Raw genomic sequence first — 103451 nt, forward strand, 5'->3', positions numbered from 1 at the left:
ACGCCCCTCTGACCATTTTGTTGCCAGGCAGGACTTGGCCCCGAAACTCAGTCAAGTGTGATTCAGCATTTAGTTGGCACGCTGGAGCATAAAACCTGCCTTTGCTCACTTTCAGATGCAGAGTAGAGGTAGTTTCTCTTGTTACAAGGTAGATCTGGGATTTATTTATTTTACAGGTCAGCATGATGTGCCAGTTTTGTGGCTGATATAGGCATGCAGGGAGCAAAGAGCTCAATAGGTGCTCAGGACCCAACCAGATGAGAAACATTCGAGGTGTAACACCAGCCACGGAGAAGGACATGGGGTATCACATATAACTTTTCAGATACATTAAAAATGCATTTACATATACTTTGAGCTTTAGTGGTTATATAAATGAGGTGTCGCAATATCAGAGTGGTGATAATCCACTTGAATTTCTTGTTAATCTGTTTATGTAGTAGTTGTATCATAGTTGTGTTAATGGGTGGTGTTTTCTGAAGAAAGTTAAAGCTGGTTTTTAGCGATTTAGGTCCGTAACAGCCAGGGAAGTGCATGTCTGCTCCTCAAGATCATCAAGAAAGTCTTTCTGAAAGGGAATGGGATTGACTTGGCAGCATGTTGAGTTGTCACAGTGCCCAAGGCCTCAGCAGAGCTCCTGACATTCCCAAGGCAGCAAGGTCATCTTGAAAGCACAATTGCGTTTCTCTGGCATTGTTTATGTTAATATCCTGAGAATGTCTTGCATGTTTCAACCTTATGATGGGTTAATCATTAATTAAGATCTTACAAAACTGAAGTCAGAAACCAGCAGTCTAGGAAAATAAAGAAACTATCTTGTAAAGTGTCTAGAAAAAGCTGCACAGGTTCATTTTAATCTTGGGTAGTTTGGATAAAGGGAAAGAGCCAGAAACACTTTCAGTGTGGCACAGTTCTTCACCTCAATTGGAAAATGCTGGTTTTGTGAAGGGCATGTCTCACGTCTGAACACCTGTAAAGGGCCATGGTTTGATGGTGGTTTCTTTCTCATTCAAGTGGATGCAGGTGCACCTCAAGTGAGTGGAAAGGTCAGCAACGAATTGCAGGGAAGTTAGTCTTCCTGTGCAACTTGATGATTTATCTGACAGGTGAAGCCCTAATGGGGCTACATCTCCTTCAAGGCTGTTTTTGGTGTCATGTCGATTACCCATTCCCTGAGTAAGACAGATTGACCTGGTAGTGGAGATGATTTCTGGGACACAGACTCCTAAACCAAACCTGCAATGTTTATACAGGGAAAAGAGGCAAAATCAGGTGACTATATCGTGACTCTATCCCCACCCCTCAATTCCTACAAAAAAATTTGAAAATGTATTTTCTTTCCATTTCCTTGCAGTAAAAAAAGACTAGAGGCGCCTCTCATGATTAGTGTCCTTCAGGAAACCCAAGGCATGTTGGCATAAAGTCTGCTGTCCTAATCGCAATATGAGAAATGATGCTAGAGATAGGAAGTTGCAGACACTTACTTACTGCATGAGCTTCTATGTCCCTCATAAGAATTTACTCTGATCTCCTTCTCTTTTAGATATTCACTAGTGCTAGCTCCTGCATTGGTGGCCAACACCACTCCCATCTCTCTGCTCTGCCTCAGTTTACCTCTGCTTCCTCACACTGCTCTTCTCTCCAGACTTGGTATTCGCAGCAGATTTTTTCTGGGTGGACTTACACCTAGGAAACAAACAGCCAGGGATTCTGGAGGACTGCAGAATCTACTGTCAAGAGGTGCAGCTTAGCTTTCTGTGCATTTAAAGGGTGGAACAAGCTGAGATGAAAACAACATGCCAGTCCACAGTGCTTCTGCCCTGCAGCAAGGACATGCAACAGAGCTACAGGGGTTTTGTACACTGGGTGGGTGGAAAGCACAGAGGGATGCCAGCTTCAGCACCATCCACATCCAGGCACTGACTCTAAACTGGGTGTGAAAAGAGATTTGGGCTGATCAGAGGCTGCTGGAAGAACGGTGAGATGCCCAGTGTGCCTGCTGGGAAGGTCACTGTCCTCTGCCGGTGGTGGGGCGAGGGAGCCAGTGGGACAGTGCATCTCGTTCATCTCCCCTCCCTGCAGGAGTCAGCGGGGATGCTGGCTGTGGTGGCCCGTTCCCCTCCTGCCCCAAACACCCTTTTCCCAGCTTGACGGGGAGCACAGTCTTGGTGGTGTGGCTTAACCTGGCAACGGGATATTGCAATGAAATAAAAGGCTCCATTTTTAAAGAATGCTTTATTCACTACATCCTAGAAATGTACCGTAAATGGAGCAAGAACTAAATAAACTCAGAGGCTTCTGACAGTACAGAGAACAGAGATACAATAAAACACCTAAAATATCAGCTCTTTTGAGAATAAGGCACACTAGTTTTGTTTTATTTTTTTATATATTTTTTTCATTGGATAGTTTGTTCTTAACCTAAAGATGTTCACATTTCAAGTTACCAGACTTACCTCAGTAGTAGTGTACATGAAATGGTTTAGAAGCAAGTGTAAAAGACAGGCACATGCAGGAGGTTCTGTGTGACCCGGCTGCCTGCGTTCCTGGGTCCTGCCTGCTCCTGCCCAGGTACAGGCAGCACGCTGTGGCACCTCAGGGTTTGCCCTCGTTGGCTCCTTTCTCTCCCTGACACCTCTGCAAGCGGCAGGACCCTCATCCTGCCGGTGAGGAACTGGATGAGTGGGAAAGAGGCCATCACCCTTCATACCTCTGCTCTGGGTCAGCAGTAGCATGGGGCTGGCAAGGGGCTGCCAGAGACCCAAACCACTAGATTGCCTTTTCCTGATCCCTTGGGTGTTTGTGCAGAGCCCAAGGACCCAGGCTTTAGCCAGAGGGCCAGAGGAGGCAGAACCAGCCTCCCCACTGGGGGCTTCCCCCTTGGGGCTTTGCCCAAATCACCTCCTCTTGCCCTACAATGAGGCAGGGCCTCAGGGCTAAGGTCTGTGCTTTCAGAAACACAGGGGCAGACAATAAATTCTCCTGGGAAGGGGTGCGGAGGGGCAGAGTCCGACCTAATGGTTAACCTCACAGTGCTTTCGCTAATGGGTCAACAGGATTAAGAACTCAGCTCGGCTGAGCAAGAGCACCTAAAAAACAACCGCTCCATTTTGAGGCAAGGAAGTAAAGTGTATTAAAAGGTCACTTAACTGAGCTGGACGTGGTCTGGAAGTGGTTCAGTTGTCAAAATACACCCAAATACAAAACCCCTTGGGTTGGTACTTACACCACAAAAGGTAAAGGAACATTGTTTACTCACTCCCTGCTTTGCACCTCGTGTCACCAGAGCTGTGTTTGCAGGGCTGATGCACTTCATACAATGGGCAAGATATTTCTTTACCATTTTACTACATTTTACATTCACTGCACTACTAAATAAAAGCCTTTAAACAGGCCACAAAACACTGCAATAATATAGTTACTTCTTAATAAAACAAACTTTTTTATAACATCGCAATAAAAGGTTTTTGTTTTGTGGCAAACCACATACCGTGTAAATTTGCAACATAATATGACTTTAAAAATGTATATTAAAAGATATTTACAAGCTCTATCTTTTAAACTCATCGGGTCTAATCGCTCCCACCCCTGATGTGCATGTACAACTCCAGTTGTGGAGAAGGGGAATTAAGCATGGAAGGGGAGGCCGGGAGGGAGGCTAGCCCTGTTTCACTAATTCCAGTATCACTACCACCCCCAGTACCTCAGGAATTTCTCAAAACCATGATGGAGCGATGGGTAGGTAACGCTGCGCATCCTCTTGGTGACAGCAGCATACATTCTCAGTCACTACAACATATACTTCAAAGAATAAAATAAAGCATTGAAAAAGAGCCTAGGCTTTATACTGGATGAAGACCTAAGTCAAGACACCTCGCACGAAATATCGGCTACTTGTTTCTGCATGTGCGCCAATCACGAGTAGCTTCAATAAATAGAAAATCCAGTTGTTAAGGAAAGCTCAGAGCCTTTCCTTTGCTTAACACAAGCCTTCAAATCACACTGTGAAGAGGTTTGTGTGAGGAGGCTGTTTTTTTCCTCTTTCTCCCAAATGGGCAATATTAGTTACTTCTGATTTGAAATAAGAACGAGCAGGTTGTATTAATGCCAGCACAAAAATGCAGAGGTCTTGCACATTTTTCAAATTGCACTTTCCAGTATAACTTTTTAAATAAGATACTTGTTGTTTTTCTTCTTAAAAAAAAAAAATAATCTAAGGTATGTATTCTTTAAATATTGAATATATTCTTCAAAATATAGCGTTAAAACTTTCCCTAGCTGCTCGGGTGTGCTTTTTAATATATAGCTGATATATTATTAAAGGCACTACAAAATAGACATCTCTGGAGTGCAGAAGTTACTAAAAAATAACCTTCATACCACAAATATATTGAAAATATAACTGCTAAAAAAAAAAAGACCCTATGCAACCCCACTATGATGCATATAAATGCACGTCAGCGGTGGGCTGGATGCATTGAGGTCCTTTAGAAATGTATGAATACAGGCATGTTAAACTTTAAAAATAGCCTAAAAAAGTTAGTGAAAACTTCAAGCGTAGAAAATATTCCAAACACATTTTTCTATGACATTCTTCACTTTCTGCATCAGTTTTACCAAGCCCAAGTGTTTTCTCTTTCGCAGAGAGTTCTTTCTTCATAAATAGTAAAGTGTTCCTTCAGTGTGTATTTCTCCACCACCCTCCTCTGCCGACAGTCTCAGTACGTCTGGTAGACGTCATGGATAGGGACCTGAATGGTTGCAGCTGGGAATGCCGGGGGGAGGTATCCAGCGTACCCACCATAGGCAGCGGCAGCAGCAGCGGCGGCGGCGTTCTTCTGTAGCGTGGCTATTGTCGCTGTCGCTGCAGCGGGCGCTGCGAATGGCACATAACTTGTCCCATAAATCCCAGCGGTGGGGATCCGCTGCACATTGGGAGCCATGGTGTACACCGGTGTGATGGGGCGGCCCTGGGAGGAAAGCATCGGGGTCAGACCTCAAAAAAAGAGCTTAAATTGCTGCAATATTCCGTATCCACCTCCGGAATTGCAAACCTCCTAGAAGGGGAGGTGATAACCTCATGCAGGGTAGGCAGCATGTGCCCTGTTGTACAAGAGTTATTCCATCATGGGAGCTGTCTCCTACCTTCCAGATTTGGGTTCCCCATAGGAGGGAGAGCTGTCCAAAGAGAGATGTCTAAGACAAGCCAGATGAACTACAAGGCTGTTGGGCACTGTTACATCCTTGATAGTATCTCCTGAGCAGGAGCAGGCCAGGTTTTCCTGCCACCCTGGGTATGCAGAGCAGGATGTATGGGAAGTAGGGTGTGAGGAACTCACCTGGAAGGGAGGAGGTGTTGAGACAGCTGGTATTACGGCTGCTGCTGCGGCTGCTGCTGCAGCTGCTGCGCTAGCTGGGTCCTGCTGGACAGCTATAGGGTTGATGATGTGCTCAACAGTGTGGATTTTGCCATCTTCCATCATCTTGGCTGGTGGCGCGGCCTGAAACATGGAGTACTGGGCACCAATGGCAGGGATGGCCACTAGGAGAGACCAGACACATCAGGTGAGTTGGCAGAGGGTTACCAGGACCTCACCTCAAAGAGCCCTGTTTCTGACTGCACCAGCTCTCCAGCAGTGGTCCTGTGCTGCTCTCACCAGGCAGGTAACCTCATGTGCTGGCAGGAGACATGGAGCACCTCTGCCCTCCCCACAGGTGGGAGCACCATGGCTGATGCACGGTGATGGGCCCAATGTTGCCTGCTCTGCCCCACATTTCTGCCCATGCTGCTGGCATGGTGTCCCAGGGCCAGAGCCCTGCTGCAGACTGGGAGCTGTGACCTGGATTTACACAGCCCCTTCTGACAACCACTGCTATCCTCCCCCCTGGCCAAGAGTGTAGCCTGAGCACAGGGGCAGGTGGAAGCACATACTGTCCTGGGGGGGTCCCTGCTCCAGCTGTTGAGTTCGAGGAACTTGTAGCTGACATATGAAGAGCTGCTACAGAAAGAAAAGTGTGGTTTGTACTGCAGATATTGCAGCCAGCAACTGGTCCAGTCTATATGTTGTCCTTTGGCCAACCCTGTGAAATATCAGCTGATTTACTATTACGCATTTCCTATGACTAACTTGGCTAAATACGTTTTATCCCATCTCTCTGCTACAGGATCAGCCTGTTTAATGACACACACAAAAAAAGAAATTGCTCTTTAGAGAATTCTCCCTCATGCCAAAATTGGACAAGGCAAAATAATTGGAGCTATGGTCTTTCAAAGGGAAAAACACTCAGGTCAGAATAACGGTGTTCAGAGATGGTGAGTTTGTACATGGTCCAAAATGGAGCTTCATGGCAGTGCTTAGGGAAGAAATATGCTTTACTGAGCATTCCCAATAATCACAATAGCTGGACATAAGCCAGCAATGTATGCTCACTCGCAGCCGAGAAAGCCAACTGTAATTCTGGGCTGCACCAAAAGCAGCATGACCAGCAGGTCAAGGGAGATGATTCTGTCCCTCTACTCTATTCTCATGAGACCCCAGCTGGAGAACTGCATTCTGCTCTGGATTCCTCAGTGCAGGAAAGACATGGACCTGTTAGAGTGGGTTGAGAGGAAGGCCACAAAAATGAAGAGGGCTGGAACCCCTCTCCTATGAGGAAAAGCTGAGAGAGTTGGGCTTGTTCAGCCTGGAGAAGAGAAGGCTCTGGGGAGGCCTTATCATGGCCTTTCAGTGCTTAAAGGGGCTTATGAGAAAGATGGGGAGAGACTTTTTAGCAGGGCTTATTGCAACAGGACAAGGGCTAATGGCTTTAAGCTGAAAGAAGGCAGATTTAGATTGGGCATAATGAAGGAATACTCTACGATGAGGGTGATGAGACACTGGAACAGGTTGCCTAGAGAAGTTGTGGGTGCCCCATCATTGGAAGTGTTCAGGTTGGATGGGGCTTTGGGGAACCTGGTCTAGTGAAACATGTCCTTGCCTATGACGAGCGGGTTGGACTAGATGATCTTTAAAGCTCCCTTCCAACCCAAACTGTCTGTGATGAATTCAACTCTTCCATCACTGCCTCATAGTGCACTCTTCACCATTCAGCTTGTGAGCCTTTCAGCAGTAAAGTTATTCACAAGGAAAACAGATTCAATGACGGACTAAGAGGTGATGCTGGCATCTATGGGAGGCGCAGCCCGTAAGTCAGAAATGAAGCCAAATATGCACACAGGTTTCTTTCACTGGGATGAAACTTTGCAATGCAGAAGTGTGCAGTTCTGCCTGCGGGAAGGACAGGTGCCAGCAAGCAGTACTCTCATTTCAATCCTGGAGACTGCAACAAGGGATCTGATCAGATACTTTTCAGGCAGAGATGTTCGTAATGCAAGTGGACTACTGTTTCCTCAAGCAGAGACGTCCACGCATGACCTTTTCCAGTTCTCCTTCTACACCAAGTCCACCTGGTCAGCTCAAACCAATTTTATCACCACCTTTAAATAACCTGGATAATTTCTCACCAAAGCAAAGGCAGAGAGTTTACGTGCTCCATTCTGTAGTAACTTCTGGTAGAAAAGCAGTAACAGGCAGCTGGAGTATTGGTGTGAATTCTCAGGAGTTTTTTAACCATTTGCAAGGAAATAGTTGTTCTAGATGGCAGAAAGCTTTGCAGAGTCGGTACATCTCTACTCCTTGGTTCTGGCAATGTGCTGTCAGAGTCATACCCTTTTATTAACAGAGGTATGTCTTCCATGTGGTACCTCTTACTAGATTGTCTGACCTGACTGGGGAAAACTGACCAGGTGCTCCCGTGCTCAGAGGCTGTGCTGGAACCATATGAGAGAGGAAGACCCAATAAAGAAATCTGAATTTTAACATGCTTGAAGTGTAGAAACATGTAGACTTGAGCTTGAACTTCAGGCTTTTGTTTGGCAGTTGAATTAATGACAGACACCACTAACAGCTGTGTATTTCAAAGCCCACTTTTCAAGCATCCTTTAGTAATACCTGGAATTCCTGAAGTATCTTTACAAACACGCCTAGAGGTAATATTTTCTGATTGTGACTGGGTAGTGCTCTCAGGAAGTCTGATCTCTCTTTGGAAATGACTCTAATCTCATTAGCCTTCCTTTGTCTCTAGACCTCTTCTCACACTGTCTCATCTAGCTGTTAGGAAGAACTCTTCACAGCCTTCATTAGATTCAAGCTGTATTTTCCACTGGCGGTATGGAGCATGTTTTGGGAAACTACTGCAGCTCTATTGTTAAATATACAGTTAAAATTTACTTGGAGAGAGAAATGGGGAGAAGACTTGAGGACTTGTGCAAAGAGCTTGCCCCCCTCACCTGCAAGGACTTTCTTCCTCAGGCTGCTTTTGCAAATAAAAACTTCCCCCATCAGAATCTTGAGGAATTGCAGGGCTCCATCCTTCATCCTGCTCACCTGGGAAGGGCAAGGACTGTTTTCTCAGCTGAGGATATGGCAGAAGTGTGTGGTCCCTGCCCCAGCCCTTGGGCCAGCTCCCTGCAATCCAGCAGAGCTGAGAGCTCTCTTGTAGGTGCTGCATTGCTGGAAACTGAACCCTGAGGGCTTTCTGAACTGTTCCTTTCCCATGTCACCGAGGGTATTGGAGAAGTTTGCCTCAGCCAGGGACTTTCCTGCAACAGGGAAGCCCCAGGTCCTGTTCCCAATCTCCTAGCACCAGAGAAATAGCAATTAAGCAGGAGAGAGCTCTGGCCTGGCTGGAAATTCAGGGTGGTAATCTCCCAGGGTGAAATTAGCATTGAAGAAATTAAAAGAGAGGAAGATGCTCTCGTGTATATGACTAGACAGAGAAAAAAGTCAGCTTCTTCTGAGAGGTGCAAGAGGGGACAGGAGTGGTGAGCACAGCTTCAGCCCTTTTTTCTTTGGTCTGAAGAGCTCCTAGATGTTCATGTCCTCTGTCCCACTGCATGCCTCTTGTTTCAGAAAGCTCAGCCAGGTCCAGGAGGCATTCAGCACAGGGGAGCACTGAGCCCTGGCTCCGGCGCTGTCCCCACTGCTGCAGCTGTGGACTGGCCCCGGAGGGGTCCCCGTGTGCCTGACACAAGGCTTACAGTGAGGTCTTACCCATCACCTCTGCTTTCCCCACCTCATTGCACATACTAACCTGCACCAGGCTTAATGGCCACTGGATTGACTGCAGGTAACTCCAAGCTGGGTGCCAGCTCGTATCCTTTCTCTTGCTGTTTTCCTTTGCCTTCATGGTACCTGCTGTAGATGCCACGGCCGGCGGAGTATCCCCCCAGGTAGGAGCCCCTGGGGCCGGGGGCTCTGTTCCCAGCTGCACCTCGTCCTCTGCCTCGTATGCTGCCTGCTTATGATAACAACATAGAAGAGGATGGTGAATAACAGAGAGCAACAGCCATGTGGGGAGCACTAATGGCCCTGGGCTGAGGTTGGGAGGCATGTGCTTAGAAATGATGCTGCTGAAGTTAGTTTGGCCTGAGTCTTTGTGAACTCGCTTAGGAAAACACGAGTTTGGCCTTAGAAGCACACAGTAAGCCTACACAAGTTTTGCTCTTGATGTTTCTGACCATGCAGTAACTGTTTATTTATACCAATGCAACTCTCATGGCTGTTGTTATGGGTATAACGCACTCAGCAGAGAGAGAAAGGCTCCTCGGGGATGATTTCTATGCAGTAGGAACAGCTTCTGCTCTCATCTGTCCCCCAGAGGAAACCCAGTCTCTCAGCTGGCTGTGATGGGACCCTGCAGAGATGGCCCAAAGTTGTACCTGGCCTTTAACCAACGTTGTCCCACCATTGCCTATACTTTTACTAATCTTGTTTGTTTTCTTTGGTATTTTACTAGTAATGTCAATATACCCCATCTCCAAAAATATTGTCTATATTTATCCTAGAGACTCCATGAACATGCTTTGGACACTGTGGTAGTAATGCACTCTCTATGGTGGCCTACTTGAATATTTAGACTGTCAGTTAATTCCTTTGTAGTTCATTGCAAGTGCAAATCTGGAAATTGAGGAAAAAGCTGAAATTCTTGATCAGCTACGGTTAAAAATATTTCTTGGTTTACATGGGTGCTTTAAGAATGTATTTATGCTAGGCTGCCTGTTATACGGAAATACACATTGAATTTCAGGAAACTATATTTCCTGTAAGTACAGGATAATTGTATTATAGTACCAGTTATAGCTGCTAGGGGTTTTTTTATGAATAACTGGTTTTTTGTTAATTTTTAATGACTGTGACTGATAACTAATTAAAGTATACATAATAAAATAATTATTTTGCACTCATATGATTCTTCCTGCTCATAGTTCTCAAATGACTTTATAAAGGACACAGCACTACTGTCACTTTAATGTGGAGAGCAAATGACACCTGGAGCGCTTCCAACCGATGAGGCTCTCCCTGACATCCCTCCTTTTGGACGATCAGGTCACCGTACCCACACCTCCAGGAGTAGGCAAAGGGAGGACTCTGTTATGATCTCTTCTACTTAGGATCTAGCTCTTTGGAAGGAGGCATCAGAAGCTGAAGTTCTTGGACTTGCTCAGACTTAGTACGGCACTCACAAAAACCAGATCTCTCTCTTCCCCCACCCCGTGCTTGGTCCATTAGCTCATTCTTAGCCATATTTTTGATGCCCACTTACACTAGCCTCTACATTAGCAACTATTTATAGATAAATGCACTCTGTATAGTCATAAACTAAAATGGCTCAGGCAGACACTGGGTGGGTTGCACCAGCCTGAGATCAAACCTGCCCATCACATACCCTAATCATGCTTACTAACCTTTCACAAAGTAATCTCTGTTGGGCCCAATCAAAGCATTGTATGGATATCCGTAATACGCTAGCGTGTATGGATCACAAGAGTAAACATAATTAGGTTGCTGAGTTACTTCGGGCGTTGCTGCGGCCCCTCCTTTTGCTGCTTTCTGGTATCGAGTGTATTGTTCCTTGTCTACTGGCTTGGCCAAGGTAACCTCCAGGCACGAGCCTTCCAGTTCAACACCATTAAGGTTGTTCATGGCATGAATGGCGTCTTCCCTGGTTGTAAAGTGCACAAAGGCATAATCACGTATTTTTTTCACCCGCTCTACACAGCCAGGGTTAAACTGCCCAAAGACCTTTTTAATGGTGTCCTCTGTGGTCTCAATCATTAAATTCCTCACATAGAGGATTTTGACAGTCTCCATGACATCTTCATCCACATCTATCTCTGGTTCTGCCCAGTCAACAGCAATTTGGTGTCCCCACAGCTGTATCCTTCCTGGCATGAGTTTCCTCCTGGCCATTGCTGCTGCACGATGGCTCTCATACTCCACAAAGGCGAAGCCTCTGTTCTTCATCTTGTCTGCAGCACTGGCATACACGATGACATCCAGCACACCTTCTGTCACCTTGGCGATCTCTTCCAGGATCTCCTCTCTCTTCTTCATCTTGGGAATGCCTCCGATGAACAGCCGGCAGTTATCCACGCTGCAGCACACCCCCAGCAGCCTGCCAGGGCGGATCTCATAGTTGTTCAGCTCCCTGACAGCACGCTTTGCCTCATGCTTCTGTGTGTACATCACGAAGGCATAGCCGCGGTTCTTCCCATCAAAGTCCATCATCAGGCGCATTTCATAGATGCGGCCAACAGACTCGAACACGGGGACGAGCTCATCTTCATAGACGTCGCGAGGGATTTTGCCCACAAAGACCTCACAGCCACGAGGGGGGTGCAGACCCTCCCAGCCGGGAGGAGGGCCGCCATACTTGCGTTGCCCATTCTCCTGGATCATGCTATATCCGGTGCGCGCCATGAGGGCCAGCAGAGCGGCCTCATTGGGAGCACCAGCAACACCTTCAGGGACTTTCGTGGTAGCCACGTTGGAAGAATCATTGCTCATCCTTGCAGTGGAGTCCTCAGCGGTCATGGTGTCAAACTCATTCACAGCCTGATAAAGCCTGGGCAAAGGAAGGAGGAGGACACTTGTTAGAAGCTGTTAGCTACCACCTAACCCCATCCCTCTCTTTTGTCTTCTTGTAGTTCTGCAAGTTTGTTTTTCAAACTGGGAGTAAGGCTGCAGAAAAGCAGATGAACGACCCACTCCAGCCTGAACATTGATACTGCAGGAGGAGCGTTTCTCAGATGAAGGCACAGCCACTCTTTGAGAGAGGTGGTTGAGGATCACCTGCCCATACTAACCCTGCACCAAGAGCTGCTGCCACAGAAGACTGAAGTTGCATGAATGGATACCAACACCTCAAAACCTCAAGACCCTAGGGAGGCTCGTCTCCTCTTTGAAAGAGTATACGAAGGAGCTGACACAGGATTGCGAAAGGCATGATACTGCCATGAAGCCAGTGGTTGCCACCTCCAGAGCCCTCTACTCCCTGTCAGCCATTCCTTATCTAATCCTTCTACTCAACAGCACAAGTGCCAGGTGCCATACTCCACAGTGAAAGATGGCAAATGCATGAAAAGCACCAGGCACAGTTTCCATCTGACAACAACCCCTCACTCCTCTAGACCTTCACAGTAACTGTCAAGCAGGAAATAATAAATGTGCTTTATCATCAGGGGGAACCAATTCTTGTTCTCTTGTGTAAAGGATGATCTCGCAAGACTCTGAGTTGCCTGCTGCTTGTGGTACAATGACTGATGTGTTTGTCTGTTCTGTTGTTACAACAGGACTTCACATAAATGAAGAGAATCGCTCCCTTATGACAGGCAACTTGCTTTAGAGCAAGTGGCCAGCACAGCCCTGGAAGCCAGCAAGAGGAAGGCAAATCTCAGAAACCTCATTCTGTGTTTGAACACAGGCAGAGAACAGGAAATGCAGACATACAGGAGGAGATGACCATGGTAATGACCACAACTTCAAGACAGTGGGCTTCCTCTCTAAGTACAATTAAATAAGACACTTTGGGACTCTGAGAGTAGTTAATTCATTGACTTTTAAAGATGGAAAGATCGTACCATCTAATAGGAGTGATAGTATATGACATGGACCATTAAATTTTATTGTTTATTTGCACACTGAGTCCCATAACATCTGAGTACATCGCTGAAGGACGCTGTTTTTAAGGAGTCAAAGAGCTGTAGACCCCACCACTTCCTTTATGGCTTGTTTGCTAATTGTTCCCTCAGACAAGCAAGCATGATGTATTTCTCATGAGAATATGTCTGGCTTTTGTTTCCAGCTAGGATTACTTGTTAAACCTTTCTCTGATAGACTAAAAAGTCTTTCAAGACCCCTGCTTTTGCCTTGTAATCAAGCCACAACTCTGTCTTTTTAATAGAACTTGCAGGCTGAACTCCCGAATTCCTTCACAAGTCATTTTTTCACCTAAAATTGTTTTTGTGGCTCTTTCAATAGTTTCAGCCTTTTTCACACTTGCTATGTACAGGGATGAAGATCATCCCTCTTTCTTCTCCCCACATCTCTGTATTGCCAAGGCCTGTTTCTCCGCATCTTCTCACTAGCAAACCATGTGAAGTTTTTAGTCAATTCTAATCCCAAATCCTTTGCAGAAGCACCACTTGCTAGGGTTATGTCCCACGTGGCAGGCATGTCTTGTGTTTGCTACTCCTAAATGCCACAGCCTCGCGTTCAGCTCTAATCCAACTGTCTTTTCAGTAGATCTCACCTACTGAGTACCACAGCACTGGCTCCTTCTCATTGTTTTTCACAATTCCATCAGCCTTTGCATCATCCACCGATTTATTTGCCATGATTTGCATTCATGACCAGTTTACTGATGGAACTGTCAAAAAACACTGGCCCCCATAGGAAACTTTGCAAACCACCATAAGAAATGGTTTGACAGGCTTATTTTTCAAAAAAAGGACAACGCTTCAGTGAGATTTGTTTATTCTATGTAGTCGTGTTATTCAGTAGGACACAAGTTTCTTTCTGTGCCACAAGTACTCTGGTATATACCCTTCGTTAGAACAATTTCACCATTTTCAGTGCACTGGTCACTATGCAGGCAGTAGTTCTACTTCTGGCATATAGTAGTAAACTACTAATATACACTAGTAGTGTACAATAGGTCCAAGTCCTCAGAAATATAGGTGAAAAATTTAGGCACCTAAATCTGATTTCTATGGTTTACAAAACCCCATTTAAATCCTAGAAATCCTGGCACCTCGAATTCTTTCCAGTAAAGCTCCTGAGCTGCCCAGAGTTGTGCTGGTCTGTATCCAGAGATGCCTCTGCACCCGCCAGGGCAAACACCCAGGGCCTGGTTCAGCTCCTAAATGCATTTGAGACTGGGAAACCAGACATCTGTGCCTCAGTCTGTGGCAGGGCCTAATCCTGCAGGTGTGTTTGGGCCATGGGTGTTACACATTGATGCTTTTGAGCCATTTTAATTTAAAAGCATGGAGAGCAGAGGGAGAGACAGAAAAGATGAAGGGCAGTAATAGTGGTGCTGATGCTCAGGCAATACTTCAGTAAATATAATTTCTTTGAAGTCAGGTCTTCTGTTGAAGTGCATCAGTTTTGATAGCTTCTTGCTTTAGAATGTTATTGATAAACATGTATATCTTGGATTCAAATGTTCTCCCTTTTTTAATGTGTCACAGTCAGACACTTTCATTTTTAATTATTTGACATACTTCTTAAAAAAATAATAAGGCAGAGAAAAACATTTTCATTTTTCACTTGACAATTTATTCCTAAAAATGGAACTTCTCCTTTCCCTGAATGAAAACAAAGCTCGTTACTTGAAGACTTTACTGTGAAATAATCATTACCTTTACAGGGGCTGCCTGTTGGCAAGTGAATTACTTATCACCCCAGGTTTGGGTAAGTTTAGAAATGAGCCATCACCATCAGTTTTAGGTCAGCTTCCGCAATAAAAGACTCTGTATTCTGTTATCTGCACAGCACAGTCACTGGGGCTATAGTCTAGGAACCTACAGATATGCAACAGGACTGTGGAGAAAGCAGAGATGGAGCGAAGCCTCCCCTGCCCACCAGAAAGCAGCTGGTAATTCTGTGGCCATCCAGGAACTGGCATGTTCTCCAGCACTTTGCATTGCACCAGCAGGACAATTTCTAGTATTGGAAGTTGTAATTAAAGCTGCTGCTAAGTGCTGATGGCCACCTTTGTTGGAAACACTAGCATGCACCATTTGTGATAGTGAATAATTGAAAATTATCTGTGAACCTAAAATGCATTTATCCCTATGTAATTTACTGGGAATCAAGATTCACGATCAAATGTGTTTAGGTTTTTTTCTGTGCAGCTCCACAAAGCTGGATTTCTAAAGTATGTACTACCTAAGACAATTGTAGAACTCATGTAGTCCTACTTGATGCAGCTAAATACACACTTAACAACATTTGTTGCCACATGACACAATCAACACCTTCACAAAGTTTAAATATAATCTTCCTTGATGAGAAAAAACACAGGCACATCTGGTGTGAGCGCCCTCTCCTCTTGTTGTAACTGCTTTACAAAACGGGTTGCCAACACAACCTAACCTTGTAACGTTTAAAAGTAGTCACTCTCCAGAATTTCAAAAATACTTATTTCCAAAGTGTTCAACCCTACTTTGTGCATTCTTTTAGTCCACAGTAAACTGGTCATGAAAACCTGCTACCGTGTGTTGTGGGTATACACAAGGCATGAGCTAATACTGTGGGTTTAGTGGCTTAATAAAGCCAGATTGATTTCAATACATCCACCAAGTGTGGTTAATGCTAGAAGAGTCAAAACTGTAAGCTACATTAAAACATAGCGTCTTGTGAAATATGAAGCGCTTGCTTTCTAGTCTATGAGGAGGAAGGTGCACCTGATCTTGATAACAAAGATTCATAGAAGAGAGACAGACAAAAATATTAATTGCTAATGAGAAAGGTTGTACTCTGGAGACAACCAAGTTCTGGATGGCTCATTATCAGGACTGAAACAAGAATGGCTTCTTCTCTTCGCAGAAAAAGGTAAAGTCTGCTTGACTGTCCGATGGCACTTCGGATGGATGCCAATGTCTGCCAGCTCAGCAGGAGCCAGGCTTGTGAGCCGTCGGCTCACTGTCTCTGCTCCAAGGCCTGTCCCTGTGCAGGTGACCTCTCACATGTAGACATTTCACTGAAACCATTCACATTTCACTTCCTCTTGCTTACCAAACTCCTTCCCTCTTGCCAGCCTGGCAGGTGTAAATAATCCTTGCCCTAAACATTAATCACCTTCTTTTTAACCTCTTTTTTCACATCACAGCTCGGAATATGATGGAGTCTTGGGTGACACGGTTTAGTGCGAGGTGTCCCTGCCCATGGCAGGGGGGTTGGAACTAGATGATCTTAAGGTCCTTTCCAACCCTAACTATTCTATGATTCTATGATTCTATGAATATTTTTAAATGGAAAACTTACTGTGTTGGCAAGTGGCTGACCTAAAGCATACTGTCAGCAAGCTGATTACCTGAGGCAGGTCTTTTATTAAACAGAAATACCACACCTTGATTAACAGCAACACAGCGCCAAACTCTGATGTCCCTTGTGCCAGGGCAAGGGCAGCTCAGGGCCCTGGTGAGAAAGCGATGCCCACAGTCCGTATAGATGGTCTTGGGCTTACCCCTGGCTTGTCCAGCACTGTGCAGTGCCCTGTGAAGTTACACATCACCTGCTCCTCTGTTGATCCTGGTGTGGTAATACAGGCTTTTACAAACACAGTGTCCTTGTGGCAGCAACCACGTGTTCACTCCACTCACGTGCTCCTGTAAAACAGGGCTGTTTATGTTTGTGCTTAATTCATCCCTCCAGTTTTTTGTTACTTAGATTTAGTGGCATCATGTGTCCTTCTGAGGGTGACACAGCCACCTGCAGTCACATAGCATGGGCATGGGCGCCAGCAGCACGACAGGCAGCAGGAGAGCACAGGGAGACCTGCTGACTCTATGATCACCAAGATAGGAGGGGATGGGGACACCCATGTCCCACCTGCAGACAGTGGGCCATATAAACTCCTGCTGAGCTGACACTGCAGGCCCTCACGGACACTGCACAGCTGCCTGCTTGCTTCAAGAAACCACCATGGCTTTGGATTTTAAGCAACAGCTGCTGCAGAGGGGAGGTCAATCACTGAAATTTTAACTAAATCCACCCTGTTGACAGATACTGATTTAAATGTGACCTTCCTATGCTTTTAGTTGAAATAATAAGGGCAAATGGTAATCCTGCTGCTGACGTTTAGCAGCAGTTCTGGAAGCACGGCTGCCATCGAAGCTCTTTATTTTTAAAAGCTGATTGTTTTCTCATGGCAGCTTTAGATACATAAAATGTATATAGCAACAACAACTTAATAAGAACAACTGCATAACTTTATCACAAACATCAGATAGCCCCAACAATGCTCTCGCTGAAACCCCAGTTTGCCTGTTCACAGATTTATCAGTTGAACAGGAAAATGCAGGGGCCTCCTCAATTTGAAATAAGGTAACGTCTCCAGCATTGCTTCAAGTGTAATATGTAAGTTACCCCCTTTTTTAAAGATAACTATGGTATCGTTATACATCAGTTTTCTTTTTCTTGGCAAGACTGTCTCTCCTTTCCTACTATTTATTTGCTTAAACGACCTGAGCAAAGCTGGCATTTTTGGGGCTGTTGTTACTAAAGCTGAGCCATGGTGTGCCTGACTGAAGGACGTGGAGCCAGCCTAGCACTGCTGCAGCCACAGTCATGGCACGGAGCTGGGGTGCAGGGTGCTCCTTCCCAAACTAATGACAAAACAGAAAGTCCTAACTCTTTTACCAATGTGTCTAACATAGCCACCAGCCCACAAGCCCTTGCTGCCATCCTGTGTGCTTCACCTTGTTTGCAGTCAGCTTAGGAGACATCCTGCAGGAAGCAGCATCCTTGACTCCTCTTCATGCACAGTGTGGAGGCCAGGCAGGCAGGCACGCTGCAGCTGCCATGAAAAAAGGGGCCAATCTTTGGTGAAAAATCCATGTAAAGACCTTGCCTGACTCCAAATAAGTTATATTTCACGTGTCAAAGGCTAGCTCTCAGTGTAGTTTTCAACAGGAGTTGGATCACAGCTTGGTTCCCTACCTGCTGTCACTAATGAAATGCAAACATCTGAAGTTGAATCTTGTGGTGGGACAGTGCAAGAAACTACAGCATTTTCAGCATGGCTTTTTGGCTAGGGACCTTTCCTGAAAGTCCTGCATAGAGGGAAGGGAAGGTTACTAGCAATCACAGAATTACACAGAATCGCAGAATGGTCTGGGTTGGAAGGGACCTCTGGAGATCATCCAGTCCAACCCCCTGCCAAGGCAGAGCCACCTAGAACAGGTCACACAGGAACATGTCCCAGGTGGGTTTTGAATGTCTCCAGAGAGGGAGACTCCATGACCCTCCTGGGCAGCTCTGTGTTTTAGTTTATGGACATTGCTCCTTGTTCTGTTGCTAGGCACCACTGAAAAGAGTGAAGCACCATCCTCTTTGCACTCACCTTTGAGATATTTATAGGCATTAATGAGATCCCCTCTCAGTCTTCTCTAGACTAAACAGGCTTAGCTCCCGATGGATGATGTCTTCAGACTTTTAATGGAAACAGCAATACCTGGGGCCAACAGGCTATGACAATATCTGCACTGTGTCAGGCACATTGCTTTACCTGCAGATCAACTGAGTGAAGAAGTTGCCCTAGGCTAGATTAAAAGCTTTGTAAAGGTGGATTTTCGTAATTTAGATCATTTTGGCAAAACTCCGGAGAAAGCAGTGAACTGTTACAGCAGACCTGAAGGGATAGGAACATTTGCTGGAAAGAGACTTGATGAGTAGCTTAGGAGGGTAATCACATAGATCTGATCAGCACTGTTATTGACAACAACATGTCTGTCTGCTGTGCAAATTATCCTCATGCCAGCACCACTAAAGCACTGCATATTCTCTTCATCATGTGTGTGCCCGTATTAAGGCAATCGAACTTGTCCATCCCCAGATAGGGAGTCACCTGGGAGAAACCTTTTGGCTTAAGTGCTGCATGGGACCCAAGGAGATGCACTTGCAGCAGCACTTGCTGCACCACACAATTTTCCCTGTATGTTCAGGCATGAACATGCACAGCAGTGGCTCTCTGCCCACTAGAAGTACTATATTTAGATGCAGAGAGAAGCAGTGTAAAGTACCTAAGGGGCAAAATGAGATTGGCCTACTAAATCCCCAGGCTAGCTGCTGAAATTCCCACTTCTGCTAATGGTGACACTTGGCATCCCAACCTAGGGCCTATCATCAGGGGTCTGGCCACTGATTTCAGTGCAAGAGTTCATATTTCAAGCTTAACTTCAATTTTATTCTAGTTGGTTAGCCATGTGCCCCTTGTATGGGGCAAGTTAATGGTCTGGGCTTGAAAAGCAGTTTTCTGGGTGGAGCTACTGCAGAGGGGGTCCATGTATAATTCTCAGTTGCTTAAATTCATTCTAGAGTGGCCTAAGCGCATCAAAAATGGTTGGTTCCATTTAAAACACACTGAAAACTGATGGCTTCATCTTCTGATTGTGTTGTCTTCAAAGAAGGAACATAAAGAAACAGAAAATTAAGGGTGATGTTTCCAACAATACTCAATATCTAGTATTATTCCCCCTGCATCTGTTATAAGATTCTAATGACTTCTACAGAGATATAGTTAAGACAGTGATGAGCACTACTGAAAATCCTGCCTTAAAAGCCTTTCAGGGACTGGATATGTCCTCCAGGCACCCATCAAACGTAGTGTATTTGGCTTAAAAAACTGTAACAAAATTACTATAAACATGTTCTACTTCTTGCTCCTTTTTAGGAGGAAAACTCCTGAAATTACTCTGTAAATCAACATCATGGAATTTCCCAGGTTAAAACTTGAATGCTAATCAGATAATTGAACTCCAAATTTGTACAGTCAACAGCTGGCTACAATTTCAGACTAGGATTTGAAGGTTAAACTTCTTATTTTCCTCACTATCATTAAGAACAATAACAATCACAGATCTAATTCTCTTCACCATATTATGCCAGTTCCCTTAGCCGTATTAATCTTACCTCACAGCAATTTTATATTCAATATAAAAAATGAAGCTGAAACTATAATTCCAAAATAAAGTCACCTTGTACTGTGCAGGCTTCCTGCCTATTCTGTTATCAACCCCCACTGCACCTTTCTAAGGCATATTTAATTTGGAGTGTGATCCTGTAAAGGCTGTCAGAAGCTCCACTTGTGTTACCCATAAGCACTATCAGTGCCCAGCAGTGAATGTTCCCAGGATGGAGGTCCCTCAACGACCTAACCTTGTGGTCTGGAAACTGCAAAAGTAGTATTCAATGAGACATCAATGATAATATCTCACATAATAAAGTAAGAAAACTTTCCTGAGTGTAGCACTTCTTGCCATTGCTTTTTGATGATCACAAGTGAAAATTCTGTTCGTGCATATATGGTTTTCCCATGGTGAGAATGAAGCAATGCTGATGAAAAGTTATTGATGTGCCAAAGCACCACCACCACCTACAGCACCCTACCAACATAGTTGATATTTTCGCTGCTTCTGCAATGTGAATTCTGTCAATGCAATGTCTGTTTCTTGAGTGTTTTTATGCTACTGAAGTGACAAACAAGCCATCTCAGCTTAAACCACTTCTGAAGGAAGTTTGGGTAAGCGAAACCCTGTCTCCTCCCTTATTTTATAACGCACTTTGCTGCAAGTCATTCAGAACTTTGTCCCAACAAATTGTGTAACCTGTGTGTTGTACTGTTTGCCCCAGTTCCATCTTTTACCCAGTCCAACTCAAAATAATTGTATAACTCTCAGATATTTCGAGAGGACCAGTTGCTGGCTCAGTCTGAAATTATTGTCCTGCAAGATATTGAAGCCACATGTTAAGGAAAGATGAGAAGATGAGAGATGGGTTGTGTAATTGTTCTTATCAGCTTTCCAAATCAGGAAACAACCCAACCTTTCTCTTCTCCCCATATTCCAATATTTCAATCTAGTCAACAAAGTCTATTATTACCATGGTCAGATGATAGGAAAATGCATGACACGTAAATAAACTACAATGTAGTCACTCGGTATATAACAAGTCTTTCCTATTCTGGATGAGCCGTACTTCGTAGGATAGTTTTTGCAGTGTTTGTTTACCACAAATGCAGTTAAACACTGTTCTCTGCAGAAATGCTGGTACAAATAAATGTGTCCTCCTCATTAACTGTCTGCTTTTAAAACCATTTTTACCAATAAAGGAAGAAGTGTTTCATTCAATATGGACTACGAGCTTGCATCTTTTGCCATAAGAAAGACAGGAAAAACAATCTTCTGCAACTGAAAAACAAACCCACAGCTAGACTCATCTGTTAATTATTACATGGGAAAGATAAGACATTCACTTATTTCACTTCTTGACTCTCTGAAGAAAAATCTTACATATGAACACAGTTCATATATAATTTAATCATTAAAAATGCCCTGTGAAAGGCTTTGCTGAACTCTGTGGAGTCAGGATATGCATGCACGTGCTTGTGATTTTTTCTTTGTTATTGTAATGCAAAACACTCTATCTATCTGTCTGTCTATGCAAACATTACAGTAACATGTTCCACTCTAGAGTGCAACCAAGAGTACCTAAAAAAGTCCATAAATACAGTTCCCTTTTTGCCCTTTCTGATCTAACTTTTTTAGCTAACTCTTCTGGAGATCCTAGAGAGAAGTGTAATACATCCTGCCTGTTCATACAAAGTCTACTCAGTCAATTTTATAACTATAAAAATAGCTTTAGACTTTTCAGTTCACCCTAATTTTATGCACTATTTTTATTGCAAAAGTCTCAGTTTTGTGTTCACCACGTGAACATTGCAACAGCAAGGGGCCCAACCTGCAATCCTGCTTTCAGCAGGAGGCAAAGATCTTAGGGAAACCTGAAAGTGGCCCCACGTTCCCTTCCCCTCAGGTCACAGAAATGAAAATCAGCATAAGGCAAACCACAGTTGGGATGTGAATGTTCACTGCTGAAAGTATATTAAACTCAAAGCATTTGGCTTAGTCAACGGCTGGGTGGTTGGGTTTTTTTTCCTTTGTGCACTGACATTTGACCCCTTTTATAATATGCACCTTGCACCACTGAAACCCAGTTAGTTATTTATTAAACTCAGGTACCAATGGCTGACTTGTACATGTCACACTTTTAACTGCCTGGCATTGCCCATGTGAGGAGGAGAGGGGGATGAAAGGCAGTCGTCTTTGCTGTGAAATTCTGTCATGTTGGCAGAAAGGAGCTGCAAAGTGCAGCAATTTGTACCTGACCTCTGATCTAAGAAGTTTGTACAAACCTTTGAACCTTGGTTTGTAATTGAGAAACAAGGTTTACAAGTACAAGGAAGAGATTTCCAGTACTCGTTACCTGTGTCCAGGGTTAATATTATAAATAAAAAGAAAAAAAAAATAGTTTAACCAAGGCAGGGGCTCTCTCAGGAGGCACCATTCCTGTGCTGGGTTAATTCAAGACAATTTAAATTTACTGTAATTACAGCTCGGTTGGAAATACCTAGGGTTTAGAAATGAAATTTCTGTGTGCTTCAGAAAAGGAGTAGGATTTGAGACAGATGTCATTTGCAATTCACTTTTTGTTGACCTTAACTGGGGTATTTTTTTCCTAAATTAGAAGCTGATGAAAGAAGACAAGCAACATTTGATTCAATATAATTTCTTCAGCAAGAATGGAGCTGAAATGCAGATCTGAATAGGAATGATTAAAAAGAATAGCAAAATGGCTCCTCCTTTGTTAACTTTATTTTTATCCTACACATTATCTAATCTCAGTTATACAGTGCAGAGCTATATGAGAAACCCATGGAAAAATAATCAAACCAACAACATTACAATAAGCTCGTGACAGACAGTCATATGGCCTTGTCTTGATGAGCAAAAAGGACATGTTTTGCAGCTCTGTCAGATTAACCATCTTAATTTAATTAAAAACCTCTCTCTGTTCTTTCAGGCATTGGCAAGTTCTTTGGTTCAACATCATCAGCTAACACCGCCATGTGCCACTGTGGACCGTTGGGTGTGAAGGCCTTCACAGATCAACTGCAACAATAAAATTGAAAAAGATGCCCTTTCTGCAACACAGCCTGTCAGGCTCTGGAGCATTGCAAGGAATGGTAGTCACGTCTTGCTGTGACACCCCTCACATGCTCTGAGCACTGGCTATCATTCATGGCAAGCTTGGGTGTGCAAAGAGTGAAGGAGCACTTTACACACATGTTTTGGTGCACGGCATCAATCCCACCTAGCTCAGGAAAGGACGCTATCATACACAACTGCTGCGTCTGCTCCACATGTGAATGGACAATTTCGTCATTGGTTTTAATCACAGAATCACACAGAATCACAGAGTTGTTAGAGTTGGAAGGGACTTCTGGAGATCATCTAGACCAATAATTGAACCTTATTCACAAAAACTACATTTCTTTTTTTTTTTTTTTTTAAAAAAGTTTTAGGTTCAACTGATTTTGTCCAGGTTGAAGTTCAAACTTCACTATTATTATCACACTGACCCCAATAAAGCAATAAATTAATAAATAATTAAATAAGGGTGAACAGATTAATGTCACGTGTCCTATGCCATACACAAGCCTTAAATGTTTCACATGCTGCTTAAGTAGAATATGAACAGAATAATATCAGAACTTGATTTTCTTAAAATGCTATCACATTTTCAGAATGCAAGTGAATTATATAGAATCATTTATATTAATAATATTTGCATAAAACCCCTGCTTGCTCAACCTTTATAGCCACCTTCAATAAGTCTGTACCAAAAGCTGATAACTCACTTGTAAAGCTTGATTTTTATGTTAATCTCTTGAAAAAGCAGAACAAAACACGAGGCAGCACAAACAGATGATGGCAGAGACAGACTGATTGAAAACACAATGTCAGGTGGTTGTAAATGGCTACATTTCACTTCATTAATTTAAGACAGTAGAAAAAATATCTCTGAGACACAATTTTGTTTTCCTTTGTCTAAAATATCAGTGGCTTAGTTTTCACTGTCCTGACAGCAGTTTTGCTATTTGCTACACAAATTCTTTTAGATATTTACATGTTGAGCTCATAATTCAAGCTTAAAAGTAGTTTCTTCCTTCTCAAACAACACTTTAGGACCCTCTAAAGAACGGCAAAACCCAAACTCGATATCTTGACAATGACATTCTTTTGGTCTCAAATCCCTGATAAAAGAAAATCAGATAAAAAGCCCAAAAGAGCAAACAAGATTTCCCTTACCTCTCTGGTCCCACGATCGAAGTGCGACAGGTTAAGAGGACTCACACCTTTGCCTGAGCAACCTTTCTTCCTAATGGCAAGAGCCGTGTAACCTGGTTATACAGTTTATGCATCTCTTTATTGGCCAGCGAGCGTTAGCCATTTAAATTCCTTGGGAGTCATTTGTTAAGGGCTCTTAGGCTGAGGCTAAGTGGGTGGGACGGGAGGGAGAGGGGATGTTAGCACTGCCAGATGCTGAGAGCTCTCCAGAGCGGTTTGAACATTAATAGAAAACCATCTGCAAGGTAGGGATCTTTGGAAGAGGGCTGGGTCCAACCTTCAGGGAAGCATAGGAAAGAGAAACCATGACATTTTTGCAGGAGGAGGAATTTCAAGAAGACGATTTCATTCAAAATTCAAAACTTGGAAAAAAGGGAGTGAAACATGTACAAACAACTCCTTCCTAGCACAAGGCGTTGTGCAAATAGCTTGAGTTACTCACAACAGATAAGATAAGGGCATATTTTGCTTGCCAGCATGAGGTTTCTTCAGTGATTTTTTTTTTCCTTTATATATGCCTGGCAAAATTATTTCAGGTTGTGCTGAATCAATTTACCTTTGATTGTAAGAAAAAAAATGGTCTGCAGCTCCTGGAGTGAGAGGTAGGTTTACTGATCTTGGCAGCGACAGGACGGTAGGAATAACTCAGCCTGTGCCATGTACCTGGCGTGCACCGTTCCAGCAGCAAACACGGAAATTCAAATGTGTTTGCTTGAAAGGAAAAAAAGAGCCTGGTGCAGAAGTAAAAGCACAGGGGTGGTAAAACATGATTCATGACAGCAGAAATGGTCTGTACATAACAACGGAGCATTAGGCCCCGGGAGCACTTAGGCAAAGCAAACAACACACCTTCTCGAGCAGCCAAGAGGAGGAGCTGCACTGAAACACTTTTTGGATGATGGATTTGCCTGACTGGAGAGCAGTGTGCACGACCGGCCAGCGGGAGAAGAGGGAGCAGGGCACGCTTTGGGAGACAGCTCACTTCTGGGAAAGGACACTGCCCGGAGAAGGTGAAAAGCAAACATCATATTGCAGAAGCAAAACAACTACAGCTTTCAGTCCTTTCCCAGTTGTTTTGTTGTTTTTGTTTTACTGGCATAGCCATTCCTATCTTCTTTCTCTTTTTTCCAAAAAGTAAATTTTGGTCCAAATCTCCTGCTAAGCAGCACACAGGCAGCAATCTCAGGGCATCCCTGTGTGGAAGGAGAAGTGTGTGAGTGGGTGTGGATTCTGCAGAGGAAACACTGTCAGTTTGTATGAGATAGTCCTACATAATTATTTGTTCTTCCCTGCTGAGTGGTTTAATCTGGGCATATAAAATTTAGAGACATCCCTGTACTGCGGAGTCAGAGGCTGGACAATAGAGAAGAGGGATAGGAGAGTCAATGGGTGTAGAGCTAAGAGCTCTAAAACTGGAAGACTCCAAGTGAGAGAGAGGAATGTGGAAGATGGCAAAGACTAGCAAGAGAAGCATCTTTGTGGTGGTTTCTGAGAACGAACAGGAAGGGTAGCTGTTCTACTTATGTTGCAAACCCAAAGGATGACTGCAACCACTCTGTTCTGGCTTTTTATACTTGTTTATCCACAGTACTGTGGCCACAATGTGTTAGGCACTGTACAAACACACCTGCAGCCCAGATCCTGGTCCCAAAATGCCTGCAGCCCAAGTCTACTGTGCGAGCCTTTCATCTTCAGAATTCCTCTATGCGAATGTTAACTCCTTAGCTACAAGAGCTGCAGAGAAGCAGATAACTGCTCTGCAGGGATGGAAGCTGTAGCATGGAAATCAAGTGGTTTGCCTAAGACTATGGAAGGAATCAATCTCAAATCTGGGGATAAAATCTAGGAGGTTCTGCCAAAATCAAATCTATGCCTCAATCCCAGTGATCTATATATAGAGAAGTGAATATAAAATATTTAGCTGGTATAAGTTAAATTCCCATCCACCAGCTTAACTGATTTTTTAAAGTCAGTATCCTTCTCTTTACTTTGCATTTTCCTGTTGGAAAACAAACTAAACTTCTAACCATGAGCATTGTAAAGTGAATCCTGTCAGGTACAATTGTGCATATGCTTGAACACACAGGGAAGACTATTCTGATGTAAGTGGAATGAAAAAGCACCGATGCTAGTGAGCACACAGGCTCATTTTTAGAAGGCTCTTCAATACACCATGTTAATTAGGATCACGAAGGGAGGCTGTTCAAACCCTTGACCTTCATTTTATACTTTCACTTTTAGTTCCAGCTTGTTGTTAGTTTCCAAGTTATGGTCCCATTCCAGTGTAAAGCAATGAACATCAGCAGATGAAGCTGCTGCGGGGTAGTTCGAGGTGTTAGTATCCCCAGTAGCAGAATTTGAAAAAATATTTTTTTTCCTGCAGGCTGTGCTTTCATAGGGAACTTCAGAAAATCGGGCGGAGTTCTGCAAGTGTGTTCCCCAGCTTTCCCTGGCATCGGACACACTTCCCTTAGGCTTCAAACACACCATGTTTTTGACAATTACATGGCTTTTTATACGCCTCTTTATGATGACTGGCATCCTTAGAGAAATACATCTAAGGCAGAGTGGAAGAGTGTTAAGGGCAGAGCCATCTAAGCAGCAAGGAAGGTGGATTATGTATGCACATGTGCTCCTCTCTTCATACAGCATGCACTGCTTTGGTGTCAGGATATAAACACATGTTCTCTCTCAAAGTACAGCTTGACTACAATGATGATGAAGTGTCACCCTCTGTTATAATAATACCATAAATATTTAGTTGGTTCCTATTTTTGGTGATTGACAGCTAAGGAGGGACCAAATCCTAAGAGTTGTGAAAGGGAACAGTGCAGAGAAAAGTCCATCCAGACCAGTCCATGCCTAAGTTTCCCACAGATCTTCCATTTCCTTTTATTTTTGTCTTCAGTGGGATTACATGTGAAAGGTTTTTCCTAAATAATCATTCTCCTGAATACTGTGATAGAAAAAAGTTGAAATTTGAGGGGTAAAAGTGAGATTCACTGTAATATGCTAATGCCTGTCAGATGGGGACCTTCTGCCTGACTCAGAAAGGAAATGGTGAACTTCCCTTCAGCTGTGTTTCTTCTAGAAGCAGACACACAATCTGACCTCTGCTGATCATGCACACTGGGCTCCTCAATGTGATCACATGCACTAATAAAGCATTGGATCTGCTTTCTGAGATTTTTAGAAAGATCAACCCCAAATGCTTCGGGAGATCTAAAGGCTGACCACAGGCTCAGCATTTTATTGGGGTAGTGTCATTATCTGGATAAGAGTGAGAATTTTTGATGGTCATAGTAAGAAATGGGCTTTCAGAATATATTTCGGGGTGGTAGTTCAGCATTGTATGATAGTGCAGGCACATGAGCAAGAAAAAGGAGAAGGGAAAATAAGAAGTGAGTGGCGGGTTGGCTTTTATAGTTATTTTTGGCCTGCAAAAACTACTGAGAGACTGTAGTGGAATGAGAAGGGAATGAGCAAAGTAAAATATTTCACTGAAAGGACACATGAATTTAAGAGTGAGTCTCTTAAAGTCTCTCTGCAAGTCTCCAATCTCAGTATCAGAGTCTTCACGGTTTATCAGTATATTCACACATAAGCCCCTTCTCAGCAACAATACAGTCACACAAAAATAGGATCTCATATTGTAACAGGCAGCCCTTTTTTCCTTTTATTTCTTTCCCTTCTCATTTTAAAAAAACCACTTCGTGTTTGGTGGAACAGGTTCCCACATGTTTGTAGAACCATTTTATTTTCTATTTGAATGTTTCAAGGGAAAACACCACTTTATTTAAATGAATAACATGTTATTTTACACCTGTTATTACACAATGTGAGTTAATACAGCACAATTTGTCATTTCCTGACTTTCCTATACTGCAGACCAAAAGCTTGGGACATCCTCCAGAGAACACCCTGTCTGTAACAGGTACCATAACACTTCTGGATTTATATTTTTTCTTTGAGTGGATAGCATACAACAAACACATATAATTGTATGTCTCAAAACAGCTTTAACCTGTATCATCTCAAGGGATTTTCAGAGGTATTCAGATAGACACTTGTAGACAACAGCTTTCAAGTACTCTCACACTGAAGCCCTTTCATGAACAACCTACGTCAGTGCTCTGACCTTTCTTTACCTTGCCACATCACAGAGGATTCCCAGTAAACACCCTTGCAAAGGTGGACTCCCCTTCTGCTCTCTAGCTCCAGGCACAACCCCCATCCCAGCATGGAGAGGACAAAGTCACAGCCCAGAAGGCAGAGTGCCACTAGGGGGAAATTTGGCTAAGGACACCTTGGGCTTTCCCCTTTTGTTTTTTAATCTTAGGCTTCTCTGGTTCACGGGCAGTGAGAGTTGCCCTGATAACCTGAGCAGTCACTAGGCAAAGATTTTGTTTTATTTTCAGCAAACACTTGAATTGTCATTCTGCAATGAAAATCAGCACTGAGGATCACCCTGAGAAGCAGGCTCTGTTTTCCCACGTGCAATTATGTGCTTTCATTTAAACCTGAAAGCAGGTTTTAGGTTCCAAAATGTAAGAAGACAGATACTGAATAACCTCATGGAGCGCAACAGATTTTAATTAACACATGAAAAAGAAGGAAAGCAGCAAAACCCAAACATTTTTTATATAGCCACAGCCACTATGTTTCTGCGGCATGTTTGCTTTCCATTAAAATAAATACAGCATAGGTTCTGGACAGACATATCTACAAGGGAGGTTAATACTATGCTTGTTTTTCAGTCCATAGGTAAATAAAACACTAAGGGAGAAGGTTTATCCCTCAGTAGCCTGATGTGGTTGCTCAAGACCAGTGTTTCACACCACAGTCTCACAGACATGTTAAACCGGTGCTGCTGCTGCATTAGGTCCTGCTCCATCCTTCCCACAGCCGTCACTTGTGCTGCCACGAGCATTTGTGCAGCTGCACCATGCACACATGCCACGTGAACACCTGCATGGGCAGAGGGGAAGGAGAAGGTGGGACCGGTCCTTCTGCCAGCATTGCTGCCTTAAAGTATCTGTCGAATCACCGGCATTGAGCTAATCCATGGGAAAACAGGGAAAGATTTCCTTCGAAGCCTGCAGAATCTAGTGTCACAGCACAGCTCCTGCTCTGGACAAGCTGATGAGATGTCACAATGCGTAGGTAAGAGCCTTTCTGTAACACCAAGGAGCTTACTGAACCATCCAGAGAGATCAGAGGGTGCAATACCAAAGTATTACTCTTTATAAGTTTGTATGCAGCCAGTGAATTTTAGTGCTGCACGTGCAAGAAGATGAAGGTACTGAAAGAATCAAGGAGGGAGGTGCATCACGTAGTGTTGAACTCCATGGGCCACTGAAAGGCACCCCGTGGCCACCTCCTGTGACTGGCAGGGATATCCAGCCAGCACAATCCAAGTATGTGCCAACCAATTTTGGTAATTAAGGGTTCCCAGCCAATAACATTCTCACTTGTTCCCTCTGGGGCCTTTTTGCAAAGGAGAGCATCACAGGGTTTTGTGATATATGTTCATAAGAGGGAGGATAAAGACCTTCATACTTATATTTACAGGAGGCTTCCAGAATCAGGGTATGAAAATGACCATAGTTAGAACACATAATCCTTGCTTCCTCTCTATTCCAGAAATTGTTTTGCCCTTTTACAGGTCACAGTAGAATATAAGAATATTAAGTGAACAGCTTTTCCTCCAGCCAACAGGCATCATCTCTGGCTAGGGCATAAGCTTTTCTATTTTAGTTCTTAATGTCTTACTGAAAATAAGACAGTAAGCATCACTTGGAAATTGTTTGTAAAAAGAAGTTATAGGATAAAAAAACTTCCTGACAGTTTCCTTCAGGAAGACAAATTTATTCTTCTGCCTCCCAGTAACATGAAGGAAAAATTTAGGCTAGAGGAGTCTGAATGAGCTGCAGGGGAGTTTACTGTATCCATTAACTCAGGTGTCTCTTACATTATGTTTTCTTACATGTTCACAACTTCCATGTCTCAGAACACTGATTTATTGTCAGGACTAGACAGTTTTTGATGTTGTCGGCAGAGTCTGAACTGCCATGCATCATTACCAAAGAAGTCTGTGTTAAGCAGACCAAGCTTGATACCATCCTGTGCTGCCAGAGTACCTGAGACAGGACTTCATGTGGTAAAAAGCTGCTGTGACTAAGTCACCTGTTGGTGGTGTGTGCTGCCATGGATCGGGAGCAGGGTCACACCTCTTGGCCCATTGCCCCGCCTTGCGTGGTGCTCTTTGTCCCCACGCCCAGCGTGGATTTGCCCGTGCTGTCACATGCTCTTGCCTTACCTAACCTCACCTAGGGTCCCACTCGCCCTCCGGTGTTTGCATCCTGTCTGCTCCTCTCCACTGCTGCCATCATTATGGGCAGGCAGGATTTGGGCTGCGAAACTGCCTTCAGCTGAGCTTTCTTCTCAGCGGTCAGTGCAGTACCACCAAACATTATCTACAGCACAGGGAAGCCCCAGAGCTACGTCTATGCCGAGCCACTTGCACAGTGCAGAAACACAAGCGTAACACAAGCGGTTCTTGGTATGAACTTTGCAACCCTGTGGTAGAACTACCCACTGTAACCAAACACAAATAGTAAAAGGGCGCCTTTACCTCCACAACTGCACCTGGACCAGAGCCCACTGCTGGTGTGGGGCTCTTGGGCATCATCCCCCTGACTGCCAGAGCTGCCCCAGGGGTAGGGCCAGCCTAGTGAAACTCAAAAGTGCTCAAGGGCTGTGTTAATGGGCAGCTCTCAGTAATCGCAGGAAGGTGATTTTTTTACAGGACTACACATCTGCTATAAAACACTTCTCTCTCAAAGAAAGACCTCAGAGTGCTGTTGGCATAATTTACCTCTACAGATATTTGCAAGATAAAACAGGCAAAGTGTCTGTGATATCAATAATAGCTGAAATGTTTAGGAATGAGAGGAATGGTCTGAAAGGCTGTAATAATTAAATCCATTAGTTAAATTAGCTAAATTAAATTCCCTTACTCGGTAAAGAATTGCTTATACAATGACCTAGGATGTCCTGCTCCTGAGCCACTAAAAACACCTGAGTGGGTGATACACCTCATTCAGGAAGCACCTAAGCCTCATACTTCCTATCTCTAAGAGAAGGTTTGTATTTTCAAGAGGACGTTTCCAAACTGACAACAACCAAAACCTGAAGTTCAAACTCAGAAGCTGCATGAAAAGGTCCTGACACAGGAAGACCCTTCTACTTTGGCTAAAGGAGGGGTTGGAGACACAGAATGAGCTCTTCCGAGCGGTGTCCAAACTCTCAGCTCTGCCCAAACTATCTCCATGTTTCTTCTCTTCTGCAGGGTGGATGCATGTAGACCCTGGGACTGCCCAGCTTAGGCACTGTGGGCAAGTCCACCTTGCTTTGAGGGGAAGGAGAAGACTTCAGTAAAAGATTGTCTGCTGTGCTGCCTTTGGGTGCAGGGAAGAGATCCCGACATGGTTTATTTGGTAGCAGAGATGTAACTAATTTGAACTACTGTCCTCAACTGTTGGGCATACATAATGCTCACCATGCACCTGAGATGTTAGCTGTTTGCAAGGAGGCATCTGCAATTAAGCAGGAAAATACAGCTATTCAGGGGTTAACCAAGTGACAAATGACAATAATCCTGCACAGATACTCCCTTTTTTAAAAAACAAAACCAAACAGTTAAAATCTTCACAGGAACTTTAAAAGCTCAGTGACTTTGCCCTTCTCAAAAACAGGCAAGGTAAACTCCTAAAAAACTCACATTTAATTGGTGGGAATACATATAAATTGCATTTAAAGATAAGCACGTTATCAAATATCCAGAGAAAAACCTTCTCTAGTCTCAGTGCATCTAAAATGGTTGAAATATGTCAATTTCTAGGGTTTTGTGCCATCTTCAGAGCACCACTGGAAGTAAGCAGAGACCTATGTTTAAGGATGTTTCCCTTCGTGCTACATTACTGGAGATTAATCCAAAAGAAAAAGGAAGACATTTTTGTGCAGTTTGTCCCAGTCCTGCCCCACCTGATTCACCAGTACATGATTTAGCATAGAATCTTTGAATATGAAAAAGTAGTATACTGCTGTCTGGTACACAGATTAACGTGACAACAACCAGGTTGTCACCTGTCCTTCACCTGTCCAAATACTTACGCTTACACATCACTCTTGAGGTCCGAATTTTCTATCTGTAGAAGGAATTATTTGCTCCGTTTATATTTAAGGGTGTGTGTGAAGAGGTGGTTGAAATTTTGTTGTGTATAAGTTTATCTGAATGAAGCCAATTCACTCTTGGTGCCACATTGTCATGTGTGACTTCAGCAATGTTACATCAGGGGTTTCATTTGATTTTCTATGTGTTTCATGGCACGAAACTGGTGGTATGTACAAGACAGCGCATCACAGAAAATACAAATAAAGACATCAGGTGGTGATGTTCCCTTGGTTTTGATCCTTGGTCTTTGTAAAATGAAGCAAAATCTTTCTCTGAAGATATGCCACAAGACCGATAAAGAGTAGCAAGGTTATACTGAGGCCTTGGACTGCTTTTCGTTGGTAACTCTCAATTTTCTTGGGAACAATTATTATTAAAAATGAAACCTAAGTGGATTAAAATTGCCTTGTGTGTAGTTTCCTAAGTATACCGATGATGCCAAGAAAAAAAAGTAGTTTCCTTATGCAGTCATGAAGCTACGTCATTTCAGAGAGGAAAAAATGTAATATTTTGAGTTTGTGCATTCACTTCCCAAAAGACCATTTTATACATGTAAAAGGTTGCTTTTGGTCTGTTATTGATCACCTTAAAAGATTAAACACAATGTTAAAAGAGCAATTGCAAAATACAGCATGCCAGTTGCTGGGCATGCTGTGTACACCTCTGTGGCGCAGGAGGACTTTTGCAACCTGGAAGAAGCGGAGGCTCCATAGTGACTGCCATTTCTAAGAGAGATACTCACTTGTACTCAGATCATAGTCAGCTTCACATAAGAAACAACCTTCTCATCTAAAGCATAAGACAGTCTTTTGCATCTAGTGACTAGGAAGACAGATTTCTCTGAAACAAGGATTTTCTACAACCACCTTCTCTGTGAACGCTTACACTGTGTTTTAGGGCATCTACTACTGCCCAGGAGGCTGAAACAGGTGCCCCACTGACCAGGCTCCCTCTGACACGGCCTGCATCCCTTATAAATACCATAGGAAATACAACCATGACCATAATCATACCACAGGTGACTGTTACTAACCTACAGGTTGCTCCTCAGCTGGCCAGTAGCAGTAGGCTTCTGTCCCACCAAGCCGTTGCGTGCCTGGTACCACTGTCGCTGTTGTGTCCGAGCACCCAGTCACCCGCTGCTTTGAGACCTCGGCCTGGGACTTCGTAGGTCACAGAGAAACAGCAGGACAGACCTTCTGCATTCAGACACTCTTTTACTGAAACTATCAGGGGAAGCTAAATCATTGCAACCCCTAATGCAACTGGAGCTGATTAAAGGGCACCTTACAAAAGGTTCCTCTCCAGGTACACTGTGATCGTGGTTTGCCAAGAGCAACCAGCTTCTCTGCTACTTCTGCTGGCCAAAGGTCAGCACTTCGAAGTGAACAAAGTCCAGCAGTAGCTCATAGTTAAATGGCTAAAGCCACTCCACCTTACCGCTGGTGCTCCAGAACTAAAGCTGCTGTGACACAAAAAGCTCCCACTGTAAAATTTCAAAGGGAGGGAGTGCATTTCAGCACGGAAGACAAACAGCATTTGCTGCTGTAACTGAGCAAATAGGCAGTAAATAGACTCATTGTCTTTGCCTGGGAGTTAATTTCCCTGTTTGCACATCCTAGCACTTGCACACTCTTCCTGGTTGTCCTGAATGCGTGGTGTTCCCAGCCTGGTTTCCTAAAAATGGCTTCTCGCCCCACCCCAGGCGCACAAACTGACACCGTGTCCTTGTTCGTCCCATTCACCACTTGTGGACCTGCTGCCCAGCTGCAGCATGCTGATGGAAGGAGGTCCCAGAGCTCACACAGCTTTAGGGAAGCCAGGGCTAACTCAGAGATTAAATTTGCACGTGGCTGAGGCAGGGCAGTTAGAGCCCAGATTTTCCGCACCCTGAGAAGCAGTGCCAGCAGGGCTGTACAGCCTGCGGGTGAGGGCACCCATGGCCCCCAGCAGCCACCCAACCTGCAGGAAGGGGTACAGAGAGGAGCAAGGGAGGAATGCAAAGGGCAGGAGGATGGGAGGAGCTGGGGACACTGGACAGTGCTGGAATTGCCCTGCATTCCTATGGCGATACTGTAGAAAACCAGACTTAATAAGTTCTGCTATTCACAGATCAGCTGGTTATAATGATGTTAAATCCTCCAGTCCTTGTCTGTCAAATTCACACTGAGATAAGTAGGAACTAAGCATGTTCAAGGGTCTTTGAAGACTGTGTAAGTGCCTAGATACTGGCCTGCGGAGGTCTGACTTTAAATACCTGTGTCTTAAACCAACAACATATTAAAAAGCAGTTCTGTCTTTCAGACACAAACTTTAATCATTCTATTGCCCAGCTCACAGAAACGTTATCAAAATTACGCAAAAAGTACAGTTACGTTCTAACCCTGAGTAAAAATCAAGTTTCTGGAACTACGCTACACTTCCATTCTGTCAAGGATATAACATTTTTTAATTAACCTGGACCCTAAAAAGTCCTCCTATCTTCAAAACCACTAAGTTTAGGCTTCACAGAATCACAGAATCATTAGGGCTGGAAGGGACCTTTGGAGATCATCTAGTCCAACCCCCATGCCAAGGCTTCCTTGTATGCTGCAATATATAGTATACTACAGATAATAATGTAAAGTTACTGGAATGTCACAGAAGTAATGAAAACATCTAAAAGCATAACCTACAGGAGAGTGAAAAAAAATTTATTTTTGCACTCGTGGAAAGGGAGGACATGGATGGAAAATCCTGGCTGCTGGTTCTGCTATTTTCAGTTAATTAGTAGAATCATTGTCTCCAGTGAGCTGCTTTCCTTCCTTTTCTCCTTCTCTAGAAAGAGGACAGTGCACAGCAGGAATGGTTTGAAGGAGAAATTGTTCTTCTCTTATCTTTTTCCATCTTTCAGTTGCTCTTTATAACAGTGCTTAATTTTAAGTCAATAGTAACACAGGAGACATACTCAGGAAGAGCTGACCTTCTAACAAAACAAGGAAGAAACCTAAAGATAGGTAAAAATCCAAAAAAGTTGACAGGTGTTTAAGGGAACAATTCCACTAGTTGTCTGCCTGGTGGTTTGGAAACCCCTGACAGCTAATATACTGCACACTACTGTGGATTTATTTCAGTGAAGAAAAAACCCAGTTTGTTTATTATCCCATTACAGGGCTTTGTTTCTGATGTTCTTACTCTCAGAAGCAGCAAAAGCACCAAAACAATGTATTGTTTAACATCAAACAATGCTCTTGTTTCTCATCAGAACAGGGAAGCCAACCCTTTTTCAACTGAACAGCCGGAATGAATATAATTGTACATTTAGACTGGGCTTACCAAAGAAAATAAGGAACAGGGTGAAAGCAGGCAAAATTTATAATAGGGGCAAAGGGAACCCATCACTACCTGTCAGGAGTCTCTGTAACTGCCTGTCAAGCTGTGAGAACAGTGTTTTACAAACTCCAGTTTCAGTTCTCAGCTCAGAAAGAGGAACTGGCAGCTGGAGATGTGGTTTGGGGAAGATGAATACATTGCTGTTAGTGGCAGAGTGGCATGCAAGAGCCCCACCTGATGTAGCAGGGGCATAGGTTGCTGTTGGGGGGTCTCACATCTCAGGTGTGTTCTCTGCCATTCTGGCTGCTCTGAAGCAGTTCTTTCTCTTGGTTTGGCCAAGAAATTACATCCAGAACATGCAAGTTTAATTGAAACTGTGAGTTCTTCAGAACATTTTTGGTTCTAATCACATATGCTCTCCACCAAAACTGTTACGTTTAAAAAAAGTCTCAACAAGACATAAGCACATAACCCCTTACTTAGCTCTCATCTCTTGAAGAGGAGCTGCAGATACTGCCTTGTGGAGGAGGATCACATTTATTCTCACAAGATGAAGGAGAAGGAGATTGCCAGTGGAGGAAGGGCTGGACCTCTGCACCTCAATTCAGCTTGCGAGGGAGCAGAGGAGGATACATGTGTCCTCTCCGTTGTCCAAGCTAGTGAAACCCTCTGCCTGCTTTGATCCCTGGGGCAGCTCAGGGCAGTCTGGGATTGGAGCATTTTGAGGGAGGTGTAAACATTAACATACATATCCCTACTCCTGCCTCCCTCTCACAGGCATTTGCCATGCAAGTGGTTAAAAAAACCCCTACACAAATGAAAATGGAGCATTCCCCTGGGAAGAAACAGACAGGAAGACAAGACAGAGGCACCTCATGGCACAGCCTGCCTGCCAACAGCGTCGAATCACCTAACATCATGAACGGAACACTGTGTTATTACACCCAGCTCACACAGAAAGCATCCCACTGCCAGCAGGTAAATAAGAAAGTTGTATTTCACAATCAGATTTCAACAAAAGGGGTTCATGCTTTGGGGAGGCTGTGCAAAATAAACAGGCTGTTTTTAGCAGTCAAGCTACGTGCTTGAAGAAACCCTTCTAACAAGTAGCCACTAGCACAGCTGTGTTTAAGGGTCTGTTCAACCAGCAAGTAGCTGGCTCATAGATTTTGAATACAAGTAATGATTTAACATGGTGACCCAAGCAAGAATCTGTAATACCCCGAGAAACAATCTTGGCAAGGGTATATAATGAGTCAGAATGTTCTCTTATCTGATGATGTGTTTTTACATGGTGGGAGCTATTTTAATTGCTGTATAATAGTTCGAGAAGCTGCAAAGGGTTGCATGCTTCCCTCTTCAGTACTAGCCTAGTCAATACCAGTCGTGTTTCTGCTTTGTTTTCCTCTCAGCAAGGCAAAATTAGTCTCTCTCTACTGGACCTATCTGGTGATGGACCTGGGTAGGGAGCCACCATGCAGATGCCCTCCAGGCAGCTGTGACTTGTGAGCTGGTCTGCAGCTCTCCTGCCCTTTGCTGTGCATTTTCCTTCCTTCTAGGCCTGGGGAAGGGGTCCCATCTTCCTGGTATTTGTGTGCATTCTTTTATACATGAGCAGCCAGAAAAATAAATTAGAAATAAAGCATTCTCATGAACCAGAAATAAATCCTGTTTGAAAGCTGACTTGAATGGGTGATCCAGACAGTTACATTTGTTCTGGTCATGGTTTCCTTAAAAAAACAAAAATCCTCCCAGACTCTTTACCTAACCTCACATTAATTTTCTAAAAAAAAAAAAACCCACCAAAATATTTGACCCTATCCACCTCTTACTGACAGAGATGACAGAAGACTTACACCATAAATTAGCTATAGGACTAAAACCTGCTACTCTCAAATATTTTTATAAGCTAACAGGAAAATCTATTGCACAGAAAAATACCATCAATATAATAAGCTTATCTGAGGCCTCAAAAAGCTGCCCTTACAGATAAAAATATTTAACATTTATAAAGTTGCTTAATTAAAAAGTAATGGGTTTTGGGGGGGGGGGGGGTGGTCAGATGAAAGATCTGGAATAGCCAAATGCCAGTTGCTGAGCTATGTGCAATGGCTCCTCTCTCAGGAACTGCCAGCATCTCTAATATCAAAACTCCACCTGCAATGTTGGATTATTGAGCATTAATGTATTCCAGAGCCAAGGTGGTCAGCCGGATTAAAGAGGAGAAGCAGAGGGAGGTTGCACTTGTTGACTTGCTTGCAAATCTGGTTGTCAGATCCTTGCAGATGCCCTCCCTTACACAAACTCACAGATCTTGCACTCTAACAGTCTGGAGGACACAAAGTATAGTTATCTTCAGGTTTTCACTTCCCTTAAGACAGACATGACTGTTGTCTTAACACAGAAACTAGTCTCTAAGCTAGAATAACCCTTTTTAAAATGACTTGGACTTCACTTACAAAAACATAACATTAAGTAATTTTCATAATTACAACTCTGGAAAACCTGAGTTTAAACAAAACAGCAAACTCCCTAGAACTGGATTGGACAAGCAGGAAAACAAAAGAGAAGACAAAGATCATATCAGGCCATAGCCTTGCATGTTAGCACAACTCTATTCCCAAAACCCTGTCAAAATCTGACTTCCTAAAACACTGTCAAAATTTGGCTTCTTCAAAACAATCTTTTTCTCCTTTTTTTTTTTTCCCCCCACATGCATCTCCAGTACATTCAAGAATAAACCCATCAGGACTCAAAGTGCAGCACCATGATTAACTTAAGTGCCAGTTAATAACTTGCCAAAGCAGAGCAATCATGGACTCTGGACACAGTCTAGTGAGGCTGCCGGAGAGCATTACATACCCAGGGCTAACCAGAGACCTGCACCATGAAGTGCTGTTACGGGGTGGTAACACAGGGCCCCTTCCCTTCATCAGGTTGGAGTTTAAGGCGGCTGTTCATCTCCATAAAGGAAGAAAAGAAAGAGTTTTGAGAGTTGACAGTTTTGTTAGTGTCCATCAACAATTCTAAGATTTGACTAGGAATTATTATTATGCATGGTTTTGAGATAATTCCTTCTTGACGTTTTAACCTTGTTCTTCAGTTTTCCATAAAACAAATCTTTAATTAGACTCCCAATGCAGCAAAGTACCTAAGCAAGTGAAAACAGTTTAAATCTCATCTACATCAACACAATTCCAATGTGTTTAAAATGATACATGTGCTGGCTGGGGTGAACCCCACCTGCCCCTCCCAAAATGAAGCCAGAGGTTTTGATAACCTCCCTGCCACTACAGTTAATGCACAGAAGAGCTTTCACTGTGTTTTCACACTGCCTTGAAGACACTCCCAAGCAATTCAACAATTTCTCTATTGAAACTTCCTTGTTTAAATGCAAATGAAGAGCAGAGCTGAGCCTACAGTGTTGAATGAACATAAATCGAAATGCCTTCACCGGATTTCATTTCCAAGCCTTCCTTCTTCTCTTCCATAGGGGAGATGTGTCATCATGAAGTTTAAAAGGAAGTTCTCTATATATCTTGCTTCTGTTTGTAAAGGTTGCTCACCTTTCTATTTGCCATTTTAAAAACTGACTAATAAGAAACACATTCTTCATTGAAAAATGCTTAGCTGCAGACATGTACATAACACTAGCTAGTGAGAGCCACAGTATTTGTGTCCAACATCAGCATTAACTCACCAATCATTTATATCAAAATATTCTGCAGCAGAAAATAAATTACTGGCTAGAGTGAAAAAACTTAGCACACAGAACACACACACACGTATTAACCAGCTGTGTGCATAGCTCTAGTTTTAATGTGGGCTCTCTGTAATTATAGTGCTAGCACAGAGTCATAGTGATGGTTTTCACCCTGGCTGATCAGAAAGAAATTCTTCTTTTCAGCCTCATTGGAGCAACTGCACAGTACAAGGTGGACTGTGAGGGTCTTTGTTGACTTTAGTCCAGGGTGAAACCCCACTAGGGCTTTGCGAAAGAGGACAGTAGCCTGTTGAGCCTGTCAGATATGTTTCTCTTGGATTTACTGACCATTCCCCGTATCTCCAGATCGTGAAAAGCATATTGCCTGTAAGCCTCTGGAAATCTTCCCCCCTCTGGTATTTTGCTGTACAGGGGATATCAGAGGACACTGAAGTGTAAGGTCTTTTGGAAGTAGAAAGACGACGAAAAGGGAGAAATCAAGAAGACAGGTTTGGTTAGGCCCTCTTAATTGCTCCTCAGCACTGTTGTCTTGGATTTCTACCTGGATGAGCCCTCTCTGCTATGGGCTGTGATACGTCTCTGAGACAGGCAGCTCCTTCAATGTCCAGATGGCTGGACATTGGCCATTCTTGCTGCTCCCCCACTCCCTTCACCCACCACTCTTCGTTTGCTTCTGTGATACTGCTCCTCTTCATGGCAGAGGGCAGCAGGAATCCCCAGTGCCCACCCCCATTTCATGCACTTTCCACAGAGAGCTCTGGAATCAGTGGTGCTCATCTGTGAGATGTGTTTGATGTCTCCACTTTACTACCTACAGTACTGTTTTTCCCACCACTGTGATTATGCCTGTACTTACAGCACTGCACAGTTTCAAACAATGTCCCCCTTGCTAAGAGATTCCCACCTGAATGCTGATGCCAAGCTAAGCTTTATGCTTCAATACTGATTTACAAGGCATTTCAAGTAAAAATGAAGTTGTCATAATACCTCAAGTAACCTCCACTGTACCCACTCCCTGCCAAACGTACTGATGGTACCCAACACAAAGCCGAACAATCTTTCCATGCAGTAATTCCAGGCACTCTTCCTACATTTTCATGCAGATATGGTGCCTGAAGACTTGTAGAGGTCCGTAAGCACCAGTGTTTTTGCCTGGAACTCCATTCAGAGCCATCCTTGCTATTAGGTCTATCTAATGGCCTGGGCAGGCATAGCCCTATCAGATATAGCATTTACTCATAAGCATTACCTGATGAAGCCTCTTCAATACGCAGTACATAATGGCAATGTAGCTCCCAAGGGTAACGTTAGTAGGAATAAATACAATGCCAGATAGAGAAGGGTTTAGAAGCAACATTTTAGCTATCAATTCCACTGATTAACACCAGTGGACTGAGTAATCCCATTAAATTCAACCTGAAGCTGCCTACCCATGAATTTTCTATTGTCAGATCCTTAGTTTCAGCTTTATTTTTAAAGTTGTCTGCCCACACAGAGCTGTGAAGTGAGCATCTCTGGGAGCCATTCAGTTGGAAGACCTCCATGATAGTGTGACTACCCTGAGTATTGCTTGGGGAAGCATTAAGGAAAATGCCATAAGCCAGGTTAGAAAAAGCTGTTTCTGTGCATTACAGAATGTTTGCATAGCAATTTTCCATTTAAAGCATCCCCTGTTTTTCAGGTGCAAGTGTTCAGTTCAGTAAAGCTTAGCATAATCCCAGATGACAGTCCAAGAAACTGCCCAGAGGAAAGAAGATCCAAGCAAGATGTGCATTTTTTTCCTGGAGACTATAAGAAATTACATCACTGCTATAGTGCCACAGCATTTGTCTGCTAATATCTTTGCAGGAGGTAGGAAGGACTGGAATAATGACTGTTTTCTGCAGCTCTTCAGAAAGGAGAAAATGTAGTAGTGCAAAACGTGACTTCCTTCACCCAATACCCAAAAGGGTTTTGTTTGAACAATGTGGTTTTGGTTTTAGTCAAACACTCTTGATACAAGAAAGGCAATCTGACGACCTCTCAAATTTTATTCCTTCCAAATACGAACGTTAAATGGCACTGTAACTTTTGCTCAGTGTCTTTTGTTTCTCACTCTCATGGCCTGGGAGATGCAGGGAAGAAGACCACATGATTGAGGATACTGTAGTATGAGAAATAAGCCTTCTTTTAGTCAGACATAAGAAAAATGATCTGCTAAAAATATTGGTTATTTTTTCTACTTTTGCCTTCCAGCGTGTAAGCAAATACAGTTTGATACTGACAGCTGTTGTTAAACATTGGAAGTAAAGGGAAACATTGTGACCCAGCACTGGGGAGGGGAGGGCAAGGCTGCCATTCATTTGGGTAGGTATGTTTAATCATCAACTATATACTGCACTCTGATCTGTGCAACATCTGAATTCGGATGAGATAAAAGTTCTGAGAGTTATTACTGAAAGCAACAAATTGCATAAAGAAATATTCTAATTGAAAGTACATCTTGCAGAGAACTAAAAACCAAATCAAGATCTAAGCATTCGTTTCGCATTGACATCATTGGGCACTGCATATACATGCATCCAGCAGAAAATAATTTTGGTAATTAAAATAATTAAAGTTACTTCGTTTTGCAGAAATTATATTTCATGTTCGGCTGCAATTCATGGGATAACACTTTGTGTTATTTTAGCAAAATTGAAAAGCTGGAGTTTCAATGCATCGCTGGAACTGAGCTGGAAATGAGCAAGGGTAAGTTTGCTTGTCCCTTATCACTGTCCTTTAAGGCTTGCATTTTACCTGATCATTTCATTCACTGCAACAGAAAGAGGAAAAACAGCTTATTGTCACAAAAATATGTTTCTGCAGCTGGCTCTGAAGAGGTAAATAATTTCCCTCAGAAAACTTCTATAATAGACCCAATAAAATTAATACTTCTGCCTTAAGGAAATAAACTACTTAAATGCTAATGTTTTACATTTAAATGTTTTAAATTACTCCCAAAGTAACACAAAGGTTGTGTGGGTGCTTTACAAGTGAACAGCTATAGAAAAGATTTTCCAATATTCAGAGGGAAAAGCAGAGAGCTTCATCTTCATAGAAGGAATGAGACTGCCAGAGACCGCAGGGGCACTTGCTCATCTGTCTCAATCCCAAAGCATCCGCAACGGCCTTGTCCAGGTGCCATATGGCTGCTGTGTCGGGGGAAAAAATAGTATCTATGAAGGTCTCCACTCAGGGTATGGTCTTAAAAAAAGATGTCCAGCACAGCAAATCCCAAGCAACCAATGTGAGACAGGTGATTTGTTGTCTTTGCAATGGGGAGTTAAGGAAAGCGATTGCAACATCTCACCAGTGCTGTGATGGCTGCTACACAAACAAGTGCAATAAACAAACGAAAGCTGCTGGAACGAGTGCTTGAGGTCATTGAGCGCGCAGCCTGGATGCTCCTCTTGGCACTTTCTCAGTGACAGCCCTGGGCCCTCCTGCGGAGAGAGGGGACCAAGGCTACTCCTGCCTCTGCAAGAGCACTGCTCAGCACGCGGGGCCCAACGCACCTGACCAAGCTGGGAAACTCTGGCACTTTCTGGGAGGAGACAACAGAGTTTTGCCATGCCCCTGTTACTCTTCTGCAATCCTGGATGTGTGAGTTGGTTGTGGGGTTTTTTTTGGTGGGGTTTCTTTTTTCTTGCCATCCAAATATTCGGCATCTCTATTAAGAGAATCACTCCCTTCCAAAGTACTTGAAGAGATTATTCCCATTTTAATATATCCCTTTATTATGGTAGTTTCAAATATAATTTAGAAATTTGGAAGATTTGTGGAATCCATGATATTTTATTTTGCATAGGTCTAGCAATAATGCCTGTTTCACAGGGACTGCCTTTCAAGGTGAAGGGAGAGTTCTTTTTAACTAGTGACTCTATAACCAGCCCAGGATAAGAATTATTCTTGGTCTTTTCCACCTTGTATATCCAGCAAAAGATTTTGCAGAGCAGGCTGTCCTCGTGATCCCTGTGCAGCCCTGCTACTTTCAGCATATGTACACAGGTTTAACCAACTGAAACTTGGTAAACAGCTGTGCTGGAAATCAAGCACATGGAATGAAACCTGCTGGATTCGTTTTAGCATGTAATCATATGTTACTATTTACTGAAACTTGCTCATAATTTACAGATAGTTATGACCCCTTGACCTGAAATCTGTCTATCTGACACTGTTAATGACTCCTTGATTCAGAGACAGAAAGGGGCTGGCATTGAAAGAAGTCCTCCATAGTGCAAACAGGACTCAAAAGACAACAGAGTTTGTCAACAGTCCTACTCCTTCCATTTAAGCCACATAATCTCCCTCATAGGCACCAGCTAGAACCCTATCTTTGTATGAAAGCAGACAAGATAACGTTGTCACCATTGTCTTTCATTTTAGATATTTATTTTTTAAAATTCAGGCCCTGTAAGCTCTGAGATAAGATTTGACCTCTTTAGTTACTGCAAAAGAAACTTCTACATCAGTCTAACATACTGCCAAATACTGGAACCACCATTCCTGGAACCAGATGGTAAGAATCACACATCAGCTATGACACACATGAAAATCACAGGCTTTAATCATGCTCATGCTTTACATCTACGAATACTGAAACTATGGTGCAGCCTTTACCAAAATTTCTCTTGAATCATATTTCAGTCCTTTAAAGCAGACACTTGTGGGAATCCAGTTGCTTTGTTCTCTGGTAATATTTTCCCTGCACTTTGTTCTAGGAGTTGTAGTACTGCTAAGAACTGAAGCTGCACTTAGAGTACTTTTAATAAAGTAAATGCGTTGCCACACTTCAGTAATGCCTAACACCACTGAGCTTTTACTAAGCACGTCATGTACAAGCCCAGTTAGCAAACACATCGAGAAAATCTCTGCCACATCAGGGAGAATTGAAGTGAGCAGGAAGCACAGCTAGGACCCAACACTGATAAAATGGAAGCCACAAATTTAAAAGAGAATCTCTTTCTTGCTTTTGTTTTGCACACAAAACATACTGTAAATAGATTGTGAATATTGACTACGCATCAGTCATTTCACACTGAGCCCTCTTCGGTATTACTTGGCAGTTACTTGGGATATAAAAGGTCATTTCTGGAGAGTCAGCATATGTATTTATATAAAGACACATCCAGACCAGCAAAGCACACACAGAGGATGGTTCCTGCATGAACGAGTCAGCTTTCACCATCTGGTAGAAAGATTCAGTCACTGAGCAAACTTAAAATTCCAATAATTGTTTAAATCTATTCAGGTTCACATCTCTTAGTGGCATATGCATACCAGGAACTTCAATCCTGGTATTTTTTCTGTGTCTATTGTCTCGAAACATGGAAAAAGTCTAGAAAAAATTAGTCACTTTGCTTATTTTTGCAAAGCTCGTTCAAAAATCAGCAAGTATTTTTCAGCATGAGTCACTACTCACATCCCTGTTGCAATAATTGGATTACACATTCTCATTAGAAACTCTGACTTCTGTTCCTTCTCTTCAGTTAGAAGATGAGCAGAAGCCAGCTGGTTTGAATTTTATTAGACAACCATGAAGTGTTCAAATGCAACTGTGCATTAATTCTGTTTATTTGTTTGAAGATACAACAAAACCAAAACAACCAACCAATCAAGCATGGGTTAATCAACCTGTGCTTTAGATGAACCATCCAGTCAACTACAGTTGATGCAAGCAAACTGCAAAATAGCAATGCTAACCCCTCTTCTGACTTCCAGGGAGCAAACCTTTGGCAGACCTTAGAACCGAGTGCTGTTGCCCTTCTGCTTCTCAAAGCTGGGAAGATTGAAGTGGAAATCAGTACCTGGGTAGAAGTCGGCGTGCTCCCGTGGGTGCTGGGTCCCGCTGCCTGCCTCTCTGGGCAGCTCGGCACCTCCGCAGCCACGGCTGCCTGGGCAGGTCAATGTTTCACCAGGCCGTTTCACCTGCTGTCCCACCCTCCCTGCAAACACCTCGTGGCGGAAGGCAGAGCCTGGGCCACGGGGGCAGAGCTACTGCCAAAAACGTTGCCCCTCTTCTACCCACCCTGTCCTCCACTGGGAAAACAAGGCACATGAAAAAGGGAAACCTGCTAAGAGGGGAACGTAGGGAAAGCGTGCAACAAAGGGGAAAAAAAGGTACATAAATGTGCTATTAATAGATAATTTGTGGCAGGTAAGTCATGATAACCTTTCTCTGTATTGTTCTAAGGCTGCATGCAAGTCAAGGCGTGCCTGGCTGAAAGCTGAGAGGGAATGCTTAATTTATGGGAGCACATAAATTTCCAAATAAATCTTTGGCATAAAAGAGAGCAGTCATCCAAATCACAGCTAAAACTTCAAAATGGCAACAAAAACACCTGAAACAGCATGACAAAATAACGCAAAAGGAGCCTAAACACAAAGACAGGGGAAAGAAATGACCAAGGCAATCTGACGTTTTACCTTGAAGGTAAAGGCTCTGCTCCTGCCTCTTGCCTTCTCTGGAGTGCCTCAGAGTTAAAGCTCTACCCACACTAACCGGAGCCTTCCCATTCCCAGCAAGTTAACAAATACAAGCAGAGGGCAGCCAAAATGGGCTGGCAGCCGAATGCAGCACTGCCAAGGTGCCGCTGCCGCTCCCTGAGAATGAGAGGACAGCTGCCGAGCTTGGGAAGAAGTTAGAGGAGGGGACTCGGTGGCTGCTCCCAACCTTGGAGACCCTGTCTGGACCTGGGACACAGATGTGTGCTCATGGAGGAGCAATGGGAAAATCTAGGCTATGTTGGGTGTCCTGGGTTTGTGATACTGCTGCTTCTGTAATGGCCTTTCAGTCCTACTTTGGGGAAGAGTTGTTCATTTTGTCTAATCTTAGGATCATTGACTTGAGCAGTACATATTTTACTGCATGTGTTTAAGGAGAAAAATCTACATCACCAGCTCCTCTAGCTAGTCAGATTAGCTACTAAACCTGCCATGTAGTGCAACTAGGAACGTGTCCATGTGCTGGGTTTGCTGTAGATCTGAATCTTGTATGGCCTTGCACAGCTATGGGGCTGCCCATGCTCAGTGACGCTGGGCCGAGGGACACTGGCTGAATCTGGTCACGCTGGAGAGGCTTCCTCTGCCTGCTGGGCACACAAGCAGATGTGTCACTGAAAGCAAGGACTCCTGAGGGGGCTTTCTCAGAGCTCAGAGCCCAGGGCAAGCAGGCAGGGGCCAATGCGTGGACAGCCCTGTGACAGCAGCCCGTGCTGCATTTCCAGTGTGCCCAAGGCACATGAGCCTGCTCAGCTCTCCAAGGTGCCACTGTTTGCTGCGGGTGTTATCAGGTGTGGTGTTCCCTCCTGCCGATCCGTACCTCCCTCTCCTTTTGCCTGGAAAACGAGAGGCAGAAGAGGAAGCTCTCACAGATTTGGTATTTAAGGCCACCATGGTGGCAGCCTGTGACTCCTTGGCAGGACAGGCCATTGTCACTACCAGAGAAGGCATATGGACTTTTCTGCAGCTGCTAGACATGATCCCACTGCTGTAGGACAACCTGCAAGACCTGGTAATGTATTTTACATAAGACTTTTTAATTCCTAGCCATCAGCTGTTATTCCCTCTAGATAAAAAACCCTCTCAGCTGCTTTACAGCATCTGCTTCAACCTGTGAGCAAGAGTGATGTGGTGAGCGCACAAGGGAGGAAAAGACCCATCTTCTGCCAGCTTCTTAGGCTTTCGACAGGACACTTGCCACATCACTCTTGGTGCTTTGCTGACCCCCCATCTGTAAGTGGAAATAACAACCTGCTCTTCCACACAGCTGCTTGGAGTCTCAGCTGTGGCTATCACCTCTGAGACCCCCAGGCAGAAAGAAGAGTCTTATCTGAAAGAGCTTATCTGCACTTAAGACCCTGCCTAACCAGCTTGCAGGAGCAGGAACTGCTCCTAGCGGTCTTGCTCCACCTGGTCTTGAGAGCTGCTCCCAGAGGGGTGCATTAGGTGGGCAAGGGGGGAGGTCCAGCCATGCTGTTTCTCTCTCCTGCTTGGATAAGGACTCCACTCAAGATCTCTCAGATCTTCCCAACAAAACCTATGTTGAAGAGACCATGTTTCTGTGAAAACATCTGCTTTTGGCAACATGGTGTTTCCTGGTTGCGGAAGAGTTTCAGACTCTGGAGGAGCACTGCCCATTCACCTGGATCAGATCTAGATTTGTACCACCATTGTTTCATGTCATGACGCTGCTGGTCTAGTCTTTGGCAAGGTTGGAAACTGAGGCTGCAGTGGTGAGATGTGGAAGAGTGGCACACTTGTACTTGGGTAATGGAGCCAGTTCAAATTTAGTTTGCCTGGCAGCACAGACAAGGTCACTGTTATGGGAAGGTTGTACAAATACTCACTTTTCCACGGTGCTAATACTTCTGCAAGCATATTAGCCTGGTACAGATGTAAGAGAGTCAAACTGCTTGTAGCATTGACCCACTGAGACCAAAGGACTTCAAGGAAACTCAGTTATCAGTCACAGCTGCCAGGTGTAGCTACCACAGAAAATGATGGCTTTATTATGGTACAGCTAAAGTTGTATTATGTCACCTTGGACAAACAGAACAGTGGAAAATTTGATGGGTCCTCACACTAAATATGCCCTTGTAGATAAGCTGATACAATACAACAGAAATCAAACTTCTTTTTTTCATTGTTGCACAAGCAATAAGAAAAAAAATATCTTCCCTACACACCTCTGCATAGCTACCACCTTGTGAAAACTCAGTCTTTCATTCACACAAGCTTATGCAACCTTTTTCTGGTTTCAGAGATTAACCTCTAAATGAAAATATTCCAAAACTAATGAGTTTTGCCTTTCTTTGTAAGAAAGTGATAGCAGTAGTAATTTTTATAGGATGTTACATATGAAAGCAATTGTGAACATGAACGACTGGATTAAGTACCACTGTGAAGCATTTCTCTGAAGTGCTGATGCCTTTGGCTCTTCAGCAGGCTGGGGTAGGCTAAGATAAAGTGATTTCCCAAAGGTCACACAGCAAGACAGTACTACATCTGCAGTCTGCTCTGCAGGTATCATTGCCCATGTCCCTGAAACAAGTGTGGTCAGCTCTGGCCAAACTGAATTTAATATGTGTCTCATTATTTCCTGCTCTCAGAGATGAGGTTTTCACAGCTGAGGGCTCAGAGAGAGGCAGATGCTTCTCAGGAGACCAAGTCTGCCCCTGTGTCACCTGGTCCAAAGTTCCCCACACCACACATTCACAGATAACCAGGGGTTGGGTTTCTGATTAACACACTGCTGACAAGAGGGACTGTGACCCAGGGGAACTTGGTGTTTCAGTCTATTCTCAGCGCACAACCTTTGTAACAGAGCACAGGTTTCAAGGGCAATGTAACACTTGCGTATTTACTTACTGCAAATGGAGGAGGTGCTGGGTTGTATAGCACACAGACTGTAAAGTCAAACATTAATTTAGTATAGACACTGTATAACTTCAGACTGGCTTGGGAGCAAGTAAAGTAAAATATATGGATATTAAAAATGAGAAAGCACCTAAAATTTGTGTGCCCAAAAGCACTTTCAATAAAACATCAATGTTAGCATCCTTTACAACACATAGATCAAACAACAAAACTAAAACATGAGGATCAGGTAACAGAAGGGGAAATTTCTGTGACTCTTAAGTGGGGTTTAATTGTGTTTCAGTTCTCTTTCAACAGATGCATTTGTATTTCACCCTGCATGGCAACACTCGCTTTGGAAAACAGTACTGATCCAGAGGGGCTTCTGCAGAGGCTTTAAAAACTTCATATTCCCAGTAAAGAACCTGCTGTATCTGAGCACATGGTGCTGTCAGGAATATGTTCAGATGCATCCCTAAGCAGTGTGTTGAAACTACCTCCCTGGGAAATACGGGTACAGCACCAATTGCCTCCAACAGGAGCTAAGTCCCCTCCTCTGGAGCAGAACGATTAGCAACTACCTGCTGCAAAAGAAACAGGTGGGAGGGGGAAAATAATCGCTGTGAGTTGTAGATGATCTTTATCATACAGGAAAATAGCAGAGATGTGAAGCGTGACTGGAGAGGGCCCTTCAGCAGTGGCCTGAAGGTGGCACACATGAGGACATGTCTCCAGCTGCGGGCTTGGCTGGCTGGGCTCTCAGAAACCATACCTGGCCATGCCAGCAGTGCAAGAGCTACAGCCCTGCCATCCCTATTCATCCCTTTGGTCCATAATTCAGGATTTTGTACTGAGATTTCAGAGCAAAATGCCCTGTAGATCTTCACCTATTGCAGAATGAGACCTAAGCACTGGACAGGCAAAGTACTCCTCTGGGTGATAGAAGGAAAGAGATAGCAAGGGAACTATTTACAAAATGCCTCCGCTAGCTGATCCCAGAGCTGTTTGCCTAGTAGTTTCACGGAGCAGAGTTTCAGTCATCACTATTCCCTTGGAGGGACCAGAGCTTGCAAAATACACAAGATACACAGGAAAACTTGCTCACAGCTCACAGGGAAACTGAATGTTGACGGGAAGTATTTGCAAAGAGTGCCTGTAGAGCTGATTATTTTAAATACCCGGCTAGCAAAGAATAGGCAATGCTGCTACAAAATCATATAATACCAGGCTAGAAAACTCCCCCCCAAAAAAAGGCTTTGTTAAAAACCAAACCACCCAATCCCTCCTTTCTTGTTCACTCCCTTATTTACAGCTTAAAAAAAAAAAAAGAAAAAAAAAAGAAAAATAGTGTTTCAAAACCTTGTCACCCAAAGGTTTCAGGGAGAACTGCCTATTTTTACTTTATCTGTGTTTTGTACGACCACACTACTCTAGTGATTTAGCAACTTCACACTGCAGACAAGTATTTCAAAATATTCCCGTCTTCATAGCTGTTGAACCACTTTTACGTGTATTGCTGCATTGCATGATGCCACCCACAGCCACTCTTAGGAAAGGATCATGTTGGAAACGCAATGGTTTAAAATCACAGATGTGCTTTCCCCATGGGTTTGATTTTAGTTCAAAAGTCCTTCAGGTAAGCTGCTTCTGATATTTCCCTGATGGGACAGTTACTGAACTGGGAGAATCTCAGGCTCAGGCTTCAGTGGTGCTGGTATACTCAGGATCCTGGCTGAGCAGCCAGAGGGTCTGTGTGGTCTGGGTGCTTAAGTGATGTCTCTGTTGTGTCCCTGGTCCCTTGTGTCTGCCTGTGCAGAGGAGCAAATGGGCAGGTTGGCCACAGTCTGGAGGGAGATGTCCTCAGAAGCACTGATGGCATCAGATGTACCTGGCAGGCACATCTGCTCTGGCCTGCCATCAGGATGGTACTGGGCGCACAGAGCAGTGCCTATAGTGCATTGGTCTGTAGGTAGCACGACAGAAAGGTACCCTGGCAAAGCTGTAGAGCTTTTCAGTACAGTGGAAAATTATTACTACTTCAGGGGGAAAAGCATGCATTGAGCCACATTTCTAAAAGAGTCCACCTCTCACTTTAGGCACCAAAATAAGCCTGCACAGAAAATAGAGCCCATAGATTACCTGGGCACAAGAGTAGCTACAAAGAGCAGAGCGTGTTTATAAATCAGCCCCTTTCACAGGGAGGCTGGTGTGGCAGCTGCTACACCTCAGACAGCGCTCAAGCACTGCAAATGCCAGCCTGGAGCAATGGGCTTCCCAAGGACCAGGTAACCCGCAGCGCCTGGGCAGGGTCTGCATTGAGTCCCTTGCAGCGGGTGCCATGTTCCACATCAATGTGCTGCCAGACACAAAGGACAAGTAGAAAATATACTGGAACAAAGTACTTATAGATTTCTGTGACTGTTGCTTGCAGAACTTTGGAAAGTTAAACAACCCTAGTATCAATAGAGTGTTTTTACTCATTTTCTCTTTTAAAGGGTATGATTAGGAAAAGAAATTTCTTTCACCTACATTTCAGTTAAGACATTTTTAATCACTTTGTTAACTACACATATTATGTATATGAATTAAAAACTTATAAGCCACAGTTTGCTACATGACATTTTTTCTCCCTATAGTTCCTTTAAGATAAGAATAAATTGTTTATTTTGTACTGGAGAGTACTTAAATCAACATTAATGGGTTGTCTGCCTATATCAATCTCTCTATTATCTCTTTCTGTAAAGACACATTAAGTTTTAAAATGCTTTGGAAGATCTGACTGTGTATGTGGAGCTGTAAAAAGTGGGCTTTAACATTTGAACTGAAACTAGCCTGTAGCTATTTAGCAATGAGCAGTCTTCTTAGTACTGTCCTTAGCACCTTATGTAGAATTGGGAAAGTATTTGGCATTAAATTCAGTGCCTAACATTTGATGACTTGAAACATCTTCATCAGACTCCGCAAGTGCAGCTAGTTGCTTTGAATGGATCCCAGGAGATAAGTAAAGTTTCTATTTTAAAATAATGCTTAAGAAAATAGTACATATGGAGATTTTATAGCTGAATGGAAAAGCTGGGGCTGAATCAGCCTTTCCAGCAGATACTGCCAAGTAGATGAATGAAATAGTTTTTGTTCTTATTTGCTTTGCTCAGAATCTTAGGAGGTATTGATGCAAATGTCTGTGAGGCCAGCTCCTGAGGACTGTACTAAAATATCTGGAAGCTATTATTTACTGCTTAATTACCTCCATGCAACCAAAAACACCCCTCACACAGATGCCTTTTATAGCACCTCCACCTCATTATTTGTAGATGAGTGGGATGAAGTCTGAAGGGCTGATCCACACACAGTGGACCTCTTGCTTTGTGGTTTTCCTATCAACTGCCCATGAGAGGTGTTTAGCTGCCTCTTGCTCCTCCCTTTTTGGATAACCCCAAGGTGGAGGGAGGCTTCCTGAAACAGAAAGAGCTTGAAGAGAATACATTGCCTAGAAACAGCAGTGGGGCTAAGACATAGCTGGAGCTAGATGGGCAACCACAAGAACAGGACGAAGACTGAGGATGCTTAGGATGGAGTCAGGGACTTGATAATGGTCTGCAAGGAAGTTAATGGATAATCAGAGAAATTAACAGGTGTGGTTCAGGAGGAACAGGGGTTGAGAAGTGCTTACAGGGTAGGTGATGGCTGGAAAGGAGGGTGGGGTAGAGCTGGAAGGCATCTTGGGTGTAGAAGAAATGGGAGGAAATACATAATTTCTGGAGGGAAATTAAAAATAGGATGAGGCAACCCAGCTGCTGGGGTGGGGTAAGGTGTTTTGGAGGGACAACTGATAAGACATAGTAATGCTTGTGAGAAAGGAGAAAATGACAGTTGAACTGGAAAGAGGAAGCAGTAAATACAGGATTTGCAGACGATGGCTCTAAAGAAATCATATGAGTCGGGTAAAATAATAGTGTAATGGAAGAACATAACCAGAGGACAACTAATCCCTGGGTGAAGGGAGAATTGGTGGGTCATCTGCCTTCAATCACTGTACTGGGTGCTTGAAGCCATATTGGCACAAAGGTGGAAGAGATACAGTACACCTAGAGAGAGAAGATGAAAAGAGCCAGAGGTGGCAGCACAACAGAGCCCAACCACAGAGAACCAGGCAAGTTAGGGCCAAAATTACGTGTGTGGTGGAGCTGGTCATGGGGCAGCTGGCGGGATGCAAACCATTCAAGAGGAACTGATGGGAAAACCAAAGTGATGAGAGCTCAGAGATTTAAAGATCAGCTGGGAGGAATTTTTGTGACCAGAATAACTCCTGAAGTGAAGCAGAGCGGTGAGGCTGAGAAGGCAGAAAGCTAACAGGCACGTGGGACACTGAATGGCAGCCGCTCTGCTGAGAAACAAGGGATGCCCAGGACAGCTGGAGGGAGCCTGAAGTGCAAAATCTAGGGAAGCAGAGAACAGGCAGCAGCGTGTCTGCAGATGGTTGATCAGGGGGACGAAAGAGAGGCAATGCTGGGTGCAAGCTGAAGGGACCTGTGGACAGCAGTCCTTTGGTGACAAACAGCAGTGCAGAGTCAGAGACAGCGCTGTTGCTGATGGGCACACGCAGTAGTCAAGGTAGCAGGGAGGGCTGGGCGGGCCAGGGTGAGATACTGCCAGGGTGAAAGGAGCAGGCACTGTAGGGGTAACAGTTCGGAGAGAAAAATGAAACAATGAACCTTTTTCCTGTTTATGAGAAAAATAGCCCCAAGTAGATTTTCATACTTATTAAAAACCTTCACATAAAAGGAGCCCAGGAGAACCAGAAATACCCTCTCTACAGCAGGTACATCACATGTGCAAATAAAATATGCTGCTAAACTTGTTTTTTACCTATGTAAGGACTAAAACTAGATATCATTTACTCCTATCCACACACAACCAGTCATGCTTTATGCTTGTACAGTTCCCATCTATTGTATGAAAGCTGGAGAACTGAGTAACACAATGTTCTGTTCCAGAAAGCTGCAGCATTTAGCCAGTAGATCAGTTTCCCAGGGTAGTTTTATGGTATTTCTATTTTTTTAGATCTTCCATTAACACTCATAGTGGATTTGTTTCTCCATGCAAAGGAATGATTTAAGAGGGAATATCTGTAATGTCTACTCCAACAAGCGAGCACATTGATGCATTTTCTGAGATCAGTGGCAGATTGATCTGCAATCCAGCTGTCCCGAGGCTTACAGCACAGCTAGTGGGAAAATCCCAATTCAGACTCCCAACTTCTAAAATTCATCTTACTCCTACATATTTTTTTAGAATTCAAAACCCTTTCACTGGATTCTGGAAAATTCACATTGTAACCTTTCAGCTTAGGCAGATACTGTATTTTGAGAGTTGACCCTGCTCTGCTCAATACTGTGAAATCAGGAGCTGCTGGATAAACGTGTTTCAGTGGAAGAAGTGCTGTCTAATTATAAGCACAGGTGCAACTATCTGTTGTTGGCGGGGTCGCAGTCTGGCTTAGCTGTAGACTACAATTCAGAGGCTTGGACTTGATTTATGTTAAAACTGGAATTCCGTAGTCTGTTCTCAACCTTTGCACAAGATGGAGGGACTCTCAGGACCAGCTTGTTCTTGCAAGACTTCTGCTTAGAACAAAACCTCTCTGAGAACAAGAGTTTACGTTTGAGTTGGGCTGCATCTGTGCTAGAGCCAAATCTTAGAATCATTGAATCATAGAATGATTTGGGTTGGCAGTGACCTTTAAAGACCACCTTGTCCAACCCCTCCTGCAATAAGCAGGGATATCTCCAACTAGATCATGTTGCTCAGAGCCCTGTCTAACCTGACCTTGAATGTTTCCAGGGATGGGACATCTATCACTACTCTGGGCAACCTGTTCCATTGTCTCTATCACTCTCATCGTAAAAGATCTCTTCCTCATATTTAGTCTGAATCTACCCTCCGCACCATAGAGTATTCCTTCATTATGCCCAACCTCATTCACCTTCTTTCAGTTTAAAACCCTTTGACCCATTGCAACAGGCCCTGCTAAAAAGTGTGTCCCCATCTTTCTTATAAGCCCCCTTTAAATATTGAAAGCCTGCACTAAGATGCCCCCAGAGCCTTCTCTTCTCCAGGCTGAGCAACCCCTCTCTCAGCCTTTCCTCACAGGAGAGGGGTTCCAGCCCTCTGATCATTTCTGTGGTCCTCCTCTGGATCTGCTCCAATGGCTTTCCTGCACTGAGGACCCCAGAGCTGAGTAGAGGAGGAGAATCACCTCCCTCAACCTGCTGGTCACACTTCTTTGCATGCAGCCCAGTGTATGGTTGGCTTTCTGGCTCGTTGCTGGGTCACATTCAGTTTTTTACCCATCGGTACCCCCAAGTCCTTCTCCACCAGGCTGCTTTCCATCCTTTCATTCCCCAGCCTTTATTGATACCAGGGGGTTGACCTGACTGAGGTGCAGGACCTTGCACTTTGCCTCATTGAGCCTCTTGAGGTTCATATGGGCCCACTTCTCCAGCTTGCCCAGGTCTCTCTGAATGCCACCCCATCCCTCAGGCATACGAACCACACTACTCAGATTGGTGTCATCTGCAGATCTGCTGAGGGAGCACACTTTGACTTTGTAGATTCAAAATGTGAGGATTTAAATACCTGAAATTCTTTCATTTGGTTCAACACAACTCCATTTATTCCGTGTAGATATTGAATAGCACTGAACTTTTGCCTGTGTTGTGCACTGGTGTGTAGCACTTCACATCAGTCATGGACGGCTACATTTTTTCTGTATGTTAAACACCAGGGAATAGATGCATGGAACTGTTATTCTGAAATAACACACTTTTGGAGTCCTAAATGAATGTTACAGACTACTGTTAAGAGTAATGATGAATCAGATTTTAATGATTACTAAGACTCCAAGCATCACAGATTATGAGAAAGGTCTTAAAAGATGCCTTAAGGAAGATTTCTAGGCAGCAGTCTAACAGTCACCCAATCACCAATTTATTACCATCAAAATATCAAATTCTGAACCCAAACAAACCATTAGCATCCTGGCAATGTTGCCAAGTGTGAGAATGGTATTGCAAACCTGAACACAGGATTTTTTCATGATTGATTGTGCTTTCCTTTTTCTTTTGCAACTTACCACCTGAATCCAAACCCAAATTTGATTGCTATTTTGGAACAATCCTGAAGTCTTGTGCAGTGATAGTCAGTATTTCGTATTACAGTTACGTACTTGTGGGATTTTAAATGCTCTTACTGGCTTACACTTGCTTAGTCTTTCCCTGGAAGGAATTCCAGATTACTTGTATTTTCACATAGGGTTTTCACCTCCTCTGATATACACACAGCTCTGAAGAAGAACACTGAAATGATTGAAGTTAGAAATTTCGAAAAATACTTGGTTTCACTAAAGTTATTGCGAGCAATTTGAGTGATAGAATGGATTTATCTAATCTCATGCATTAACCAGCTACTCATTAAAAATGTAGGGATGGGTATGCCTGGGGAATTGAGCATCTTGGCCACTTCTACAGATTTTCTTCTTACTAAAGTACAGCACTGTCTCCAAGAGTACCAGCAGCAAGCACCATTCATCCTAGAAAAAGTCAGAAAGCTCTCATATGTTTAATTATTAAAATAAAAAAAGGGATCTAGATCACAAATAGTGTTTCCATACCCCCACCCATTGCCTGGGTAGGCAGTAGGGACACATGACTGTCTGAAAGTGAAGAACTGTGAAGGACAAGAACAGGTCCAACATGACAAAGAGCAATGCCTCTGCTGTGTTTGGTTTGGGGCCAGGCGAGGCTGCATCTGCAAACTTCCTATTTGCCACTTACATTTTCTTCATTAAAAATAATAAATCATCTCCAGACAGACTGGGTCTGTCTAGGCCAAGGTGAGAAGTGCTATTGAAGTGCCTTTTGCAGAGCTTTTGCATGCAGCTGATGAGAGCCTGCCCTACCAGCCTACACCACCTCCAACCAGCCTCATTCCTCCCTGCAAGCTCATTTCTGGGCTGGAGCACTAGTTCAAGCACTAGACTTGAGAGTCTGCCACCAGGATAGTTCTCCTGCAGTCCTCCCCCTCCATGGCATTCACTTCCAGTGTGGCCAGGAGGAGGCCAGGAGGATGCCAGGAAAGCGGCAGGCAAATGGGGAGTCCCACACTGCCACAGCTGGGCTGAGCAGTAACCCCAGCACATTCAGGGGAAAGGTGAGGTGTTTCTTCACGCCAGGCTTCCCTCAGGAATGAAGACAATGGTGTGTTGGAACAACGTCACTCCTAGATACAAACGAGGGCAACTGAGCCAATCTAAATAAACAAATAGAAGCATGAAGGGAGGAAAAATTGCACCTTTTGGATATGCTCCTATTCTTCACATGTGCATTTGATACTTACATGCTATTACAATAGATGCTATAGTTCAGTTACTGATTGAACCCCAGTTACTGAGCCCATTCCTAGTTCTTGGCTGATGTCACTTTATTGGTAGGTTGAATACAATTTCATTTGCTTGCAGTTAAGTAAATCGTCAGTGTGAATTAACATTTTCTTACGGTCCTAAACCCACAAAAAACATACACCAGGCAGAGCAGTGATTAGTACAAGCCTGTGGGATCACACCATGTATCAGCCTGAAATTCCAGGCTATGAACCAGTCTGTGGACTGGGTGGCAGAGCCTGCAGTGATCTTTTGCAAAAAATGGCACATGGGTTAACACTTGCTGAAACTTCATTTTCATCAGTGTGCTGGTCAACATTTTGGGTGTTAGCATCCTGATGATTGCATTCTTTGTTAAGGAACAGAAAATAAAGTAATAGCTCACAGCTCCATTGGAGTGTGGATCTCCCACCCATGGTATGGTATCTCTGAGGGGGAGAAATGGAGAGCTGGATTTAAAATCCCCACCTTGTACCGAGGAATTACTGTTGTCTAAACAAAGCTCCCTCCATTCCTGTGTTACTCGTCATGCTGCTGGTTGTCAGGAGCTCTGCCAGCTTCTGGGGTTCTGCAGCCACCAGATCTGCTGGTGGGTATTCTGAGGGAATTTATTTCTAGTGAGCAAGCAGTCTAACATGTCCCATGCCCTGCGTTAGCATCCCTTGAGTGCCGTATGGGATAAGCAAACACAGGGAATCCATGTCTGTTTAGTCCTAGAGGTTCAGTTCCTTCCACACCGTAAGTGGAAATGGAGGCGAGGGGGTTGTATTGCCTTAACTCTGCTAAAATCCCTTCCTTGCCATCTGTAGGTCCATATGAGGTACTGTATGCAAGGAAGGAAAGAAGATCAATGATGTTCCCGAGAAGGTAAAAGGAATTTCGCTTGGCCTCATTAAAAATGCATATCCCTGGGAAACTGAGTGGTACAAATTAAATTGTTAACTGATTTCATTCCAGTTGAGTGAAGAAGGAAATGGTGGGACTACAGCAGTCGCTCAGAAGAGGTTTCAGCCCTTTCATGTTATTGGTGACATTCTTTTGGAAACCTGTGTCTCCAAGGTCAATTTTGCCTTGTGACTAAGATGCTGAAGCAATATCCAAGTTAAATGCCTGCATTTCTAACCTAAAGAAAAATGAAAGAGTGCTCAGTCATGCAAATATCAGTCAGAATCCACTGAGTCATCTGGGATATCAGATTATGATTTGAGATAATTTCTTTTAACCTAATGAGTCTGCATTCTTTGTTAAAGCGAATTAGCATAATTCCACTACAGTAAGGTAGCTGTACTATTTCAGACATGTTCTTTTACCTTGCTTATCTTCTGAGGGCTTCACAGTAGAGCTTTAAGCAATGTGACTAATATCAGGAATAAATTGCTTTATCCTCTCTGAGATAAAACCTGTAAAATGCTATAGCAGTTAATACAACTTTAAAAATGCAGATAGCATTTATAAAACTTTTTATAAAAGCCTGTGTCCCAGGCAGAAGAGATATGTACAGATCTCAAAAAGGGTCCTTATGAAAACATGCCCTAACTCCCTGCAGCCACAGAAAGGAAACTCACAGCTTATGACGACATGCATTTGTGCACACATTTGACACAATTCTCATGATTTTGTGCATGGATGTGTGCACAAAATCTGCAGTATCACTTTTGATGTTATTTTAAAAAATATTTTTAAATTATTTGAAAATTACTTATTCTTGTTTAAAATGAAAAAAATATTATTTAAATTATTTTAACAAATTCCTGAGCGATAGGAATATCAGAGTGATTTTTTTCTGATTTCCTAACATATTTTGCTTGTACTGTGTCATGTTGGCACTCAGGTTATGAACCTATAAAACACAGTGGGCCAGAATGAGCTGGTCAGAGAGTTCCCTCCTCACACCTTCAGACTTCGAGGCAATGGAGTTGCAGTGATATAATATGCTTTAACAAAGTACTCATCATTGCTATGGTATAAAAGAGGAAGTGAGTTGTTAATTTAAACTTAGTATAATGTTTCCTGATACATGTTCTCAAGCGCAATGACAATACAAGTTTTGCTGTACTGCTGTGATGGGCATTTTACTTATTCAGAGGACAAAGAAAGAACTTGGGATCATTTGTTAAAATTCTTTTAATTTTATAAAAGAAAGCACAGAGCTCAATTCTGAGTCTTCCTAGGCACAAAAGAGGGACAAAAGGGGGTAAAGGACACAAAAAAGAAGGTGCTCTTGGCTAAGTCAATCTTGCCAGACTAGTTTAACAGGGTTAAAAAGCCTTCCTAGCGTAAATAACTGTGAACACTGCAGCACATATGGGTAGCATGACTTCAGAGAGCTGAGCCTGCACCTTACTGGACCCCCAACCAACATACACCATCATGCAATGCTCCTGCCACTGGGCCCTACTCTCCTCCCCTGCATGTGGCACCTACAGCTGAGGGAGAGACCTACTTCCCCACAAGTACGGTGGTACCACGGCTCCCTGCATTGTTCTCCCCTCCAGCTCAGGCATAGATGGGAAGACCGAGCACCTCAAATTAATCTATACATCACAAACCAGCACATAATTTGTTCACCATCCAAATAAAAACACAACAACAGTGTTACTATTTCAGATTTTTAGGGCTTATGTAGCACAGTAACCTGTCCACAGCAGCGACCACAAACTGGTCCCTCCAGAACAAGAGCAGGACGAACATATGTGATCTTTCCTGCATGTCCTCTACCAGACTTCAACCATTTTCAGCTCAGGGGACTCCTTGAGCCTGATACAGTTTGCCCAGTGGTGGACCTCTCTTCCAAGTACTTGCCCAGACTTCCCTTGAATGCCTGCAAAAACTGCTGCAATTATCACACTTCAGGCAAACAGTTTCACAAACCTAGTGTTTGCTACATGAAAAATATCTCTTTTTTTCTGAAAATGGCTCCGACAGCTTTGTCTAACAGTCACTACCTATTGCATTGGAAGAGACAGCGAGCAGCTCACCCCCACTACCCTCTCCACACTGCCCCTGATTTCACTGATCTGAATCAAAGAGACCTTCTCAGTGGTCTCTTTGCCTGAGACTACTCATCTGGAAGCTGAGTATCACACATATGTTTTGGCTGCTCGTTTCAAAGGGATCAGGGAATTTACTAAAATGTTGTTGTTACCCAGTCACCCTGCATATCCTCACTGCAAAATTTCACCCCACACTCACCGGCTGGACGTTGAATATACTCAATGTATCAGTCACACAAAGCTCAGTGTAGGCCAGTGATCCCAAATATTTAATCGTTAGTGTGCTCTCATCTTGGTACTCAGTGAAGTAGCAAAGATTTTGCTTTACTTGGTGTACTAAACTTAGGCTGTTAAAGCTAAGATGCACTCATTAGCTTTTAATTATACTACCTGACATCATGTCTCCCATCACATCATTCCACCACATTTTCATTATGGTTTGCTTTCAGTTAGCTGTAAGAGTCAGCCAGAAAGTGGACTTTTTAATGATATGAACATCATCAACACAGTGAGCACTCATATAATTATCGTTATCTGTGCATGTCTACATGTGATCCTACCGAGATAAATAACCCAACTGAGTGGACTCTGTGAGCTTTTCAGTTGCCCTCTGAAAGCCAAAAGTACAGGATGATCTCAGACAGCAGTCTTTTTCAAAAGCTGTCTTCCTAAGGAATAACTTCTAATACTTCATGGTTTTGCTACTTTAACTTTTCTCAGTAAGTGGTCTGTAATGGAAATTCTGCCTGATTATGAAGGTCTTGTTCAGGAAAAATGTTTTCAATTGATTTTACATCCATTCATCAGAATGCTTGCTTTAAAAACCAATTCTCTTTCTAGCTAGAACATGACCAAATATGCTTAAACCAGATACACATGCATCATATGGCTACCTGGTTTTCCTCCCATACTGGAACAGGAGGGCATTTTTAACTGTTTGCAGCAGGAGCACCTCATCACAACCACATCTGTAAAAAACAGCTCGGCCAGCTGTACTCCTCACAGGGCTGTGTGTGCTAAGGCATCCCAAGAGCAGGTCGTGCCCTGCTCACTAAGCAGATCTTCCAGGCATCTGCTCCCCTACTGAGGCAGGGCCACCCAGCTCTGGGAGTTAGCATCAGTATCCTAAAGAGGAGCAGCTAGAGCCAGGAATGAATATGTGAAGAATGTGTGGACCTCAGGTGAATTGGCAATCAGTTAAAGCTGATGCCTAGGCAAGCTCCAACTATGTCGCAAAGTCAGGGCTGAAAGTGGTAGATGCCAAGAGCTCAACTCTCTGCAACTGAGGTAAGTAGATTATGTCTATCTACTATGTTTTGAGTGTTCCAAAACAAGTTTAAGATGAGAACATAGGCCATAAATAACTCCACAGCACCACACTCAATGGGAGTGACTTGGTCAGCACCACTTCTACTGGCACAGATGTTTTGAAAACTCCACAGTGACAGACACAGCAACAGAAGATGTTACTACTGGAAAAGTGCAATGAAGCAATACCCCTGCTAGCATCACTCATTGTCTTTCCTCTGATCTCAGCTGATCCCAATATTGCTCTTGTTTCCCCCAGAGACCCGCCTGAGGGGCAGTGCTAAATGCTCCACATAGCCCCACAGGATCCTTGCTGAGAGATACTGCTGGAGAAACAGCCTGGACCTGAGAATCACTTAAGCTCATGAGTGGGCTTTGCACAGCCATGGCCCTGGTTCTGTGACAAAGCCCACTTGACAAAGTCTCAAGTTAATAATTACATGTGTAGCACATTATGCAAGCATTCACTCCCACTTTTTCACTGGTGTCCATTCTTCCGCTTTGTGATAGCCACTCCTTTCCTCATTCAATTTCATGCGCTGTAGGAGCGTGGATCCCATGGGCATTAGCATTCCCTTCCCAGCCTTGCCTGCCCCTCAGCAGTGACCCAATGCTTCCTGGGTTAGGACCTGTATGCTGCTCGAGCAGCCTTTCTTCTGGATTCAAATTACTGAGACCAAAAGTTCAGCAGGTTCAATCCTCACTCAGACTGCTAACATATTTATTTGTTCCAGTGACCTGCTGGGTCACCAGCAGTCCTACCAAACCCATGAGAAGATCCTCTTTAGAACTGGCCTGATTTGTGCAAGCACAAACCAAAGGGCTGCTTTGGACGGAGAGCAGAGACAGGGGTCTAGTGAAGGATCATGAAATACTGCTTGGAGCTGGCAAGTTAGCATTAAAGAATGCTGACCACTTATGTAGAAAAACTGGGTGCCAGCCACTCACTGACCCTGTTATTCAAGTTCTGCAGCCTGTAGCAAAGGGCTTCTAGTATTAGCTCTCCCAAACTGATAGTGAGACACCTCTCATGTCTGAAAGAGGTTTGCCTTGGGGTTGTTAAATACCTGTTCCATGTGATTGGGCTAATTGAAAGTTTTTAGCCAAACAAATCCCTGTTTGTGAAGGTATAAAAACTAAGAGGATTAGATGTTAGTTAAACTAGACATAACTGAGAAACAAAGTCGTTGCTGTTAATTCTTAAAAATGCTATCCTAGTGTGGCTGAAAGGAGTGGATAATGAAATTAATCTGTGAAACTAAAGTCTCAGATGACAGTTGAATCAGGTATATTCTGCAGAAAAAAATAGTCTCCCTTGAACTCAAGATTGTCACATAACGGGGAGACTTTGTTCTACATACAGAAGGCAAAATCAGCTTTAATTAAAATTGTTTGATCTCCAGTATTATTCTTGTAAAGAAAATGTAGGTATTTTCTATTATTTATAGGTTTACTAGCATAGCCCACTGGCTGTACAAATATATACAAATAGTGTCAAAAGCTGGCTAAGGACAACATAACTCCAAACTCTCATCAGAAGTACTGTCTGCCACTAAACCGAGAAAGCAGCTGAGTCTCATTGCTGTTGTACTGACCAGCTGGGAAGTCAGTGGCTGTCAACGGCTGTCCACCCTGTCCTTCAAGGCGGGGTCTCAGTTATAAAGAATCCGTTTCTTTTGCATTTCCATGGGAATCAGAAGTCAACTTTCCCCAATAAGGAACTGCTTGCAATAGCATCCCTATTAGGGATATTAGGATAGATTAGGGAAAAATGGAATTTAGATCCACAGCGTATTTGTGCTGAACAAATGTTTCCTCCCTACCAAAAAACCCACCAAAAATAGGCTATTAGAGCCTCCAGACTCCTCCTCCCCCTCTGAAAACACACTCTCATGTTATGCCTGCTCAGAAATTCTTGACTTTATTCCCAGCGAGACTGTTTGGTTCAGCAGCAGCCAGCAGCCCTCACCATCAGCATCTGCTGCTACCTCTCATTTTGCCTTGTTTCACTGCTTCTTCCTGGGCAGACATCCCATGGATCCCAGGGTTTTATCTTGATGGCTCTGTTCTCCCCTACCAGCCTCCTTCTAGAACACTTGCTAATGCAGGTAACACTAATTACACTTCTATTTGAATGTAAATACTTTGCTTGGGGACATAGTAAGCATACACCTGATTTTGGAGCCTCTGAAAGAAGGCTGTTGTGCTGATCAGTGCCAGTAAGGAAGGGGGAGATGTAAGAACTACCTCTGCAGAGGTAAATTAAGCTAAATCACATCAGCAAACATTTCTAGCTGCTGGAAACCAATAGCACCCTTTAAGGACCAGAACAGCCCATGACACACTTTGGGCTCATGCCATTTAAATACCAGTTACCCAAACGAGAGGGCAGATACCACTCTCCCAGGCACAGGCTGGGGGTTAGGATGAGCTTTGGCTCATTCCTACACACAATTTGTGTGCAGCCATTTGGATTTGGAGGGCAAGACAGCATCCTCCTCTGGAGGCAATCGGCCTCCGTGCCAGAGAGCAATTCTGGGCACGTTTAATTTACTAGCAGAGATGTAGCTAATGGGGAACAGAGATAGAAAACCAAATCCCTTCTTTAACAACCAAAATAGAGAAATCTTTTACATCTGGAAATATTGAGGCAGATGATCAAATAATTAGCACTGCAACAAGCTTGTACTGCCTGCAGCTAGAGGAACTGCTCTCTGTGGAAGCAGGAATGCAGTTGAGCCTGCAAAAACACAATAAGGGATCTATACCTAATATTTTTGGATGGTCTGCATATGTCACAGGTGAGTTTCCACAGAGCTGAAAGAGAATTCAGGATTGAAATCCCATGTAAAAACTCCCTCCTCAAACCAGCTGAGGATGGCTTGGCTATCAAGTGCCAGAGCCATAGCTTTACTCCTTGTGGGAAGGTGAAAGTATCAAAAGTAGACGTGTGTAAACAATCTTTTTTCTTTCTGCCAGCAGTTCAACCTGGAAGTGACAATAGCAAAGATTCTCTTTCCTTGCTTTTCTTGACAAAACAAAAAAATCAGTTTCAGTCTGACCCTTTTTTTTTTTCTTTTTCTGTGGCACTTCGTTAAAATTTCCTACCGTAGTTTTATTTTTACAAAATCTTCACTTTTTGGTAAGTAAGTGTGCTGTTTACACAATTTTTTCCCCCAGATGGAATCCTGACAAGCTTGCATATTGTAAGGGAAAAAAGTACAGGTATGGATTTCTGTGCTGATGTTTCATCACATGTGTGGGCTGATGCTGGCTGTAGGTATGAAATACAAATTTAGTATATACAGATCTTGCTGATCTGGTCGAAGGATTAAATAACACATCTGCCGGCCCTTCTACAGAAGGATGATTCAAGCAATCAGTAGGTTCCTAAGCTACTGCACAGCCTGATCACACGTGTATGATGGCATAAATAGATGAATAATAGCAACTGCATTTTCAGTCCCACCCATATTTCATCTCATTTTTTTTAAATCACATAACACCTACACACAATGCTTGGCTAAGTCTGACAAAAACAGCACAAGAAAATCAAAGCATTGCTTTCTGTGTGTGTATCTCAGGAGGAATCAGCAGCTGGGGGTTCTTTTTCTCTTTTGTTTCTTTTCTTTTTTCTTCTTCTAAGGAAATAAATCTGAGAACAGAGCAAGCAAGTGGTGAAAGCTATTAGTTGCTACGGGATTTAGAAAGGTAAGTCCTTGCACAAGTGCACATGGATTGGGCTGGAGTGGGAGACAGCTGACCTGCTCTATAATACTGCTGCCTGGCTTCCCAGCTGGGCTGCAGCTAGCTTCAGAACACGCCATGACCTTGCCTCTTTTGAGAACTGGAAGAGTGTTGCCCTTGACTTGAATAGAGGCAGGACCAAGCCCTGCCCAGAAAGTTTCATACGCTACGTGTCGTATGTGCGTGCCAGCATTATGCAACAGGGTGAAAAATGGAAACCTGTCAGGCACAGAACTGGTGCGCTCAAGGACATACTGTTATTTGTTCTGCAGCTTTGCCACTCTAACAGGGATTAACAATGTGCCATTGATAGCTGCTGTGATAAAGTCAACCAAAATGCCTCCTTTTTTAACTTTCAGAACATGACCAAAACTTTTGAGGGAAATAACTTGTTTGGCCTCGGGGGGGGGGGTTGGTAGTGTTTTTGTTTTGTTTTAATTAAACTGAGAAAACATTTACTTTTTCCAGCCTTCTCTCTCCATTTTCCCCCTCCTTTGTTCCCCAGCTAACACAGCAGCAGATTGAGTTCACCTCCCAGTTCTTTTATTATTTATTTTTTCAACCAAGTCAGTCGGTATGGTAAGTCGCCAACCTTTGCTTTCTGGAAATTCTTTGGTGTATTACTGCATAGCAGAGTGGTGTGACAAGGATAAAGAGATTAGAAGTAATTTCATATAACTCCTTCTTCTGTCAAAATCTGCAGAGGCTTTCACCGGTAACTCAGTGTTGCTGAAATTCTTCATTAAAGACTTTCAATATACAGGCAGGAAATCTCTAGGCACTAGGGCACAGAGTAACCAAAACAGAAGGAGAGAAGGAATATTCAAGAGAGAATACAGAGGGGAAAAAACCCCAAAACTGTTCGAGTACAACAATAATAATGCATGTTATCTACAAAGGGGTCGATGCCAATTTAGCTTTGAAAGCCAAAGAAACACATGCTGATTTTCACAGGTTTCAAGTAATTAGGCATAATCAGTGCAGACACCGGCTTCGCTTGCCACCATTAAACAGCCAAGATGGATGTGAGCTGCTGCTGGATGATCACTACTGCAAGCTGCCATGGCTCACACAGAATTCAGGCTGTGTTTTCCCTGTATGTCGTACCATCACACTGTACTTACAGCCTATACAGGCAAAATCTGGCCAGCAGATGAGGAGCTTTTCCTGGTAAGATGGTTGGGAGTGACCCCTAGTTTTGTTGGTTTGGGAAAGCAGGAAGAAAACACAGGGAGAAGAAAGAATTAAATATGAACTGTTCAACACAGCTGGGCCAGCCAACACTTGTGCTGCAGACCTGATCATTTGAAGATGAAGATCATTTGAAGAAGATGGCTGGCATTCTCTATGATTGTCCTCTTAAATGAACAGAAGAATGGACATGAAATGATAATGACAGGCCTGCATTTTTTGAAAATGTTATAAAGCTATTGTCATGCACTACAGGTCCTCCTCAAAGCCAGTGACCTTGTGGAAGAACAGAGAAAGTGCTGATGAGCATGGGCACAGGTGCATGAAAGGGGACATACCACTACCACACTGGGTTAGGAATAGAGTATAAATGCTGTGTCCCCTATTAAAGTGGTGCAAACACTTCTGCTTTTTTTTTTTGTGTCCTTTTCTCTGTTTGTGAATCACCCACTCACTGTTTTTCCTAAGCATGTTCATAGCATGGGCTTGCTCAATGAAGGCTGCAGCATGATCCACTGTGTTTCAGCCCACTCAGGACAGGAGGTTTCATCCTTATCTTCAACCACTTGCTACACGTGAGGGAGGTTGCTCTCCATGCTTCATTTCGGACTCTGGATTTGAAGCTGTTTGACCAGCGCTGCCTTTCCCTCTGGTGTCTGTGGTACCCAGTGTAACAGGAAACTTTCGTTTGTCCGCTTCTGCTTTGGAACAATATATTAGAAGAACCTAATCTTTGCCAGTTCACATTGGCTGGGATATTCAGGCTCTGATCCTGCACTTTTCAGGTCACAAAGGCTTTGGGGATGGCTCTAGGGGAGGGGAAGCAGCCCCCTGCAGAGCTGTGCCTCAGCTCTAGCCTGTCTGAAAGCAAAGAGCCAAGGCAGAGAGACAGCACTGTGTGGTGAGCGCCTCTGAGTCCACAGTCCCATCATCTCAGTCTTGTACCAATCTCCTGTTCTTCACCTGAAAACAGCTTACCTTCAGGTAGTTATCACTTGCAATTATCATCCAGCAGGAAAAGGAGAGCCAAACGCCCTAGCAGCACAGGATGTATTGCTACATTTTACGCCTGCTTTTACAACAGATCTCTAGAAAAGGTGTAATGTGGTGGTCAGAGCTGTGTTGGACATGCTCTCTAAGAGAGTAAATGTCTAAGACTGGGAGACCTAGCAAGGGTAATACGCCACTCCCCAGCGCTCTCCTCATTTGTCTTCCCTAATGCCTTCCTTTTTTATCCTGCTATCTTTTCTTATCGTGCTAATGACACCAGCCTCATTTATCTTTTCCACAGGCTGTTTTTCCAGCCACAATGGTGTCAGTGAAAGAGGCTACCCCCGCAAGATACCACTTACCTGCCATACTGGGCCAGGCTCACCAGCTCCCCAGACTACCAGTGAGGATGCATGGTAGGTAACAGGGATGCATTCAGAACCATCCTGAAACCAGCTGCTAAAACAGTGCAATTCAGAGCATGGGTGGCTGCCACCCATAAGAAGCTCCTACTACAGATGTGCAGAGGTGTGGATAAAACACAGGAATAGGCCATGGTGCAGAAACAACATCCCAGGATTCCCCTTTCCCAGCCCAAAACCCAATCAGCCATTGATGGTAAGGATGCCTCTTCTTGTGGGTTCTCCTCCTGGCCCTGCAGCTTCCTGTCTATGCAGTGTCAGGGGGCTGACATCTCCCCACCTCAGCTGCTTGCTTCTGGGAGCACACCCCAAGACAAGCTTTCTAGTCCAGAAGGGACTGAAGCATTGTGGTGCTTTCCCTAAGTACCCTCCAACCTGACAGGGAGTACCACAGCCCTAACCCCCTTGTTCCACTGGGTGAAGGTGCCAGTGCAGGTCTGGACAGTTGCTGCAAACCCATGCATGAGAGAGTGAGTGCTGCCATGTGCTGCTTTCCCTAAGAAGTGCCAGAGGTCCCCTGGAGCACCTGATAATTGGAAGTTGCGTGCTGCAAATTGGATACTGTACTGCTCCAGACCTCAGGGAAGATGGTGGCCTCCTTTGCCCACCATACAGTGCAGAGAGTGTCCTTGTTCCAGCAGAGAAGCTGGGCTCAGGCACCAACAGTGGCTGCTGTCTCCACCACTCTCCCAGAGACATTGGAGGTGATGCGGTGCCCGATGCACTGTGAGAAGGGGGAACTCATAGCTAAGACAGATAAACAAGCTCTTGCTTACTGTCTTCTGTCCTCACTCTGCACATGGATGCGGAGTATCACTGGCCAAGTCATTTAAACCAAGCTTTGTACAGATGGTCACTGGCTGCATGTTCCTTATTTTTGAGTAGGAACATTTTCTGGTCTGCAATTTGCCTGCAGACTTAGAGCTGCAAGTGAACTTGCTGGGAACTGCATTTTGAAAATGTGGATCTTAAGCAAAATGAAGTTTTCTGGAAAATGGAGTCACCAGGCAGGCAGCGTGACTCACTCCTAATGCTAGCTGAAGTGCAAAAAACTAAGGAGACAATTTACTTTGCCCCAAGACAAACATTTCATTTCTGGGTTCTCTACCCCATTTTTATTGTAAAGTTTGGTCAAATTTCTAGATGAAATGTCATTCTAAAGCAAAAAACATGGTTCCATTATTTAAAAAATATGGAAATTACACTTGGACTTATTTGCATATGTTGATTTCTGATCACCTAAAATAACCTCTTAGCTTGACATAGGTCTATAGCTAGAGCTAGTTAACCCCTAAAATACATTTTTCAGTGAAGACCACCTGTAACTAAAAAAGTTCACCCTGGCATCCTGAACTGTACAGTCAAAACTATGGTAAACTTCTTTATTTATGGACTGTGCCTTATTGGGTTTTTTTAGTAAATAAATAGCAAATGCTTGTTGTCCACATTATCTCAGCACTGTTTGTGTTTAAATGTTGTAGAGATGAAGACCATTAAAAGGCAAAGAGTAATAAACCTCTCTTCAGAGCAAAGCAGTGTAAGAGCATGAACCATTAATGTTCTGAATAGCAGGGAAAAATACCCCTTACTTCAAGTAAATTGCTCCCTGTCCACCCTCCTTCACTGACCGCTCTCCTTTTCATACGTGGTATGTGGCAAGGATCCTACAAAAAACTCAAAAGTACTGAATGTGTCAAAAAAACCAGGATCGTACTATATTGATACATATCAGAAGCTGAATTAGGATTGTGCGAACTATAAATCTGGTACTATCTGAATTTCACATTTCATACTTTTTCTGAGAGGATATATCTGTGCACTGTTTCCTAAGCTTGTATGTTTTGGGTTTTTTTTGATGCAAACTGAAACCCAACCCCAAATTCCATCATGTGGCCTCCTACTGATGTGTGTGTCACTCAGAGGGGTAGCACATGAGATTTACCACATGGACTTCTGCTCCACAAAGTAACTGAGTAAATCACAGAAGCAGGGCAGCAGCTCAGCCTGGCATTTGCTGGCAGCAGCAGCAAAAGAGGAAAGAAGACAGAATGGGGCACTCATTCCAGCTTCCCAACAGAAAGGTAGCTCCAGGAAAAGCCCTGGATTCTCATCCCCAAGAGGTCCAGCTTGGGTTTGGTCCCGGCTCCCTGGATGACCTGCCCCATTGTCTCCACCTGCCCTTGTCCGACACCACTGTCCCAGGCTCACACTTTATCCCCCTCTGGTTACTACCTCTCACCCCAAATCCCCCAACCTGGCTGGCTCCATTTGCAGCCCTGCCATGACAGACCCTGCTTCTAAATGTGTTGTTATCCCCTCAAATCCCTCATTCCATCAGTCTTCTGACTCCACATCAGCTTTTCTAGGCAGACAGTTGTATTCCCTCTCCTACCTCCTTGCCTCTCTTCTCTTTCTTCTTTTCCTTTGCTCCTAGACTCAACCTTCTCTTCACAGCCCCAAGCCCCAGTACCTGTTTCTTTGCTTCCTTTACCTTTAGATGCACTATACCCGGCTCCTGAATTCAGGGGCAGAGAGCCTAACAGCCTCATACAAGACCTGCACCTAAAGTCTCACTCAGGCTGAATCATATGCAGCATGAACAGTGGTTTCTGGGACTTGGATGTTAAAAGTTGAAGCTTCCACTAAACACATGGAAACTGCAATTTTCAAAGGCTTAAACCTGGGTACCTCTGTGCAAAGAGGCACTTCCCTGCTAAAGGTCAAGTCACTGCCCGAGGAAGAGGTTGCAAAAATTTGGAGAAAAAAGCGCAAATTCTCTAACATTGATTTTCAGAAATTATTGAATCATTTTAGGTTAAGTGACTCTCTTGCCTCTATCCAGGCAAATGCAGAACAATTCACATGCATCAGGCGGACGTTTTGCCATGCAGTGTTTCAAGCCAGGGACTTAAAGCTATGCAAAATTATGAGCAAATGAAAATAGTTTCCTACTAGGAAATGCAGGGCATCCTTATCGACCAGAGCTGCTTTGTCTTCTTCCTTTTACATCTGCTTGTACAATGGGAACTTTGGGTTGCAAAGTTCCATGCACATGGAGCAGTTACAGTCCTGGATCTTTGTAGGTAATATTGAGTGCACAGTATTTTCTGAAGTGGGCTACAACAGTTACACCTATTTATTAATACAAAGCTACAGGCTGTTCAGCAGTGCGTTTCAAACTGCTTATCCAAAAGCAGTGATCTGAAGCAGAGACCTGGGACTTGTCACAGCCAGCACCCTGGGGACTCCCGGATCATCCCCGGTCCTGGGTTTTCACAGCAAACACCACTCACGCGCTTTCAGTTCACAGGGGCACAACTGGAGCACGAAATGTAACCTGCTGGGCAGCCCCCACCTTCCCATGGTGGCTTGTGCCACTGGTGATTACAAAGACCTACGTAGCAGCACTTCCCAAAGGTCCCCTTGCCCCAGGGCTGTGGGGATACTCAGGACAGTGTAGGAAAGGGAGATGAGGCAGTGAGTCCAGGGGCTCCCAGACGTTTGTGTTAGGTGTCCAGCTGATCAGCACTTTCCCTCATCCCTCCCTGAGGCTCTCGCAACACAACTGCCCAACCCTATCAAAATGGAGGCATAAGGCAAACACACAGAAACCCCAGAGATTTGCTATAACTTCCCAAAGATCAGCCACAGCAGATCTTGCTGCAAAACACTGTAACCCAATAGGATGTTCAGCTATACTGGCAGAGACCAGTAACCACAAAAAAGATATTCACAGCAACCAGAAACAACCCACTTTACCACACTGTTGTTAATTTGTCCATGCCATTTTCTGTGGCAAGGCAAGGACGTGAACCCAGGTTTCCTAAGATTTATGCTGGTGCCTTTCCTGCAAAACCAGTCATTCATATACTTTTTGTTTCTTGCCTGGCCTGTTCTACACCCTGTTGCACATATACATACAATAGTATGTGTGAACTCAGAAGAAACCTTTGTTTAACAGTGATTGACATTTACAAGAGCTTTAAGAATGCAATGATTTTGGCATAGGTTACTTTCCAGGTAAGGATTAACAAACCCATGAGTTAACCACCAGTGGATGTTCTTTGTTTAAAACAGAACGCATTTCAAAATGAGGGCAGCTTTCAGATTCTTTGCAGAAAGATTCTACTTTGATTTGGAAATAGCGAAGCAGAGCAAGGACTGCAAAATGAAACACGTAAGATTAGACGAAGAGGAAATATGATAGAAATGGTTTGGATCTTTGGTAGGAGCAATAAAAGGCCGCTCATCTCACATTGTTCATGTTACAGTGCTTATTTTAGAAGACACAGAGACAGTGCCCCCTTGTCAGAGGTAAGGCAGAAGCTAAGCCCTTCCTGCATTTTGGCATTGTGGCGGGAACCCAGATTTGAGTAATGTAGAAAAGCAATGAAAATGAAAGCCTGTTTCCTTCACTCTGCATGTCATTCAGAACTCCAGATGTTGGAGGGTGTTCACCCCTTCTGCCTTTCCATGGCACCAGCAACTCTACATCCAGCTATGTTGCAGTCTGAACTGGCTTGTGTATGCCCTGGTGCTCCACAGACCCTTTGCTCAGCAGCCCATCACTTTGCATCTTTGCAAACATGCATCCTGCTCCAGGATCCTCAGCTGCAGACCCAAACTCGATGGACACAGGCAGAGCAACCGGGGAGTATGGAGGCCCCAGAAACTGGCACCTGTACTGGAAGATGAAGGCAGACATCATAGGATGGGAAAGCAGTGAGAAGGCACTGCATGCTGGCTGCTGTATTGCAACATCTGGATGGAGTCCGGCCACCAAGGAGTTTTCATCCTGTGGTTTTGGTTGAGTTTTGCTTTGAACCCAGAACTCAGAAAGAAGCTTGCACAACAGTTATTAGCAAGCTTATCTAAACCTCTTTGCACCAGCCTTAGCTCTGGAAAGGGTTTTTCCAACCCGTTTCGGGTATTCTTAGGGTATGGCTACATGCATGGGCACAGATAGCCTCTTATCTGCCCTGTGGTAGCATGATTACAGCTCCCAGACTGTACCAGGATCCTTTCTGATTACTCCGGAGTATGAGAAAAGAATGTATAGTTGCCTACACACTAAAAACATGAATATGTGTCCAAGGATACTATAAACTTACACCCAACTTATAACTCCCCTGTGCAGTTTGTACCTTGGGTAGCCGCAGTACTCATGAATTCTGTGGTCTTTAACTGATATTCACCATTACCAGTATGAACCCTTATTGCAAATCTAACCTTCTAGGCTTACAGATACATGGCATTTCTCATAAAACTAAGTTTATTTCACCGCCCATAGGTAAGTAGAGTGCACTGTCAGCAGTTTTGCTTTAATTTTCTTTGGAGACCCTGTATTTTTTATATAACATTTATTTATAAAGAACTCTTGTGTCTATTGGAAAATATAAAGAGAGAGAGATTCTTCATGCTAGAAGCAGATATATATATATATCTTGCATACACCTCTATATATTCTTTAACAGCCCGTCTACTATGGCAGTCCTCAAGAGTGCATTCCTACTGTTTCACAGAGGAGAGAAAATAAAACATGTTACCTATCTGTCAGTGGGGAAACTATGGCACAATGAGGGAAAATGATCCTGTCTAGATCATCCACCTAAAACAGAGACAAAGATGGTAATTAAACACTGACAGATGACTAACAGTGCTTTGGGAATTAAAAATCCAGCACTGAGACTGATCTGTGTCAATACGTGCTGCGCATATACAGAGAAGCTTACATCTGTTTAGAAGCAACAAGGTATTCCCCAAGCAGCTGCAAAGTTAAACTTGACCAAAGTCTTGTTCTCTGCCCCTATAGAGGTACAGAGCACTTCTACTGACTTCACTCAAGTCTGTGATCACTGATACCAGTGTAGAAGAAAGGCTACTATCTGCACAAGGAGCGCAGTAACATATCAATATATAAAATAAAAATACAAATATTTATATATTTATAAAAATATGCAAATATAAATAATATATTTTTCCTTTGGGGTTTTTTTTTTTTTTTTAAGCCCGGTGATCTACAGGTGGAAATGCCAGGATGTGGCTCAGATTTCAACCTTCTCATGAAAGCCACAAGCTGGGGCTGGTCAAACAGGCCCATCCATCTGCTGAATTTCTTTACTGATGAGATGGACACCACAACAGCGCCAAGAGCCTGCTCACAGCAACCCACAGCCCAGGGGTTAGCAAGATTGCAGGTAACACACTTCTCAAACCCCTGCCATGGTTTAATGGTGCCTCTCTTCCTGCTGGTGTACCACCACAAACCCATCTTTGGGAGATAACAGGAATCAAAAAGCCACAGTTAAAACTCCAGATAATGCTGTAGATGGAGGGGAAAAAAGCCCTGGAACTGCTCTGTGAACAAAACAGCCACTTGCCCTGGGCTTTTCTCATTCTCATGAGAAAGCCAACAACTAAGGCCACCAGTGCCTCCAGTTTAGCGGCACTTAACTGCACCTTCTCAGGGCTTCTGGCAGTTCATTCCACATGCCTCAGTGCTGTAGGTTTTATACAGTGCCCCATATATCAACCAGACAGTGAGCTGATAAACTTTACTGAGGCAGGTGGCCATGGGAATGGCCAGGAATTTACACAGGAATTTCAACAGGAATTTTCTTACTTAGACTCATAAGGTCAGCAGACAGTAAAAACTAAAATCATTTGTCAGTCTGTCTTGCTGCTTACCAGGAATGTAAGCTTGCAAATACCTGCAGAAAACCAGCATTTTCAAGAGAAATAAAAATTGAACATGGGAAGACATGGTCTCTGATCTCGGCACCTCAAATAAGGACCTGCAAACACCTGTGGTAAAACATAGGTCAGAGAAAAGACCTTCCAACATCAGGAAGGCTCTAGGGGGTTATATGCTGGCATGTTACAAGGCAGCAAGGAGCAGAGCAGCTGGAGATGTGTTCAGGAACCACTGCCCGTCTCAGATCATGTTCCCACTGATCACACACCACAGAGGCAAAGCACCATTCCAGTGACACCCCCGTGGTGCTTGGGAAGGTTTATTATGTGCATGTACAGTCTGACCTGCGACTCACACAGGTAAGATGAGACCTGGGGCTTCAGCACGTGGAAGAAGCATGTAGAAGCCTTTTTATTTATTATTACTCAATACAAATAGCTCCTATGAAAATCACATTTTTTTCCTCCCTTGCATGACAACCATGGCCTGTTTGGACCATGACCAGGTTGAAGCTGGCTCCTGGACTCTGGGGTTGTGCAGCACCTCTGGGTACATCTGTATCTGCCCTGGGCTTGGGTACTCAGGGTGAGCAGACAACCTTGTTAGCAGCATCTCCTTACCCTGTTTACTTTGTAAACACTGAATAAGACACCACACATGGCAGCAACAACAGGCACTCTCAGTTCTCGTTGATCCAACCTAAGGCACCTCCAGCTTCCCATCCACTGACTGTGTGCACTCAGAAAGTCAGTTAAGTTGGGTCTTTTCTTGCCTGCTTCAGAAGGCCAAGAACCCAAGGACAGAGTCAGTCTTCAAGAGCCACAGATTGTACTGTAATTCCAAAATTTTTAGTACATCCACCCATTAGATCTACCTGTACTTGCAGCTTTACCTGTGACTATGCTCCTGTGAGCTTCAAGGACCTTATTAGTGCTAGCTTTAATACTAATGACAGTGAAACACTCCCTGTGAGGACTAGCACTCGTATTAGAATGTGGGTACCAGTGCACGAACTCTGGTGAAATTGCAGCATCTACAGCCAACAGAAATTTTACTGCCAGAAGCATGCACATGATGTGGACGTGGCCTAAAGTCATGTTAATAATGTGAATATTTTATTAAGGTGAGCTGAACGTGCTCTTTTGTTGTAAAAGCATTTAGAGGACATGCCCCTGCACGCACATTCGTGCTTGACTCTACCTTCCCTCCTTGCCTTTCATGCCTTTTTTCCCCATCTCCGACTCTTCCTCCCTCCCCAAACATAAGAGCTCCTACAGTTGCAACCTGCACGCTGCCCAGTCCTCATGCCCTCTGTTTCTCACTCCAGTACACACTGTACCTTTAAAGACCTCAGCCAGCCACAGACTCTTCGTACTTCCCTCCCTCCAGGTCCTGAAACCTTGTGCTTCAGGAGCAAGGCTTTCAAACCTTAATGAAGCATCTCTGTCTCAGATTTTCCCTAGCTGAGATCAGACTATACTCAGTGAGCTGATCTTTTCCCCTCTTTCTCTCTCCTCCTTGTCTTTACAAGGATCTCTCATTTCTCATTTACTCCCTTCCCCGCCCTGTGGACACCTTACCTCCACCGAAGTCCACCACTCTTCTGCTCTGGTTTTTATTCTCCACTTTTCTCACTGTTGCTATCACTCCCTTGTCATGCTGTGTCCATCTCACCTATTCCCTTCCTCTGCTGCCCTGATCCTTTACTTTTGCTCATAAAAAAGACCATTTATATGACATGCACTGCTCAGACTTCAGGCTCTCTACTGCTGAATTTTCCCTGCACTAACCTTCAAGTGGTCCCATTCAGCACCATCCATTAGCCTCCCCCATTATGTCCCACCATTCAGCCTTTCTTCAATTTCCACTCCATCAACTCTGATGACTTCTCTTGTGCTTTTAATCCTCGTCTTTCTACCAAGTTAAATTGCAAATTCTCCCTATACTTCAATTTCCCTCAATTTGCTTTCCCATAATATCCAGCCAGCTAATGCCCTTCAATCACTTTTTCTGCTATCTTCCAAAAGACTGTCTGCTGAAAGCCTAGCCATTGCTTCCAGCTCAACGTGTGGATAAAGCAGGGTACCTAATATCCCACTCTCAAGAGATGCCCCAAATCTTTTTTCTCTCCTTTCTACAGCGACAATTACCACTCTGCTTGCAGGTAGGGCACAGGTCTTATTTGGGCAGCCTTGCTTTTAAGGTACAGCTAAGGTCTGTTGATGCTTTTTGCTTACACGTCAAAGACATTGCCTGTTCTATCTGCCCTCATGTCTAAAACACTTCCCTGGGGTCTCGCCCTTGCAGTAGCTCAGCAATGACGACATACTTTTCTCTGCTTTCATAATTGCAATCTTGATTTGCTGTTTCATCTTCCAAATACTATTACAAGGGTCATTTTCATAGCCTGATGCTTTGAGTGTGCCACTCATTTTTGTGCTTCTGTTCACCACCTCTCCCTTCTCTAACAAATAAAATGGAGGGTGTCCTTATACGAGCACTTGCGCAGGCATGCTGAATTGAATGGCAAATGGGTGCCTTTTGCAGCTTTTGAACGTCCACTTTATGCTTTCCATTAAGTATCTTCCCGTTTTCCCTTGCAATTCCTCCCTGGGACTAGCTCCCTGCTCACAACTGCAGAGAAACTTTCCTCATCTCTCCTAAATTCCTTCTAAAATCTCTTCCTTGCTGTTGAAATAGCCAAGCTGCCAGCATGCTGCGCCTGCTCTGTACCCAGCTGACCATTTGCTTGTGCTCCACCCCATGTCTAACCCATCTTGCTTCTTGCCAGGTATTTCATGCATAAACTCCACATGGTGGTGACAGTCCTTCTACTCCGCCTCCAGAACAAGTACACACGCAGCAGCAACACCCAGGTCAGGAATCTCAGCTCTATGACAGTGCAATACTTAACAATATCTTTAATGATACTGAGATCTCAACCTACTGAGGCTGAACCTACACCCTGACTTGTGGTGGAGCTTACCAAGTTTCTCTGATGAAAGACAGAAATGCAGAGGCAGTATTTCAGTTTATTTCAAAGGTAGAACTAAAGCACATCCATTGGGTACTCAAAAGGCCAAAATACACCACTACTGAGCTAGACCACTTGAGGTGGTGTTTCTCAAGAGTAAATCTCCCAATGGCCCCAACACCGGCAAATAGGACAGAGAGCACTTCAGTTGTCAGTGGTTGGTTAAGCCATGAGCACTTTGGACACAGATGAAAGTTACTGTTGTCTTATGACTCTTGGTCAAGGATTCTTACGCATTTGTAGTTTCTTTCCATCTTGTGCCAAATAAGCCTGTCTGTGCTGATATAGCCTCAGCTTTATGACCTAGTTAGGTAAAAGAAACATCCAGACTCTATGTATGTTTTTTAAAACACACTCTTAAAAATATCAAAAACCTTTCTCTTCTTTTCAAATGAAACCTTGCTTGTGATCATAGCAAATGAAAGACTGGAAAGGACAAAAATGCCCTCAAATATCAGGTAGTCAGCTTTGCAGTTGCTAAGATGTTGCTTTGCTCTGTGGAGTGTACTGTGTCACCAAAACCCTACCAGCCATAGCTATACAAAGCCTGCATTGTCTCATCAAGGCTCCTGAGATGTTCCTGATCTTGGCAAGAGCTAGGTGTACCAGGAGCATGTTATTGAAAAAACCAAAAAATTTATAATAGCAGAAAGAAATATCATTTTAAGCCTCTTACTGGAAAGATAAAGCTCAGGGTCCTTCCTTCTGCTAAAGCAGCACCCAAAAATATCCTGATCACAGGATCCATTTTATGACCTTGAAAATTGCACATAAAAATCCCCACATGAAACAAATTTCAAAGTGACTCGACGCTACTTGAATATAAGGAAGGATCGTTGGGTTAAGTCATTGGTAATTTGGAGATCTCAACTTCCTGACAGAAGAGGTGACTATATACACCCATACACAGGCATGGAGATAATTCCAGCATAGTTAGTCTGTCAGATCTGCTTCCTTGCTGCAAAGCAAACTTGATCTTTATGCTCATCCAAGTCACTGATTTCTTATATTCAACAGGAACAGGATCTGGTAAACTTTCTTTATAAAGAGCACATATTTTCCCCTATTAACTTCCTCAAAAAATCAGAGCAATGTTGTTTCGGGAAACCATGCACAGATGATCAGGACCAGTGGTTTGAATGAAAAAGCTAAGATTATACTATTGGTTCACCTGTAAGTGTAGTATAACATCTGCTGGAGTTTGCCACTCTAATAGTGCTGTGGGCTCATACTGTAAACCAGCAGGTGCTTGCATATGTACTCCAGAGTAATCCCTGGATCTTCCTCTCCAGCTGTAGAATAATAACAAATTTTGAATATGTCACTGTTAACGCAATGAATAGGAATTCAGTATACACTTAAAACCATAAAAATCAATTTCTGGTTGTCAGAGCCAATAATAGGTCCATGATGGTAGGAGTAAGAATTGCCATCTATGTTGCTGGGATTACATATTTTTAATCAGCTACCAAAAAAGCATCATTTCCAGCTTTTTACCCAAGTGGCCCTAATTTTCACAGGGGAAAACAGCTGACAGTGTAAAAGATGTATGCTAACAATCAAAAGCAGTCCTCTCTACCTTCTGTCAGATGCTCTCACAGCTGTTGCAGAAGAGAGCAGAGCATTTCACAGAGTGGTAGCATGTGGAGGAAGCCAAGGCCCCGAAAGGTGGGCAGCCCCAAAGCAGACCCCAGGGCTGAGGAGAGCCCTGCTGAAGCCAGCCGTGCACAAGCTGTGCAAGATCAAGGTTTCAGACCAAACTGCCATTGAAACAGTATTGCCTGAAGGCTTTGCCATCTCCGCTTCTTACATTAAGTACGTCTATTCCAAGTTAATCAACGTTTTTTTAATCTCGTGTATCGAAGGCAGCACATTCCTTTACCTTCCAAAACTTCAACCAAAGATTTCACATCGCAGGCTGCCACAGGGTCACACAGAAATGATTAGCAACTGCATTTACATGCCAGCCAGCTCTAAATATTTCCCTAACAACGCCTAGGGCCCGGACCCTATGTCTCAAAAAGGTAGTACCCGAAAGCAGGGGAGGAAGCTGGGGTCTCCCCGGGCAGGGAGGTGAGGTGGGAGCACCCGCCCTTAGTTCCCGGTGGGATGCACGACTTTAAAAAAAGACGGGAGAACAACCTCTCCCGGGGCAGGAATATGCAGGGAAGTGGTGGGAGAGAGAACGAATGCGCAACAGAAGTGTTTGCCTCTTCATTTATCTCGCAGACAGCAGTTTGTTACCCTTTAGCACTCATGTTACAAGCCTGTCGGACACCAAACGGCGGCGTATTCCCGGCGCTATCTGCGCTCCCTTTCCGACAGCACGTGTTGCCTTCCAGCTCCCCAGCTGTATACCAGGCTCTGCTTAACACGGCGGGCGACCTCTCACCGCCGCGGCCTGGCACCTGCGGCGTGCTGGGCGTGCAGCCCGCCGGCAATCCCCCTGGCACCCGGCCTGCGCCCGGCCGCGCCATGCCCCCTAGCTTGCGAAAGGCGCCTGGTTCGCTCCCGCAGCATGTGAGCTCGGCCCGGCTGGTAAAGAGTAATTGCGGGCTTGTCCGAGTTACCGTTTGAGAGGTCTATGAGGCACCTGAATGCACCAACGTTCAACTTGTGTTAGCCTCAGGCAGCTCGCTTCAGCCCGGCCGTACGCTCCTGCCCTCTGCCAGGTCAGCCCCGTTGAGCCGATAACATTTAGGAGGGATTTTGCGATCTGTTAGGTCCCAGCCCATCTTTAGTTGTTATAATACTTCGGCTTTAGCTCATTTTTTTTTTTTTAGATTCCTAAGAAGAAATGAGCTGTGTAGCTCTCCCTCTAAAAACACACCAACCAAACAAAAAAAAAAAAAAAAAAAAAAAAATCCAAACCAACAGCTATTTCTTTTAAGATGAAAAAGGAGTCCCTGGAATTTCTCATCTAATCACACATACCTCGGAGTGAAGGAGGCGCTTGACCTCCTGATTGATACACGTATTCTAAATAGCCATCAGAAATTCTTCCCAGATAAGATCCCATTCATATGCTAATGCCTATAACAGACTGGCAGACAGCAGCCTATCTCGGAGCCCTCTTGTCACCTCCCTGTCACTTGTGCCACTGCTCCTCGTTCTGCACAAACTATAGCATTTTAAATGTTGAAAAAGAAGAAACAGCCATACAAACAAAACAGTCCTTCCAAAATTTACTCCAAAGACATTAGGCACGTCATGCTGTGGTTTTTCTTTGACATGGAGAAACACACATCTTTTAATTTAAAACTCTTGAGTTCACTTCTCGCTTTTTAATACCCGTTTCTGCCTCTCATCTGTCATCTTTCCTCAGAATCACCAGAAATTTGTCACTTGGAAAGAGCCATCAAAACTTGACAGAGAATCTCTGCAGTCCTCTCCGCTTGCCTTTTCCCCCTGGAAGTACTTTTAAACGCGTTTTCTGAGCGCACTTATGTCCCCTTACGTTGTCAGCCCAATCACAGGAGAGCGAACCCTCAGGCAAGGACAGAGGAAGAGCAGAGCAAACTGAAAAGCGGCAGTACCTACCTGGAGCCCGCCTCAGCGCCCAGGACCATTCACAGCAGCGGCAACGTTTCGGGGCAGCAACCTAATGCATTTTCCTCTCTACCGCACTGCTGAAGGAGAGTTGAGCAACTCCTCACACTGCTGCTTGGAGCAACAGCTCTCCCAGCCTTAACCCCCTCTCTTGGCTCTTTGCTTTTTTTTTCTCCCCCCCCCCCCGAGTTTTTGGGCACTGAAACCTGCAATCAGCACCAGCTAAGCTAAAGCCCCTGCTCGCCCCTGCCCTAAGCCGACATTCCAGGGCGCTGAGCGGGGCGCTGAGCTCCTCGCCGGCACCGCGCTGCTCTTCCACTCCCAGACCCGACTTTCTGCCTGCAGACTCGATAAGGCTGCAGGAGCTCAGGAACACTCACTGAAACCCGGACAGGGGAAAAATTGGTCTGTAATCCCCAGCCTGGGTGGTTTTTTTTAACCCCCCTCCCCTTCCTCCTCCCTTTCTCTCCGCGCTCACAGTAGCAAGGTTGTCTCTTGACTACTCCCCGCCTTAAACTCACCAAACCAGATTTTTACTCCCAACACCTTCCCGTAAATCTGGACTGAAATTTTACCCTGCTCGCTGAGCCTTGGCTGGCTGCGGGCCAGTGCAGCATTCCTGTTGTTTTAAGAGGGCAGATAAAAAAAAAAAAAAAAAAAAAAAGACTAAAGGAAGAAAGAGAGGGAAACCTGGAGAGACGCAAAGGCTGGAAGGAAGCAAACTTTTAGAGCAGCTTTACTAAAAATGCTATGGGAGGGAGTGATTCCCTTTTATCTTTAAAAGGCTAAACCTTTAACCACCCTTAGCTTTTGGTGAGGTTTTTTGGCAGTGTCAGTCATGAGCCGCCTGTATCCTTCAGGTGGATGGAGATTTGAAAAGGAAATAAACCGCTAGTACTCACCTGAAGGACAGCATCGCCGGCATCAGCATGGCAGGGAGAGAAGCCTACACCTTTGCCTGATCCAGTCACCCCAAAGCAGCGGTACCGCTGGTTAAAGAAGTGCCACATTTTACCCTTTTCTGACCTCAAGTTACATGTGGTTTCTAGAAAAGGAACAAAAGAGAAACCAGTTTATTAAAAAAAAAAACAAAAAAACAAACCAGCCAAACCTTGTTTTAACCTCCGGGTTATCCCCCCGACCGTTGTCTGGAACGCTTAAAGAAACAACGAAGCAAGACTGTAAACTTTCTCACCCCCTTTTACACTACCTGTCTGTGCCTGGCTATGGGCTTTGATGTATTAAAACAAAGCACAAGACCTGTTTATAGTAAATGAAACCAACCAACAGAGAGATCTAATTCAGACTTGTGACTAAACAAACTGGAACAGGAAGCACACACCAGCAGATTTTTTTTGTTGTTGTTGTAAGTAGTAATTCCTGCTCGCATTGTCATGCAACAGAAAAAAAAAAAAGGGGGAAAAAAAAAGTTTTAAAAAATAAAAGTTCCATCTTCTCCCTTCAGTCACTTTTGTTCAAATGCAGTTCTTTCTTTTCTGGAAAGTTTAATACAGTCAATGTTTCATCACGCATATGCAAATACTTAACAGCACAACAGTCACCACGAGTAGTGAGCTAAAGATCTTACTCATCTATTTGTTTCCCTGTGCAGGACGTTCCTGTAACTGATTCATTCCTCCCCTTAACAGCTGTAATTGATGACTAGATGGAGGATCTTCACCTAGGATAGGGGCACAAAGCAAGCCCGCAGCAAAGAGTAGATTAGCAGTCCTGCAAGTTAAATCTTATAAGAATAAATAATATTGGAGGTTAAAGCTAGCAACAGAAATTAATTCTTCATAATTTTTTCTAATTTTAAAACTAATTGCACTTAATTAATTCTTACGAATTCTTAATTAAGAACTCTTAATTCTTCTTCATTTTAAAATAAATATTCAGAGTTGAGTGCACACTGCACTGCTTTACTACTGTTCTATTACCTATGCTTTTTGAAAGCAGTTTGTCCTCTAAACTGTATTTATCCAATTGTATTCATTTTGCAGCAGAGAAAAATCCCACAGGTTTTACCTAAACAAATCCACCTTGACTCCCTAAGAGAGTTTTGCTTCAGGCAGTAACCGATGACTCAAACTACTATTGGGATAGCAGGTAAAGCCACACAGCCAGATGCTGCAAAGTTCAAGTTAGCAATGTGTTCTCTTTAAACTATTGCAATCCAAAATTTTATACAAGGATGTGATTCCAGTTTTAGCAAATGCATCAAGCATAAAAAATAAATAAATAAAATCCTTCAGAACTTACCACTATTAATGAGCAAACCATCATGGAGAAAATTGTCATCAAACACTTGAATTAAAATGAGAATTCAGCATTAGCTGCAAACATTTAATGCAGTTAAATTCTTTAAGGAAAAATAGTTCAGAAAAGCAAATAATGAGGGTCTTAATGGTACAGAAATCTCTTAAGTATTCTAGCATCATCTATGACGCATTTGTGCAAAGCGAGGCTTTTCAATAGTGTCTTCGTCTGATAAGTTTGCCAATAAAGTCCCCAGGAAATCCATCTCACATAGAGAGAGCTTATGCTCCATTTGCTCTGTTTAGAGGAGCAAAATTGGCATTGCTGGCAGAATTACTTCTTTGCTAACATGTACAGATTGCTTCTTCTAAACGAGAGTCTCTGTAATACTAGTGTAGACAATGGGAAAACGTATGAATATACTGTCCTGCTGCATGTCCAGGACACTGCTATACTACTGAGAGCTGTGGTTGCACCAGTGCAGTAAAGCCAGCTATATTAAGGTATGCTGTTAAAAGTGTGGCTCTGCCTGTTTTACTGACTCTTCACATGTGCTTGCCAGTCTTACCTCTGATTGACATATCTCTGCAAAACAAAAAATTCCTCTTATTGTAACAACCATGCCAGTTATCCTACCACAAGACAATCCTTATCAGTGTTGGTCAGACTGTATTCAACATCCTCCCTGAAGGCCAGTTCATGTCTTTCTGATGGAGGACTCAAATATGTTTGCTTTGAAGATATCAAAGATAGATAGGAAAGAGTTCAACATTTTCCTTAGGGCAGTTCAGCTGCAGATTAAGAGTGTTACAGTGCGTGGGGAGTCTAGTTAGAGCTAACACCAGGCAATAGCTCAATCCAGCAATTAAAATATCCGTTACTGTCATGTGTGCTCACTGTCTGTCTGTGACATGACACTTGCCATGGGCCCATGTGAAACTGCAAGGTACTACATCTGTCTGCACACCCCTGCAGGTATAGGGATGGTTGTGACACATCTGCTCACAGCTCTTCAGTGGATTTCCAAACTTTGTTGAGGACAGTGATTTCTACACTGCACAGCTGCCAGCAAAACAGTGGCACAAAGTCTCTGCTATCTATTGCTTGTGACACTAAATACAGTATTTGATGCTGCACTCTGATTCACAGATACCAGTTCAAATAACAGATAAATGTTGCCGGGTTGTTTCTGGAGTGCACTTTCCTCTCTCAACGTACAGCAGCCATGCAGATGACAGTAACAATTCAGGGAAGTATTTTATTGACCACCAAATGCTGGATCTACCACAAGCTGAGATGGGATGAAAGCATCCTCAGAAATTTGTGATCAGTCACAGGGATTGTTGCTGTTAGGGGCTCAGGTCATCTAAAATTAAACATTAGATCTAATTGATCTACTGGCAGTCTAAGCCATTTTTGACATCAGAATAATTTTTCTCCCTCTGTAAGTCCCAATTGTTCAGCTGACAAAGTGCTTGGAAGAGCTTTTGAGCTCTTTACATAGGAAGGAAAGAGTGACCCAGCTGTAATTTGCTGCAGCATCCTCCAGTCTATGGGTTAAAATGAAAGAGCAGGCACAAGCCTGTAGCAGGGAGCAGAGATTTCCTGTTCCTCTGCCAAGCCATAGTAGGGTTTCTGACCAAAAGAAAAGAATTTAATGAGTCCATAGCAAAGCAAATTAAGCTAAGTGCAGCATGATTAGGCTGTGAACACTAATCACAGCAAGAGTATTTGATTAAGGAAGGCGTCCTCCGAAAGTGATCTTAAAATTGTGGTAAAAAATGTATATCTATGAACATTCAGTATTGGGGGCTTGGCTTTTTTTTGGGGGCAGGGTGTTTCCCAGTTTGTAACGCTTCCTGCTGAATATGGCTTATTGTGGTGTCAATTGTGTAATACGTATTGTACAGTTTATCACTACTGCCAAGAGCTGACTTTACTGCAGCAAGAAACTGCATGTTGAAGGTTTGGCAACTGCATTTCATTCAGGAGATTATGAAAAACCTTCTCCCCTCCAATTGGGAAACTATGAAAAACACAAGTGAGAAAGGGTGTTACTCAGGAATAAAGTATTTCTAAATATCAGAAAACTAATTGGAGAAGTAGAATATTTGTTACTTCTGTAAAAAGAATAAGTTTAAAAGCCACTATTTCAACTCTTAATTTTTGTTTAAGCTTTCTAACACACAATGTTTCCTAGTACAGGTTAAATATTTGGATATAATTCAGTAAGCAAAGACAGTCTGTAATTAACTCAGTCATCTTACAGTGATTTTTTTCCCAGCTAAAATTGCAGCTCGAAGAGTGAACATTTCTGATAGTGGCTTATGAAATACTGTCATTTCCTATGTAAAAAAATCTCGGTATGCTTAATCTGTGACACAGCACTCTCTCCTTCAGAGATGTCTTGTGGGGAGCAGATTTGGGACCCCATTTCTTGGGGAAAAAGGGATGAGATGGACGGGGGCAGCTAATGAGGAGGTTAGTGGAATGAAAGAGAGAGCTTTACAAAACCCTTGCAGATCTTTAGCAAACTGGGGCTGTTCAGCCTGGAGAAGAGAAGCTGAGTGGAGACGACATAGCAGTCTTCCAGTATCTGAAGGGAGACTACAAGGATGCTGGGGAGGGACTCCTCATTAGGGACTGTAACAATAGGACAAGGAGTCATGGGTTTAAACTTAAACAGGGGAAGTTCAGGTTAGATATTAGGAAGAAGCTCTTTACTGTGAGGGTGGTGAGGCACTGGAATGGATTGCCCAAAGAAGTGGCAAATGCTCCATCCGTGACAGTGTTCAGGGTGAGGCTGGACAGAGCCTTGTGCAGCATGGTTTAGGCATTCTCATAGCAGGGAATGAGATGATCTTAAGGTCCTTTCCAACCCAAACCATTCTATGATTCTGTGATTCAGTCTCCCAGGACCACCCTGTATTCTGTCCCATCCACTCTCCTGGGAGATGGCTGAGGCCAGTGTAGCATCAGGGTGGAAAAATCATCCCTTCGTCAGCACAGCTGAAAGTATCAGAGCTGGCTCTGGCTATAGGTTTAAATGCCTCTTACCAACAAAGCCGTATTGTACACACTCAGCTTCTCATCAGAATGTGTTTACAGATATTTTGCTACTGGTATCGGTCCAGAATTATTAAACTAAAACCTATCACTTGGGATGCACACAGAGATCCTGTGGCTTGGATAAAATGCCTTTTACTGACAAAACTGGCTCTGTTTGAGAGAAGTTTCCACCAACACCAAAAGAGTGTAATTTAAGAGAATGAATTTCCTTTGAAAGATCAAACCCAGACACATGACAGGCATCACAGACTTTACAGAAGAATTTGCTCAGAAATATTTTAAGGGTAGAGGAAAAATCTTGTCTCTTCTCATGTGGTTGTGAAAAAAAATCTCATCATATTGAATGCAGAAGTTCAATGGAGTAGCTTGAATTATTCTTGATAATCTGAATTATAAGGATTATAATTTGAATTACTAAGAAATTGCAGCAGCTGACATGATTTTCCCCATCCTCTTGTCCTCTCATATTTTCTCACTTGTACTGTTTTCTCTCTGATAGCTCCATGCAGGCTAATCGCAACCTCTGTCTCCTTGGCTTCCTTCCCTCCCCATCGTCCTTCCATCTGAGCTTTCCTACTCGCTGGTTTGACCATCCCACCTCTCTCAACAGCCTCATCTTCTATCCACATCTTTTTCAGATTAAGGTGCTCATTTAAACCATTCATATCTCGTCTCTTCTCATTCTTGTCTCCACCTCAGCATTTGTCTCTGCCTTGCCATGACTCCAGCAGTGCCAGCCCACGTCACACCAGTACTTGCTTTTCTACAAGTAACTTCATGTGTTCTTCCATGCTGCCCTCACACCAAATACAATCCCCAAACTAAAAGAAGCAGGTGAAGCCACCAGTACCTTTTTCCTGAGTCCCTCATTAAGACCGTCTGTCATGACAGCAGTGAGAGATTGACAGTGTTACATTTTGGGATGGAGACAACAAGCTGGAAGGTATGCTCTCACCTGGCACTGGCAGAAACTGTGCAGCCTGCCTGGCTGCCTGCAGCTTGCTGTCATCTTTTTGCCGTTCATCTTGGTGCAATAACTCTCCTCCACCTTTAAGTCCCGGCTCTCTATCGCTGTGCACCCTGTGTAGCCAGTTACGCATGTATGAGCCGGGTATGAAGCAGTCTTTTGACTTTGAGGTTTGCATTTGCTGTGTCCAGGAGCTCCTGGCCACAGAAGTTCAGCCACAGCAGGTCCACAGGCTGCTCCCCTCTGCCTCCAGCAAGCCCTAGTGTGGGGATGTCACATCAACACTTGTCTTGGATAGCAGTGGCTCTTATTTTACCTTTGTTGTAAGTCCTTTACACAGGGGAGAGGGATGCTTGGTATGCTGTGTGCTCCTGCTGCGTTCAGCCAGCAAATACACCCTGGGGGCTCCTGGAGCCAGGAAAGTACACTGGGGTGCTTTAGTTCAGGGGTGTCTGCATGATGCACCTTGGCTGCATGTAAATGTGCTCTTAGATAACCCTTACTGCTCCTCCAACCAAACCCACAGCTTGCAGGGTGTTGCAACAAACCGCTGCTCTTCTTCCCTCTTGTTTTTATTAAAGTTCAGGAGGGAAGAGAGCTCTGTCCTTTCACATAGCCACAGGCGGCACCTCCTCCAGCACAGAAATAATACTACTAATGTCATTTTTGTTATTATGCTGAGCATAATACATATGCAAAGTGGTTTTCCAGTCCTCGTAATAAAATGAGGATCTGAAAATGCTAGGGTAAAACTCTTGGATTGTAGTATTGCTCTTCTCCTCGTCATGGTTTAAGCCCTCTCTTAATTTCTCAGCTCAGAAGACGGGAGAGTTTGCGCAGGGGATCTTGGAGACATCTTCTGCCTTGTGGATGGTTGAGAATTTATAGGTGAAAAGTTGGGTGCTCTCTTCATTGCAAACGTACATTTCTGTAGGTCAAAACTGGAAGCCATCACTGCTGGCAAAAACAGAAGCTGGGTAAATCACAAGGCTATGTGGTCAGATTTAACCCTGGCTAGGAGACACACTGAGTGCTGGTCTGGTATTTACTCTGCAGTGACTTCTCTTGGAAGGGAAGTGAAACAGGCAGAGTGCTGCAGAAGCAGTTCAGCAGGAAATTATCATTACGTACTGAAGCAAGCTCTAAGAACAGAACAAGAATCAAGCCAAGTAGAATTCACCCATTTATTAATCCTTGTAGAAGAGAAAAAGAGGACAAAATAAGTTGCCTAAATTCACAGCTTCTGTCTCTCAGCATATAGAAGAAGCAAGGTCTGAGAGGCCTCCAAGACAACATCAGATATCACTGCAGCACATGTAGACACTTGCATGCTTGGCTGGGTGTGAGCTTGTGTGGAGGTCAGGGGAACAACTAGGAAGGTTTGTGCTTGTGGGAGGGAGGGGGTGTTGACTCACATCCCATAATAGTCATGGGTGGTTAGCAGCGAAAAAAATGTACTCCAATGACTCAGCAACTTGAAAATAGTGGTGAGAGCTGAACCCCCTCCACTCTCCAATGGACAGAAGTACCCCAGCAGCACACGAGACACAGGCTGTGGGACTATAACACAGAAAAAGGTACCCATCTAACAGGAAGGTTACCCAGATAAGCGAGATCTCTGTCCTATAAGAGCCTTATGTTAATACCCTGGATTTGGAGAAGGCTGAGGTTCTTAATGACTTCTTTGCCTCAGTCTTCACTAGCAAATGCTCTGGCCACACCACCCAAGTCTTGGAAGGCAGATGCAGGGACTGTGAGAATGAAGACCTTAGGCCCACTGTAGGAGAGGATCAAGTTCGAGACCATCTTAAGAACCTGAACGTGCACAAGTCCATGGGACCTGATGAAATCCATCCGCGGGTCCTGAAGGAGCTGGCGAATGAAGTTGCTAAACCACTGTCCGTCATATTTGAAAAATCCTGGCAGTCAGGTGAAGTTCCCGATGACTGGAAGAAGGGTACTATAATCCCATTTTCAAGAAGGGGAAGGTGGAAGACCCAGGGAACTACAGACCAGTCAGTCTCACCTCTGTGCCCAGCAAAATCTTGGAGCAGATTCTCCTGGAAAGCATGCTAAGGCACATGAAAAACAACGAGGTGGTTGGTGACAGCCAACATGGCTTCACTAAGGGGAAATCCTGTCTGACCAATGTGATGACCTTCTGTAATGGGGCTACAGAACTGACAGACAAGGGCAGAGCAGTTGACGTCATCTACCTGGACGTGTGCAAAGCGTTTGACACTGTCCCGCACGACATCCTTGTCTCTAAATTGGAGAGACATCAATTTGATAGATGGACCACTCGGTGGATAAAAAACTGGCTCGATGGCCGGTGGTAAACGGCTCGATGTCCAGTTGGAAAACGGTGACGAGTGGTGTCCCTCAGGGATTGGTGTTGGGACCTGTCTTGTTCAACATCTTTGTCAGTGACATGGCCAGTGGGATTGATGCGCCCTCAGCAAGTTTGCTGATGACACCAAGCTGTGTGGTTTGGTTGGTACGCTGGAGGGAAGGGATGCCATCCAGAGGGACCTTGACACGCTTGTGAGGTGGGCCGATGCCAACCTTATGAAGTTTAACCAAGCCAAGTACAAGGTCCTGCTCCTGGATCAGGGCAATCCCAGGCACAGCTACAGGTTGGGCAGAGAAGAGATTCAGAGCAGCCCTGCGGGGAAGGACTTGGGGGTGTTGGTTGATGAGAAACTGAACATGAGCCGGCTCCAGAGTGCGCTTGCAGTCCCGAAAGCCAACCGTATCCTGGGCTGCGTCAAAAGAAGCGTGACCAGCAGGTCAAACGAGGTGATCCTGCCCCTCTATTCTGCTCTTGTGAGACCCCACTTGGAGTACTGCGTACAGTTCTGGTGTCCTCAACATAGGAAGGACATGGAGCTGTTGGAGCAAGTCCAGAGAAGGGCCACGAGAGTAATAAGAGGGCTGGAGCACCTCCTGTATGAAGACAGGCTGAGAAAGTTGGGATTGTTCAGCCTGGAGAAGAGAAGACTTCGTGGACACCTCATAGCAGCCTTCCAGTATCTGAAGGGGGCCTATAAGGATGCTGGGGAGGAACTCTTCATCAGAGACTGTAGTGGTAGGACAAGGGGTAACGGCTTCAAACTTAAACAGGGGAAGTTCAGGTTAGATATAAGGAAGAAGTTCTTTACAGTGAGGGTGGTGAGGCACTGGAATGAGTTGCCCAAGGAAGTTGTGAATGCTCGATCTCTGGCAGTGTTCAAGGCCAGGTTGAACAGAGCCTTGGGCGACATCGTTTAGTGCAAGGTGTCCCTGCCCATGACAGGGGGTTGGAACTAGATGATCTTAAGGTCCTTTCCAACCCTAACTGTTCTATGATTTTATGATTCTGTGAAATACTGAATCAATTTGCAATTTGCAAACAAAACCAGCAACATCTATTGCAGTTCAGACTACTTGCATAAATATTTAAGTGTGTGATTTCTTGGACACAGGAGAGAATAAGGAATTATGAGATAGTTTATTTGCAAGAACAGAAGACACTAAACCAGAAAGCCCTTCTGCAGGCTTTTGGTAGACTGTCACCCTGTCCAGCTTCTTCCCTGTTCTGCGCATTAGCTCACAGCTTCTGAGCCCTCAGTTGCCTCCAGTCCACCCACACACCCAAGAGTAATGTTCTTGACCTTCTAATCCTAGAAGGACATATGCCCAAAGATGAATTTCAGCAAGCTATTCTGATTATCTTTGATTTTGCCTTGGCTTTCAGCAAAGCTCTGTGTCAGTACTTTGGAAACTGTTCTTGTTTCTAAGGCCCACTCTGGTGCAGGAGCTTGAAAGCCTCTAACAAATACCTTCAGTAACAAGTGGCAGATGTCACAACTTCCATGAGATTTAACTAATTTTCAAAGTAATTCCTTAAAATACTCCCATGGGACCATGATATGGCAAAAAGAAAAGTAATACTGGGCCCTTGACTGCCTTTGATCAAACATGACTCAGGTTTTCCCATCCCAGGCCTGCCCCACTGGTGAGGAAATCCCAAACACCCAGGCTGCGCAAGCGCCAGCACCCAGCTGCCTATCTCTCCAAAAAGGATGCAGAAATCAATAACTGGTGATGCACAGAGGAAGAATAATATGCAGACTACTAGGAGGGCCAAGCATCAGCAGTGGGGGTGGAAGGAGTAATTAAACATTCCAAAATATCCACACCTTGCTCTTCAGTAAGGGCAGAAGGTGATGTGACAGGGAATTTTTCAAGTTCACAGTATTTTCTCTTTTTTAAAGAAAGACCCAAGAACCACTAAATGAATAGATATTGCATTGAAGAACAAACTGCACCACAAGTCATTATGAGAGTTGGATTTACTCGGAATAAGTGTGTAGTCTCAAATCACATATGGGAAAATTAAAAACACTACTTGCCTGTCAAGCCTGCTTGAAACCTAGAGATAGGCACCCGCTCAGGCAGGAATACTCTGAGGAGCACCGAGGTCCCAATCTGATCATTCCTATGATAATTATTTTACAACAGAGCATATGAGACAATGCTGATGGAAATTACATACCAGCAGCACAATGTGTCTTGTTCTAGTACTTGAAGAGGGCTCTTACGCCTATCAGCCCCTGGATATTCATGACAGCAAGATGAACAGTAAAACACAAATTTGTGATGTTATACAACAAACATATTTATCGGTTCAATTTACTTACTTGTAGTCCCATGGTTAGCTAACGATGAACATCTTTATGTTCCTGGTTTTTCCTCTTTTCAATAGTTCACAGCATTTTTTCAGCTTAATCTGAGGGTTCAAACAAGACAGTTCTAAAGAGTTTCTCTCTAGCTGAAAATTCCTTAAAAAAATATAGAATAAAAGTGAAATTTACCCAGCCTATGTGAAAACTGCAGACTGTATATACATGCATAAAGGACATGGTGCATTAATATTCATTCATTATTTTAGATTTAGTTGCAATAGTCTAAGCAATTCATTGTTCCATAAGAAATCAACCTAGAAGCAATATTTAGCATCACATATATCAATTCATACAGAATAAGGACAAGCTAAAAATAAAACTAGGAATTTTGATTATATGTACATACATGGTAAGTGAAAAAATGTGTGACACGGTCACAAACAGGGTTATGGCTACAGTTGGTTTGACTTTTGAATAAGTATAAATAATAACAAAAAAGGTAATTCTTGTAGAATATTTCCAGTCCAGATATACTCTCTCCTGAGGAAGATAAAGTCTATTCAGGTGATAAGTTCTGTGGGAAAAAACACGTGATATGATCCGCATTTGGCATAACAAGGTCCTGACCAAAGACTAAGTCCCTCCAGCCTTATAGCGAGATAAGATAAGCTATAATAGTGATCATAATAACCATCAGATCCTCCATAGGTTTTCCCATCAGGAACCGCAATTAAATATTTGGCAGGTTGATTTAATAGGGTTCACTAGAAGAAAAAAACTAATGGCTTAGTCTGGTCTTCGTAAGGGAAGGCCAAATAAATCTGTGTGCCCTAAAATAGTCTTACCAACAAATGCAGTGCTGCTTTGACACTTAGAAGTGTTGTTTCATACATTACTCTCCAGGTCCCAGCCATACTAGAGGGACATTGTGGTCAGTGGAGGTTAGAAGTCACTAACTGGGGTCACCCCACCGCTTGGGGGTGATATCTCAGTTCTGCTTCCACTGAGGTCAGGTCTGTACTGAAACTAAAGCTTTAAAAAGGAAGGCAAAAGAGAAGGAAACGAGGAATACCTGGTGCAAATGGATGGTGAAGCTGCATCCTGCCCAGCTGAGAAGGCAAATGGGATAGTTAACCTGGAGCAGAGTGGAATAAAGGGAGGTGGCAGAAAGCAGGCATGGAGAAGATGATGATGCCAAGGGGTTTACATTTAACCTAGAAGTTCAGAGGGTACCCATGCTAACTCATCTGTTAATTCACTAGATTAGCATTTCTCTGTTTTAACTAAATTAACCAGAAAGAAACCTAGATCAGAAGGAATTGCTTCAGCTTAATTACTGCAGAGTTATTACCAATCAAAGTAATCAATACTTGAACATTCCTTCACCTAGGAAATTAAATACAAATTCAAAACTAGCTTTTATTATCTTGCAATAAGCAGTTTTCCATATCCCCTCCCACCTCTGCTGAGAAGTACAAGTTGCCACAGATCTGATGATTTACAGTCCCTGGAAGCCAGCCACCTTCAGTGATGTGTAATGGACTCAGCCACCCCTGCCAGACTGCTCTTACAAAAGCAGAGAATTTATGGGAATTTTATAGGCCTTAATTGTTTTGGGTTTTTTTTTTTTTTAGTATTATTAGCTTAGTAATTAGTGGTTTGTTAATAATAACCTTGACAAAGCCAAAATATCTACTGGTATTATAGAAAAAATTGTTTTAAGCAGGAGAGATGGAGAGGAACGTGGTGCACTGAGTCAGAAGCACCTCCCCTCTAGCCAGTGCTGACACTACTGTGTTGGTAGCAGCACCTTCTACTGTGATGGCCAAGGTGCTTTCTGGGTTTTGTTTTGGTTTGTTTTTTTCCTCCTGAGTTGTACTCTAACTTCTTCTAATTCATTTTTGTTCTACTTCTGTAATCTTTACTGCATTTCACTTCTTTCTTTTTTCTCTTTTTCCCAGACATACACACACAGCCCTAGTTTATCTCAAGATTCACCAGTTTAACTTGAAGGTAGCAAAAAGTCACAGACCCTACCCAGTGAGATGAGTAACAGGCAGTGTGCATGAGCAAGTGGAGAAAACTAGAACTAGGCTTTGAGTACTCGTGGAAAGGTTGCAGGCAGACACCACAAAAAAACCTAGAGGGCTCTGAAAAGGACCTATTCCCTCCCATCTGCTGCCACTCCTTTAGTACAAGCTGAAGTTGAGCCAACAGAAAAATCATGTAAGCATTCCCAAATGTAGTTCAGGTCAAGCCATCTAACTCAGCTTAAATAGCCCCCGAGCTACCAGCAAGCTGGGTGCTACTGGGGGCAGCAGGGAAGGTAATGCCTAGCTATTGAGGAACAGCCACCACCTAGGAATAAAACTGATCATGCATCCTAGCTACTGCAGGGTAGCTTTATGCCATCACACTTCTGTTCACATCATCATCAAAAAAAATTCACCAGGTGAAATATTTTTCCCCTTTCAAAGCAAGGATATTTATTTTAAAATGAAATTTTTCTTAAAGTGTGCTCTTGTTCTTAGTTTTCTTGTGGAACATAGACAGAAGAACCACACTGACAACGGCTTTACAAAAACTAGATTTCTGAGATGTGGTGTTTGCATTCTTCTCTAACATAAATATGTTTACCTTGAAGCAGATAAGAAAATAGCAGTTTTACTCTGCATCATTGGGTTGAATTCTCTAAACTAAAAAGGCAATAGCACACCTACTGCAACCCAGGCTCCATTTCAAGGCCCCATTACAGATATCACAAAAAGCATCTTTTTGAACAGGGAGCCTGCCATTAGCAGGTAGCATCATAGTACACGTAAAGTGTGGTAATACTTGGAAGACAATAATACAATATTCCTGAAAATTTTATATGGCAGGAGAATTTTGCACGCCTACCAATGATGCCTTTCAGATGGAAGGATGCTTTATTTCCTAGCTGATAGCTGCAGCCCTGCAAACAGCTGACAAAAAAATCAAGCTTGGGTCCTTTTCTCCTCATGTTATCACAGAGTCACAGTGCTGGAAGAGACTTTGAAAGGTCATCCTGTGTGTCGCCTGCCTAAAGGAATGATCAGTTATTCCCATGCTGTTTCTGACAGACACTTGTCCATGAATCATCACTGTTAATAATGATTCTGGAGACCATGTTGTGCCCACAGTGCTTGGAGTGGGGGCTGTACAGGTGAATGATGCTCCTCCTGATGTACAGTATTGTAGGAAAAGGATCCAACTCTCTGTTTCTTGCCTGTGTTGGCTAAGAGGAATAAAGAAATCCAGATGAGAGAGGAAGGAAATAATCATGTATGCTAGCAAAGAGCCAGGATTCTGAACACAAAGGTACTTTTTGTGTTTTGTTTTGGTTTTTTAATTAGGATCATAGTTTGTAATAGTGATCATGGGAGTAATGCATGGCACTTCCTAGCAGAAATCACTCAAATTCCTGCAAGAATTTTTGCATTATGCAGTGCTTTCAAGCATAATGGGCTTAGATCCACAAACTTACTGCTTATAAACTATCAAGACTAGAGTGGAGAGATGCAGAATGCCAGAAAGAAAATTCAGTTATAGTTATTTCAGCTTCTGTTTCTCTGGCACTGCAAAAACCTGTAATCACCATGTGTGGATCCAAGCAGAAGGCTTTGCAGTGCCCATCAGTGCAATGTAGGAGCCAAACCAAGAGGTGTCCACCGTTTTGAATGCTCCCAGGAGCTGACCATGCAACAGAATAAATCATGAATAAATATGTCAGACAGGATGTCAAATGGCTGAAGAAATGTCCTTTGCAGAGGCAGAAGGCCTAGAGAGGGAGGAGAGGAAAGGAAGGAAGGTGAAGTGGCTTATTCAGCTGCTTCTGCTGTTTTGGATAAGAAAAGAATTTTCTTCACACCAAGTCAGCAAAAGCATTTCCTGACATCCTGATCTCTTCTTCACTGCTGTTTTGTTGGGTTTTTTTGGTTTGGTTTTTGTTTTGTTTTTTTTTTTTTTTTGGTGGGGTGGTTTTTTTCTTTTGTTGGTTTGTTTTTTTCCCCCCAGCAAAAGCAACCTTCCAAAAGGCATTGGAAAATGTGGGTGCTGGTCAAGGGAATGAATTTAACTGTCTGTCTCCAGACTTCCTGCTGACCGTGTTACCAGAGCAGCCAGGCACTTTCCACCAGGGATGCTCCTGTGCCGGAGGTGAGCTTCACCCAGGCAAAGCACCATTGTACAGAGCCGGCGGCCAAGCAGAGCCCAGGAAGGTTGGCAGCAGGAGCACCGATATGCAGGAAGCCAGTCGTGAGTGATTTAAACTGATTTAAACCAAACCCTTGGACAGCTTTCCTTCAAGCATTCAAGTCTGCAAAGTGCTTTTGGGTTTCCCTCCTCTCGTCCGGGCAGTCTGTAGCTGGGTACAGCGCAGGGTTTTGCTCTTGCCACCGCTCAGCTGCTGTGAACTGGCTGGGTTTTAAATTCATTAGTGCTGTGTGAAACAGCAGAGAAAATATTTCTCTGAGTAAATCAAGCAGCAAAGGGGACCTGGGGCAGGATTTGCCTCTGTTGTTTCTGAAATGTAAAAGGTAAACGGGGACTTCACTCTCTGTAGAAAATCCTATCCAGCGGTAGAGCTGATTTTACTTTTATCTAGTTATTAATCATTTCAGATTTTTCCTATTTATGCCTTTTATTATGTTTTTAGTGCGAACAAGTGAAGTTTTGCAGTGCAGTTGCCTAAACTGCAGAAATCTGTCTGCATGATTTATATAACTCTAGGAAAACAAGCTTGAGAAAAAACTGTAAATATTATTAATTAATGTAAACTACTGCAACCACTAGTAGGATTCGGGCCATAGTTCACCCTCCCTCCCAAGCCTGAAGTGAGCAATGAGGACATCATGGGGAGGGGATGGAGGGTTGGGTGCCCTGGGAGGGGAATGCTGCAAGACCAGGGGCTGTGCTGCCAGAGGAAGGGACACGGGGTGGCCGTGCTGGGGGTGGGCTGCTGCATGGCCACCCTATGCCACCCTCCTCAGCATGTTTGGAAATGGATAGTATCAGTGAGAAACTCATACTGCACCTTTCTGAGCCTGTGGTGAAGCCATTGTCCCTGCACGCCCTGGGACAGAGCGGTATTTCTTGTCCAGATTGCTAGTGGTGAATGTCCTCTCTACCTCCCCCACACAATGATTTATGCAATTATGTCCTATTAGGACACTCCAAACAGACAAATTATTACGAGCACATGCAGTGCCCTGGATGGCCTAAGTGAAATCATCAGAGCGGACAATTTTGCTGTTCGTTGTTTTGGGGGTGTAGAGCAGTCCTTCCAAGACCAGACAGCAAATGGCAGCTGCAGTAGTTTTTACCCAGCCATTGAAGCACAGTACTGTTAATGCATGTCTTGCCAGGCAAACTTCACCAGGCTGATTCTGAACTTGAAGTGAACTTGGGTCAACTGCACCTTTGTTGTTTATAACACTTCATTTTATAAACAAATGCTAGGCAGCAACACCCAATGACCTGGTGTTTTAGGGAGATGGCCATCAGTGAAAGACTCTAATGAAGAAAACTGCTTCCACCAAATCTCTCCATTAAATGCTGATTCTTTTATGTTCTCAAACTAGGCTTTTTTTCCTTTTTTTTTTTTTTTTTTTTTTTTTTTCCCCTCCCTGTTGCTAATGAGCTCTTGAGAATTTGATTTAGCTCCTTGGAATGACCGCCACTTGCTGCTAGAATGTTAATCTGTCTAAACCCATTCAGCTCCTCTTACTTGGAAGTCAATCACCTGGAGCCTGCATTTCAAAGAGATGCTGGCTAAGGCAGTCACAGCAGAGGCGTTTCGGGACGACTCCCACAGTTAGGAGTAATCTCGGAACACTCAAAGCTACTAGACAGCAAACAGATTGGTACTGATTCCCCGAGATAAACGAACTGGAGTCATCCCCGACAGAGACCAGGACTGCAAATCGGGGGTGAGGGAGACTGGAGGCTGTTGAACTGCAAATCACACAAGGGATGCTGCCCCGGCATGTTGCATCATCTCCTCCAGGGGACAATCTGTAGTTAATGGTGAAAACATACCCAGGGACAACGTAGGCAAACAAGGCACAGAGGAGCTATCCAGGACACAGCCAGAGCTAAAGCTTTAAAGTGTCAGAGGAGGAGCCTGGCTTTTAAAAGTAATTAGAGAGCTGATTTATTTTGTCTTGTGCTGGCCATTTCTTTAACCCCTGTTTAGAGGGAGAGAAAATGCATACAATCCCATACTATATGTAGGAGACATGAACATCACCTGAGACAGCGGATGATGTGGTAGAACTGTGTATGTGTGAATCATCCCACTGTGCTCTTCTGGAAATGTTTCTCTTTTTGCTTCCTTAGCATCCTCAGAAACCTCTGTCTGCCAGGTCATGCTGCCCAGGCCACAGAGGGGCAGCCGCAGCTGGGGTCAGAGGGAAAGACAGGATCTGGGGGTTGCACTGTGCCCTGCCTGGGAGTGAAGGGGACCATGAAATCTCTTCACTACCAGAATTGCTCCTGGGCATTGCTGTGCATTTATTACATGGGAAGAAAGATGTTTCACTCACAGTAGACCCCATCTCTGCACCCCTGTGCAGTCCTCTGATGACAGACTTTGTACAAACTACACCTTTGCAGAGAGAAAATGTAACAATTCAATAGGAAAATGGCTGCTTTGCTGCTGCTGTAGAGGAGCAGGCTGGTCCTGTGACCCCATGTGAAAAAGCACGTTTTGGGAATAAGCAACTATTCAGGGTGGTTATTTGCTCCTTGAATAAAACTTTCAGTCCTTTCTAAATAAGAAATAGCTTTAGAGTGCATTTATAGAAACCTTATGAATAAGAAATGATGAGGAAAGTCAGAGCATGTATTTTGTCAGCATATACAATCCTTTATGAACAAAGGTGGCCTGAGATGGAGCTGGGCTTCAATTCAGGTACTTGTATATTTTTCTGTTGTCATAGTTCTAAAATGGGAGAACATAGAAACTTAAAAGTGAAAACCACCATTATTATTGGTTTATAAGCAAAATGAAAGATTATGTACATAAGGATTAGAAGCAGCACCTATGCTGAGACCTAATGTTAGAATTTCTTTCAAAAGAACTTGGAAAAGATGCATGACCAGCCTTATACACTCACTACAGAGTATGATCAAAAGTATATTTTAGCTGCAGCATATCAGCCTGGAGTATGCAGGCACTGTAATAACCTAGTACCCACGTTTTGAAGTAGATTTTCATAAAATGACTTACTAGTTAGCAAAAGTGGTCTGAAGGATTAAATACAGCAATAACAGCTTGGTGTAAAATTCTGCTCCATGTTTTTTGTCGGTCACTATGGAAGAGCTACATTTGTAAACTTCTAATTATCCATAGATTTCGAGAGGAAAAACTTGGAGAAGCAGCAATATTTTTCCCTTATGAAAGTTTCAAAAAAGACAGATTCAAACTTCCGCAGTTACCAACGCACCCGCTGCTAAGTCCCTTGGGGGAAGGCCCGGTACACAGTAGCACTAGCAACCTAGCTAAGCCTAAAACCATTGGAGACAAGCAGCCAAAAATGGCCACTTTTGTCTCTTTGACTGCCAGGATTACCCCAAGAACAAGATGTTTCTAGGAATGAATCCTTGCTGGAAAACAGAAAGAGCATAAAGTTCAGCCAGGACACTGAGTTAGTGCAGATGGCTGGCTTTGTTTTGTGAAGCCAGAAAAATCTGCCCTGCTCATGTTGTGAGCATACATCGAAGAAAGCAGTCTTTATGTGTGAAGAAATTAATGTCTTCTCCATTTATTTACATCAATGCTTGATGAAGAGATGGAAAGATTTTAGGTATGTGTGTATAAACACAAGCTTTCTAAACCCTTGTCAACTGGAGAAACCATTTTTTTAAATGAGCAAGTCCCCAGCTTATCTTCAGCTCACAGGTTTTAAGCTCCTTTTTTAAAGTTGTAACAATTTCTGTTTGATTTTTAATTATCCGAGGTCCAAAGCAAAGCTGGTTTTTGACACATGAGAGTATTCAGAGCTTTTGGCAGTGATGGGAAGATGATAAGGCAAAGCTTTTTAATGTCTGGGTGAAACAACCAGACCTGCCAAAAGATTCCTGTGGGAGGTAGAGGATGGTGGAGGAAGAGCGATCTTCAGGCTTTCCTCCATCTGTCGTTGCAGCTGAGTGACAGAAGAGCACCTTGCATGACTGAACAGATGCCTGTGTGACAGCAACCTTGCATCCGTCTGCATGGGAGCAGCCACCCCACGCTCTGAAGCGTAGAAGAGGTGCAGGTATCCCCGGCACAGCCAATCCATGGTCCCACTGCTAGTGCAGCCCTGTCATTGCAGAAGGATTAAAAGACCTTTTACATTTGGATAACCCAAAACACAGTCATCCTACAGCCTACTTCAGCCACCCCATTTGCTTTCATGAGAAAATGAGCTCCACTAAATACATTTTGCTTGCAAATGCTTGGAACAAAGACTGACTTTGAAGGAAGGCACACTGGTGAATGGCATGGGGAGTGCTACTAGATATTTTGAATGGTACCTGCACCATTTTGGTTTTTTTCAGATTACCAGAATTTTCTGATGCTTCTACTTTATCGTTAAGTGAGTACAGGCACAGATGGTGCTTAAAGCTCTTGCCAGCTTAGCTATGTTGTAAGAAGTGCAAAATTAATGACTCAGCCTGTGCAAGAAAAAGCCAGTGGCTTGGTAATTAGACTGGCAAAATAATTCTTTGCTCTCTGTTAGACCATACGCTATCAATAGACTATTTCCCTTAGGTACTACTCTTATAAACTATGCTGGTAAAGAAATACTACAACTGCTACAAACTATCTCAGTAAGAGGCTCTGCCACTCAGCAAATGACAGCTTCCCAACACAGGCAAGGAACTGTTTAAACTGTCACTCTGTAGGATATTTGAGGTACCCAGTTTTTAAGATCTTTAAAAAGTATGTCAGGCACAGGCTTGATCTTTCAATATTTCGCACAAGCCACATTCCCTGAAAAGCAGAGGTTTGTTGTTAAAGATGGTTGTCAATGGCTGGGGTTAAGCTATAAGCTGATCTGGAATTTTTTTAATAAAGTGCCTATTATTTGCAGAAAACTGCTGAGTAAAGCTGTTTGTTTATATAATGCCACCCTATATTTAAAAACATCATAATAATGTAGAGTTAGGTGTACATTTAACTGTGAGGCCTTGTAAAAGATATGCACTGGTCAAACTCCAGCTCACAGCACTGGCACCACTTATACTCCACTTGTATGAGTGGCTGTTACAAGAGCTGAAACCCCAGTGCAGTCAAATGTGACTACCTGCAATTTGCAGGTATGTTCTCCAACCCCAAGTAGTTTCTCAGGTGCCCTGAAGAGCAAGATCCAGCAGTACTCTCTAAGGTTAAGAGTCTCAAAGGCTTCATGCTGGGAAATTGTCTTGCTAAGTTTCAACTGCCTGAAAATGCAGAGATACAAATTCCTTCAGCTGAACTTGACATCTCCAGCACAAACTCCTCAGCTGGGCCAGTTGTCTTCTGCTTATACGAACCTCATGTCTGGAAGCTGACCTCACTTGCATTGCCCAAAGACAAAGGCATTCTGGAAAAAGCCTGCTGCTATGATTTCCTTCCACGTGTTCTAGCCTGGAGTTTTAAAACCACAGGCCAAATCCCAGCTATTGCCACCATCAGGAAAACCCAGAAAACCACTGTCTATGTGAAAATTCCTATATTCTTTCCCACACTGCTCACCAGACAGTTACTAGCAGACACAAATCACACTTATATTGGGATAAAAAACTTCTGACAGAACTACTTTCAAAAAAGTAGTACAAACAGAAAGAAACTCGTAAAATCAAGAGGAAGGGAAAAGCATGGCTTTAGGGGAACATAAAAGCCTGTGAATCCTCTTATTCTAAATATTCCCTTGGTAGTGGCACACCAAGTGAGGTCTGAACTCAAACCCACCCTGGTGAAGGGGGAACAGGAGGCACAGCCCAGACATTTTCTTCCCTCTCCATTGTGGCAAGCAGAGCTCCCACCCCTGCAACCTGATGGAACAATTGGGTTTTTTACCACACCCTGGTCTCTTGCCAATCTCTGGAGCCCAGCACCTTACCTCAGGGCAGGTTAAAACTCCTGGGTCACAGCCAAGCTCCCAAGTTTTCCAAATAACCACCAGCTGCGCTCAGGACAGCAACTCACCCTACCTGCTCCTGGCTCTAATGAAGCCTTCAAACCCTTCCCAGAAGGAAAAGGCCTGGAAAAAAAGAAAATAACTTGAGAAGAAAATCAACTGATTTCAGGTGACAACAAATGAGAAAAAAAAAGGGAAAGGATACAGATGTCCAGAGGAGGGCCACGAGGATGATAAGAGGGCTGGAGCACCTCCCGTATGAAGACAGGCTGAGAGAGTTGGGGCTGTTCAGCCTGGAGAAGAGAAGGCTGCGTGGAGACCTCATAGCAGCCTTCCAGTATCTGAAGGGGGTCTACAAGGGTGCTGGGGAAGGACTCTTCCTTAGGGACTGTAGTGGTAGGACAAGGGGTAATGGGTTCAAACTTAAACAGGGGAAGTTTAGATTAGATATAAGGAAGAAGTTCTTTACAGTGAGGGTGGTGAAGCACTAGAATGGGTTGCCCAGGGAGGCTGTGGATGCTCCATCCCTGGCGGTGTTCAAGGCCAGGTTGGACAGAGCCTTGAACCACATGGTTTAGGGCAAGGTGTCCCTGCCCATGGCAGGGGGGTTGGAACTAGATGATCTTAAGGTCCTTTCCAACCCTTACGATTCTATGATTCTATGATTCTATAAGTTATGAGCTTGAAAGTGGGTCCATGGAGGACTGGAAGGGGACACCAAACAGAGCACCCACCACTCCTTGAAGCTGTCCAAAGAGGCAGTGACCATGACCCAGGGGTGCTCTGGACCCCTGTGAGAGGACAACGTGTGGACACAGGCCCACAGCCACTAAGGTGCCCCACGCAGGTTGCTCCTGTGATGAGCCTGGCCAGGGTGAGGAGGAGGCTGATGAGGAGCTCCTGTGATGCTACTGCTGCTAAATGCTGCTTCCTTCTACCCCTTACATCAAGAAGAGGAAACTGTTTTGTTGTTAAGGGCCTAAACATCCCTTCAAACCATTTGGCAGGCCACACAGTAGCCCTTCTGCCCTGGGGTTAATCCCAGGTGAAAC

General features: G+C 43.8%; 1 protein-coding gene across 7 annotated transcripts; it reads right to left on the reverse strand.

The window, feature by feature from the left end:
• Window positions 1-2216: 2216 nt before the first annotated feature.
• RBM47 (RNA binding motif protein 47) lies at window positions 2217-82595 on the reverse strand. 7 transcript variants are annotated; one of them, XM_030492566.1, is made up of 6 exons: window positions 82521-82595; window positions 82213-82355; window positions 10787-11946; window positions 9133-9336; window positions 5340-5542; window positions 2217-4970 (listed from the first exon to the last, which is right to left on the reverse strand). In XM_030492566.1, the coding sequence occupies exons 2-6, from the start codon at window positions 82239-82241 to the stop codon at window positions 4719-4721; spliced, it is 1848 nt and encodes a 615-aa protein (XP_030348426.1). In that variant the 5' UTR covers window positions 82242-82355; window positions 82521-82595; the 3' UTR covers window positions 2217-4718. The 7 variants fall into 7 exon arrangements, with proteins under 7 accessions (XP_030348426.1, XP_030348424.1, XP_030348425.1 ...); XM_030492564.1 differs by having other exon boundaries at window positions 9133-9339; XM_030492565.1 differs by lacking the exons at window positions 82213-82355; window positions 82521-82595 and adding an exon at window positions 81302-81447 and having other exon boundaries at window positions 9133-9339.
• Between the last annotated feature and the right edge of the window lie 20856 nt (window positions 82596-103451).

The sequence above is a fragment of the Strigops habroptila genome, chromosome 7, assembly GCF_004027225.2.
Source record: "Strigops habroptila isolate Jane chromosome 7, bStrHab1.2.pri, whole genome shotgun sequence".
In the NCBI taxonomy this organism is placed as follows: domain Eukaryota; kingdom Metazoa; phylum Chordata; class Aves; order Psittaciformes; family Psittacidae; genus Strigops; species Strigops habroptila.

Coding starts and splice junctions, on each gene's coding strand:
- RBM47 (XM_030492564.1), bottom strand. CDS start 82,241: ATGCTGATGCCGGCGATGCTGTCCTTCAG. Junction 5,543..9,132: donor GGCCATTAAGCCTGGTGCAG/GTTAGTATGTGC, acceptor GGTCTCTCCTAG/TGGCCATCCCTGCCATTGGT. Junction 4,971..5,339: donor CAACACCTCCTCCCTTCCAG/GTGAGTTCCTCA, acceptor CTTTCCTCCCAG/GGCCGCCCCATCACACCGGT.